This window comes from Dysidea avara, chromosome 7 (genome assembly GCF_963678975.1).
Source record: "Dysidea avara chromosome 7, odDysAvar1.4, whole genome shotgun sequence".
In the NCBI taxonomy this organism is placed as follows: Eukaryota; Metazoa; Porifera; class Demospongiae; order Dictyoceratida; family Dysideidae; genus Dysidea; species Dysidea avara.
Window position 1 is genome coordinate 22,847,080 of NC_089278.1, and position 142,610 is coordinate 22,989,689.

Below are 142,610 nucleotides of genomic sequence, written 5' to 3' on the forward strand. Positions count from 1 at the left end.
ATACTTATGATTTATTAATCTGACATATGCAATTTATAAATCATAATGATGATTTATAAATTATGCATGTATGGTTCATAAAGTATGTTATTGATTTATAAATCATGTGTATGATTTATAAACTATACACATGATTTATAAAGTAGTATATTGATATATAAATTAATATTATAATTTATAAATCAGTGTTTATACTTTACAAATAAGTGTTATAGTTTACAAATCACATGTATAATTTATATAAATCAATGTTATAGTTTATAAAGTATGTCAATGATTTATAAATCAGGTATATGGTTTATAAATCAGGTATATGGTTTATAAATCAGGTATATGGTTTATAAATCATGCATATGATTTATAAAGTATATGTTCATGATTTATAAAGTAGTGCATTGATTTATAAAGTATGGTTATAGTTTATAAATAAGGCATTTTTGTACAATTGTGGTACAAACGGCACCCCATAGCTATTAGCAGTTTCACCTGTGTGGTAGACATGTAGGTATGTAGTTAGAGTTCTGCTCTTTAACTTAACTTACCCATACGTGCTCAGAGTATACTTATAAGGCTCATGTACGTTACAGTGACATCACCATGTATGAATGCTGTATACCTGATGTCTGAATTGGTTCCCAATGCAGTATTATGCTATTAGTTAGATGGTCCTGCACATAGAGCAGGTACCACTGAATGCATTGGCATAGGGGGACTTAGACAACTGTTTAACACATTTGTGAGTAGATCACGCAAGGGCAGGGCAAAATCTGCAGTTTGTTTGTCTGTCCCTTGTGTTGTATTAGGGTATCATGTATGAAATCTTTTTGCAACTTTGTTTGTAGATTATATATGCATCTAAGTTTAATAAAACATCACACACAAAAGCATGTATAGGTGCACCTATTAGTAGTGTGTGTACAATTGCTTCATCTTGCGCTTTGAACCCTGTGCTCACAACCCTTAATAAGGTTTGGTGTAGTATAGTACAAGTAATGGTACTGATGCTTAAATAGTTGGGTTTCTACTTTAGTCACTATAAGTTTAAACTTAGGGTTAAGGCTTAATGTACAAGTCCTGCATGATGGGGCAGGACATACCAGTGTTACAATTATTTCATTTCAAGTTCATTTATTGTTAGTAAATTAGATGTCATGTAAACTGAAGCAGTGCATGCACATGTATGATAGGACAGGTACTAGCCACTTAGTAGCTTGCACCTGTGTGGTTACTGTGGTAGACATATAGGTAGATAGAGTTCTGCTGTTTAACTTACCAACATGCTCAAGGTATACTTACAGGATGGCATAAGGCTCACAGTCAGTACGTTAAAGTAACATCACCATACATGCTATACATATGTGACAGGTGCTGGTGTCTGATAATTAATTATCGGTTCACTGTACACTTATTTAGTTAGATGGCCCTGCACGTAGGGCAGGTACCAATGCTTGAAGCATCATCTGTTATCTCACCATCATAGTATGAGCTACAGTCAGTTCTGTCACGTACACTCAGTCTTCATTGGGGATAAGGCAGTGATCACTCCTTCTACCTTTGCATGAGAGCTTGGCTCAGCACAAGCTAAATTTGCATCTAAGATACTGCTTTTCTTTGTCATTATCAACAATTATTTACCTAGCTACCTATAACTCAAGCAACAATTCACTGTTTCACTGCAATTCAGCATACATGCAGTCAACTATAACTACTACAGAGCAACCACTTATTTTATGTAATAAATTTATCCAATCGGATTCATCATGCAGTCACTAAGGAAGTTGTTGCTAAGTATCTTATGTTGAATTTAACCAATCAAATTCACTGTATGATTACAAAGAAGTTGTTGCTAAGCAGATATTGATCATGCAGGCCCCCTCCAACATAACATAGTGCCTTATATAGGTATAAAAACTTAATGTGTTGTTTATCATCCTGCTAATGAAATAGCTCAACTATACATGCCTAACAGCAGAACTATATTATGTAGTCAACAACAATGCCTATCCAATGCAATAGAATGGACATGGCTGTCAACATTGGCAACAGGCATAGCTACCCTCTCAGTTCCTTACACTGATCATGAGATGCTGGACATCCATCACAAACTGCATGCCATCTATAATGTTGCACTATATACATAGTAGCTACAGTATCTTGCACAATCATGTATAGCTACCAAGTGAATTCATATCTATATGACTCAATAACCCTATCACTTACAGTGTATACAAATGCAGTAACCAAATCCTTAATTGTATGGTATGCAGTGTCTACAAAACCCTATTCCTGGAAATACATTCTTACAGTGCCTCATGCATCATTACTGAATTATCACCAGGCCATTACTGATGTAAGCAAATAGTAATGACCAACTGTAATTTCATTTCATTTCTATATGTATACCACCCTGCACGATAGGGCAGGTACTACAGCTAGTATGTAATATGTAACTAGTTACTTTTACAAAGTAACTTGCCCAACACTGCCTAAAAATGTTATGGTAGCACCTAAAATGCTAAATTTTGACTGTTCTAGTCAAAAAATAGCACCTAGAGGTGCTACTATAGCACTTCATTTTTAACAGTGTATAACGTGAGCAAAAGAGGTCCTAAAATGGACCCTTAAGGAACATTTAACTACACTCAGAGTAGTGACCATTGACAACCACCCTTTGTCCTCAGGTAGTAAGGAAGGAGCAAAACCACTGAAGCAATGACCCATGAATTCCATATGCTTCCAACTTCAACAACAATCTTTCATAAGGAACAGAATCAAATGCCTTAGCATAATCAATAAAAACTCAATGTGAGCTAAGGTGATCATCCAGAATTTTGGCTCAATCATGAACTGTAGTTAGTAGTAAAGAAGTAGCTAGTAGACTGATTAGTACGAAATCCAAACTGGGAGTTACAAAGTACATTGTTAGATTCTAGTAACCTATACAACTTCTGATGAAGAATCTTTTCAAGAACTTTACAGACAATACAAGTCAAACTGATGGGCCTGTAATTAGCCACATGCTGTTTACTACCCTTTTTGTAGACAGGAGTAACATTTGCACTTACCCAAGTTGAAACTGACAATCCCAGAAGCCAGCTTCCTTGATATCTAGGTAAGCACCAGCATCACAATTCGCAGTACAGAGGGAGAGAAACTGAACAGCTGAGGGCACGTTCAATACATATTGCTAGATCTACCACAAACACAGTTAGCATGGAGACCAACTACAATGTGGTGCAATCACCTCACAAAAGTCACCAAAACCATGGCACTCCAATGGCAGGATGGACAGCCAAGAGGATGCACCTTTCTCATCTTTTCTACAATCATAGCTACTATAAATGTCTAGTCATATTCTTTCTTCAATGAAAAATTTGAACTCTCTACATCAAAGCAATTAATTGTGAAAGCATACTCTCTACATCATTTACAACAATACCATTCATAGTTAATTCTGTTAATAATCTGCAGCACATGGCACAGATATTATGCTCTATAGTTAGTTTTTAAATAAAGTATAGCCATATATTGGAGCATAAAGATGACTGTTCTATTAGAGTATCTCCCTTCTGTCGATTGCTCCTGAATGTATGCATATATTTAAGCTAAATTGTTGTGCTGCACTGCATACAACAAACTTCCAACAGCCAGCTATTAGCATGGAAAAATGATGATATTATTGTTACGTGTAACAGCAATTAAGCCATTGTGATTTAATGAGTCAATCTTAAAATTATATAGCAACCTATGTGTGTTGGAACAGTTATATGGCTCATCTGTCTATAATAGCTACACAGTACATGGTGAAAGTTTGGTGAGCATGACTTAAGTTTGGCGAATTAATCATGTTCCAATATTAAACAATATTAAATAGCTAATTGGCAGATAAAGTTCCTATGATTTGCTAAACTATTGTCTTATAATATGCATGGACTTTTCAACAAGTCTGTTTGGATTAAAGAGGACCGTGTAAACACTGAGATGCATGTTTTTATTACAGCATCTATACTGTCTGTATGAATTCCTGTGAGAGTACTACAGCCTGTACGGAGTCAAACTTAACCCTGTGAAAATGCAAAAAAAGAACCCCAGAGACCCAGACATTCTCCTTTCATGATCGACTTCAGTCTAGGAGCCATAACAGCTGGGATCTGGTAACTTTTCTGCATTCAACCTATACTAAACATTAACTTCTCACCAGCTAGGTTATCCTGTGAGTAACCTGTGTATATATTTCTATTCAAGTGTGTGAAAGTGTTAACAAATCTCTAAAGGCTTTGGGTGATCTAACATACATTGTATACCCTAGGTGACCCTTCAAAAATTTTAAAGCTGAGTATTACAGTCAAACTATACTCACATATGAGTAGCTTGACTCATATAAGTAGCTTGTGTCTGATTTTCTCTTAAAGTAAACTTAATCTCTTATTTCTCGTCTTAAACTTCACCAATCCTCTCAACCTTGTGATATGTGAGTAGCTTGACTGTAATATTTTTAATGAGTATTACAAGCTACTCACCGTGAGTACCTTGACTATAATATGCTTTAAAATTTTTAAAGAGTATTACAATCAAGCTACTCACATATTACAAGGCTGAGAGGATTGTGGTGAAGTTTAAGATGAGAAATGAGAGAATTTTACTGAAGAGAAAATCAGACATGAGCATGGTATAACTTTAGCACAACTGCAAGCATGGAGGAGCCAAAGGTGAACAACTGGTGGAAGAGAGTATGAGAAAAAGTTAAAAGTACACTTAAAAGTTATACCATGCTTGTGTTCGACAATTCCTACATGAATGACTGTATAGATGCATGAAGATGAGAAGCGGTATTATCCAAGCAGTACACATGATAGTTAAAATACTAGTTTGTAAATTTCATATGTTGTCCATGCAGCAAAAGTTATTATTGTCAGTATTATGTCAAAATAATCTGCATAGTAAAAAAAGACAACACACATATGCACACATTGGCAAAAACAGATCATCTGTAAGAACTACATAGAGATATAGTATTAGTATCAAAATTAGTAGCATTACACTGAAGAGTAGCAGCCTTACACTGAAGAGAAGTAGCTCTACACTGAAGAGATTAAGGATCCCATGCCATGACATACCTATAGATTGAGGTATATATATTAATATGTGATCAAACTTTTTGCACACATATTATTTAACTGATGTACACAAGACAATAACCAACTATACTGGAGTGCTAATACACTGTATTCCATTCCTTATTATTAGTTTTAATGTATGGTTGAGAGTGATGAACTTGTCCTGGACAGCGAATCACCTGCATACAACCAGAATGGTAATTTCTGGTCCTTTGTGGAGGATCTATATCACAATAGAAAGATACTGGTACAGTGTCAGGTGTAGCACTCAAATCAGGGGACATCTCCCTTGCGGCCTTCCCCTGGGCCAAGGCATGGACTGAATTATCCGACCCTCCTTTTGACTTTTTTTTCATTTTGACTATTTGGAACAGTATCAGTGTTATTGTGTTGTGTGTTGGTTGAAATGTTGACAAGCATGAATGGTCTTGCACTGCATGCATGCTGTTCAAATGTTTTCTGTGTTAGGAACTAAAAAGCCAACATGCACAGGCTTCTAAACTCTATAGCTGGTATCCTGCACCATTTGTATGTGCATGTGCAAGGACTAGCGTACTTAATAAATTCTATCTAAAGTTGGAACAAACTTCCAACAGCCAGCTATTAGCATGGAGAATGTAATGATATTATTGGTAAAAATTATGTGTAGCCATTGTGAGTTACATTTAACAGGTCAGCCTTAAATCTATATATAGCATTGTGTGTTGGAACATTTATATCTTAATCTGTCCATAATAGCTACAGTATAAAAGGTGAAATTTTGGTGAACATTAAGTTTGGTGTATGTTGAACAATATAAAATAGCTAATTGGCAAATAAAATTTGGTGAATTTCCTTTGATTGATAATAACTGAAGTTGTTACGGCGTCGCCCACCCTTTCTACGACAGCGTACGTAATGCTCGTTACGTCAGATGATTGTGCATTGCATTGCCAAGGTGATTTGTGTCTGTGAAGTCAAGGAGGGGATTTAGTTGTGTCCATTTACCCTATTGACTCTAGTCTATTGCTCATTATACTACAATAGAATGGTCAGCCACCAGTAGCTATAGGTGCCAATTGAAAGCATGGGGCAGATCTAGGATTTCCCAAGAAGGAGGGGGGGGTGCTAAGCTAGGGGCATCTATAGTGGGGGCTAGAAAATGTGGCAACTGGTACATACAACTAGTAGTGCAGTGCACACTCAGTATGAGGAGCATAAGGGATCTGGTGGTATACATGCACGCCCCCATGAATTTTGTACATTTAGCTAGCACATATAGTGAAATTTTGGAGGGTGCTCCCCCATGCATGCACCCCCCCCCCCCCTAAATCCGCACTTGCTGGGGGCAAGCCCCCATGCAGCAGTTGAAAGATCTTGACCCTTGAATATCTTAATGGCCCAAAATTCAACAAATTACTAGCCTTGTTACATATGGATGAGTTAACGTGATAGTTAATCAATAACTTGGGACACAGTTATAATTATTTAGCTCAGTATAATCTGGCATCTATACACATACACATACACTGATACAGACATGAATCCACTAGAATTTGAATTTCTAACTACAACGAAGTAAGATGTGTCTTGTACACCTATAAGCGCAGTAGCTATTCCCATGCATGCATGACTAAACAACTGCAGACTCAGTTTTGCATCACATATGCACATTCGTAACATGATACAATTAATGTCTATAGTCATATTCCTTCTTCAATGAAAAGCTCTGAACTCTTTACATCAAAGTCTTGCACTCTACATCATTTCCAATATAGAAAGTTAATCCCTTATCATATCGTTAATTGGTACATGGCATGGTTTATATGAAAGCATGCTCTATATACTAGGGGTGGCTGCTCTATTAGAGTATGTCGATCTTTTACTAGAGCATTATTATTATCATTAATAGCACTGCACTTAAGAGGAGGATGAGGAAGATATCATGACAAAACACACTTAGGTCGAGGAATAGAACAACATGTTGCAGGTAAAATATCAATTCAACCTCCATGGGTAAATTTAAACTACAGAAATTTTTGGTTAAAATGACCATCTAAAGGTGGTTTTACCGAGGTAGGCATTTGAACTAAATCAGTCAAAATAACTAGGGAAGTCAATATACGTAGCTGTTCATTTAGGATGTTGAATTAAAGTATTTTGGTAATTCCAGTGTGTATTGTCAAGTCTACTATAGTAAAGTTTAGATGACCAACTACATGGTTAAATTTACATTGGTACACTGGTCGTTATAATCAAGACACACAGTAGTGTGTCGTGCGGCCAAGAAAGCCGGTGCACCACACCGTGAGTATATTTACAGGAAGAAACAAAACGCGGTTTTAACGCATACGTAGCTCCGTGTTCCCTTCTCGAATTGAAATCATTTTTATACTGCAAATGCCCTTCAGGACCCCACATACCAAATTTGAGCAAGATTGCTTAACACAATCGTGAAATATAAGCCTTCAAAATTCAGCTTAATTTCTTTGTTTTTTTCCTGCTTCATTTAGGGGGCTCAGGGGCTTAGATTATTCTTTTTGCACACTTTACAAAAACTATTGTAAAATGCAAATGTGTATCTCAATTGTCTTGAGCTCTGGTACACTTTAAGAACGTATTGCAGCACAATCATGTACCAAGTTTGGTGCAAATCTGATTAACATTCATAGAGCTATGTACGATTATTTGCATAAAAAAGGCCAATTTGTTGTCCCGCCTACAAGGTAAACCACTTATGGGAATAACTTAAAAATCGGTATGCATATAGGTTAACCATCATAGCTCAAACCTTTTGTGGTTTAAAAGAAATCACATTGACAGCTACAGAGTTACAAGGCAAAAACCAAACAACTGTAAATCATGGGGTTAAAATACTCTAATAGAACAGTCACTGCGGGGTAAAAAATATGCATTAAAATGCCAAAAAAAAAGTTACTGACCAGCGTTCAAACCAGGAAAGTTACTGACCAGCGTTCGAACCAGGAAAGTTACTGACCAGCGTTCGATCCAGGGACCTCCATACTGAACACCCAAACGCTTAACCACTGAGCTGTTGCTACCACAGCTGATCACCTCACTTTATTTCTACTTTATAAACTCTAGCTAAAATCTACTCAATAGTCAAGTCCATAATTTCGTAGATCTTTCATAGATCTACCAATGGAAAATCTAGATTGTTCTAGAACATTCTACAAAAATTGTAAAAGTAGCTGTGTCGTGTGGCCAAGTACAGCCAGTGTGGGCTGGCGACATACTCATTTTACGGAACCAGAAAAATGCCGTTTTCATGCATCCGTTACAGCCTCTTTAAGGCCTTCAATGAGGATGGAGTTCGTGTAGAAGTTTATGCTTCAGGAGGTAAGCAAACATCTGAAGGCATTCTTTAATGTCAAAGTTAAGGCTATTGCACCTTCATATTGTGGTATACCCAAGTATCCTCACCATAGTTTATTGAAGTTTTGAACATGAGAAGCAACAGAAGTATGAACAATGAAATTGAGATGGGTTCTTTTACCCCACTTGTATTTTCAACATTAAGGGGTGGTATGGGTCATGCTGCTCAGTGCTGTATTTTACAGAAGACTTGCTCTCCTTGTCTCTCTTCAGAAGGAGTAGTTTCATATAGTTCTGTGATGTCAGGGTGGTGGCAAGGGGTGCTGGGAATAATAATAAAAGTCTAAATAAAAAAGTTTTCATGTATTCGTAGCTCCATACCTACTGACTGTCAGTAGGTATATTAGCTATCTATGGTAGCTCCATAGTGCTTGAATGGTATAATTAACCATTTCTGCAGTGGAAGCTTCCTCAGGGTAGGACATCTCCCATTCCTAGTTTGAGTCGAATCTGCCCAGCCATCATTGGGGTATATACACCTTCAAAATTCAGTCACGCAGTCCTGTAGTAAAGGGGGAAAAGTTAAAATGAATTATCAAGGTCAACCATAGGCTGACTTTGGAACTTGCAATTACAAAAAGAAGTAATATCCACACAAAAAGAGCCAAGCTATGAAAAAAGGTGCGGCCTTAAAAAGCCTGGGTGAAAAAAGTTGTGAGATCAAATGTGGTGGCCAACAAACAGCCAAGCTGTGAAAAAAGGTGCGGCCTTAAAAAGCCTGGGTAAAAAAAGTTGTGAAATCAAATGTGGCAGCCAACAAATGGCTGCAATGATGTTATATTAATAAATTTTAACAATGCACAGCCTAATCCAGGAATTTTAAGGCCACACCTTTTTTCATAGCTTGGTTGTTTTTTGTGTGGATACTGTTACATCCCACAATCAAAAGCGAACATGGAGAACATAGGTTTTATATACAATTTGAAAACTCTATAAGATCAGGTAAGTTTAAAAAGTATTAAGATGCAGTATGTAACAATTATCATGAATATGTGTCATAAATAGATTAATGTATGTTATTACTATACGTAGTGATGACTGACTCATTAATTAATGTAAACAAACAAATAAATAAATATTTTGTGACTAGAGTTAATTTTACAACAGATGGTTAAAATGACCATTATGGTATGGTATGTCAAACACTTAGCTATAGGTTGAGGAGACCATGGGACATCTGAGTAATATGACTGTATCTTACAAAGTTAAAATAAGCAAGTACGTCTTTGGGTCATTACTACCAAAAAATCAGTCATTTGAACTGCAGGTAAAATAATCCAAAAAATGTGGGTCATTTGTACCTGTTTATTCATCATAATACAATCAAAATTTTTGCGCAAGTGTTTTTTAACCGATGCACACAAGACAATAACCAACTACAATGGAATACACTGTATGTCATTCCTCAACATATGGTTGAGAGCAATGAACCTTTTCTGAAAAGTGAATGACCTACATGCAGCCACAGGGGCAGTGGAGCAGGCCAAAGAGTGGGTGGGGGGCCAGGCCAGCTGTGGCTGAAGACCAAAAAAAAATAAAAAAGGTAATCACCTGCTGACAATAGCTGCCCTCTACCAACTATATCTCCTACACATACATAGCTAAGTAGCTTGCTACACTGCTTCTCTGAATACTGTGACTACTCTATTAGAGTATCTAGATCTTGACTGTTCTATTAGAGTATCTTGCAAACATATGCATTGTCCCTTAAAAGCGGAGGGGGATTCCCTCTCTGGTCCACCCTTCATCTCCACTGCCCATGTACAGTCATAATGGCAATTTCTGGTCCTATAGGAGGAGGATCTATCCATGCAAATATAGCACAAGTATATGGATGGCCTTGCACTGCTGTTCAAATGTCTTCTGTGTTTACTATAGTGCACGTTACCAAATAAAAAGTCAACATGCACAAAGCTTCTAATGCTTCCAATACAATCTCCATCAATTTAAGCACTATGTAAGCACTATAGCTTGTGTACTACATCATTTGTTTGCGTGCAAGGACCCATGGTATTAGTACACTAAATAAAATTCCATCTAAAGTTGGAACAAACTTCCAACAGCCAGCTATTAGCATGAAGAATGCTCAAAAAGTGACGATAAAAAATGTTAAATGTAGCAGTAAGCCATTGTGAGTTACATTTAAACGTGTCAATCTCAATATAGCAACCTGTATGTCTGTGTTGGAACAGTTATCTTAAATCTGTTACGCATGATAGCCATAGTGTTTCAGTTTTATGAAATAATTAATTTAGTGATGTGTATGGACTAATTGTCAACAAGCCAGCAGGACTATATTTTAATAAGACAGCATATCTCCTGTCTGTCTGTTAGTGCTATAGGGACTTGTGAAGCTGCAAATACAGAGAATCAAAACTAACCAGAAAAGAACCCCAGAGGCCTAGACCCAGTGGTCCCAAATTGATCCTTTGATCTAAAGGCATGCACAAATGGAGCCACAACAATTGGCATCTGGTAATTTCTCTCAGGGCCAGAGCCTAGAGATTTTGAGTGGTCAGTCCATCCATGGACTAGCTACAATGGAGGTCATACGGTCATGCAAACTTTATAATGATCTGACATTTGTGATAATCAGGGGTTATCTGTTTTCATGTGATAAACAACTACATTTGCAAAGCACATATACAGCTTACATATAAGCATGCAAAGCTAGAGTGTCTGAGGGAATGCTCCCCCGTGGGGAACTTTTTGCTCTGAAATGGAACCTGGATGCTATTTAACATACAAACTCTTTCTTCTTTTGTTCAAGAATTTATCCTTGTAATTTCTATACAGTATCTATTTTCAATTTCATCAATGTAGCCAATTAGAACACCGGCTATATTCTACTGAATGCTGAGTATCACATGACTGTTCTATTAAAGTATATTTGATGACTGCTTTATTAGAGTATCTTGACCTTTTTACAAAATTTAAGTAGCTAAATAGTGATCCGGCCAATACCAGACCAGCCGAACTGTGGGCTCTGACCCTGGTCATTAGCAACATTGATATCTCACCAACTAAAGGTTTAAAATGCTAACTTGTACAATTAAGTGGCCTGGGTTAAAGCCTGTGTAGCGGGGAGTCAGAATCTTAATACTAAAACTCTGTGGAATGCAGAAAAAAAATCCCAGAGAAGGTGGTGACTTGATTCTCTCAAAATTTGCAGTGTAGGCCAAAGAAGCCACGATAGCCAGGATTCGGAATTTCCCTGCACTCAATCTAAACTTATGCAACATTAATGCCATTTATACATAAATATGTATTTCTATTTGAGTGTGCAGCAGATCACAGTGTTAACAATCTTTAAAATATTATCTAGTGGTTAGTGATCTTTGGGTGATCTAACACACATACCATAGGAATACTTAACCACATACACCAGGACCGAAAACAAATTTAAAAATTCACATTATCAAGTGCATGGTAATATGTAAATCCTGCATTTGAACATAACTTTGTGAAATTTGTGCATATGTAAATCTGTACCTGCAGAAGTATATACACGACGACCGGGTCTACCTGGAAGCCTGATATCTACAATGGTGAGGATACATACATATGTAGTTAACATTAAACACATACCGTTCAAATGATGTCTCCATTGTCTATTTCTCCTATGGTACCAACACAGTTCATTAATCATAAAGTCTATTTTGAATACATTTGGATTTGTGTGAGGAAAGATGAAGCGTAGGTGACTGTGAATTGTGTGTGTGTGCACATGTACTATATAGGTACTGACAAGGGTGTACATGTAATTCATGTACACCCATGTACATGGGTATTAAAGTGCAGTGTGTCTACATAATGATGCATGAATTCCATACATTACTCTCTTTGGTGGTGGAGGTCTTGGATCATCGTGAGGTTAGTCCATTAAATATAGCTATATTTTAACAGTACCTACCTCCTGATTTTCTGATGATGTGTTTTGTTGCCACACAATCTCCCTGTAAAAGAAATATGACTGTGACTGAATGATGTGGGTAAATGACTTTTGCTAACCCCATGATGGTGACAGATAACACGTTCCACTCTTCAAGATAGTCACTTATCATATCAATGTACTGTTCAACACGAGAAACATATGTTGATGGTAATAAAAATGTTAACTCCACACAACCATCTCTAACAGAGACCAGCACAAACTCTTTCACTTCAAGTTTTAATAGTTTAGATATGGTACATCTGAACTCAGTGATCTTCTCTTCAGTAAACTTCTCTCGCTTCTCATCAAACTTCACCACAATCCTCTCAGCCTTGTGAGCTGTGGGTAACTTGACTGTAATCCTTTTTAACAAGTGTACTTTTAACTTTTTCTCATACTTTTCCACCAGTTGTTCACCTTTGGCTCCTCCATGCATACAAGCCAGCCTTGCAGTTGTGCCAAAGTTGTACCGTGCTTGTGTCTTTGACAACTCCTTCATAAATTCCTGTATGTTAGTGGAGGACCTCATGTCATTACTGATTGCTTGGTCATCTTTCAGACAAGAAAAGGATAGTAAGATATCATCAGTGGAAATTGACAACTTTGTAAAATGCTTTGATAGTTTGGTCATAAACTTGGCATATTCCTGTCGTACCTCTTTGTCCAGTGTAGCTATGGTACACTTCACATCCACAAATTCATAATCCTCTGCAGTCTCAGGGCTTAACATAGTGTCAAGTTTAGTAGAAGATGTTTCAGGATACGATTTTGTATGTTCTACATGAAATTATCATAATTCTTTTTACCACAAATATACATATACACGTGAAATGACATACAATCATCTACTAGACTAACACACACTCACCACATAGCACGAGGTGCAATAATTAAATGATGCAGTAGCTACAGCCGTGATATCATACTGTATACCCTGAAATTCTTGTGATACGTAATTTTCACATTTTTTGTGGTTAGTAGAGCTATCATGAATGTTTATCATGTGAAACTTTATGCATGTCGACACATGCAGTGAAGAAACAACTGCATGCAATGTGTGGTCTTGATGCTAGCAGATATCATGTTATTGGATATCACATCTACTAGTACAAGGATGTATATCAGTTACTTTGATAATCATCTCTTGCGTTTACTGCCTTGGTCATCATTCCCAGTATACAGACAGCAATATACAGTAGCTTCTGTTACTATTACAACACACTTCCTGTAAGTGGGTGTGCATACCTAAAAACTTCAACTCACCTTACTGATAAATTTAGTGGTTCCACATATGTTTACAAAGAGTATCACACATTCCCGATATTAAAGTGGGCATAGCTCATGAAAGAAGCTGGCCTACCACAAGCCTTGCACAGAGATTGCCACTACAGTGGATCCTCACTAATCCGAACTCCAGTAATCCGAACGCTCGCTAATCCGAACAGTAGAAGTGACTGTTCTATTAGAGTATTTTGTCAACTAGTGTGTGTTATATTAGAGTAGTTGAGCTGCTTTGTATATAATCAATGGTTCACTAATCCGAACGAATTCACTGATCTGAACAGACTTTTCTCAACTTGAGAGCAGAGCTGTTCAGATTAGTGAGGATCCACTGTACTGTGCTACTTGGTTCAGGTGCGCTTTAGCAATCTGTATGATGCTTGAATTCAAAATTAATCCAGACCCTTCGTAGCTGTGTGATAATCTTTGAATTGAGCAACAGTGACCCATGATTTTTATGCAAAATTTAAAACACAAAAATCTTGGGCAAAGAGACATCCGTGAAATTTAAAACACAGAAATCCTGACAAAGTGTATAACTGTGAAATATATATACCGTGAAAATTTCTGGGTAATCCGTTAACCAAGGGTTAATGATGTGGTACACAGCAAACAAATTGGCTTGTTAACAGGATAAATAGACATTTATGGTAAACTGTACTTATCATATATGGGTGTTTATTTCTCCCCTGTTGTAGTAAGCATTGTTCTACAAATTAAGCTACTATATTGCAATCTAAGAGACCTTGCTATAAGGTAGCGGCCCCCGGCCTTCAGTTAAGACCTGGCATTTGTTTGAGCCTGGCAATAATATGGGATAATATGGTAGTTAATGCAAATGCTGTTACACAACAGGTAGTGTTATAAGTGTGACAACATTGATTTTGCTATCATACAAGACACAAAAGAATGACTGTGATAGCAAGACTACGCACATGCCAGTAAGCTAGCTGTATGTGTGCTGTAACTACCTGAAGATATCGGGAACATTCTCTCAATCTTCTCTGATTCCTTCTCCAAACCAGCATTTCTCACTGCCTCAATAAGTGTCGACCAGCTCACATCATGTGGTTGTCGCTGGGTCCATACAGTAAACAAGTTAGTACAACACTTCTCGACATCATCAGGATGATTAGCCCTTATTATTGCAATGTGTGACTGGTTGTCTTCATCTAACAACTCCACCCCGATATCTTCCCAATGATGAGCAATCAGTGACCTCACATATTTGTTGAAGTCAGCTAGTGTTGGGGGGTCACCTGTAAAGTGAAATATATATTTTAAGGTTTGAGTGCCACTGTATAGATCAGTGGATTATCTATAGGAACTAATTGATCTGGTAGTGTAGGGGTGTTTAATTTCAAGGGTTTAAACTTTTGTGGATTGCCACTTATTATTTTTGTGGGTTTAAAATTTTGAGGGTCAAACATGATCTTTGCCTGCCTGCCTGACCACAGTCACAAGGCTAGAGGCTAATTAATTAAACAACACAACATATAGCCACTCCACAACACTTAATGGAATGTGCCTTTTTGGGTTCCAACAAGTGTCAGCCCTTGCATTTTCTTTCATCTTCTAGTTGTCGTCTTCTTCATGCAACAAAACCATATTGAGCCAATAATTTCTGTATCGACACTTTTAATGATCTAGTACTTTTTGTGCTGTGCGACATATCGAAAAATTATCAATGTCTCAGATATCTTTATCATATTTCGATACTACAGTTGTTGATTTTGAAATATTCGATATTTTACTATAATTATCTACATATTGAGCTATATTTTAATAAATCTACAGCCTTTTGGTGTGTGATTGCATAATTGTGCTAAAAATGGAAGTCAGTTCTGTGAAATTTAGCCATTAAAAAAATAATTTTAGTGAATAATTGTATATAAAACATGTTTATAAATAAAATATCAGACACCAAAATACAGAAATTGAATCAAAATTTTTATTTTACTGATATCAATTTCAATAGCAATTTGGTTTGATTTCAATTGATATTGTAAAACTCAGATATCGCATAGCACTGGTACTTATACCAATTGGTGACCATGCCCCTTATCAGTCTAGCTGTTACTTACAATGATAGCATGCATATGGTAGTCATGGCAAGCACACCCCTTGAAATATCACATAGGCCAGAGGCAGAGGCTTACTCGAGATACTCTAATAAAGCAGTCACAACAGCCACGTATGATATTCTAATAGAACAATCACACATGTATATCATAGCTATATATATAACAAAAACTAAGTATATATTTTTTAAATTAATGAAGTAGGAATCCAAGTAAAAAAGTAGTGAAACAAGAGGTACATATGAATGATGGAATTACAACATAGCTCGGTGGAAAAATTCAATACATGCCCACAAAGCTATGTTGTAATACCATTATTCGTATCTCTTGTGCACTACTTAGATTATTTTGAATTAATAATTGCCGAATATCTTAGTTCTATTTGACCCCAACGATGTATATGTATGTCTGAAATGAAGTGAATGCCTCTGAAACAGTGATGTGTCAGCACTAGTTCATATTATAATCGACTAAACAAGACACAAGCAGCTGTGGTGGTATGGCTTCAGTCAAAACTATTTGTGCCCAGTTATACCAGGTGGGCTATAATTTACAGGTGCACCGATATAAGAATTTACCAATATACCGATAGCTGATATATTGGATACAAAATTACCACTTCTTCTACTGTAATGGCACTGTGGTGATGCACTTCGTAGTGACACAGTAACTACTAAATTAATGCTACACAGCAACTTGTGTACAAGTATCACATCCAGGTAGACTATAATGGCAATTTGTGACTGGAGGGTAACTTTTATACTGATCAGGATATCAGACAGTGAACGCTGACACTGAGTCAAGTACTCTGACACCTTGCTTGCGATTGTTGTGTGGCAGAGAGATGTACAGAAAAGAGTGCATTGACGTGATCACTGCATGTGTACATGGGTGTTGTGTTATGTGATTACTGATTACTTCACACTAACTTATAGGGATTCACAATGTAACCAACAAGGCTTCATAGTACAGAATTGATGGCTGCACTACTAGTTGAATTTAAAATGTATTTAGCTTTACTGAGGTGAAATGATAATTGTTGCATAGTTGGTTCAACCATTAATCCAATTTGTAATTGGTATGCCTGTGATATAATTCTTATATAGGCACCAGCTAATGGACTGCTGTACGATCACTATAATTTTGTACCATTAAACTATATTTGTTCTGACCACATGCATGTTCTTCTTTAAAAGCATCGGGCTTGTATAAGGCTTATGGACAAGTGCATCACCTAGTTTTAAATGTAGAGGGTATATCTATGTATCCCTAGGCCTGAAGTAAGAGACTCAGTGAATATTGGCTCTGATTAAATGTCGATCTGATTATGGCAAGCTAGGGTTGGCCTAGCTTTGCAGGGACAGGTGCTTTATGCCTAGTTCGCCTCAAACTCACCATAAACCTACCTTCATATAACTAACTAGCTAGTGTGTTTGATAGTGACTGGCAAAATAAATTTTAGACCAGTAGCCAGCGAGGGGTACAACACCTTCGCAATTACATGTTTGATTTTGTGATTTGAAACCTGATTTGAAACCTGATTGATTTGAGAATTCACATATGATTGTGATTTGCATAATTATTACTGGGTACTGAAGGACAATAATTCAAGACTAACACTAGTCTCGCAGGCCAGACCGTTTTCTGTGCAGGGCATTATCACTTTCAGTATAAGCACCCACGCGAAAGGGTCTGGGGATTTGACCCACATTCCATGAACTCGGCTGAAACTTAGGTAGATCAATCAGATTACTTGCTTGACATAACAGTACTGAGCAAGTGCATCATGACTTTTCAAACTGTGGGGGTAGGCCAATGATTGAATAACATGATTACGTAGTCTATACATTCCTTTCTGCCTGCAAGACTAGGTTTTACATCATTGTGTGTTCTTGTACATATATTGTTTAGTAATATTATGTTTTTACAACTGGTTTTCAATCAGTTCTGTTGTATAGTGTGGGAATTAAGACATCACTTGTGATTTTGATTGCTAACTGAAGGGCATACATGAGTACCCCTAATCTCATCCCCAGACTGAAGGTTGTGGCTGGGGGAAAGACTATCATACCCCTCAGTAGCCAGTGAATGCGGGCTAAATATCCACTTCATATTACCATAGATATTAGAGCCTACTTATTACAATGCGTATACCTTTTTGTTTTGCCTTTATATGTGGAACAGAATCTTCTTTTACAAGTGCCTTCATAGATGTTCAAGCACTCAAGGAACGTGGCTATACCCAAGGGTCTTTCACCTCTGCTGCTTCCTGCTTCTCCTTTTGCGCGCAAGTTTATGTCGGTGTCTTTCCGGAACTTGAATTGCTCTGCTAAGTTAAGCCGTTTAGATTTAGGCCACTCCAAGTCATACCTTAGTTTCTGGTCACTCCCAAGCCTACAAATGGATGCGGGCGGGCGGATGATCAGGACTTCAGGACTATAGACTCTACTGTGACAATATACTGTATGGTATTATTATTTGCTCAATTTAGCAAATTCATGTTGATTTTATACTTAACCAACAACATAAGTAGTTGTGCTTCGGCAAAAAATGCACTAGGAAAGTTGTTGATGGATCATGGCTAGCTATACACTGATGTATAGCATTTAAGTATATATTTATTTATTTATTTAGAATATACTATAGGAAATGTTTTGCTCATGTAGCTACTTATGCTTTCCAAGTGAAATAAATGTCTCATTAGCTATGTCAGGAAAGTATTACTATGACCAAGAGTCCATAATAAAGAAGCTTGCTATGACTTATAGCTAAGTTGTTCAAATGATCATGATACACAATGAAATTTAACTTCTATTTTCACATCAGAAATTCTTCATTCAAATGTAAAGTCTTAGCCCACTAGCTATGTGTTTCCAGTCTTCTATTCAGTAACCTTGAGAAAAGTAACTGTCAAAGTTTTGAGTCATTGAGTGCTCCAGACTACTGTTTTTTAGTGATCATCTGGGAATGTTTAAACTATAAGGGTTTCTACTTGCCAATCTAATTTTAGTTATGGAAAAGTTTAAGTTTAAGCTCACCGAATGTTGCCGGCTTTCCATACCCCTGTAGTGTTCAGTGATAAGGAATTAGACTAATCATTAGAGGACTACATTTGAATTATAAAGTTAAAGCTATGGCCCATCTGCATGGACTAGTAGTTAATGCTACTGAAATTTTTTTTTTTTTTTTTGAAACCATCAGAATAATGATGAAATGACAAAATTACATACAGAGCCTCGGACACATGCGACTACAAAGATAAGATCCGCGTAGGCATGGCAAGGATACATACAAAAATAATTAACTACAAAACTTAACTTAAAGTGTCCAGGTTGGATTACTACGTGCATAAAAGATTCTCTGAGAGGAAGTTATAGCCACAGCAGCTGCTCTATCAAGCAATGCTTTCGTCTTGGAAAAACTCAGATTTGAAACTCTTTTCATAGATGTTACTGTCTCTGTAAGGTAATGGCCAAGGCAACCAATTTCAACTGTGTGGTAATGACTAACAAAACCCAAGCGGTCAAGCTCAGCAATAATTTGCAGATATTCTGGCTTCTCCTGCTTACGTTCTCGTGCAGCAGAAAGGTCAGCACGAGAATTAAATGGGCAGGTAAGTTCCAGAAGTACAACAGATTTCATTTCTGCATTATATATAACAATGTCAGGTCGGTGAGAACACACTAGTACAGCAGGGGGAATGGTGGCAGGAGGAGAGTCAGACGCACGTTTGCCATCCAAATCAGCAAATATTTCTACATTATCCAAACAAGCTTGCAACTCAGACATCAAACATAATAAAACAGCATCATGACGAAAAGTAAACCTGCCTTGCTGCAAAGCCACCTTTGGTTACAGAAGCATTAGTAACAGTTATAATCTGAACAGCTATATAATCAAGGACAAAACTAGCTATAGTTAGAAACATTTTATTAGTGTGGCATATATACCTAATATATACCTAATATTAGAGTTAAGAGTAGTGTGACTGCTCTATTGGAATCCCTGAATGCTCTATTAGAGTATATCGATCTTTTGCAGTAAAAAATAAGTGTCTTGCTGGGTCACGTGCACTTAAGCACCTGTAATATTAATAATAGTCCTCATAAACTAGGGTTTCAGGTTTACCATGCGGGCGGGTGACCAGAAACTAAGGTTTGACTTGGTGTGGCCTTATTATGAACATTTGTGTATTTCATAAATACCTGAATTTTCAAACGGTCCCGGGTCTTTCAATACAGTGCTTTCAGTTTCCAGCGTATTAGGTCGGTCCACTCGATGTCATCTGGAAAATAACTTGGCCTCGATCCGCAAAAAAAAAAAAAAAAAAAAAAAATTCTGCCCCCTGGAACCAAAAAAGAAAAAAAAAGAATTTATCGGTATATACACACTTTGAAAAAGAAAATACTGAAGTCGTCACCTTATCAATATGGCTCATGTAGTGGCTTATTGACCAGGCATTTATCAACAGAGTATGTGTGTAGAACCGAATACTTTAAGAGAATGGAACACTTACCTAACAACTTTATTGAAGAGCAATCCACAGAAATTTTTACCAACCACCTAGTCATCACACAATAAATAATTTTATGTATGCATGTATGTGTTAAATGTTTTTTTTTGTTTGTAATTACCTGGGTTAATTATCAGCTATGCTGTCTCAACCCAGTATATAATCATAATCATAACCGGCGAGGGTTGGCACATGGAACTGACAACAGGCCATGATGGAATGAGTAGCTAGCTACTAGAAACCGTAGCACTATAGCTAGCGGACTATATTTGCTCACTAAAAAGCTATAGCTAGCTTTCAGTAAACTGAAATGTCACAAATCACCACCCATATAACTAGTTACTACAGCTAGCTATCAATCAGATATTATAATATATACTATGCTATGATGGTAGCAGTCAATCTCTGGCTTGTACAGTTTTGGCCTGATTCACATTGTTCCACATATCATATAGATCTATATAGTAGACTGAGACCATAATTGCAGTGTTAATTTTTTAGAACAGACTCTTGCAAACAGACAGAACTCTATCTTGAAATCAGCATTGTTGGATTGGAAAATTGGCATTATCATGCCGAGACATGAGTAAGTGACTCGGAAAAAGTACTACTAGCTATTTTTCTGGTGCTTAGCTTCTCCATAGCTACATTTTTCAAAGGAATTTCAATTAGGAGACCATCTAGAAACTGGCCCGGCTGGACTGTCTTGTACATGTACCGAGTAACTCAGTCTTTAGGGTTTTTAAAATCTCAGTAATCTTTGTACAAATACTACAATATGTTACAGTACACCTAATGCACACTCACATTGGTGTAGCTATATATTATAGGCAAGTGGCTAAAGATTGGAAACTAGCAACTTATAAAGAAGGTACCTAAACAACTGAAGTGGAAGTGTCACATTGACAGATATGCTGTACTCAAATATTAAAAATATGTATGGATGGCATCCACATTTGACCGGCAATAATGTACTGTCCTTTTGCTTCATCGTCACTTTAGCATAATAATAGCTTAGGGCTTCAGAAGGTCAACAATGTGGCACTGTCATTAGATGCTGATAGAAGTGAGAAGTAAATTCAGTGATCTCATCATCAGAGATGGCCCATAGTGTTGAGATGATGGTACAACCCCCTGCTGCCCTGATATCTTGTGTAATTCTGTCTGTCATCTCCTGGGTGGGCCCATAGTACCAACCCATTAGTCACAAGCAGTAACAAACACCAGTTGAGTTCCCTCCAGTGACATTCCACACATTGCCATTGCATTCATGTGCCCAGTCTCAGCTTTTGGGTGCATTTTGTTGAACTTCCTATCAAGAAATGTTTGTGCTCCTGCAAGGAGAATCCCACATGACTCATCAGCCCAGAACTTCCATGGTACTGGCTGCTCTCTTGTTTGGAGGTGTAGCCATGTGTGGCAAGATGTGACAGATGGGATGAATCTAGCCAAGAACAGCTGACATAGTGGCTTTATCTTGTACTAATGGATGTTGTACTTTTAAGCTTTGATTAGTACTAAGAATATGATTGACAGCCTCTGCTTCAGTTTGTGACCCCTTCAACAATGGGATGGTATGGTTGCCAGAGGATCTAGTTCCCAACAGTCCACCAAGCAACTGTAACCATGGTTCCCATGAGGAGCCATCATTATCGGCAAGTTAACCGGAACCAGGAATGGAATGGAACGGAATGACTAAACCAAGTGAAAGAGAAACCAAAGCCGAACCCGATCCTAACCCTAACGTTAACCTGAGGTTTGCCTGTTAAGCATAATGATGTCTTTCACTGTCTGTATGAAGGTAAGTTTTTGGTGAGTTCGAGGTGAGCTAGGGTTGGCCCGGCTTCGCTGGGACACTCGCTTTGCCCGCTCCAACCCTAGCTCGCCTCGAACTCACCAAAAACTTACCTTCATACAACTAGTGTGTTTGATAGTGGAGTTAACAGAGTGACCGTTCCGTTCCATTAATGATTCCGGTTCCAGTTATTATAACTTACCATCATTATCATGACTTTCAAGCTTATAATCTGGATTTGCTACAATATAGCACTCCAAACTCTCTGGACTTGACTTTTTTACTTGGAGCTTGTCAAATGTTTGAGTCAGTGCATGAATAGTAGTAGACTGTACTGGATTTGGTGCTTCTAGCAAGGATGTCTCATTTGTATTTTGCTCATGTAATCCTCCATTAAACTTAGCTGAATTCATGCTAGCTTGCAATCTTTTAACTGTTAAATCTCGGAGTAGTTCTCAAGGTGAAGAGAGAATTGAGATAGACACTCTTTCATACAAGGGGAGATAGACCCATCACTATCATCATGTATTGGTAGTTGATCAATTGGCAGGCACATGAGGCCCACATCTGGACAAATAAACACTCTGCTGATTGCTGGGCCTAGACGTATCTCACAAATACTATCAGGAAATAGTATACTGCTAAGGGATGCGGAATCTGCGTAAAAGCATCTTCTTGGGAATACCATGATTTGTAGATTGCCTCTGGCCGCTTTTGTATCAGTTCGTATACTGCTGCATCAGAAATGGACAGGATCATCGGTGGCTGTTGGGGATGTATCACAACTACACAAGCCTGGCTCCTGGGAGGGTTGTGATGTACTGGATCATAAATCTTGAAGATGTAGTCAAGTAAGACATCTGATTTCTGAAGAGTTTGTGCTACTGCATCATAATCCTGATCATGTAGGGCACTGATGACATGAAGGGAATGTTTTTGAAAGAACAGTCTCTCTTGTCCTTGAAATTTGCTATGAACTTGATGCTTTTCACCTCCATCTTGCTTAGACTGGTAGTTCTCAACTGCTCTCAATGCTTCTCTATAGCAATCACGTAGACCAAGCTGGATAAGAATAGCACGGAGCTCAGTGAAAAAGCTCTTCCAATGAGCAAACACACTAGCGGCGTCTTTGGAAAAGTGATCCTTGAGCCAGATTGCTCCACTCATTGCAAATTTCCGCCAGTTGGTGATGAAGACTGGCAGCTCATCAAGGGACAATATGTCGTTTTTCATCATGGTGGCCATTAGTGACAACATCATGTTCTCTCCATTGTGAAGTACCGACAAGGCTTGATTGTGATTATTCAGTTTAGCCAAGATACCTGAAAAAGTTAAGTGCAACAACATCACTAAATTATGGTATCTGCTACTGGTATACTATGTCCTGTGCATAATACAAATGCTCAGACTTTCCTGCTTTTGTAAAATCAATACAGTGGATCTGAGTTAATCTGATCCAAACACTTAATAATTTAAAGAGCAACGGTGACTATTTTACCACCATCCGTATGTTCTATTATAGTATAGTGTATGCTGTGTACTGTATAACTAGTGGTACAAAGCTATTCAAATTAATAAGGATTCACTGTATCAGGTATACATTTTTCTGCAAGAGTGATAGCGGAGTGATATTGGTGAGATGCATGGCAATCAAATTATATAGCCCAGGTATAGTGATGTTCAGTAATAACAATAGTGTATCACAGTAATCCATTATTGTGATATAATAGCTTGTGATTATTATGAGTGCAAATCAAATATTCTTATATCAAAATACTCTTACAGTTAAAATATTTGTTGGTTTATTTCAATTAACTCGCAAAATTTGCTGTATTTCTGAAGGTTTGCTATCTCTCTCTTTGCTCATTGTATTAACATTTGTTATGGCATAGGGTCAATAATAAATTATCCAACTTATTATTTGGATCTACTATCGTGATAAACTATTGTATAGTGATGCAAGTATCGTGATAATCGATATAATAGTGAAACAGTAGTGTCTAATCACTGGACTGGACTACTGGACTGGAATGGACTACTGGACTGGCATTTTTCTGGTTTTACACATTTTTAAGGGTTGAGTTACTGTACATTTGGGTGACTTGTGACAACATTTCAGTACTGAGTGGCGAAGGTGTTACATTAATTCTAAAAAGTAGCTGTGACAAGCCAATTAAATGCACTTCTATTCACTGCTACTCTACTATATGGCAGATATGTATGCCCAAAAATGTTTCTGTCACTGTTAGGCATACATGATACAACTTTCTATAACATATATCGTGTGTGTGTACATGTGTGTACGTGGGTGGGGTATGTGTGTGAACACACAAACTAGATCCCATTGCATAACTGGTTATTACTGGAATGAAATGTCTGCATTCTGTAAATTGTAACACATCCCTCAAATTGTACTACTGTACAGTTTTTATTGACCATGTACGTAGCTACAATGAAACCTGTCTAATCATTGATGATCAGAGCAGTCAAACAATAAACAATATGCATGACAGAATGTGAGAACAATCACACTGCTGCATAGCTGTACTTATACAATAGGGTTGTCAAGGCCATGGCAGACATACGCTCCCCAGTAATACATGGACTGTCCCTTTTGCTTCATTATAACTTTAGCATAGCTGAGAGCTTCAGAAGGTCGACAATGTGGTACTGTCATTAGATGCTGATAGAAGTGAGAGGCAAATTCAGTGATCTCATCATCAGAGATGGCCCAAAGTGTTGAGATGACAGTATGAGCCCCTGCTGCCCTAATAGCTTGTGTAATACTGTCTGTCATCTCCTGGGTGGGCCTAGTACCAACCGACGAGTCACAAGCAGTAACAAACACCAGTCGAGTTCCCTCCAATGACATTCCACACATTGCCATTGCATTCATGTGCCCAGTCCCAGCTTTTGGGTCCATCTTGTTGAACTTTTTATCAAGAAATGTTTGTGCTCCTGCAAGGAGAATCCCACATGACTCATCAGCCCAGAAATTTCCATGGTACTGGCTGTTTTCTTGTTTGGAGGTGTAGCCATGTGTGGCAAGATGCAACAGATGGGGTGAATCTAGCCCAAGAACAGCTGACATAGTGGCTTTATCTTGTACTAATGGAGGTTGTACTTTTAAGCTTTGATTAGTACTAAGAATATGATTGACAGCCTCTGCTTCAGTTTGTGACCCCTTCAACAACGGGATGGTATGGTTGCCAGAGGATCCAGTTCCCAACAGCCCACCAAGTAACTGTAACCATGATTCCCATGAGGAGCCATCATTATCATGACTTTCAAGCTTATAATCTGGATTTGCTACAATATAGCACTCCAAACTCTCTGGACTTGACTCTTTTACTTGGAGCTTGTCAAATGTTTGAGTCAGTGCATGATCAGTAGTAGACTGTACTGGATTTGGTGCTTCTAGTGAGGATGTCTCATTTGTATTTTGCTCATGTGATCCTCCATTAAGCTTAGCTGAATTCAAGCTAGTTTGCAATCTTTTAACTGTTAAATCTCGGAGTAGTTCTCGTGGTGAAGAGAGAATTGAGACAGACACTCGTTCATACAAGGGGAGGATAGACCCATCACTATCATCATGTATTGGTAGTTGATCAATTGGCAGGCACATGAGGTCCACATCTGGACAAATAAACACTCTGCTGATTGCTGGGTCTAGAAGTATCTTACGAATACTATCAGGAAATAGTATACTGCTAAGGGATGTGGAAATCTGTGTAAAAGCATCTTCTTGGGAATACCATGATTTGTAGATTGCCTCTGGCCACTTTTGTATCAGTTCGTATACTGCTGCATCAGAAATGGACAGTATCATCGGTGGCTGTTTGGGATGTATCACAACTACACAAGCCTGGCTCCTGGGAGGGTTGTGATGTACTGGATCATAAATCTTGAAGATGTAGTCAAGTACGACATCTGATTTCTGAAGAGTTTGTGCTACTGCATCATAATCCTGATCATGTAGGGCACTGATGACATGAAGGGAATGTTTTTGAAAGAACAGTCTCTCTTGTTCTTGAAATTTGCTATGAACTTGATGCTTTTCACCTCCATCTTGCTTAGACTGGTAGTTCTCAACTGCTCTGAATGCTTCTCTATAGCAATCACGTAGACCAAGCTGGATAAGAATGGCACGGAGCTCAGTGAAAAAGCTCTTCCAATGAACAAACACACTAGCAGCATCTTTGGAAAAGTGATCCTTGAGCCAGATTGCTCCACTCATTGCAAATTTCCTGCAGTTGGTGATGAAGGCTGGCAGCTCATCAAGGGACAATATGTCGTTTTTCATCATGGTGGCCATTAGTGACAACATCATGTTCTCTCCATTGTGAAGTACCGACAAGGCTTGATTGTGATTGTTCAGTTTAGCCAAGATACCTGAAAAGTTAAGTGTAACAACATCACTAAAATTAATTATGGTATCTGCTACTGAAGCTAATAGCTATCTCTTATAGGTATACTATAATGCAAACGCTCAGACTTTCCTGCTTTTTAAATTAATACAGTGGATCTGAACTAATCTGATCCAAACACTTAATAATTCAAAGAGCAACGGATGGTGACTATTTTACCACCATCCGTATGTTCTATTAGAGTATAGTGTATGTTGTGTACTGTACTATAGTGGTACAGAGCTATTCAAATTAATAAGGATTCACTGTATCAGGTATACATTTTCTGTAAGAGTGATAGCTGAGTGATATTGTTGAGATGCACAGCAATCAAATTATATAGCCCAGGTATAGTGATGTGCAATAATAACAATAGTGTGATAATCATATCACAGTAATCCATTATTGTGATATAATAATAATAATAGCTTGTGATTATCATGAGTGCAAATCAAATATTCTTATATCAAAATTGTTTTACAGTTAAATAGGTTTATTTCAATTAACTCGCAAAATTTGCTGTATTTCTGAAGGTTTGCTATCATCTTTGCTGTATGGCATAGGGTCAATAATAAACTATGCAACTTATTATTTGGATCTACCATCGTGATAGACTATTGTATTGTGATGCAAGTATCATGATAATCGATATAATAGCGAAACCATTATTTCACATCACTACCCAGGTATTAATTTCTTTTAAAGCAACCGCATGCCGGACCATTGACTATATGAGACATTTATATACAAGACTAGACTACAATTAGATCATCTCACCTGTGATGTATAGCATGTTTTCAACATCACTGATGTTGATGTGACCAGGGCTATTTGTCTTGTTGGCAAAGTCAGTCAAGTACTTGACAGCAGCATCCATTGCAACATCAGGCTTCTCTTCACACTTCAACAAAGCTAACTCTAGCTCACTGAGAGCCTCTGATGAATCATGTGAGCCAGTAAAACCAGTTATCACTTTAGCACATATTTCTCTGAACAGTTTCACAGTGTGCTGGTAATGTTCAACAATGGGTTGATAATTCTTGTGGTCCTTTGGTAGATGGTGAAGCAGATTCTCAAGCTTGTGACAAATGCCACGAATCACCTCTACTTCATTTTCACTCAATGCTCCACGTAAGCGATATGAATTCAGAATACAAGACAACACTGCCATATGAAAAGCAGTGTACACAGGACCTGTAAGCACCTCCTGTTCAAACAAGCCAACACAGGCATAGCCAATATATTCAGTGGTGAAGTGGCCTGTATAGGCCTGGCACAACACATTACCCCTTACTAGTAAGGCAGACAATGCCAGTATTATGACAGGCTCCAACACTTGTCGGAGTGACTTGTGAACATAGCTTTTTAACCATCCCACAAGACCAGACACCTTTTTACTTAAGTCATCCATCAACTCCCCCCACTCTGACTTTGGACGTGACTCAAAACGGATGGTAGCTGCCTCCGCCCACTCTCGCAAGGATGTTGTAGGAGGATGATGAAACTCAGCAAGCACACTCTCAGCAATTCCTACTGCCTTCATTACACAATCTGTCATCTGATCATGGGACATGCTTTGAGCATCTGAGAGCCGACTGAGAGTGACGGTATACAATAAATCACAGTATTCATCACAGAACAGATCAGTTGCTTCTGGGACCACATCTGACCAAGGAGGTTTCTTTAATGGATCGAATTTGGAATCCACCAATGATCGACTGGCCTTCAGCCACTCCTCCACGAAAACGCCACACAACGTTTGATCTTGAAGGATAAACCCTTTAATGCAAACTTCTTTTGTCTCTTTGTGCCTTCCAAGAGCATTAAGAGCGAGAGCTTTTCTTGCGTAACCTTTAGTCCAGCTGTTGTTTGCTGTGATACATTTGTTAGCTTCCTCCAGAGCTGACTCGTATCTCCCCAACTTCAGCAACGCTAAGCTGCGGTTGCTGAGAACTACATGATCTGATGGAGACACGTTCAGTGCTCTCGAGTAGCACTCTAATGCTAACTCAAACTGACCATTTTTAAAGTAATCGTTACCTTTGCTCTTTAGCTCGTTGAAATCGGCCATTTGCAGATTGAAAGTGAGCGTAGGTCGCGTGAGTCACACTTTGAATTAAATGGAAGCAGCACAAGTGAGAGCGCAAGAATTTCGGAAGAAGGGAATTCGCTGTTTAAAGCAAACAGATATAGCGAGGCTCGTGACAAGTACACAGAAGCATTGAAACACGACTCTTCAGATGCAGTTATATACAGCAATCGCAGGGCAGCTTCTAGTAAACTTCACGACTATGAGATCGCCTTGTAGGACGCCTTGCGGTGCATAGAAATCAAGCCTCAATGGAGTAAAGGTTACTTACGTCAACTGTTAGCCCTAGCAGGGTTGAACAAGCACAAGGAGGGGATGGAAAGTGCTGCTACAGGATTTCGTTTTGCAGGAGAAGGCGTGGTCAAGAGGGAGCTGGTAGCTCATTGGCTTAAGGCTAGCCAGTTACTTAACAAACTACCAGAAGGATATGTTGATCTCCCCCGTGGCATCACCATCCTATCTCAGGATTACCTACAAGTGATTGTGCGTATATTGAGGTCACTTGATGGGGACCATCCCCTCAGTCTAGAGCTAACAGAGCAATGTCTGTACAGTTGTGCAGAACAGTCTGTACAGTTGTGCAAAACAGATGGAGGCAGCTTTTACAGAGTTTAATGAACCAGTCAGTCCGATCATCAAGGATTGGGCCAAGCACCTACCCTATGAGGTCTATCCTTACAGCATCAAACCTGTAGCGAAGGCAGAGCTAGTGAAACAGATGAAGTCTCACAGCAAAGCATTTACTAATTATCTTAACAAAGAAGTTGATCCTGCACTGTATCCAGTCCTCCGACCCATCTTAGGTTTAGTGGTGTTGATTGTGTTGAACCGTACTAACATCCTATCAAACTGCAATGCTGGACACCACAGTGCAGAGCTGATGAACTGAGCCATTATACCTCTCTTTGAGTCATCCATCCTCTCCACTGATGAATACTACAGCTTGTATGTTGGACGTCTTTGTGCACTGCTTGACTCTTTCATTGGTAGAGGTTATCAACTGGGAGGAGATGAAATTGCTATTGTCTGTGGTTACTACACACAACTACAGAAGGTATTGAAATCTTATCCAGTGCACCTCCCAGAGTATCAAACTGACAAGCAAAAAGCTGAACAAATCTTGAGTAATGTGGTCAGTAACATTCTTCGGCCTTTGTCATCTTCACCTCCTACCATTCCATCAACTTCATCAATGCTAGCTGAGCAGCTGGTCAAACAAAAACCACAAGAAGTAAAAGCATACCTTCTACAACAAGTTCAAGCATTACAATCAGCCAAGTTCCTGACGATGTTGCAAGTGGAAGAGTTACTCACCATGACAGGTATGTGTTTAGTGTACTACTATTACTATCACAGCCATAGACTCTTGTTACAGGAATATTTCAGGAGTTGGGTATGAATAATGAAGCTGTAAAGGTGTTCAAGTGGGGTGAAAAACAGTTCTTCCAGGTGTTAGGTCACGTGTTAAGTTCACACGCAATAAAACTTGATCAGTGTCCAGCTACGATTGCTCCATTGAGACAACTAGTACTAAGTGAGGCCTCAATTCTGAAGGAACAGTCTCTCATTATTGATGTGGTCCTTCGTTGGAAATGTCTTTTCAAGGAACTTCGGTCACAGTTAATGAAGAGTAACTTGGGTTTTGGCCACTTCTTTCAGTTGTACATGAAACAGCTGGCATCACCAAAAACTGTCAGTGAAGGTGAGATACAAGCAGCACTTCTTAAACAGATGCAGGAAGAAGAGGAATCGTTGCAAAACTTAGCCAAACCAACTCTAGCGGATATGAGCCAAGCTAGCTATGATACTATAAGGAAACACCTTCCAGATAGGACTGTCACTGTAGACTACATTTTCTTTGCTCCCCTCAAAAAATGTGCACTACTAGATGCTTATTATGTGATATTTATGAAGAATAAATTCCCAGTTGTCTGTGAGCTAGAGTTACTACTATTGTTACCTTACAATTCCAATCTGCAAGGAAAGGTGAAGGCTGAGCTTACCACTCTCTCACAAGTCTTGCTCCTACAACCATTATTAGACATCTTGACATCTGAAGATATTGATCACTTGTACATCAGCCCTGATAGTGCTGTTAGTCACATACCATTTGATTCACTGCCAATACAGCTTGGTTCAAACGTAGTTCTTCTCTTTGAAAAATTCTCTGTTAGCGTACTCTCATCTCTGAGAAAGTTACTAACATACAGTAACACACAGGCTTCCCATGATTCCAAATGTGTACTAATTGGTAATCCTAACTATAGCCTTAGTAAGCAGTCATTCAGTGTTGAAACAGTCTTAAATTCCTTTTGTGAATACTTCAATATCTCACCAACTGTGCCAGTCGCAGCGCAGTTACCACATTCCCAAGATGAGGTAGACTCAGTTTCGTGTTGTCTTCAGTCACATGGGCTAGCTACTCATCATCTTGTAGGTGATGATGCCACACTGTCTAATGTATTGTCACTACAGGCTCCTCAACTCATCCACATATCATCACATGCTCTGCGTAGCACTAAACACTCACAGACAGCTCTCCATGGCAACTTCTTTGGTGACTTGAAAGGTGCAGCAATAGTTCTGGCAGGGTTTAACACCTTCTCTAGAAGAAACTTTAATCAACTCCCAATTGAATGTGGGCTAGCTCTGTTGCCACCTTTAGCCATAGTATCTATGAAGTTGCAAGGAACTAAGTTAGTGTTCCTATCCACGTGTAACTCTGCAGCAGGGACTACAGTAGTACAAGAAGCAGTTGATAGCCTTGTTGAAGCTTTCCTCACAGCTGGAGTGCAGACTGTGATGGCCACACTGTGGCCTATTGCTGACCAACATGGAGCTACCATCAGTAAGTTGTTTTATAACAAACTTGTCACTCCTGGTGTCCAACCTTCTGATGCACTTGCTTATGCAAAGAAACACCTTAAACAACAAGATGAAAGCTCTTACTGGTCTAATTATGCTGCTTTTTGTTTGTTATGGACTTGATAGTCCTTTTGTTATATAATACAAATTATATCTTGTAAACTATAATGTATAATTTGTTACAGCAAATCATTGGTAGGTTTTACATGCACACATGTACTGTAAGTATATACAAATATTACAAAATTACTGCTTATGATAAAGCTGGCTGTATGTAAAGTGCAATTCATTTATGGCAGAATTGGTATATATTTACAAAAAAAAAAAAACGAGAGGAAAAAATTAGACAGAGCTGGCTCCAGGAATTTTGGTGACTAGTTTCCAATCCAGACTTGGGCTGCTATGGATCTTTTCTTATATATCACTGTCAAATGATACAAGTACATGCAGTCTACATCACTCTCTACTGCACTAGCATGCAAATCTAAAGGGGCATGCTTCCAGGGAAATATTACCCTTTGAAGTTTAGTTTGAGAGCAATTTCAGCATTTTATTATATATAGTAATATATGTGCTTGACAGTTGTATTAAGTGTCTTGAATCTTGTTTGACCAGTTCTGGAACCTCGAACATCCCTGCCTGATGCAAGATACAAGTGTTACCAAGAACAATATGGGTGTACTAATATATCATGATAGACAATACATGGTTGTAAGAAAGATACCAAGTGAAATGTCTTTATTCTCTGTCAGATGATTTACGTAATTTGTTAGTACAGTGCTGCACAACACAAACAATTCTCACAACACTACAGCGATATTGCTGGACTATACAGATATATAATAGCTAAAACAATTACTAGTAAGGTGATGGTCGTGATGTAACATTTCTTTCTTGACTGACATGTAATCCTATAGATACAGCTCATCATAGTCTGGATGGTGATTGATCGTGGAGTAGTATGCAGAGACCTGAGGGGCACTGTGGAAGGGGGAGGGAGCCAATGTAAACCAAGCAAACACACATGGAAAGTTATCAACACTTACCAGATCTCATCAGTCGTCGTGATGGTTTTTTTTGATGGGTGGGGTCACGTACATTACATCTGTAGTGGGAAAAAAAAACAGGATAATTGTTTTATGAATACACGATTGATAACACCATAATCACAGCACTCACATGTACACAGGCGATGATGGAAGTGTACTCAATCTTTTTGGTTCATCATGAGGTACATTCACCATATGATGCTCTTCATTTCTGGTTGGCTGCCACACTACCTCCCTACATAAATTGTACACTACTGCTAGTAAGAATCATTTACAACACAAAATATATGATTCTTTTATAGGGAAATCCACTATTTATGTGATTACAACTAACTAATATCAGGTCTATAAACACAAGACATCGTGAACCACAGAAGTCGTTCATAATAGAGATCACTCATGCTTTTGTCGAAACACTCACCTAAACACTATCTTGGTGAGTGAGAACACTCAGTTGGTCATAAAAACAGTAATTTATTTCAAATTACATGTATTTGTAACACTCACTGACCCTTTAACTCTAATTGATATCACTTTCCAATCAGTAAGGTCATCACTAATAGTGCCCAAGGCTTGTTTAACATGAGGAACAATGATAGATGGAAATAAAAATGTCAACTGTACACATCCATCTTCCACAGACACAAATATAAACTCTCTCGGTTCAAGTGTCAAAACTCTTGAGACCGTATGCCTAAATTTCATGATCTTCTCTTCAGTAAATTTCTCTCTTTTCTCATTAAATTTAATCACAATCCTTTCAGCTTTATGAGCTACTGGTATTTTGATCCTCTTCAACAAGTGTACTTTTAATTTCTCCTCATACTCTTCCACTAGTCTCTCACCTTCACTCTCTCCATGCATACATGCTAAACGTGCAGTGGTCCCAAAGTTGTACCAAGACTGAGTCTTTGACAATGCTCGCATGAAAGACTTTATGTTAGTAGAACCCCTCATGTCAGTACTAATAATTTGATCATCTTCAAGACAGGAGAAGGATAGTAAGACATCATCAGTGGGTATGGACATCTTAACAAAGAGTTTCAACAGGTCATTCATAAATTTAGCATACTCATATCGCACATCATCGTCTAGTTTATCTACAGCACATTTAGTATCAACAAATTGATGATCCTCTGTGCTAGTGGGGCTTAACATTACATCCACTCTACATGACATCCCTTGACCTGCTGACATGACATTATCTAAAGGAAACAGTGAAAACTGTAACACACCCTTCACTACTAGTGTGTCACAGAGTAGTAACACATGAACTACAGTTACACATTTCACTGTGTACAATTTACAATGTTTTAGTTAAAACAAAGCTGGAAAATAGCATAATAATTCCTCTGTGTCATGGATCAACAGATCCTTAACCGTAGTCCAGATCCCAACACATCCCTCCTACCACCACTGCTAATACTAACTCATTCCTCTTAGTCTATAGCTGCTGCTAGCATCTGTCACATAATCTCGCATCATATATATAGGGTTATGACACATGACTACAAACTCCTCTGGTAATGTTTCAACTAGGTGAACTAGCACAGCATCATGCACTGAGTAAGCAGTAGAGAAAGAAGCAAGCCTGCTAATAATAAAAAAAAAACAATTTTGATGCCACTGCAGTAACCATTAAGTATAATCAATAGCACAGCAGCATAATAATATGTAAGGTGGTGGTAAGAAGTCAAACTAAGATCAACCTTACACATGCTAGCAACAATATAATGCAAATTGTGGTGATAACTTAGCTAGGTAACCAGGTATTATAACTTGTATATACACACATGTTAACTGGTCCAGCTCATACTGTTCTGGGACTCTGGCCAGACTATCTGTAGCACAACAGAATACTACCTGAAGGTATCAGAAATATTTTCTCAATCTTCTTTGCTTCCTTCACCAAACCAACATTCCTAACTGCCTCAACTAGCATCGACCAGGTCACATCATGTGGTTGTCGTTGGGTCCATACAGAAAACAAGTTAGTACAACACTTCTCAACATCACCAGGATGATTAGCCCTTATTATTGAAATGTGTGATTGGTTGCCTTCACCTAACAACTCCACCCCAATATCTTCCCAACGATGAGCAATCAGTGACCTCACATGTTTGTTGAAGTCAGCTAGTGTTGGGGGGTCACCACCTGGGTAGTGATGGAGAATGTTAGGCAGTACCAAAGTAAGAGACTAGACACATGTACACATAATATAATTATGATCTTGGTGTAGTTATTACTTCTGTCTGTCTGTCTGTCTGTCCATGCTGCCAGCCTCCTCATGGCGGACACAGTAACAAATCACTTGCAAGTGATGTGGCTAATGGCAGCACCCCTGACTTTGTCATGTGGTGCAGACCACAGGCTCCCTAGAGTTGGCCTTGCAAGTCAACAAGAGAGCTTTACATTACGCATACACCATGCTTTGCACAAGTCTCTGACTCAGGTCTCTGCAATTGTCTATGGCCTGTATATCCACCCCAGCCTAAATTTCAACAGCTTGTAAAATAAATTAAACAGCATTCCCTGGCTTAATGAGTTCTCTCTCTTAGCCTAAATTCAATGGCTTGTGAACGGGTTATTCAGCATCTCCTGGAGGGTTTGGGTGGAGATGATGATCTCAAGAGAGATGATGGTCTCCAGACAAGCAGAGTGCATGCATCCATCGATGAAAATGTTGGCATTGAACAGTCCACACACACTATGTGTGCATGCGTGCGTGCGTGTGTGATGTAGTATGGTGTATGCACGTGTGCTGCACTTAGGCAAGACAGTCATACATTGAGTTCACAGTTTGTGGTCTTACCACATATACAGCATTACGCACACACACAACACACACAATACACACAGTGGACACCTTATTAGCATAGTTGGAAGTCAGAAGCTTAACAATGACTACTCTATATTGTTTGCATATAATACCTACTTATAAAGTTTTATAAAAGATCACCTTTAAATACATTTTTAATAACGTGACCAGTTATATGGCTATAAAGTTTGAGAACATTTAGAGACTATAGATTTTATTCATGAAGCACTTTTGAAAATGCACAACCGATTTAGCATGACCCTAGTTTGTTGTTTTAAGGATAGAAGCAAGAGTCAATAACAGTGGACCAATATTATTTTTGATAGAAATATCTATAAAAATAAAATATTTTTTTTGTTCTCAAAAATTCTAACGCATAGGTTGTCATTTTATCATTTAGTCAACTAAGAGTTGAGACAACTAACATTTATTGTAGAGTTACAAACTAGCAGTAAACAGTAGTTGGAGTATATGGTCTTGTCATCACGTACATGAGTAAGTCAAGCTGTTAACAACCTGATAAAGCAGCAGTCCAGTCTGCTACATTATGAATTCTATTAAGTGCATTTGTGTACTTTGGCACATGTAGGAAACACAAAGTGCCATGGCCTACAACCATATCATTAAACCATCAATTCCTTGTACAGTTCTGTTCAGGACCGACGCGTTGTCGTGTACACAAACAATTAATCAGTCTTGTGTTTCCAGCTAGACCGTCACTGATTAGGGGTCTACCCTATGACATGAAAAGTCTGGTCATGCGAAGACTAATGTAATGTTTCATTGAACAAAACTTCATATGTGCGAATGACAAAAAATGCTGATAGCCTGTAACCTACGTACAACGTGAATAAGTCACTTGGCTAGCTCAAAGCTGGAGTAAACCTCCAGATTGTAGAGTAGTCTGGCACCGCCCACCCCTTCACAAAAAGGGTCTGGTGAAATACAAATACTAAATCATTTCTACCGCCCAGATTCGGCGGTAGCCAATTAATGCGTGCCAATGACGTTCTCACAGAAATCGCCTTGGCAACACAATGCTTTTGTTCGAATTGAAGTGCAATTATCTGACATAACAAGCATTACGTGCGCTGTATAATTGAATTCCTTTTGAAATGATTTGGTATTTGTATTTCACCAGACCCTTACTTTTTGTGAAGGGGCGGGCCGCGCCAGACTAATTGTAGAGGCACACTTGTAATGAACTGGACAATAATTCTCATGCTAAAGTAATACACTGGCAAACTCATATCATCACCAGGATACTTATTCATTTTTTCTATACTTTTGTTTATTTTCATGGCCAGCGTATGCCAAAGGTTGCTTTTTCTTTAAATAGCTGTGTCCTGACACAATAATTTGAGGTTGGAGCAGTGGGAGTAAAGCAATTAATAAACTTACCTGTGTTACCTGCTTTCTGCAGAGTAAGGCTTCGGTTACTCCTCTCATTAATGGCAGTCATGCTTCTGGACGGCAAATCAAATACGAATACACATTTCTCTCAAGCACAAACGTTCACGGTCCTCAGAACTGGTATAATCGATCCCTGGGAATTCCCCATTGCACGAAAATATAAGGACTTAAAACCTGGGACTCGAGCCAGAGACTCGCCTACTCTCGAGTGCTCACCAGCTATTTACGTGGATGTAGCTGTAGACTTCGATAATGTTGTGGTCCTCGGATGAGTGTTTGCTTACTGTTTTGCGAGCTATATTATAAAATGTTGTTTAGCTGCTGGACGAACACGTGGACTAGTCTGGCGCGGCCGCCCCTTTGATTAGAGATTATCCTTAATCTCTAATCAAAGGGGCGGCCGCGCCAGACTACATGTGGACAGTCATATAACTTTGATTTACAATGTATTGTGCTTATTATTTAGGGTTGTGCAGTTGCACCCCCCTGTGCTGTATCAGCCGGCTACCTTGTACAGTAATCAAATCCGAATCCAAATTTGTATTTTTAAAATTTATTATTATAATTTTACTGTACATACAGAAACCTCTGGAGTATACAGTACAACAATGATAATACAGTGGAACCTCTCTTAACAACTTTCCCGAATTAAGGACACGATAGAAAAAACCTCCATAATAAGGACAAAAATTTTGGTCCCAACAGGTCTGGTTAATATATTTTGTACCTCTGAAAGAGGAAACCCTCTATCTATATTACAGCAAAAGTGACCAAAAATTCTGGGTCCCAAAATGTCCACAATAGAGAGGTTCCACTGTACTACAATTAATTACTTAGCTTTAACTAGTGAAGAAAACTAGGATCATTTCAGGTGTTCTATCTGATTCAGACCCGAGGGGTACACTATTGCCTAAACACCCACACCTATTATGGTGTAGTAGGAACACCCTTGTGTGTTTGCACTGCACTAATTCAATTTTGAACACTTCTTGGTGTTTGTCAACACCCTTTGGTGTTTATGTACACCTGGTTTAGTTAAGAAATAATACAATTCAGTCACACATTAAGTTTGTAAGTCAGTAAGAGCCAGGGCCGCCCACAGGGGGGGGGGGGGGGGGGCAACTGGGGCATTTTGCCCCGGGCCCCAGCCTGAAAGAGGCCCCAGGAGGCCCCATGAAGGGCTCCCTGAATACCTGTTTAAAAGATCGATATACTCTAATAGAGCAGTCAGATCTAAATACTCTAATAGAGCAGTAACAGTATTCTTCAGAGGAGCAGTGTAGCAAGCTTATAGATAAGGAGATATGATTGGTGATGGGTAGTTATTGTCATTGCCAGCAGGTTGCGACTTTTTTTTTTTTTTTTTTTTTTTTTTTGGTCTTCACCTTACAACTTGGGTCAAGGGCCCCACTTTAACTCTTTGCCCTGGGCCCCTTAATTTCTCTGGGCGGCCCTGGTAAGAGCATACAGGCTAGCATTTACAACCAAAAATATCTTCCAGCATTGCACATACATTAAATCACATCCAATGAAGGCAAAACAATGGAAGACATTAGCATGTGACTCTACCACTGATGTATCTCATGCACATGCATAAGATCTACATGGCTACTACATGCAATATATTTGTATAGGTGTTAATTACAGTGAGATGACATTGTAATGGCATTATCATGTACCTGTACACTGTATTATTTCTTGTGACAACCATGCAGTAATTCATTTCAGAGCCTTTTAAAATATAACCCACAATCGAAAGTCATGCTTATTGATTACATTATAAATACAAATTGAAAACCATAAGAGGTAGGAAGAGTTGATGATACTGAATGTGTGTATTATTATTATCCTGTAATATCCATGTTTCTTATATGTTCTTTGTATCAATGATATGATGATGTTTGCAGTGAAAATGTGATTGGCTGTATAACAAAGAAAAAGGTCCATGTTCATTTCCTTTTGAAATATCTTCTACACCCTATGGGTGTAATTGAAGTACCCTATGGGTGTAACAGAACACCGTCAGAGGAACCTGATGTAAATGGCAGCTATAGCACCCCAAAAGACGTTTTACAAACACTTTTTTTTTAACAGTGTAGGTAACGAGCCAACATGGTCTACAAAATTTCAAAGGTGACTGCCCATATTTCATCTTTCAGAAATATGACTGCCCATATTTCATCTTTCAAGACAAATTTCAGTTCAAATATCTCCGTAAAATTTTAAAATTAGTAAATCCTTAAATTTTAGACTCCGTAAATATTTGTTACATCTTTTCGACTTTCAAACTGCACAAATTTAAGGCAATGTTTCATCTTTCAGAAATAATTTCACAAGTAATCTACGAAATTTCAGGGCATTACCTACCCCTCATTCAGACCGTTGTCTTGCAAGTTGAATCCATTCAATATTGTATGTAATGTCCAGCATTTACCTTTCCGCACTGAGTGACAAGCCCACACACACACACACACACACACACACACACACACACACACACACACACACACACACACACACACACACACACACACACACACACACACACACACACACACACACACACACACACACACACACACACACACACACACACACACACACACACACACACACACACACACACACACACACACACACACACACACACACACAATTAGGGCATAAAACTATACGAACAGTGAACTTTAGTGCTGGACCACCCCACTCTGACATAGTTATAACTTAACTTTCATCACATGAAAGTATATAAGATCAATGCAACAATTTGTTAATGATTTTAAAGTAACTAAACTACATGATATTGTGTACATAACACTGGCTATCAGCTACGTTGTCTCAGTTTTGAGGTTACATCACATATATTTGTGTGTATCCAATTGAATATCAACAGCAATGTATCTGAAGTTGTAACGTTCTCCAGCATCATCCTCAGAATAGATGTCCAAGGTGAGTTCCCGGTCTGCAGGCTGTACACCGTCAGGGTAATATTTTGCTGTAGTGTAGCTTCCTTCATAGGCTGTGGAACACACACAACTTCCCATCTTCTGTTGAGTACTGATGAGGAAAGTGAATTTCGCAGGAACTGGATTACTGTCATTAATCTTGGGACCATTATTGAACTTTTGGATGTTGCTAAGGGAGTCACCAGGTGTACCTTGAACATGGAAGCATGGTTCTTGGTCATATTGTCCACCATAGTTGGTGTGGTCAGGAACGAGGAAGCCAACAGCTTGAGATCCATCAGAGAGAAGTACAAAGAAATCGGTGTCCATTATGTTGGCATATTTGGGATTAATTCCTAGAGTGACATCAGCTACAACATCACCCTGATAGACTCCAAGTGGTACACTGAGCATCCGCTGATACTTTGATGCGTAGGTACAATCGATCGACTCATCCTCAGCTATTTCACAATTTGGTACCATGTTGCCATTAAGAGCTAAGTACTCAGGTGAAAAGAACCGTTTCTACAAAAAGAATGTTATGAAATGCACTTACTATAGAGTTGACTCTTACTTCAGCTTGTGTAGCAGTTGCAACGAACAGCAAGAAACAGATCAGTTTCAGTGTCATCATCATCTTGTGCCAAGAGGTGATATCTGGTAGGTTTCTTCTTGCTTGTTATACTTCTTACAATGATCCTGCAGTGACTATAGCCTCCTCTTTTATAGTAACTGGTTACCAGAGATTTGATGATGTCATGATGTGACTTCTTATGACAATGTATGAGTCATTGATAATTACAATAATTGCACTAAATCCCCATAAAAATTAGTGGAGCACTTTATAACTATTTAAGTTTTTAATGTAGATTTGCTCATTAACACTGTGACTTAATACTGGCAGCAGCATTACACCAGATCCTCTAATAGTGTTCTGTGTGATTATAGCTACAGACATGTGTTACAAAGATGATGGCATACAGATGCTCTTGTATTCCTGCTTTACTGAGTGTCACAATTACAGGGAGGTCTGGAGTAGTGCTAAATCCTTACATGCAATAGCATACAGCTATCCAGTATATGGTATGGGATACAATCAGGGGTTGTCACATTTTTGTCCTGCTGGTAATTCTTTATTACAGTTCAAATTGTGTTTATATGTGTGTTAAGTTTCATTAACTATATATAATCTTGGGAAACAGGGGACTGCGTCTCCCCCGGTAAGATGCTGCACCGTTTAATTTAATTGTGGTGAAATTAAATATGATTGCTTGGTTTAGCTGCAAATGGAGGCATTTCAAGCCGAAGATCAAATTTGCAAAGTAAAGTAGTATTCTACTGAATTATTACTTTTGGAAAGGTCTAGAAGAAGAAGTAACTTTCATCAGCTCATCAGTATAGCAAAATCTGATAAATGCTTTTGGATGTTCTACTTTTGAATGTTCTATAGCATTTCAATTTTAACAGCTCCCTTTCCCTCCACTGATCTTTCCATTGCTTATTCTTGAAATACCTGCAGCTTATAGCTTCCTCAAGCTAGCTAGCTGGCACATGTAAAGAAAAATTTTGGGGGGCCCTCCTAAATCCACTCTTAAATTAATATAGTAGCCATGCAAATTAATCATTTCTATAATACTTTACTGAAATCTATTAGTTACATATTAAGTGAGCACAATAGTTTAATGACATGCAGTATCATTATTACATGCAGTATCATTATGACATGCAGTATCGTTCCTGCTGTATATAGTCAATTTCACTGGATATATTAATACATGCGGGTCTTTTAAAATTAGAAGTATTGTTATAACATTTCAGTGTAACCAAGCAACAAAATGTTCCTTTGATCTAGCTGGCATAGATTATGGATCTGCATGGCACTAATTGGGTCACACTTATATCCATCAGGTGATGTCACCCTATCCCATTTATGTAACCAAGTAACAAATAAATCTCTCCCACTGATCTAGTGGGCTAGGGTCATTAATTGAGGTACATACACTATTACTCTAATGCACTAAAATGTGTCCTGATGGATCAGTATTGATATTAATGGTCCTAATATAGCACTAATAAATGATATGATGTATTAATATGTCATACCTCAAACATTATGCATCATCCATGCTGTGTCATCAAGTGTCATCATGCTGTTGTATATAAAGTGGACAAGTGTAGCTGCATACTGCTATATGGCAATTATAACAGCAAGTAGGACTGACAAATCTGTGATGATGGAGACTTTTAAAGTGATAAGTTGTGTATTACTCATCATAGCTGCAGTTACTCAAGCTGAGGTAAAGTATTACAAGTAGTTTGATTGGCTATATAATTCACTATACAAATTATGTGTATGGTATTATTTGTATATACTTTACAGAGGCAGTACTTTTCTCCAGAATACTTGGCTTCACATGGTAACATGGTGTCTAATTGTAAAATTGCTGAAGATGAATCCATTGATTGTTACTTTGTTCGACCATTTCAGCGACTGCTCAGTGTACCGATAGGCAGCTACCCCCATCACGTTTTTGCAGATATCACTCTTGGTATCAACCCAAAATATGCCAATGTGATGGATACTGATTTCTTCGTGCTAATTTCTGATGCCTCTCAAGCTACCGGTTTCATTGTTCCAGACCACACCAACTACAGTCCATCTTACAGCCAGGGTCCTTGCTTCCATGCTCAAGGAACACCAGGGGGTACAATGACTGGACTTCAAACCTTCAAGAATGGACCGACAGTCAATGCCTCTAACCCAGTACCACAGGAGTACCAGTTCCTGATCAGTACTAAACAGCATTTTGGTGCTTGTGTAACAGCCACCGCTTATGAGGGTAGCTACACTACAGCAAAATATTACACCACCACAATCCAACCAGACCATGGGCTCACATTGGATATTTACAGTGAAGATGATGAAGGAGAGCAATACAACTTCAGGTATATCACCGTGGATATTCAAGAGGACATACAAGAATGACTTCATGCATGTGGACTTGTTTAGTTGTAGCTAGCTGATGTATATGCTTTTGTTTATTTTCAATTCAACAGTATAATCATCATTGTATGGGCATTAACTATATATAGTCATGAATTTGGAATTTGAAGTGCTATCATGCATGTCACTGCATGTCTTACCAAGGTGTGTGGTGTAAGTGTGGGTAAGAATTCTAGCTACTTAATTGTTAATCATCTACCATACAGTGTACAATATTTTGAACTGCTTTTGATGCATACAATACGCAACACCATAATACATAATATTAATTTCTATAGCATCTAAATGTTTGGCAACCCAAGAGTATTGCATGTGTATGGGTACAAGTACAGTACATGAAATTGTCCCAAGTCACCATCATGTGATCAAACAGCAGTTGTGTGCCTTATTATTGCACAAAATTATTACAGCAGTCTATCAGTTATAATATATGTTCATGCTGAATAGATACTCAACACAACTTGGTGCTTATGTCTCAGTTTTCATCTGATGATGAAGCAGTTTGCAATGCCTGGCTTTTATCCTCTGGTAATGAGTATGAATGGTCCAGTTGTCTAATCTTCATCTACTTTCAGGTTCTGAATCCTAACTAGTAGTAGCAGATGTTGATTGCTCAAGTTCTGAATGTCCAGGTGTAGTTGTACTTTGAGACTGGCCTTTGCTGCAACACTCCTCTGCAGGTATAACTATATCAAAATTAGATGATGAAGCTGCATGTGGATAATTATTGTTTAACTTTCAATTATCATGCATGTAAACTTTTAATGCCTCTCCCAATGGAGTCTCATCTGTTAGGAAGTCATGCATAATTGACATTTTGCACTCCATCAATCAGGGATGGTGTCTGGGGTGATTGTTTCAGCATGAACATCATGTCACAGGATAGTTGTAACCTTGTTGTCTACATTTGTACAATTCTTATATGTGAAAGTCACAACATCTGACTGTACAATTTTTAACTGAGTAAGGATGGGTAGCCCTGTACATTGTAGGGTTGTATTCTGGTACAACACATGTACAGGGGTGGATTTAGAAGGAAAGGGGCGGGGCTAACTCAAGCCCCCCAAGAAAAATAGATGCTAAAATACTGCAATTTGGAGACATTTCCACATACAAATGCTTATAATTTGCCTATAAATTACTGCCCTCATTTAGATTAGGTATAGCTCTGCAGTATTTGTTAATGAAAAGGTTTGGGAAGTTTCAACACCTCTCATAATTGCACAACAACAGGTACATGTTAGAATAATAACGTAATTGAAATTTGAATGATACAAGATTGCATCTGAGAGCATTTTTAGTGGCACATGTTAAGTATATAATGACTGTACAAGTAGATGAATCAGGTAATTAATGAAGTAGACCAATGCACTTCATTGTATGTATAGACACATTTTTAGGTGCAGACAGATATGGATAAATTCCATAGCAGAACCAACTACCTGTAATATGTATCTTCTGAATGTTCTATTAGAGTAGTTACGTGACTGCTCTATTAGAGTATCTCAATCACCTCTAATGCTAATCCCAGTGATCTAGGCCCTCGTTGGATAACCTTTAGCACAGATCCTGTGATAATTCCTTGAAAACATAGTTATGAGGCAAGTTTAATGAGTATTTGTACTATTGCTCATCATAACTATTCTAAGACAAAAGTTCATTATAATCTTTAGCATATGAAGTCTAAAGTGAAGGGATGGGGAGGGGGTTGCTTCAGCCCCTGTAGCCACTCTCTTAGATCTGCCCCTGCAACAAAGTTCTGTCTGTTTACTTTGTCTCCTTCTTTGTACAAGTCAACACAAAATCCTTGAACAGGCAGGGTTTTGTTATGTATCAGTGGATTACCTAATGCTAGTAGGATCCTACTAGCAAAACTGGGCAATCCACTGATGCATATTCATTCAAAACATTTCTCAACTTATTTCTTTATTTTAGCAGCATTAGAACACTGTGACAATTTTTGCCAATCCTGAGGCACTCAAAGGAGTATACTCAGTACATTTAGCGGTGCTGTTACATGCAAATTTGAAATTGTAATGACATTGGGTCTCATATCCAACAGTTAGAACCCAGTTTACATTTGGAAGATGCACATGCCAGGTTTTGGGTCTGGTTGTTATCTGGATTACTATTTTCTGTGTTACAATTTAAAACAAGAGAAGAAGGCAAGACAATTTCCACAGTTAATGCAGCTCTCACTGGGTCATAACGTAATACATCATGGATTGTAGTCAAAATTGTACCTTCGGCATGACACAAGTCAAGATCAACATAAACTTGTCCATACTTAAAAGATCTTAGGACAAAGAGCAATCGTTTCAGTATGAAGACAACCATGAAGGCCATGCAGTCCAGAAATTAGATGAAGGTTTAGTCTTCTGCTGGTTACCAGTCCTGCCCCAGGAGAATTTGCATGTGCGTGTGCCAAATCATAGCACCTGAGTAGCTGGTTCACTGGGTAGGTGTGACTGTGCTAGCCTTTGTGTGTATGTGTGTGTGCGTGGTTACAGAACTTGTGGCTTGTTAATAGCAGAGCCCAAGCAGTTGAGATTTTGTTTATTAACACAAGAGATTGTTATTGATAATGCTTTACTAAACAAAAGAACTTAGCACAATTAAGCAGTTTTTGCTACATGCTACTGCACACTTTTGCTCACCCTCCATGGAGTCTGTACCTCAGGTAAGATTTTACAATATGGTGAGTATGTGTATATCATCTACACAACCAACACTAATGTAAAACGCTGCAAATTAAGCTAAACTACTAAACACCCCTACCCTGTCTTTGAATAAGATGTACACGTACAACATACAAAATTTCGGTTGGGGAAAAATTTGGCAATCCTGCCAAAAATTTCTTTACCAATCTAAGTAGAGAGAATGCAGTATGACAAAAATATTATCTGCCAGATTTCATCCAGAGTTGAATTGCTAAAATTTTCTCCCACTAAAAGTTTGTATCGTACGGTAGTAATTAATATAAATATTATACACTTGCAGTCAGTACAAATTGTTATCCACTATTAAGCTTCTCCAACTGGTTACAGTGAGTCATTTCCATTGACTGAGCTTGTTTTAGAGCTTCTCTGTCTCTGTAGTACTTGGCTATATGGATGGCTTGTCTACCTACAAGAACAATACCATCAGGGGATTACCCTAAGTACTTGTGCAGTATACAGTCAGTTATGTCAGTAAACTACCTTATAAAACAGTTATTGAATCTTTTTATATTATAACTAAAAACTAGTGTTATACTATGCAGTATGCACACGATGCTATTCAATAAACTGGGATACTGCTACACAGATCGGGGCCTGTCCTGCCTACTAAACTCACGTGCCATTCTCTCATGTCCACAGTGATCATGAAGGTAGCTACGGTAAGTCTGATACACTTGCTGTTCTACTTTCTGCTGAGCTTCCTTTGTGGGATAGTCCTGTTGAAATGTTTCCTAATTATTAACAAGAAACAATGTCACACCACTTCTTCAGTAAACAGTTTCACCGACCGTAACGTAGTATGGTATACTATGTCTCTGTGTGTGTCTTTCATTATGAAATAACCTGTAACAAAAGATACAACACCTTAAAAACCTGATCCAGTCACTTTTTCAATTACACTATTATATGATCAAATATTAGCTACCCCCCTGGGACCCCCCCCCCCCCCATATGCATATTTTAACCATGTTGATTATTTAAACAAATATGTTTATTTAGTCATTTACCCACAAAAATAATTATTCTTGCATATCAGCTTCTAATTAATGCCTACTGCTTACTTTGTTTTCTCTAATTTAAATGGAGTCTGATAAAGTGCTGACATGATAACATCGCTGATGATTGGTGCAAACATCATAATGAATATAAAGATTACAGGGTACAGTCTGATCCATGAGTAACCTTGCTGTAGGGAGAGAATACAACTAGGTAAAATAATCATTGTGAATTGAGATAATATTTCTGATATTATCTTTCTTCAAACACCATACTTATATAATTATGGAACTGCTTGTTTACTATATGACTATGGGAAATGGCTAAAAGTGTTTAGCAAGAGTTAATACAGTGAACCCTTGGTTATCCGAACCCCAATGTGTCTCAGGCAATGGCAAAGGTGTTCAAATAAATGAATTGATTGGATAACTGAAGTCCATACATTTATATAGAGTTCTGTGAAATACTCTAATAGAACATACACCTGTACTAATAGAACAGTCATTTTCAATTTTGGATAAACGAGGGTATGGATAAACAAGGGTACAGATAAACAAGGGTCTACTGTAATATGTAACTCTTGTTTGTAGTTTAGAAAGAACAGTTCATACTACATAACTACTAACATTATCATGATATTTAGTAACATCAGATGGCAACACATATATCATGGGTAAGAATTGTTATATTGTTCAGCTCTACGCAAGTGATCTCACCGGCTGTTGGTTGCCTGGGTGACGATGATGCCGGTGGACGAATATCCTGTCACCGTCACTGTAGCCATGGTGACGCCGTCGAGTGTTTGTGATGTAGTCACTGTCATCAAATGATGTGAAGAGACCTACAACAAAACCATGGTAACGACGGGCACCACTATCAATGCACTTGGATGATGGAAAAAAAACATATCCATATCATATAGTAAAAAAATTTGGCTGTAAAAAGTTTGGTGAAAACCCACTATTCAAAAATCGGCGGAAAAAAACTTTGGCAATTGAAGCCCTACTTGCAAATTCACCACAGTTTTTTACTATACAGTAACTGGTGCAGTGGAGCCTGAAATAATAAGAGGACAACTCATCAACATACTTTGCCATTTTACTAGTTTAAGAATATCTAATGGGTACAAGCACGTCCTTTCAGCTCACACTTATAACTCAGCATCATATGCCATAATCCCAACCAACCAATATACTGTACCTGGGACTACTCTAATGGAGTTTCACTGGTTAAACGGAGTTAATCTGTGGGTATCACACTCAAGTCTCAGACGCAGATGTATAAGCGCCTGCTGTCATCATGTGCTTAAAATTTGGCACGGTTTATTGACAATGTGGTCAGGATCAGTCTTCAGAAACTGTTTAAATTGCGACTGTTTACCAAGGGTGTCAAGGCTATGACGACTCCTCCTACATCAACCTAAGAGGTGGTACTCCATCTCGATGATGAGACCATGCAGACACTGATTGTTGGTGTGGCAGACCATCTCCAGGATGTGTCCTCCAGTGAACCATTTTCTCAACAGCAACAACCATCAACCTCTACTTCAACAAACTCAGGTCTGGCGAACCCAAGCAGTTAGTGTCACTTTGTCACATTGCTTGTGTCCTAGCAACACTGTGTGACATCGGTGCTTGCACTGAAAAATTCAATCAGCGGATTGGTTAATGTTGCTGAAAGCACTTTAATGGAGGCAGTTGAGGTAGCTTTCCCTCTCTTCTAATTTGTGCTCCACTTAGTTTTGCCCTGGGCAGGCAGAGGGTGAAATCCCACGAAAGGAGAGAACCATGGGAACTCCACCTTGACGTTCAGTGATCTGCCAGTTGAAGCTAGTGGCATACGAATAGCTTTAACATGGCAGGTTGTAAGCACACAGCAACCCTCCATCAATAAATAAGACATGCTGGAGCAGTTAGAAGCACCCTCACTCCCTAATACCGGCAAAGGCGGGAAACACAGGCTCATCAGGAGGGACATGAAGACATGCACTAGTGGCATCCTAGGAGGCCATTAAGCACAGCTCACAGTAGCACACAGTGGAAGCAAGCAATAGCATGCCTTGCTGTAATACACAGCGAATTGGTAACCAGCACCACTAGTCACTGTAGCCCACAGTGAAGGCTGGAGAAGCCCACAGTGACGGCAGGAGAAGCAAATGGCAATTTACCACTCTCAATGCCAATAAGAGTACATAATAATACTCTTCTATTGTTATATACTCTTGATGCCAATGATTCACTGTAGCACACAGGAATGGCTGTAAACAATTAGCACAAATGCTAATGATTCACTGTAGCACACAAGGACAACTGTAAACAATTAGCCCCAAGGCTAATGATTCACTGTAGCACACAGGCATGGCTGTAAACAATTAGCTGTGTGTTGACAACCAATGTAACACACAACACCTACAATTTAACCAAGAAGGCAGCACACAGAGCTGTAGCCCACAGTAGCATGGTAGCAGACCATGAGGGTACACCATGGCAATATAAACGTGGGGCAGCAGGGGCATGCACCAGTTGGTCTGGTTAATATGTATGCTGTAATGCTTAGCCAGAACCAGCATACAACTATTGGCAGACTTGCTTATTTATTAATATAATTAGACAGATGTTTATAACATCATGGGGCAAGCCTGAGGTAGTTTAATCTGTTGATTTTGATTTATATATTTAACCTCCGAGCAATCGGCTACAGCCATTCTTCTTCTCTGTATGTGTGATTTACTGATTTTATATGGGTATAGCCAGTTGTATAATATTGATGTGTTTTGATATTTTGTAGGTGATGATCTGAATCGTGTGAAGAAGGATAATTTGATATGTACTGAGACTAGTGTTTAAATGGTAGTGGAAAAATATGTGTATTACTAAGCGGAAATTGAAAGCAAGAATAGAGAGTTGAGAGGTCATTTAAATGGATTTGGAAAGGATGTAGTGTGTTTAAATGCTTAATACTGAATAAGGTGGAAATGGTTAACACTGAGTGTAGTAATTTAATGTAGGTTATGGGATACTGAGCAACTGTCAAAACAAAAATTTTATTACATAATTGGTGTTGTTGTGTTGTGTATCTGGTAACAGGCTTAAATTGTTGGGAGAATCATAGCATGCTGACTGGACAGGTACAAGGTACAAGAAAACACATGTAACAGTACAAGATAACATAGAAACAACACACTTAGCAACTGGCACACCTGTGCATGCATGCGTAGTTTTGCTGACTAATGACGATATTTTCCTGAACCAAAAATCAGGACTGTCAAACTTATAATGACGTATTTTTCAAATTCTTTATTATTGAATATTTATAATTTACTTAGCCAAGTGTATGCTCTGGCCAAGTTTCAGCCTCATATGGCAAAAACTTTTGGAGTTACAGCCCTACAAAGTAGCAACAGCAGAAGATCGATTTGTACAGCAAGTATTGGGAAAATAAATTACATGCACTTACAAAAACAGCTGTAACTTACAAATACAATGCAGTACAGAGTTGCAACTTGCACCATTGTGTTCGCCATGAATAGGGGAGTCCATTACTGGGTAAGTGTTTTCTTCTATTACCATTCGTCGCTTCATATAGAGGCGAAATCAGTGAAGAAAAAAGCATTTAAAAGCGTCATTAAAAAAAAACAACGAAATCAGTGAAGAAAAAAAAGCGTCATTATGATCGTTTCGACGTGACATAAACAAACGCCCATAACTTAAGTATCCTTTAGTCTACTGTAACAAAATAAAGAGTTTTGAACTCCTCTTGAGTAGGCGAATAATGATATCCAGGTGTTTATCATAGGACCCTTCCTTCACAAAGAACAAAGCGTTTAAAAATTTTACGAATTTTTTTTTTTTCGATTACGCAAATATTTTACCCATTGCAAATCAATGGCTTATACTGAAAATTTAGGCTTGCACCATTATGTCGGGTTTTCGCAGATCCGGTCACATTTCGTATAAACAGACTACTAGTTTGGCTTCTTGTCTAGGTCCTGACGGAGCCATTTGTTAGAAATAATGTTTCTAGTGCTTGTGATATCAATTTAAAAATTAATTTTGTGATCACAGTGTCTTGCTTTAGGCCATATTGTAGTCATATTTCAGCAACTATACACATCATTCACAAATCCTCTTGTCAGTCCCTCACAAGTGATGTTCTTCAAAGCTTAGAATTGTTAGTAAGTTCTCATGGTTCTCCATTGGTCTGATTTTTGGTTCATAGTTTTCACTAATTGGCATGGGGACAACTCATGTTTCCATAACAACATTTGAATTCCATGTCGAAGTTAAGAATGCATAAATATTTGATAACAATGTATTAAGAAAAATCAAACCCCTAATCATGAAAAATGATTGATAGTGTACATGTGGGTTTACAGTATCCCGTAACATTAATGTAAACAGATTTTTATAAGATAATTAACATATATATTCATATATATTATACAGGTTATATATTATTATGTAGTTATATAATAGGCACGAGTGCTCTGCCTGATATAAACGCACGAGCCTGAGGGCCGTCAGGCCCGAAGGCAAGTGCGTCTGGTACTTAGTCTATAATATGGCGACTGAGTGATCACACTGGCATGCTGAGCACTACATGATGCGAGTTGAACAGCGAATGCAGGTCAGTGATACAACCCATAGCGTGCTAGCTTTCAATATCTCAGGTGACTGCAGTACTGTAGAGGGAACGTCATCACAACATTCGGCTTGGTTACCCACAATCGATGTTAGAAACCTGGCCTCTATAAGTGTTACAGCTGTCTTGTGAGACTCTCCCCACCTATTAGGTGAGTGGTACATAACAGTTAAACAACGTGCACTCGTGCTCTGCCTGATATAAACACACGAGCCTGAGGGCCGTCACTGCATTCGCTGTTCAACTCGCATCATGTAGTGCTCAGCATGCCAGCGTGATCACTCAGTCGCCATATTATAGACTAAGTGCCAGACTAATTGCCATAGTGATTCTCTCGATTGAAAAAAAAAGCAGCGAATAGACAGTTTAAGTAAACAAAATCTAACTACTAAACTATACTAGTCTAATTCTTACTATTCACACAGGCTAAACTCGAATCTGGTGGCATGACAAAAACTGGTTACCACAATCAAATGTAAAGGTGAGTATTATTTAGAATAGATAGTTTTATTGAGTCATTGTCGAAGTGGACTACAGTTTAATCTGGGCTAAGATGGTACCAGACTAGTAAAGTGTATAAGTACGTTTATATATATATATATATGTAGACTAGAGTTGTGGCCATCGCGTTGGCTTTTTCAATCGCCATTGGCTGCTTGGTAAACATTATATGTCTTGGTGATGTTATGGCCCACAATCAACCTTTACATGTCAGGCTATAAAAGAATTCGAGTGATCTGTGAGGTGTCTTTCCACCTATTAGGTGAGGTGTCGTAGCGGTCTTGGCTGCTGGCACTTGTGCATTGCTGCACAAAATCACAGCCAGTGCAATATCTGTATATTACACTGCAGTTGGTGCATTATAACTTATAATGCACTCATTGCGGTCTGCAAAACCACACCAGTGTGCTATAAGTTATAATGCACTCGCTGTGGTCTGCAAGAGTGCCATATACAAATTATGGTACTGGCGGGGCCTTTGAACTGCCCATGCAGAGTGGGTATACATAACATGAAGAGATAATTTTTGTACAGCCATGGCCAGTTATTTTTGATTAAAGTATTATGATATTGCCATCATAGAAATGGAGCTGAGGGTGACTGTTATAGTATGTAAGATCATAGGAGGTGATGGTGTGTTCTTATATGATAGAGACGGTGTTGTATCGTGTGTTAACAAGGGTGGTGATGGTGTTCGACTATGTAACATTGAAGTAAATGATATTGTTGTCAAAGAAATGGAACAGAGGGTGACTGTGTCATAGTATGTGAGATCATAGGAGGTGATGGTGTGTTCCTATGTGATAGAGACGGTGTTGTATCGTGTGTTAACAAGGGTGGTGATGGTGTTTTGACTATGTAACATCACAGGAGGAGATAGTGTGTCATTACTTGACGGAGTTGATGGAGATAGTGTTATGTCATGTGACATTACAGGAGATGTTGTAGTATATGACATTATAGGGGGAGACGGTGTTGTATCATGTAGCATTATAGGTGTTGTACAGCATGATGTTGTAGGGTGAGATGATATTGATGGTTGATTGTTAGTGCTAGGTGTTGGCTGTAATGTAATGGTTTGTGATGTAGATGAACTTTCCTGCTGTAAATGTTGATCTTCAGAAAGTTGTTCTTGTAAATGTGTACTGTTAGAAATGTTGTGTAAACGTAGAAATCCGTCTGTACTTGCTTGAACAATGGCATCTCTTTGTTTGATAGCAATTGCACCCCATTTAATTCTGTCCTTTTCTCTTCTGTTAGCTAATCTAGATTCCCTTTGTTCTGGTGATTCTCTTACTCTTCTATATCTGTCACGCTCATTTCTTCTTCTAACTCTGTTCATGATTACTCTCTGTGTTATCAACAACGTACGTACCTTATATGGATGATTAGTATAATGGCACCAATTATTATTTTGTGTTATCAACGACGTACATACCTTATATGGATGATTAGTAAATGGCATCGATTATTCTTTGTGTTATTAATGACGTACGTGTAAGTTTTCCATAGTTTTTTGTGCATGAACCATGCTACGAAACTCCTGCTAGTGTGGGGCTTGCTCAGGCTCGCCCCAATTACATACCACAGGTCACCACAACTTGGGAGGAAAGCCCTCTTCAGCCCAGCTCTTAGCAGCAGGTCTACAGGTGATGTCCACAGCTAGCACGGCAAACACTTCAGATAGTGAGAACTCACGAGCTACACTCAACCAACAGGCAAATAATAATGCTAATGTGGTAACAGTTGCAGCACCAACAACCATCACTGGTGCAATTGAATTGGTCAAACTTGACAGCAGCAGTTGCTCAACAGGGCAGTGGGCCATCCTCCAGCAACAAGGATGTCTTGGTGTCATCCAGCCTCCCAACGCTGGCTTAGAGAATGATTGACCAGATCAAGGCAGGAGAATACATTGACTTTAATGAGCTCCCTCCTGCCAAAGGCTTGAGTAAATCTGTGCCACCACACCTTCAGGGCCAAGTAGTGGTGATCCAGGCAGATGACCTAGCAGCTTCACGCAAGCTGATCCCCAACTTTGAGACATGGGCTCAATGCTTTGCTTTATATGCTGCAATTAGGATAACTGAGCAGCCATCTCTGACAAGAGATCTGATGGCTTCCCTTTCTCTGTTGCTGCCATGGCCAAGAAATACCCCTGGCCATCATGGATTTTATACGACCAGTCTTTCCGAGAGGAATCAGCCTGGATGCCAGACCAGCTGTGGGGAAAAGAGGATGCAAGCCTCTATGCCAGGTACTTCAATGGCAGCCCAACCAGGTCATCAGAGGAGTGCTGTTGGAACTGCCAGACTCTGGAACACTCTTCAGCAACATGTCCCCATAATGAAGAAAGCCAAACAAGAGGATCCCAAGGCAGAACTGGATGAGCCTTGCAAGAAATATAACTTCAACAATGGCAGACGTAGTTATAGAGCAAGTTGCCATTATCTCCACAAATGTTCAGCTTGTGGAGGAGCACATCCTCTCACCCGTTGCTACAGGCTATGATGAGGAGCTAATAGGAAAGAATGAAGCAGGAAGTAGTAAGGCGTGATGCAAACTGGCAAACCACTGGAACTTATACTGGCTAATTTGGAATTGCGTGATTGCTACACTATAGTGGCATTGATTTGTGTCAATACATACATACGTAATGTGCATCTAATTATTTGGGCATGTATACAGTAGCTACTGCGACATGGCACAGATTGTCACTGTACCATCTAGTCCTTCTGCAGGTGGAAAGTCATACAACTACACAGCCAAACTCACTTGACTGAATAAAAGTGTAGAAGTATCTCTCCTCTACCCAGCCATTTATGTACAGTGACGATGCCAGTGAACTTGTACTTCTAGGAGGAACACCTGAGCACCCATGAAGACAGTCAGTCCTCACACCTAATTGTTAAAGGTTTGAAATCGGGTTTTAGAATTGGGTTTCAGAGAAATAAAATATCCCTACAAAGGGCAAAATCAAACATGGTATCAGCTGAAACCCACCCAGAAGTAGTAACAGCATACTGGACCAAGAACTGAAAGCTGGCAGGGTAGCACTAGTCGGGACTCGGGACAGAAGAAGTTGCTCAACATCTACACATTCACGTGAGCCCTTTGGGTTATCCCTTAAAAAGGGAAGCAAAACAGATGGAGGCTAATTCTGGACCTGTCGTCAGCAGCAGGGCGAAGTGTAAACGATAGAATATCAAAAGAAGGGTGCACACCTCGGTGAGTATGGTAGCAGCAGAGGTTCTCAACTTGGGAAAGGGGGCCCAGATGGGAAAAATGGATACACAGCAGGCCTATCGGAACATCCTGGTGGACCCCAAGGACAGACGCCTCTTAGACATGCTGTGGCAAGGAAATGTCTATATAGATGCAGTATTACCTTTTGGGATTCATTTAACACCATTGATTTTCTTGGAAGCAGACGAAGCATTAGAATGGATGATGATACAGCAGGGAACATTGTGGGTGATGCACTATTTAGACGAATTCTTCACCCTGGGCCCCAGGGATTCACCAGTTTGCAGAAACAACATGGAAATTATGGTAGCAGTGTGTAGCAAAGTGGGCTTGCCAGTCAAGCCTACAAAGACTGTTGGCCCAGCAACAACCATAACATTTCTGGGGATGGAGTTGGATTCTCTTAAGGAAGAGATAAGACTTCCTCAGGAAAAACTACATGCACTTAAAGAATTGCTGCAAAAGTGGCATACTAAGACGGCATGCAGGAAACGCGAGCTACTGTCCTTGTTAGGTCTGCTCAAGCAGTACGTGCAGGAAAATCCTTCCTCAGAAGGCTGATAGATGAGTCCACCAAGGGAAGCAACTGGAGCACTCTATTAGACTTGACAGCTGAATACCTTAGCTGATGAAATAATTTACAATTATGCTTCTCCTTGTGTCCACAGGCACACCCCTACCAGACACTGATCCCAGCAGCCTTAGTGGACCTGTTACTAGGAGTACGCCCGAACTGGACCTCCACGCAGTGGACCGAGCTGTGGAACAGTATTTTTCCGCTGGGTTATCCAAAGCAATGAAAAGGACATACAGTACCAAGCTGGACAGAAACACTACCTATCTTTTTGCAAGGACTCAGCTATCTCCTCCTTCTCAACATCAGAGGACACACTTTGTCATTTTGCTGCTTTGCTAGCAAGCAAAGGGATAGCATATAGGGCTCTCACGATTAATCGATAATATCAATTATTCGATGAAAATATATAATCGATTTTTTATTTTGTAATCGATTAATCGCGTAGTATACACATCATATATAAAAAATTCTAAGTGAAAAGCCTCTTTGCTCACTACAACCAGGAGTCACGCCTTCGGCGCTTATAAGCTCCTGCTACAACAAATAGAGTTGCTGTAGTGAACTGGACCTCCACACAGTGGAGTTGTTCTGTAGTTGCCTGTAGCTCAGCCTGTGGTACTTTGCATTATCAAAGCTCACGCTCTACTGAAGTAAGATTAGTTTGGTTTGTTTACAAAGCTGGGTTAGCAGTACCATGAAACAAACAATGGTATCTATGTTACACTTTCCTGAGTCGCTTCTCCGCCTGGTAAGGATAGTATCTTGTGCTTATCTTGCCAGTGGTAACATCACAATTATTTTTCCTCGTGTTTTTTCTAACCCCATCAGACCCTTAAACATATTCAAAACATCCAAGAAATAAACGTAGACATGATTCAACCATTGTACTGTTGATTTACAGTCCCTTTAACAGGTATTTTCAAGCACTCTTCACCACAAAAAAAAACTTTACTATACAACGAAAAAGGAGAACTATTACAGTATGTTAAGTCAATACAAGTCAATCATGGATACTTTGACTACCAAAGGATATACAAAGTACCAGGAAGTGTCATTATTACACCAACAATTCAAGATGATATTACACGAGTGACTACTGACATCATCCTCCAACTCTTAAACAAAATGGCTTATTGGGTAGTACAGTTTGATTCTTTAGTTCTTCCATAGACCATTGAGTCCCCACACTGTATAAGGTTATGGTATGGTCTGTACATTATGTGGAACAACTTGCAAAGTATTAGCCCCACCCCTATTCAATTTAACCAATAGGTTGCAGTACTCACTTGCAAAAGGATCCCTCCTTCCTCCCATACTGAATGTGGTGAAGCCTCCTCCGAAGAACATGTTAAATAACTCCTCAGGGCTCATGTCTCCTGTGATCATGGGATAAACATGTGATCATAAAAATGCCACTTACACAAGTAATCATCAAATACAATACTTTCACAAGGTTCAATTTAAAAAAAAAATGTGTTAAGTGGTGACACCTTTCAAATTGAATACTGGTAGCAAATGTACATACTTTAGCTAGGAATTTGTCACTTTTATCTACAGCCAAAATCTCCCATTTTGCACTAGTGAAATAACCCATGTTACAATTTGGTAATACATTACAACAGAATTATACATGGGTCTGTGGGAGGCTTAAAGGAGACAATAACTTAAAGGGTGAGAGGTCAGATGGTTCTAGCTGGGCTACACACCCCAGTAGAACTGATTAAGTAACTCTAAGCAGCAATGCTACGCTCATGGCTACCACTCTTGTATTTGCTTCAGATTGGCAACTGACATGTATACACTGTAGCTAAGAAATATGTGACGGTCTCAGCAAAATTCCGACTTGTTTGCACAATTTCAGAATTATTTTTTATTTTCTCAGCATTCCAAGGGATGAATCACCAAAGTTTCAGCCTTCTGTGGGGCGTAGTTCTGGAATTATAGCGCTAGACAGTAGGAAGAGCAAGATAATCGATTTGTACAGCAATTATACTGAAAATAAACTACAGGCACTTACATTAGCAGCCATAACTTCCATTTGCATTAGTCTACAATGTTGCAATTTGGCTTAAAATGTTCACCATGAATTAGCACATCAGCCAAGGTATAGTGCTAAGGCTTGTAGTCACTTTACGCATATGGGTATGAGGGTGGTTTAGTAGAAGAAATGACGACGATCTTGTTTACATTTACTGCATCGTAAACAAACACATGTGACACACATACCATTGGGGCTACAGAATGAAACAAAGATTTTTGCAACTCTCCATGAGCAGGCAAATAAGATGGTGTATAATTTTAATCAATCTGAGTCTTCCTTCTTTGAGTAATGGTCCAACAAAAACTTGCATATTTTTTCCTTGTAGCATGTGTAATTTTACGAATTATTTTTAAATTTTGCTATTTACAATACGCACGCAGGTTTGTGCAAACAAGTTGAGTTTTTGCTGAGACAGTCATATATAATTGGTTTGTCTTGAGTCTTGACTAACATACTAAGCTACATACCACACTGATCCACTAAATAACAATTTGGCAACTAGTCTAACTGTCATTGACTCAGATAGTAACCAAGATGTGATTGAGTACACCCCAACTACTTACACTAGTAAAACCACACAAATGACTGTAATGTTTTTACAAGTGTGTGTGCACAGTACATCTTGTCACAACGTGTCAGGGACATGGTAACATGGCATTGCTGACAGGCATGCTTTATAGTCAGCAGTTATTGAGAGGCACGCACTTAAAAAGAAAACTAGTGAACTACACATATGCAGCAGCCAAGACCTGCACACAGACACACTACATGCAGATATAAACTATTCTAACACTGCACACACCTTCAAACCTACTAAACCCTCCTCCCCCACCTCCCTGTCGAGTGGAATTATACTCATCTGGTCCCAGCTGATCATATAGTCTCCGCTGATCTGGATTACTAAGCACTGAATAGGCATTACCAATAGCTGGATGGGGATAATTGGATCACAAAAGCCACTCTGTGGTAATCATGTAATGCCCTCACCTTTAAAGGCTTCAGTTGCCCTGGGGGCTTTATTCTTGTCTGGGTGAAACTTGAGGGCTAGTTTGCGATAACTTTTCTTTAGTTCATCTTCTGTAACACTGCTGTTCACTCCCAGGATATCATAGTAATCTTTGCATTGTAGTATCCTGCAAGAACCCACACTATATTAGAATCAGGGCATTATGACTATAATTGGGGGGAAATGGCCACATCAGGGGCATAACTACACCTGGGACTGCCTATGTAATCATCGTGGTGCCCAAGCAGCAAGCCTGGTGAAGCACAGCTAAATATCTTGGGTGTATGATATTGTGATACTTCTGCTAAACAACTAGATATCAAAGATCAGCATACTCTAGTTTACTAATGTAAAGTATCATGTGATAATTTGAGCGGTTGTGAGTTGATCATTTGCTGCAATTTGGTGACTACACACAACAGTATACTGGCAATAGTAGACTGGACAAAAGCCAATTCTTACCATGATCATTGTGCTCTCTCAATGTTAGATATGAAGTATGTATAAAGAGCTAGAAGAGTGAAAAGAGTGAAAAGTGATGCTGTAGCTGTTATATTATTCATGCAGTAATTATAATAGCCTAGTGAAATAAGCTGCAGATACAGCAGTATATATATATGTAGCTAGGCACAGAATATGTACAGAGTCCACAGAGATGGACTTGCATTTCTCACTAAAAAGCTGCATGGGGACAGTCAAGCCTCATGGGTATAGGTGTGCTTGTGCAATTTCTGAAAACTAGCTCCACCCCTGAGCCAATCAATCATTGTGCTCTGACGTGTGTGTATATTTATGAACACATCTACAATTTTACCACTGAAATTATTAAAAGGCACTTTTTAGCCTTCACACAGTTCCCTTGTGGGCTGGGCTTGCACAAATGATGATAAAATGGCCTAGAATGAATTTTCTAGAATAGTAAATTCACTAAAGTTTTTTTATAGCAACAATTCATCAACTGTGGTTATCTGCTCACAGTACACACACATACTTATCTACAGCTTCTTTCTGTTGACTGGTATATTCTGGTGCAGTTGATGTGTTTTGTTGTGATTCAGATTGAGTAGTATCCCTTCTCACATTACTAGTATCGCGTGAGTTCTGACCCATGCCATTACGTACTCTACTACCTTTTAGTACCTCAAGGAAGTCTGCAGGAAGTTATGTCAAACATGCGAGTGCTCTATTTAGAATTACCTTTAGCTTCCTCGGTCGGAAACAGTTTATTGGATTTCTCAGTTAGTCGTCTTGCCTTTTCTAAGTCTCCGATTAGCGCTGCCTTTTTGGCTTTAGAAAGGCACTGTAATGCGTCGTCCTTGTTAGCATCCATTTAGTTACAAAAATAAACGCCTGTAAATAATTTAAATCTAGTAAAATTATATATAGATGCGTTTTTCATTCGGTGCGCGTTGCTATAGATACTATTGTAAACAATGGCGCTAGGAGCTTTGGACCCAACCGTTCTTCCACAGTTCGTGGAGAGAAAAGGTTCGCTGACCCTTCGTAGTGACTACATGAGGTATAATCGTGCTGTACTGAACGACTCGTGGCACGAGGACCGCGAGACAGAGCCGAAAGATTACGACATTACTGACCTGAGCAAGAAGCAAGACCTGCAGTTAGCTACCTACAAGAAGATAGGAGAAGATAATGTGGATATCGACCCTCACGAGACTACTAGTAAAGTTGCTACAGAAGAAGCAATCAATTTGAAGGATGATTACTGTACAAGACAAGTACACAAGCCTCAAGTGACCATGGGTAACTTTAGTTCTACAGTGAGTGATCATATTGACCAGGGAAGACAGCCTGGTGTACTGCCCAGCCATCAACCAGAGCACAAGATGAGATACCTCAATACAACCTATGGTCTTGACTATCAGTACCCATTTGAGTGGGAGCCAGTTCCTGAACAAACTGAGTCTACCCCTGACAAAAGGTATGGCCGCAAGCTTTCCAGCTTTGCTGATACAACAACTCACAAGCTACAAGGAATCAATACATGGCATGATAGCCCAGGGGCAATACAAAACTATGATGTTTAGTGAATGTACTGTAGAAGAGATTTTTATACTAACATGACGTAAACTTGTTCACTAATGAATACAACCAGCAATACAATCAAATCAACAGAATTTTGCCTACATCTATTATTTCTTTGGATACTGTCTAGCTCCAAATATGTTACTACCAACTCTCACATTATTACTACCAGCTTTTATGGCTTCCACATAATCTGCTGACATACCCATGCTCAGCTCCAAATCACTACAGCCTGTTTCCTTGGCAACAGTATCCCGGAAACGTACCAAACACTCAAAATCAGGATTAGGTCCCATGGTATAGTCATGTCCTAAACTACCTATAGTCATCAAACCACACAAGTGTAGATGAGGACAAGTGTCAATCACATGCTTGACTAACTGGATACACAGGTCAGGTTCACAACCTGATTTACTGGCTTCACCACTGGTATTAACCTGTATCATCACTCTCAATGGATTAGGCAAGTCCAGTTTCTTCACACTGGAGTCCAGTACAGTAGCTAGATTGGGACTATCCACTGTTTCCATCATCCACAAGTTAGGAATGGCACACACTATCTTGCTCTTGTTTGACTGCAAGTGTCCAATAAAATGCCATTTGATGTCGTCCAATTGAACCAGTTGGGGATCGTTGGCCTTTTCTTTTAACTCATTAACATAATTTTCACCAAAGTGTCGTTGTCCAGCATGATATGCACCCAAGATGTCAGCCACTGTCTTCATTTTACTAACAGCTACCACCCTTGGCAAGGGTTGGCCTGGTGTGGCTGCTTTCTTTACATCCTCCAATACTTTATGTAGACATTCAGCGATACTATTCCCACTTTTGACCTCGCTTTTGATTGTGCTGGCGTCTGTACCAGCGGAGGTACTGGTAGCCATGAAGAAGTTGTAAACAGGAGGAAGCTTTAAAGTCCCAGGTTCTCTACAGCACAGGGGAATACCCGTATGTACTAAAACATTAGAGACACTAGGTTTTAAATAACGTTGCTGTTGGCACTTCCATCTCGGCTTTCATGATTTAACCCCTCCGCGTGACTCTGTTAAGTAAGATATAGGAAAGAGAAACGAACTTATAAACAGTGAAACGGTAAGTTGAAAAGCCTGATATAAGACGAGGTATTTATTGTCTCAAAAATTGTAGAGTCTATTTGTATATATTGTGTACGCTGTCCTTAGGGTGAATAGTGACCACAATGGCATTCAATGCATTTGCTAACAGACAGGCATCACCTCGTAATGCTAAACTGATACAACAACATAATATGACTGGAAGTGTGTTCGTGGACCGAGGTCTGCTCAATAAACCAGGAGAGAATAACTGTTTTCTCAACTCTGCTATACAGGTATGTGTCTGTGTTCTTAGGTACTGCATTGCACTATTCAGTCAGTGTGTGTTAACTTTATTATATGTACACACGACAGTGTAATGATCTGTATTAATGGCATTAACTGGGGAAGTAGTCTTCCCAGCTGTATTAATGGGGACCTGGAAAGCAAATTCCATGTATCACATAACAGGGTGGAACTTTCTTATTTTCATCTCAGTAACTGCATCCTAGTAGTATTCCATATAAATATTGCTGATGAATAGTGATACATTTCCTGATCTGATCATTACAATCTAGCTGCTTCTGTCTCTATTGTATGCACCACATGAACTGACTGTGTAGTACATTTGTAGTAGAACTTTACAACATCACTTTACATCAGCACATTTGAGTTATAGTGTGATAGACCTAGCTCCTCACCCTCATGGGGGTAAGTCATATTAGTGGGGCAAAACTTTGATAGGTACATAATGAAAACTATTTGGGTAGTTGCCAACTTGCTGGATGCCAGCACACACAACTATTTCAATGTACAGTAAAAGGCCATCAAGTTTGTCAGTAGTAATTGTCCTATCTTGAGAATCTATGTGCTACATCTGTAGGTGTTAAGGGCACAGGCTGTGGGTCTACATCAGTAGCATTGTGTTGTGGTGTGTGGTGTAGTAGGTACGTTTGAGTAAAGGACTGTAAAAGATATATTTACGAATGGTCATCTGATGTTCAAATTCTACATTGTGTAAAAAATATCACATGACTATCACATGTTCAGTATTACGACATCATGACATCATTTCTATTATATCCCAACATGATAATACAGGTATTAGGTCATCATGTACCTGCATGACTGAATGACATTACTAGTGACATTTTGGCACATTGCTGAGTGCTACTGTGGTCTCATTTGTACGACTATTAGTAGTGATTAGAAAAGGTGCCACTTACCTAGTACACTACCTGTACAATTTATGTCACTGGTTAGACATGAGGCATATTTCGCTTGTTATCTTTGAAGAGCAAGAAAATAGCTTAGCATGTGTCTTAGCATGTGTTTACTATTTATGTAGCACACGCATTGATTCTCCATTAGCAGGTATAATATCAACTGTAAAGTGGATATGTACGTTTCACCTGTGTACCTATGTATTGACATGGAGAACGATTTTGGGAAATGGTACATTTTTATTCCTTAAAGTAATTTGTTGTTGAAATACTAATCACCAAAGTGAAGTGATTGCCATCTGCAGATTATTGATAGTGTTGACAACAACATGTCCAAAACTGGGATTAAAATTTCTAAAAAGCATCTCCTACGTACACTTACACTCGACCAAAGATACCGAACACTAATTTCTCCAATAGAACAGAACAATCTCTGAAAAAATATTGAAGTAAGCTGACTGCTTTATTCTAGACAGATCTTTTTCCATAAGTATCCACTATACTGTAGACAGGTCCACGTACAAAAAGATTTTTTCTGCACATAATACTGGTCAAGATACTCACCTTTTTAACCTGCTGCTGCTGCTGCTGCTGCTGCTGCTGCTGCTGCTGCTGCTGCTGCTGCTGCTGCTGCTGCTGCTGCTGCTGCTGCTGCTGCTGCTGCTGCTGCTGCTGCTGCTGCTGCTGCTGCTGCTGCTGCTGCTGCTGCTGCTGCTGCTGCTGCTGCTGCTGCTGCTGCTGCTGCTGCTGCTGCTGCTGCTGCTGCTGCTGCTGCTGCTGCTGCTGCTGCTGCTGCTGCTGCTGCTGCTGCTGCTGCTGCTGCTGCTGCTGCTGCTGCTGCTGCTGCTGCTGCTGCTGCTGCTGCTGCTGCTGCTGCTGCTGCTGCTGCTGCTGCTGCTGCTGCTGCTGCTGCTGCTGCTGCTGCTGCTGCTGCTGCTGCTGCTGCTGCTGCTGCTGCTGCTGCTGCTGCTGCTGCTGCTGCTGCTGCTGCTGCTGCTGCTGCTGCTGCTGCTGCTGCTGCTGCTGCTGCTGCTGCTGCTGCTGCTGCTGCTGCTGCTGCTGCTGCTGCTGCTGCTGCTGCTGCTACAATGAAGTTAGGCAAACGTATGCAGCTGAACCAAACACTTGTGTTCTTAACTGCTATAAAGCTTTTGTTTCTATCAAGTTGTTTTGTTACAGAAGTCTTGTTGTGCAGTGTAGACGTATACTAAGCAGAGCTAAGAACTGGCTATTATATCTGTTGCATTGTTATTATTGTAGGTTTTGTGGCATATTGATGTGTTCAGGAGAAGTTTTCGTCAGCTCGAAGGCCACTACTGTCCTGGGGATGCCTGTATATTTTGTGCCTTGCAGGTACGACCAACTTTAAACTGTTCAGTATAGATGTATTGACATTACAAACAGTACTGTATTAGTCCTGTTCCTCCATAGGCCATCTACACACAGTACCAGTATACTGATCAGTCTTCCATACCTCCTAATGCTCTGCGATCTGCTCTAGCCAAGTGTTTTGAGGTGTGTGTGTGTGCGTGCGTGCGTGCATGCGTGTGTGTGTGTTCACAAATGTAATATTAATGTGGGTTTGGGTTTGGGTTTGTAGTCACAGCACAAGTTTCAGTTGGGTCTGATGGAGGATGCTTCAGAGTGCTATGTGAGTGTATCTTAACAACCAGGTTTAGTAAATAAGTCACTCCCTTTTCCTAGGATGAAATATTGACACAGATACACTTCCACCTGGTTGGTAACCATGACGAGGACACCTGCTCTGTACCACATTGTATATCACATCAGAAGTTTGCAATGACATTACTGGAGCGGGTATGAGTCCTATGACATCATGGCACCTGTTATATTATCATATTCAGAGTGAGTGCAAGTGTGGAGCCACTTCAGAGCCTCTCCCAATGATGCAGTTCATTCATTACTACTCTGTGGCTGCCTTAGTGTAAGTGTGTCCATCTTGTAGATGTGTTTGTCTGTCTGTATGTGTGTTGTGTGTTTGTCTGTTTGCATGTGTGTCTGTCTGTGTGTTTGTATATGTGTCTGTCTGTAATCTGGGAAAACTGGTCTTATTGCCTATTTAACAGTTATTGAAGCTGTGGTTACCAAATTTTTACCAAATTTCACATGCTTTCACCAATTTCTTATCTTCCAGAGCATTGCAAAATTGACGAAAAAAAACTTTGGCAAATGAGGCTTCAACTTTTGTGGGACAATGAACCTCGCGGCAATCGAAGGGAATGCTTAGAAATATCCATGATACCTGTCGTGATACTTCAATACCCATCCTTTCAACATGGCTAATCTGCTCATGTGATTGCTAAAAATAATTGGCGGATAAAACTTTGCAGATTGTAATGCTATTTGCCAACTTTTCACTGTACGGTAGTTTATTCATGTAGCTTTGTGTTCTTGGTGAAAAATCCAATATGCTGTTATGGGCAATAAGACTGGTTTTCCCAGATCCAGTCATATATTGTATGTACGTACTATATAGTCTGTATGTGTGTGTCGTATGGGGCTATGGGTGTCTGTCTGTCTGTTGTGTTTGTGTTCATCTCTGTATGTATGTATGTCCAATGGTACGTATGTACACTTGTCACTGGTTGTGTTACTGTGTACACCTGTTTCTCTACATGTGTCACAGTGCAGAGCTGGAGAAGACAAAAACATCCAACTTGTCGGTGGAGAAGGATCACACACTATTTGCTAAAATGCTGCACAATGCTTATTGCATTGATAACAATAGGGAGTGTCCCAATTATGTGAGTTGTCATGTCTACATGTTCATGATGTCAACATCTCCATGGTTATAGCTGAACTGTCACAAAGCAGTACGACCACAACAGATACTGTTGAATTCATTGGATGTTTGTAAGTACCGCATATTACTAGAGCTGTGTGATAATACTTGTACATAAGTTAAGACAATCACTTTACCTACGTATAATGTGACTGTCGCTGGGAAAGCTGGTCTTACTGCCTGTTTGAAGTATTGAGAAATGTTGGTTTTAAGTATTTAGCATGCTGTAGCTATGTGTACCAATTTTTCACACAATTCCTTACCTTCCAGAGCATCCACTGTACAAGTAGATCCTAAATTTCACACCATTTCAGATAGGCTTAACTCGGGGGTGACTGTATTGGGTGGACAGTGGAGGGGAGAGATTATTTACAAAAATGTGTAGAGATGAATTAGGCCAAATTATGAGCCATTCAGGTCTCAGAACTGGATACAATGAAAGGAAATTTACAGCACAGTCTTTATTCAATGCTGTTGAGCTGTACAGCCACATGTAGCCAGCCACCCCAGGTTGCCAGTGCTCTATTAAGGCCCCCAACTGCTCATACAGGCACCACTTAGCTTGGGAAAAGAACAACAACAAAACCAGACAGCGTTCTTCATCACTTCATACTGTAATTGTTGTTACAGTGGTTACATATGTATTTAGTCTCCCCTAAAATTACATGTGGACTATAGGAGATATTAGTTGGCCTTTTCAGCGCTGTCACAACTAATTGGAAACCATTTTTACAAGTGCTCTACCATCTGACTGCTGTAGATATAGCAGTATTGAATGGAGTTTTGCTATTATCACGCTATATGTGACTGGGTCTGGGAAAATCAGTCTCATCACTAATGACAAAGTTTGATTTTTCACCATGTACACAAAACTATATGAATACACCATCAAATTTCACTACCAAGCTTGAGTGGTCTGCTTTTGCTTGCTGTCCAATAAAAAGAGAGAATTAGGATTACATACAATGTATTGTGTATAGTCTGTAGAGGGTTATATCAAGAGTTAATCAAACAGTATGGTAGTACTATTTACCGTACTGTTTAAGAAGAAATCCCCCCCCCCCCCCAAAAAAAAAGAAAGTGGTATGCACTGCCTAAATTGCTGCCTTTTAAAAATCATTCTAGAGACATCTTACGTGACGAAAACATCAAATGCAGCATTAAAAACAAGAGAACACTTCCAGGTAGCTGGATATAGAATTTTTTAAAAATCATTGAAACTCGATTTTTGTCTGCTTGCCTGCCTGACCACAGTCACAAGCAGTCGCAAGGCTGGAGTCCAAACGAAGCAGCGTATGGCTACCATTTTTTGCCACAATAACAAACTCACCAGTGGCATGTGCCTATTGGGGTTCCGACGAGTGTGTGCCCTCTGTGCCTTGTCTTTTCTTTTATCTTCGACACAGCAGAAAGCTGACTGGAGATATTCTAATACAGCAGTCACCCTAATAGAACAGTCACATGTGTATAGCTATATGCTACACCTGTATAACGAAAAAATCTAACTAAAGTTTTAAATGAAGTATGGATCCAAGTGATAAAAAGTAGTGAAACAAGAGGTGAATGATGGTATTACGGCATATGTCATACACTGTAGCTTGGTGGGAAAATCCCTACTTTGGAATTCAACAAAATAATTGTTATAACATACCAATTGCTGTAATACCATCATTCTTTTTCATACCTTTTTATCGCTTGGATCCCTATTTCATAATTAAATAAGAATTTTTATATACTAGTAATATTAACTTTTAGTTGCATTGTGAAGTACTATTTTTTAAACCGGGCGCGCACCTGGTTTACTGAAATTGTTTTCATAAAAGTGTGTGTGTGTGTGTGTGTGTGTGTGTGTGTGTGTGTGTGTGTGTGCGTGTGTGTGCGTGTGTGTGTGTGTGTACCTACCTACCTACCTATCTACCTTGTACGCACCCACTTGAGCAAAATCGTTAAATGGAAAAGCAGCTTTTACATAAGAGGTAAAAGTTAAATGGAGTCTGTATTAAACTTCTGCACAGGTAAACTTTGCTCTGAGGTGGTTTCTTTTCGGTTGTCTGAAATACGGGTGTGGCAACTCTCCTCCGACTTCGTGAATTACCTTCCCTCATAGATACAATAACGCTTACCAGGATTGGAAACGGAAGTGGGTGCACGTGGGATCCGTGTTTCGGTTACTTTTGGTACATCTTACTACAAAGTAGAGCAGTTTCACTGGATAAAGTAGGCACTACTTATTAGTTATGGCCATGAGACATGCACTCGGCGTACAAATTAGCTTAAATACATACTGGTGAAAAAGATACAAGCAAAAATTTCATCGAGTCCGACCCGCGCTTTTGACTGACACGGTTTAAAAATGAAATTTACAACCAGCAGAAATGTTTTACCTCAGCATATTGCAGTCTAACTGTTCCATTAGTGTGTAATACAACCTGGTGGTGAAGTAGTTGAAGTGAAATTCGTACAGACAGTGAGTTATCTGTACCAATGCAGTAAGGCGAAACACGGATAACATCAAAGGGCTATGACGTAACATTGGGGATTTTGTACACAAATGATGATGTAGAATACTTCCGTTTCCAATCCCGGTAAGCGTTATTCTATCTATGTTTCCCTTCGGGTTTTACAGGCATTTAACAACTGAAAAACACAAGGGTCCCTCATGCTATGAAATTTCATACAACCACTCTGAAATAAATTTCAAAATTTGAAATTTTTGTCAATTTTGGTCTGAAATTTGAAATTTTTGGCCTGGATCTTTTCATTAACGCACGCCCCACTATTGCACAACTCCATATTCCATGGAACGTGATGAGCTGCTGACAAGTTTTTCTTCAATTCAGTAAAGCTTCATCAGTCACAGATACTTATTGCCAACTTTTATCGTGGCAAGTTAACCGAACATCTAATACAAAATAGGCGTCTGTTAAAATAATTATCGTTTTGATATTGTATTACAGCCGCCGGGGTGATTACAGCTGTTCCTTACGGCTTCAGTTGCATTTCTAAAGGCCCTGGTAAAATTTAGAGTTAACCATGAAACATTGCTGATGAACAACTGCTGCTATGTAAGATTTATCTCGCAAGTTATGCAAGTTGCAAGTTAAAGAAGTACGTGGTTCTGATAATGTTGGAGACAAGGAGCAGCTATTCAAGGAGTTAGTGTTCGTCAAAGGATACACTGGACTGGAGAAGCGCCCTGTTTATGTTGTGACGCAGCGGGAACTATTCCATTACCCACCGTTTGGATACACTTCAACTGCAATAGTGAATTTATCACTACATGCGTGTAACTACATCTTACTGGATCATTCAGGAGTTAATTGTAATATTATCAGATATTTATAAATTTATTTGAAATTTCTGAAATTTATTTGAAATTTCAAGTTCAAACCTTGAAATTTTGCAAAAAAATTCCAAATTTCGTACACGATTTTAACCGTGAGGGACCCCTTGGAAAAACAACTTTGCAGGCCTCTTAGACTACCAGGAATAGCCTGAGTTGGAAAGGGGGCATATCCCCTACGTACGCGAACAAAAATGAGGAGCAGCTTTGAGGCTTTGTCGAGAGAATTTGTGGAAAAAAACACGGTAGTCAAACTATAAAACAGTTTAAAAGATACTTCTGTGCATAATGTGTCGGTTTGTTTAACAAGCGCTTCCTTAGCAGCACATAGCAACGTAAGTGAAGAATTACGAAAATTTCATGAATTACAAAATACGAGAATTACAATAAATTAATTGTGTATTATTGCACAACCAAAAACCTATGTAGTACATATAGTTGGTTAATAACATAATTTCAGATGAGTTAGCTAGCTGTATAGCAACTGGTTTTTAGAAGTAGCACATCAACTTGTTACAATTGTGTTTCATTTCCCATGCTACAAGGTAAACAGCAATGATTTCAAAACCATGGGCACAATGATTCGCTTGTACATGTAATTCATCATGCTTTGCACATAAAACCGGTTTACTACATTTGTGGACCCGCTGAGCAAAAACCGGTCGTTTTCACATATTTCTCGAATTCCATTTTATTGCTTCTCTGTTGTCTATAGTAACAAAGGAGTGGACAGCCAAAGTTTCAGCCTTTTGTGATGAATAGTCTATAGCACTAGACAGTTGGATCAGGAATAAATTTCAGCAAGGATATGGCAAATAGATTACAGGTGCTTATTTAATCGATCATAATTCACGACTGAAACGAGCTACGAATACGGAGTTAGGATTAGTCTGTCCACCATGAACTGGCAAATTGATCAAGGTGTAGGGTTTCCCTCTATGTCTCCATGCAGACAAAGAAGAAGGCTATTTCAGCAATGAAATGACGACGGTTAGCTTTGTTTTTACTGCATCGTAAATAAACGCCCATAACTCACATTTAGTATACTGCACAAACACAAAACAAAGATTTTCTTACTCCCCATGAACAGGCAAATCTGATGGTGTATAGGTTTTATTGATGTGAGCTTTTTTTTAGTACACACCAAAGCAATTAAAAATGCATAAAGTAGCATGTGTATTTTTACCCAGTTTATTTCAATACGTTTAAACAAAATAGAATTTTGTGAAAATGGCCGTTTTTTGCTCAGTAGGTCACATTTGGGATTATTGTTGAAACTCCTTTACATTGCAATGGCATTATTATCAAGATTTCATTTTTTGTATGATAATAAAGTGGCTTCAAGCTTACCATCATAATTGTCACACAGCTTTAGTTGTTACCATAGTGATGTATGCAGTTCTCACATGATCTTGCTGGTACAGTGTGTGTAGGATTGATATGGGACTCAGACCAACCAACAGTGAGACTAATACAACTATTGACTGAGTGTATTGGACTGTACATTAAACTGGGAAATGTGAGTATACCTGTGTAGTAGTAACCTGTACATGTACGTGTGTGTGTGTGTGTGTGTGTGTGTGTGTGTGTGTGTGTGTGTGTGTGTGTGTGTGTGTGTGTGTGTGTGTATTGACTTGCAGCATCTGAGTAGTTCACCAGGGCTGGTTCACTGCTCACCATGCTAGCACAGTGTTGCGTGCGTGTTGTGTGTGCATGTGTAACAGAGACGAGAAAGACAGAGAAGCAGAGAGAGAGAGAGGCAGCATAGCCAAGCAGCTAGAGCACCAGCCTGATAATCTAAAGGTTCCAGAGTTGATGCCCAGTTAAGCCCAGCCGTTGTTGTTTCCCTGAGCAAGAAACTTTACTCACACATTGCTCCAGTTTACCTGGCTGTTTAAATGGGGACCTGGCAAACCAGTTAACACAAGGTCTCCATTACATTAGTTACAGTAGGTACACATTGATGTTATAGCTGGGTAGGCTGCTTCCCCAGTTGACACCAGGTCAGCTATTACCAACTGTCCATATGAGGTGTCTATGATACAGGAGCACTATTCCCCCAGAAAGATTTCCATCATCATTGAGTTTGTACTGTAGGTACCTGAATACTACACAGATGTTGCAGTGTTTTCGTGACCATGAATATACCTTTGGCTTTGCTATTTCTTCTGCTATTGTTGTACTGTACATACAGCCTGTATGTATGTTAGAATATACTCTGTCATCTACAGCTGTTTGATCAGACACTGACCGAAGAGTCAACACAAAGGCAGTACAGTTTGACGGCTGTTGTCACTTATTATGGTAAACACTACTCCACATTCTGTTACCATGGTAGCCACAAAGAGTGGGTGTACCTGGATGATGCCAATGTTAGAAAGGTGAGTCCACCACCTACAAGAAGCCCCATGTGACCCTGGGGCCTCAGCTTCCCTGTGTGTCCATACAATTAAGTGTAAACTCTCACAGTACATTGTAACTACATACGTTTACACTAGTGTTGTTTTAGTAATGCATTTGACTTTTAGTTTTAGTTTTAGTTATAGCTGTAAATAGAAAAACATTTTAGTTAAAGTTTTAGTTTTAGTTACCATCATTAATTAATATATTTTAGTTATATTTTTAGTTTTAGATGCTAGGTTTGTATAGTATTAGTTAAAGTTTTAGTTTTAGTTAGGTGTAGGCGAACCTCCCTTGTTTCCCTACTTTTTTCTATGATCCCTAATCAACCTTAAAATTCCTACTTTTTCCTTAAACTTGTTTGTTTACCATTATTATGATTGATGAACCTGTGTATACTGCTTCAAAAGAAAGGATGGCACCACAGGTAAAACGGTTTTCATCTGAACGCGCCCCAGCTATCAATAATGTGAAGTGACCATTGCACTGCTTTGTTCAGCCCATTACACAGCACTACAAACGAAGGACAGTACGAGAAGTGCCTCTGCAATCAATCCAGTCACCATGAAAATACGGACAATTTGCTCGCCCCTACTGACTCGAAAGTGAAGTGGCTATTATGCTTCGCTTACTCCTATTTTCTGCCTGTTACACAGAGTTACGTTATAGTTAAACCCTACCACAAGTAGGATATCGTAGGATATCGTTAGGCGAAGCCTAGGTGTTTATAACTAGATATCCTATAAGTGCAGGTCAGGTTTAACTAGCTTCTATCCCACACTTTGAAGTAGTCAAGTTAATAAACAATGTGTTAATAAGCATGTCAGTTGTGTATGGCTTAATTGTTTGCTGAATATGTAGTTTTATAGTGTGTATGGCTTCAAATTTTGCTGAATTTGTAGATTTTATGGTGTGTATGGCTTCAATTTGCACTTCTTTTAACTTAATATGTAATTTCCATATATATATATGTATGTACTGGGGTTTAACTACCATGCACTGGGGTTTAACTACCATGCACTGGGGTTTAACTACCATATATACCACTTTAGTGTGGGCGTTCAAAGGCGCCGCTCGGTTTTCCCGGGCAATATCATGGGAAAGCGGTTTGCCAATGACTTTGATACCCAGCCAGTTCAAAGAATCAATGCGCTTTGACTTGTTATATTGAGCGACATAGAGCTTTGTATTGTGGGACTCGGTTTTGTAGAGGTTGCTAAGCTTAGTACATAGGCTAAGATAGAGTAGTTGGTTGTTACTAAAGGATAATGAAGGCACAAAATAATTGTTTGGGCGATTGTGGATGCGTATTTCTACCCACCGCGTATCAGCCTTTGAACAGACCATGGAACAGCAAAGCTACTACTGCTACTTTGAAATAGGTTAGTAACTTACAGTTCTAAGTACTTAACTTAATATAATAACTTACTTACTGTCCCAATAGCGGAGTTAGTTGGCTTAACTTAGTACAAAAATGATAACAATATAAACTCCATCCCACAATCGAAAGTTTTCTAACATTGCGTGTTGAAGCATAGTAACGTATATTAATGACATTTTAACGTATGGACAACGTTTTGATGGCTATTAACCCACGCTATTAAAACCACAATCGATCTTCAGATGCTACTGTATAAAACAAATGGGATGAGTTCTCATTAGTTCTTTCACCTATTAGGTGAGTACGCCCCAAGTGATATATATCACTTGTATCATGGCTGCTTGGGATTTTGCTGACATATACACCCGCAGCCCTCGGGCCTGCGGCCCTCGGGCTTTGGGTGTATATATCAGCAAAATCCCTCACAGCCATGGTGTATAACTATTACATACGTACTCCTAGTTTTTTTACTTTGATGTATGGATTCATAGTATAGCGGGTAGCCCCCAAAATTGGCAATATTGTGCACTTTTTCGTAAAGCCACGAAACTTTCCACATAAATAGTACTCTTCATGACATGCATTTTTAGATATAGTGCCGTCGCTGAGTTGACCTTTGGTGACCTTTACGGCCATTTTTGTACAGAAAATTGATCATTTTTGTCTTTAACTCTCTGAGACAATAATTAACTTGATAAAACATGGTACCAAACAAAAGATCTTTCTGATAGAAACAATTTGGTTTCTCAATTGGTGATTTCATTGCAAAGTTATGATCATTTTTACTAGCGCAAAATTTGATAAATTTACCTGCCCTTGAGATGTGAATTACCTGTGGGCAGATAATTATACATAAATTTATCAAATTTTGCAACTACAGTGAAACCTCACTTAGTGGCCACCTCAGTAATGAGGCCACCTCATTATAGTGGCCAGGTCCAGCAAGTCCAAACGTATTTTCCATTATATTACATTTATTTAATTTTCCACATGCCACAGAACCAAACTAGTAAAACTAATACAATGTTCCCTCAGTAAAGAGGCCAGCTAAGCAGGCAATCAAGGTATCACTACAAAAGTTGCTGCTCTTAAGTGCGTATTTTAACTACCGAAAGCGGTACCCATTATTCTGGCTGTATACTTCATGCTTTTCCAACCATTATGTCTCAAGTAATGCTGGAATATTTTGGTACATTTCTACCTTTCTCTGTGATAAACCCTACATAGTGTGTTTAGATCAATTGTAGCTACATTGCTGTTACAGCAACTATAGGCAGTTGCTGGTTTGTTGAAAACCTCAATAATAAGGCCATTTTGTTTTATGGCCGCATTAATGAGGTTTTCGGTAATAGGGCCACCTCAGTAATAGGGCCACTTATGGGTCCCATTGGTGGCCCTATTAATGAGGTTTCACTGTAATAAAAATACTCATAACTTAAGAATGAAATCACCTATTGACTTCAAATAAAAACCAAGTTGTTTCTATCAACAAGATCTTTATTTTGGTGCCATGTTTTAACAAGTTAATTAGTGCCTCAGGGAGTTAAAGACAAAAATGATCAATTTTCTGTACAAAAATGGCCGTAAAGGTCACCATAGATCGAATCAGCGATGGCACTATATCTAAAAATACATGTATTGAGGAGTACTATTTATGTGGAAAATTTCATGGCTTTATGAAAAAGTGCACGATTTTTTGGTTGTACCGCTAGTGGGATAGAAAAACAAAGAACAGTAGCTATTAGAAGCACCTCTGCAATCAATCTATAGTCATCACATAAAATACAGACAATTCCTGTTTACGGGAAGCCATGCATGCATCACGCTACTGTGAATTGACACCTTGGGGCTGTCAGCAAAAAGAAATGGTACACAAATGAGAACAAAGGTAAGTTCATGATGTGTGCATTGTATGTACTGCGGTATGCCAAGGGCACATCTTGGGACGAAGCGACATCGAACAGTGAAGCAGTTTAGTTCATAACCTTAGCCATTATTGAATTACGCTTGCCTGATGGCATCAGATATATTAAACTTTGTAACAATCTATTGGAAGCATTTAGGGTTGTATTGAATGAGTTACTCTCTAGAATTCCTATGGATATAATTACATGAAAATAACAAGGAGAAAACATCCTGACCACCTGGTAGACTCCTGTAAGCGTTCAAGCGTAAATCAGATGGCTGCAGGTTCGAGTCCACCTAGGTCCAGTCATGGATTTTTTCTCCTTTCTCCAACTTTTCAAACACAGCTAAAATCTTTGAGCAGGCTGTAGGACCAGGTGCCCTACAGACCTTCAGCACTTGTGCTGTAAAGCATTAATAAATAAATAAAAATGAAGCTGGTTTTGGGTGATATTTTTTGGTAATAAAACCCAAACCTCCATGATCCCTAATATACAGTACTGCCGTACTGTATGATTTAAATTCATAAGTTAGCTGCATTCTGCTTGAAAACATTGCAGTAGTAACTTTTTAGCATTCGAGCTGATGATTATTAAAATCTTCATAGCAGTTTATCATGTTGTAGTTTGTTTATCATGTTGTAGTTTTAGTTGCTTTAAAAGCTTTTATATTGATAGTGTGTGCATAGTGAATAATTAGCTATTTGTTCATATGTTACTACAACATAGCAGAGTACTTTTAGTTTTAGTTCTAAACAAGCAACAAGTTATAAAATTGTAGGTGGTAAGTACTTTTAGTTTTAGTTCTAGTTATTTGTAAACATTAAGTAATAGTTTTAGTTTTAGTATAAGTTTCCATGTAAAAATTAAGGAACTTTTAGTCTTAGTTTTAGTCTTTTGATTTACTACTGGTCACTGTGCAGTATTTACAAGTAGCTTCAGTTTTAGTTTTAGTTTCAGATAACTGAAAGTATAAGCCCCAACTAAAGCTACTTTTAGTTTTAGTTTTAGTAACTAAAACAACACTAGTTTATACTAATAAGGTACACCAGTTGACAATGGAGCAGTCACTTTTAGGGTTTAGTTAATCATCAAAGTCCTTCTGTACTGTTGTTGTTTGGAATTTCATGCAAGTATTAAAACTAAAGGTGGACCAATACCGATACCAGTATCGGTATCGATGCCAATACCAGTGGTATCGGTATCGGTAATACTATGTACAGATACCACAGTAGACATTCACCACTTTTATTAAACCATCTCTAACTAAGTTTCCAGTAGCTAATAACTTAGTTGAACTAATCAGTAATTGAGCTAATAAAGTAGCGAAACAAAGCCTTTGTTACTCTTTTCCAAGTATTGCTGCAATTTCTGCGTGTGTATTCTAATATATTAGAGCACGTGAATCCTTTGTAATTAAATGGTAGTGCAGTTGTTCCTCAAGAAATAAGTTTATGACTACTTGGCTTGCTTTTTCAGGTTGAAAAGCTGTAACAAACACTGTACAATTATCGGCCACCTACGCAATTAATTGCCTTATCAATAAAACTAGAAAACTACCTCAAATCAAGGAATTAGTAATCCACAATGATGTTTATCATGTTTAGCTGTTATACAATGAATATTTTTGATTGAACTGAGATCAATCAAGTACTGTGATATTTTAATAGCTAGCTATGTATCACAACAGTGAGATTTCTATAATAAACTTGTCTAGGCTTCAATGCATAGTATCGGTATCGGCAAATAATTTCAGTACAAATACTCGTATCGGAAATATTGGTAAAAAGTGGTATCGGTCCATCTCTAATTAAAACAATCATGTGGTGTGGGATTATTAGTAGATTATTAGTAGATTACACTGCACATAAGTCCCAAGGCAGTACATTTTGCAGAAGTCCTTGAAATCATTCACTATATATTTTGTGCATGCAACCTCCACAGACAAGGAGCTTGGTCACAGTTTATTACTACACTGTGCTTATATTTGTTTCTCACTGGATAAGTAATTGAAACCCACAGCCAATAATTCATGTTGGTCACATGATGCAGGTTGGTCAGAAATGGAAGGATGTGAAAGATTTATTCAAGAAGGGTCACTACCAACCATTAATGCTAATATACACCTATGCTGATGCTAAGCCGATTAGTATTGAAACTGCTCCTGTTGCTAAGATTGATGGTAAGGGAGAAAATGCAGACATACACTGCATTACATAGTACCAGTAAACATGTACACACACACGTGTGTGTGTGTGTGTGTGTGTGTGTGTGTGTGTGTGTGTGTGTGTGTGTGTGTGTGTGTGTGTGTGTGTGTGTGTGTGTGTGTGTGTGTGTGTGTGTGTGTACATGTGTAGTTTAAGGTTGATCTTACACAAGTGTTGTTATCTGTTTCCATAGTAATGCAGTCACAATCATCAAACACTACAACAACTGCTAGTGTCACTACAACATCATCTGACCAATTAGGATTGCAGACCAATGCCACACCCACTGAGAACATGATAACAGGAGGGAAGGACTCCAGCCAGCAGGTCATTATCTCTCCTCAGCACAACAAAACACAACACAGTGTTGCAACTAACACTGCACCTAGGGAATTGTCACCTGCACCTGTCAGAAATAGCCCCAGGGCTTCCCCTAGAGGGATTTCCCCTGTTGAAGAGAAACAAGAAGATTTGATGTCATTTGAGTCAGTTTCTTCCCAACTGATTGCTGCTGCCAATCATACTCCATTTCCAAACAACAAGACGTATTCTGGGAATCTATCAGTAACAACTGGTATCCAACCATCTTCAATGCCTGCACGTCTGACTGGTGATCGGAATTCCTATCCACATTCCAATGTCAGTTCCAGTCCGCTAGTTAGTGATGATTTGATAGTGTTAGATACTGTGAAGGCTTCAGAGTTAATGAAACACCAGGTTCCCTCCAGTAATAAGATTGGTCCATTTGAAAAGGACATGCTTGTCGTGGAGAATAGAGCCTCAAACAACAATTATTCCCACTCACACATGGCAGCAGTTACAAACAATACAGGAGTGGCTACCAGGGTAACCAATAATCCAGCCAATAGTAACACTACACATTTGTCACAATCATCACCACGACAACAACATGTTAGTAGGGCTTCCCCTCACATTTCCACCAATCAAATGATAGCAACCCGAGGTGACCAGTTATGGTATCGTGATGGATTTGGAGTTAGCCATTCAGATGTAAGATGTGTTGAGGCCATGCAAGCATGGGTAAAAGCTGAAATGTCATTGGCTAAAGGGGACAAGGCTGTCGCATTATTAGCCTACAAGAAAGTATCAGGTGAGCATAATATAGGGTATGTTCTTATCTATTAATGCTCATTATACAGACACACTTCAGTTAGCACTACAAGACCCAATGACAGCAGCTAATAAGGCAAAAGTCACTGCTAAACGTAATGAAGCAATTAAACATGCTGATGAGCTAAGGCGAAGCATGGAATCTGACAAAAGGTGAACAGCATAAGATTAAAGTTGTGTAGGATATAATTTATTCAGGGCTGCTGAGAGAATGTAGGAGGCCCAGGGCAACTTTAGAATTTGGGGCCTCTATAACTGATATGGCTAGGTAACACGTTTAGCATCTGGGGGGTCTGGAGCATGCCCCCCCCCCCCCCCCCCCCCCAAGGAAATTTTTGAAAATTAGACCCTGTAAGATTGAATATGAGAGTGATTTCAATAGTTTATCATTGACTGTTGTATTAGGGTGACTGCTCTATTAGGGTATCTCGAGCTTGCATATTAGTAAGCTTTCTGCCAAATGAATACCACCTAGGAAATTTTTAAAACACCATACCATATGCTAGACTGAATTATAAGAGTATCTACTATAACTGAATACTTGCTGTATTGAGATGATTGTTCTATTAGAGTATTTTGATCTTGATGTAAAAGTCACACTCTGTAAGCGCTAATTCTCTAACTGTTTTCTGGACCTTTTTTATTGGTTGGATTCCAATCGGATCGGTACCATTCAAATCTAAAATTTAAGGCGAATCTTTTGATCCAGGATTGGTGGCGATTCGTTAAACTAAGGGAGATAGTCAAGATACCCTTTAAACCACCATATGTACCTGAGGGAGACACGGATTTGTCCAAAACTTTCTGGAGATCCTTATCATGTTACTAGCCTTCCCCATCCCAACCTACACTAGACGTTTCTCTCCCCTGTGGACGACAGAATAAGAAATGGAAAAATCGAGGCCATAAAATTTCAAACACAAACTCCTCCCAGGTTTTCCCCTCGATTAGCTTCAAAATTTGCTAGACCACCAAATTACAGTGTCGGTTTTTGAGCCTATCATTATGTGCTAACCTTGGTTGCAAAATACTTATCACTGTCAATGGCCATTATAAGTTTACGGTATGCATATAAGGCATTCTGGTATACACGCGTTGCCAATAGAAGTCATATGATGTCATGTTTTAACTATCTGAAAGCTTAGAATCACTTTTTCGTGATTTGCCAATCACATCAGCAAATTTGATCATGTGATCTGGTGTGTACGTTATCATCCGGCAATCACACCCACCAGTATAAAAGGATAGTTCCGTAGTGGGTTTGGCAAATCTACGAGCGATGATCACTCCTAACAGGCAGCTTGACAGAGACTACACAAGAAAATCTTGCTGGCAATACACACTCTGCACCCTGCTGCACTGTCCACTACAAGGATAGATGTCCCGAGGCCTACACCACTGTGCGCTAGACGAAGTATAGCTACTGCGACACGAAGACAAGCAGGTCAGAGACTATGGACAGGCCTAAAACGGAGCACACCACTGCAAGGGAGAAGGAATCAGTAAAAAATAGCAGAGTTTCATAGTGGATGTGGCAAGTTAATGAGCGATGGTCACTCCAATCAGGCTGCCTAACAGACTATGCAAGGAAGATTTGCCTAAAAGACACACTCTGCACCCTGCACTACTCTAATAGAACATACATCTACCTTACCAGGGGATGAATCGTGGACAAGATCATGAAGTTGCTATTGCAGTCTTCAATGTGTAGGGAGACACATTTTCACACTCCTTGGTTAACTCTACAGGGACAGCTGAAACTTCCAGAAGCTCTATTAGTTTAACTACCCTAATAGAACATACATCGCGATATCTGTCCTATAGTATGTTCACGTTGAGCTGAATCCTCAAAAACATTTAATAACTCATGGATACAATTACACACTATCTTGAAATTTGGCTCATTTGTAGTGCTACTTGACCCGCTAAAAATATTTCAAAATCTTTTTGTTCAAATGTTTGACATAATATTTACAGCCAATCAGAATTTTCACAATACATTTCCTATGGGGAAGCCATATAAATACAGTGTCCATTATAGCTCTTTCCCGAACTTGTAATGGAGCCAAACCGTACGTGTCTGTTGTTGACACCTTTGCTGTTACCAATAATCATCTGGTTGCAGTGTTGAGAGTAACGCGTTACATAAGTAACACGTTACATAATATTATTACTTTTGTGATAACTAAGTAATATAATGAAATATGCTATGAAAACAGGTAATATAACTCAAGTTACTTTACTTACTAATGTAACGCGTTACCTAAGTAATATAGTTACTGTAACGGATCTAATATAACGTAATATTATTACTACAAGTAACGAAGTTACTAATCTTGTTAGTAATCCACTGTGTAACGCCTAGCCACAACGAAGTAATGAAGCCTACTGAATGAAGCTTATTCACCAGCTTCTTACTTATAACCAAGATTTGCACATTGCCCAACAATGTAATCATGTCACGTGATAAGGTGGTAGTTTCACACGTGACAGCTTACGGCTGTGGACACAAAGTAATATAATATGTAATATTATTATAGTTACTTTATTTTTTGGGTAATATGTAACTGTAACTAAATAGTTCTGTTGCATATAATATGTAACTAGTTACTTATAAAAAGTAACTGTCCCAACACTGTCTGGTTGGCTGAAATGTTAACTCTGTTGAGAAAAAGTCCACTTTTAATTTTTAGCTGTTTTTCAGGATTCAGCTCAACGTGAACATACTATAATAGAACACACACGACCTCTAATTGAGCAACCACTCTTCGTATGAAGGATTCACCTGGGCTATGCTGATACTGAAATATAACTCTTCTCTGTCCAAATACACATGCTGGTGTTGACCTTCTTGCTCAGCACAGCCGATTAACCCATACTTAATACTGTACTGCATACACACTTTGTCATGCAACACAACAATACCATGACTAGGATTTAGAAATGGAACTCCAATTCAGTTAATCTAATAGAAAACACAATCTAACTAAATATAAACCACTGTATGTGACAAACGCAAGTTGAATTAGAATATAGCTCATCGTGGTGATGCACCAACTATTGAACCTCATACCACACTCAGACACTTTATGTTACCGTATAGCTGGTAATTTAAGGTTTTTATTTTCAGATATTTCGAAAAGCCCTTCTTCTGCAAAAATAAATTCCAGAGATCCATCCTTTCTTCGAAAATACATTCCCACAATCAATAATACAACGCTAGTGTGCGCACACATGATTCATTTCTTGTAGCGTTGACGTGTTGTTTGAGGTGAATGTCACTTTATCGATATTTCAAGCCGATGGCTAAGAATCTGCCAGATCCAGAAGGACCATTATCAGATGTATTACCATCATCTACTATTAAGGCTGCTAATGATGCTGTGATGGCCACTTCAAGACAGCTCGAACAAGCACCCAAATCTAGTAAGCTTAAGAGAGGGCCGTACTTATCGCTTACTGGAGTACAACAAACACAGGTAGCAAGGTATGCTTTTTCGCATGGAAACCAAGCAGCAATTCGTCGTTACAATGATGAATACTCCACTGATATTAAAGACAGTCCCCTTAACACTTGGAAGTCCAAGTATGTTGAAGAATTCGGTCGTAAGCGAGATGCTGGGGAATTTGAAGAAAACGGAGATATTGTTGTACATTCAATACCACAAAAGAAGAGAGGCAGGCCACTACTTTTGGGGAACGAGCTGGATGATAGGGTCAAGAAGTACATCAAGGATGTACGGGCAGCTGGTACTCCTATTGATACTACAGTTGTTATGGCAAGTGGAGAAGCCATAGTGAGGAGAACGAATAAAATGTTGTTAAAGGAGAATGGTGGACCAATCGACATCACTAAGTCTTGGGCAAAGTCACTACTTTCGAGGATTGGTTATGTTAAATATAAGGTCTGTAGCACAGCAAAAGTAGAGCCTTTACAGTACGAAGAGCCACAAGGGCAATACCTTTTAGACATTAAGGTTGTGGTTAAGATGGAAAACATTCCAGCTGACTTGATATTGAATTGGGACCACACAGGTATCAATATTGTTCCAGGTTGTCCATGGACAATGTAAGAGAAAGGTGCCAAGCTTGTAGATTGTGTGGGGCTAGACGACAAACAACAAATCACCACTGTGATCTGTGCAACACTAAGTGGATTTTTTCTGCCTTTCCAAGTCATTTATCAAGGCAAAACACCAGCGAGTTTACCTAGATATTCCTTCCCTGAAGATTGGAATGTGACCTACACCCCTAATCACTGGTCAAATGAAGAAAAATCCCAGGAATATATTACTAATGTAATATTGCCGTACATAAACGGAAAACGTAGTGAGCTAAAGTTGCAGGATGATCAACCAGCATTGGTCATTTACGATGAGTTTAAAGGCCAACTTACAGATGCCGTGCATTCTCTCCTTGATTCAAACCACATTTATGTGGTCAAAGTACCCCCAAACTGTACTGGGCGCTTGCAACCGATAGACTTGGCTGTAAACAAGTCAGCGAAAGACTTCCTTCGGAAAAAATTTCAAGTGTGGTACTCCCAGCAAGTTGAGAAAAACATGAGAGAATGTTGCTAAAGTAGTGGATACAAAGATGTCAATAATGAAGCCACTGGGTGCTAAATGGCTTGAAATGCTGTACAATTATTTGCAGCAGAACAAAAGTCTAGCCATCAATGGTTTTAAAGCTGCTGGAATCAGTGATATACTACAACTTCCTCTATAGAGTTGTTGTTATATACAAATACTGTAAACATACTGAGACCCAATTCATTGTAATTATGTATATCAGTATAATTATTACAATTGCAACAATTTATAATCAAAAACAAACTGTGAGCTATGTATAGTCAGTTATGTACAGTTAGTTAAGCAAGGGAAAAGAGTGATTTTCTTCTGTTCCAAACACTGAACTAGATGAAGTCTCATTAATGCTTGGTTGAAATGCAGTGCAGCAGGGTCCTTTCCATAGCAAATAGCTGCTGCATTAGCTATAGCATATACACCACAGCCATTTGAACCTAACTGTTTAGGGATCACAACAGCTGTGGGTTTGGCTAAGGATCCAAAGAGGTTAGTTATTAGTAGGGCAGTGTGATCATCTACGCTATCAAAAACTGAGTCATAAACTTTTATACCACATGAAGTAGCTTTAATAGATGTAGCAGTGATTCCCATGTGAGTGCACTATTTGAACTCTCTCTTGCTCAAAATTTCCTTTTATCTTTTTCTCCTGTATGAGTGTTGACTGAAACCCTTTTACGTTTGGAAACTGTAACCTTAGAACTTGCTGAGCAAAATTAATCACCAAGTCATTGAGTTCTTGTCCATCCATAATAGCATCTCTGTCTTCTAAAGTAAGCTTTATACCCCCTATACGCATCCACTGTACAAGCTTGCCAGCAGGTACTGTAGCTGCAGACAATTTTCCAACACTGTCATCCTCTGCTCCTTCCTCAATCTTACAATACCTGATAATTCCACTGTACCACCAGTAATAGTGGAGTTAGTAGTGAAGTTAGTAGTAGAGCTAGTAGTGGATCCAGTAGTTGAGCGACTGGTAGCAGAGCTAGTATTGGATCCAGTAGTTAAGTGACGAGTTAAGTGACTAGTGGCAAAGCAAGTGGAGCTTACTTCGATTCCTGCATGGCTTTCTGTAGTATCCTTACTGTTAGTGGAAGGAGTGACTTCCACTCCAGCGATATCTTTCGTAGGAATCGAAGCTAACTCCAGCAGCTTTCTTGTCACCTTGACGCGCTCGTCCTTTGAGAAAAATCTATACTCTCACGGCACATCCACTCCACATTGCTCTAGATCTTGTGAATACGGCCTTGGCCCAGTTACACGACAAATGATTGATCCAGAATGAAGAAGGAATATGTAGCAAATGTAAGAGATCTTTCTTGGCACGTGGCCTACTATACTGGTGCCGTCCATAACAGCCACTGCATAACGATCTTCTCTGTTATGAGGTTCAGGAAAGCAGGGTAATTCTGATCCAATTTCAGCTGCCCAAATATCCTTGTAGACATGATACCCACGTACTACAAAGGTAATAGCAAACGCCATTTTTGATAATTTGAACACATGAGAAATCCAAGTAGAAATTTCTCGAAATTAAAACCTTCGAAATTTAAATTTTTCAAAAATTGATTTTGGGTGTTTCTGCGAAAATTTCTGTTTCAAAAATAACCAGCTATACGGTAGTTCATGCAACATCATCATCCAAATGAAGTAGAGTACATCAGTCCCAATTGTGGCATTTGTCTGCCACTCAAAACTAATCTGTTTTGTGTATGTGCATGGTTGTAATGGGACAAATCTTGATACGCCACCTTCATGAAGACTGTGTCGATCTCTGCATGTGTAGAGCCTGTAACTGGACACATGCATCTTGATAAGCCATCTGCGTGAGTACTGCACAGATGCGCAGAAATTCCAGTGCACAATGCCAACCTATATTATAACTATAAAAACTATGACATCAGTCACTCTTTGTTGATGCAAGGTCACCAACATTATAGCTAGATGTTAGTGCCATACACCATTGAAGAAGCACATCAGTAGCTATGCCAAATCATGTATGTAATGATGTGATTACTCCTTGATCATTAGTAATGTTCAAATTTAACAATTTCACACAATGATACTTAACAATTGTCTTAGTATCAAGCGCATTTTGCACGGGTACAACTAGTAAGATGTTACAAGTAATGATTTGTTGCACCTGGAAATATACTCGTTACTTATTGAGTTTGCTGGCTATTAGATGGTATCTCTTACTGAGGCTTCTTGTGTCTTCAAGTCTACAGGGAATATTTACACTGCTGTATGTTAATTTTTTTTTTTGTATGTGTGGATAATGTAGCTATTGGGCAGCTATGAGGCCCCTTACAAAGTGGGATCCAGGGTAAAATATCACAGTTGCCCCCCCGTCAGCGGCAGCTCTGAATTTATTGGCTATAGTTAGCACACACCTGATCCCTTAATAAATCTTGTTGCATGAACTAATGTTTAGTAGTGCTGTAAAGCTAGAACTGTTTATGTGAGTTATGTGGCTTTCAAAATATCCTGTCTTGAAATTACCCAAGTTTAACTGGTCTTCTTAATGTTTTTACAAACTGTAAATAAGTGGATGAATCATTAAAACATCACGCAGTAGTATGTATATATATACATGGTTGATTTTGTGGTAGTTATCATGTACTTACTGATGGTACTCATGTTTGTTGCTAGGCAAAAACAGTCACACACACCCCCTACAAGTCGACAACAACAGTGTAAGAAGTGTGGTCAGTTTGAGTGTCAACCAAACAGTGACCTGTGTGGCCCATGTGAGCTGAGGAACAAGTTGACGCAATGACATCACATTACATGTTTATCATGTGACTATTAATGATGTGTTGTAATTTGTTTTGTTTAGCACATTTTTAATTGTGGTGATAATATTGGATGGCTAGAACTGCGAAGGATTGGGTAGAGAATGAGGTTAGCTAATCAATTTCTATACAAAATAAAATCAGTTCTAGATGTTTTACTGATTACGTTTGTTGTGTTAATGACACTGCTAATAGGGACAGTCCTTGTAGACCCCTTGATTACTGACATTTCAATGTTAGTGTTGTGTCATGTATAAAGTTATACTGAGTAAGGACACCTTTCTGTTATAGTCAGTGATTGTCTCCAGGTGTAGTTGTTAGTGTGGAGGCTATAGGTGGTGTAGGTCTAGTAATAGTGGATAAACCCTACATTTCCCTTACCTACCTACTGTGTGGATGAGTCTTGGCAGTCATTTTCATTGTGTGGCATTTCCCTTACTGATTGATGATACAGAAGTGGTGCCATTGAGTAGGTTAGGTGTATATGTACGTGTAGCAAGTCCATCATTTGCCTTCTACCCATGGTTACTTGCTGTAATTGCTGTCTCTGTTCTCTTTAGAGTAGTATAAGCTGAAAGTGCTGCACATTGTAGTATTTGGGACAACATTTCATATTAGTCATTAAACTAGTTTGTTATCTGACCATACACTGTTAAAAATGGCTTGTTACGTTAACACCAAAGATGGTTATATTTGGTACTGTGCCACAAAAATTTACAGGAATTAACAAGTTTGGGTACCAATTATAACCACTCAGAGTGTTAATTTAACAAGCCACTTTTAACAGTGCAGTTAGTGTATAGTTATTATGTTGGCTGGTCTTGTTGTTAACCAACAGCTATGAAGGGTAACACTATGTATATAAGTTGTGTATAGTGTAAGCCAGAGATGAACAGCAGCAAAATACATGTGCCTTGGGGAAATTGTTGAGTGACTGTAAATTTTTGTAACTCACATTCACTTAATGTAAAATGGCTATATAACCTGCAAAATATAAACTTATTTTTATCTATTGTAAACAAGCAGTTTTGCTGCATGGTTGCTTAAAGAATTGTGGAAGCAGAAAAATTTTTTTGTGGGAGCAGGTAAATCTAATTTTAAAGATTTATGCAAATGTAGACATCACCTGACTTCTATAATGTTGTGTATATGTAGTAACTAAGATTAACTGTTGATATGCACATAAAGTATTATGACAATTACACATACAGTATAAATAGGCTAAGTCATCACATGTCCAATATTGCATAGTACTTACCATTTTTTGATAGTTGTCTTGAGTGTGGAGTCGTGTAGACCTGATCATGAGTAGCTAGTCATCTACTGCTGGCCAGTGGCCTGATATATACTACATATATATAGCTATCTGACCAGTTCAGAGTTGGTGCATAGCAGTGTTGCTAATCAAGACACACGGTAGTGTGTCGTGCGGCCCAAGAAGCCGGCGCGCCACACCGTGAGTATATTAACAGGAAGAAAGAAAACGCAATTTTCACACCTATGTAGCTCTGTGATCCCTTATCCGATTGGAACCAAATTTGCTAGAGACGTGCCGCCCAGTTAGGGGAGTCTACATACCAAATTTGAAGAAAATCGCTCCAGCCATTTCCGAGATACGAGCGAACAAAATTTCGTTTTAATTTCTTCGTTTTTTTCTTCTTCATCTTCTTCATTTCGCACACTTCGCAAAATTCGCTATAAAACACGAATGCGTGCTCGGATTGGGTTGAAATTTGGCACACTTGAAGGGCTCAGTAAGGCGGATCTGTGTACCAACTTTGGTAGGAATCCGATGAACATTCACGGAGTTATGACCGATTATTTGCGTAAAATAAGGTCGAAGGTCTGTCACGCCTACAGGGTAAACCTCTTGGAGGAATCAGTTGAAAATTGATATGTAGATGGAGCAACCATCGTAGGAGTGCCTTTTTGTGGTTTGAAAGGAATCGAGATAAAGACCATGGAGATATGACACAAAACCCAACCTGTGTCAAAATTACACGATCGATTTTTATGAATAAAAAAATTATTAGTTTTCGTGTCTACCAGACAAACCGCTTAGAGCAACGAGCTGAAAATCTGTAAGTAGCTGGAATAATCATCATAGAAAGTTCTTGCAGTAGTACAGAAGAATCGGATTACAAATCACTGAGTTATGATTCGAAAGGCAACTACGTGCAGCAAATGCGAGATCGAGATACTCTAATAGAACAGTCACCCTAATAAAGCATTCAGTTGCATGTATAATTTACTCAGTTATATTACATTGCAAGTTATTCTGTAGGGAATTCAGCTACAAACAAGTCACCCTGTAGTCAGATCTGCTAGAAGAAGGTGAGAGTTCATCTACAAAGAAGCCATCATGTAGAGAGTTCAGCTCAAATAAATCACCCTGTAGAGAATTCAGCTACAAACAAATTGCCCTGTAGAGAGATCAGCTAGAAGAAGTTACCTTGTAGAGAGTTCAGTTACAAAGAAACAATCATGCAAAGAGTTTAGCTGCAAACAAATCACCCAGTAGAAAGTTCACGCTATGAACAGATCACACTGTAAAGAGTTCAGTTAGAAGCAAGTCATCCTGTAGATAGATCAGCTAGAAGAAGTCACTTTGTAGAGAGTTCGGCTACAAAGAAACCACCATGTAAGAGAGTTCAGTTGCAAACAAACCACTCTGTACAGACTTCAGCTACGAACAGATCACCCTGTAGAGAGATCAGCTAGAAACAAGTCATCCTGTAGAGAGTTCAGCTAGAAGAAGTTACATTGTAGAGAGTTCAGTTACAAAGAAACAATCATGCAAAGAGTTTAGCTGCAAACAAATCACCCAGTAGAAAGTTCACGCTATGAACAGATCACACTGTAAAGAGTTCAGTTAGAAACAAGTCATCCTGTAGAGAGCTCAGCTAGAAGAAGTTACATTGTAGAGAGTTCAGCTACAAAGAAGCTACCGTGTACAGAGTTCAGCTGCAAACAAATTGCCCTGTAGAGAATTCAGCTACAAACAAATCACCCTGTAGAGAGTTCAGCTAGAAACAAGTCACCCTGTAGAGAGTTCAGCTAGAAGAAGTTACATTGTAGAGAGTTCAGCTACAAAGAAACTACCATGTAGAGAGTTCAGCTGCAAACAAATTGCCCTGTAGAGAATTCAGCTACAAACAAATCACCCTGTAGAGAGTTCAGCTAGAAACAAGTCACCCTGTAGAGAGTTCAGCTAGAAGAAGTTACATTGTAGAGAGTTCAGCTACAAAGAAACTACCGTGTACAGAGTTCAGCTGCAAACAAATTGCCCTGTAGAGAGATCAGCTAGAAGAAGTTACATTGTAGAGAGTTCAGCTACAAAGAAACTACCATGTAGAGAGTTCAGCTGCAAACAAATTGCCCTGTAGAGAATTCAGCTACAAACAAATCACCCTGTAGAGAGTTCAGCTAGAAACAAGTCACCCTGTAGAGAGTTCAGCTAGAAGAAGTTACATTGTAGAGAGTTCAGCTACAAAGAAACTACCGTGTACAGAGTTCAGCTGCAAACAAATTGCCCTGTAGAGAGATCAGCTAGAAGAAGTTACATTGTAGAGAGTTCAGCTACAAAGAAATTACCATGTAGAGAGTTCAGCTGCAAACAAATTGCCCTGTAGAGAATTCAGCTACAAACAAATCACCCTGTAGAGAGTTCAGCTAGAAACAAGTCACCCTGTAGAGAGTTCAGCTAGAAGAAGTTACATTGTAGAGAGTTCAGCTACAAAGAAACTACCATGTAGAGAGTTCAGCTGCAAACAAATTGCCCTGTAGAGAATTCAGCTACAAACAAATCACCCTGTACAAAGATCAGCTAGAAGAAATTACCTTGTAGAGAATTTAGCTACAAACAAATCACCCTGTAGAGAGTTCAGCTAGAAACAAGTTACACTGTAGAGAGATCAGCTAGAAACAAGTCACCCTGTAGAGAGTTCAGCTAGAAGAAGTTACATTGTAGAGAGTTCAGCTACAAAGAAACTACCATGTAGAGAGTTCAGCTGCAAACAAATTGCCCTGTAGAGAATTCAGCTACAAACAAATCACCCTGTAGAAAGATCAGCTAGAAGAAGTTACCTTGTAGAGAATTCAGCTACAAACAAATCACCCTGTGGAGAGTTCAGCTAGAAACAAGTCACCCTGTAGAGAGATCAGCTAGAAACTAGCCACCCTTAGAGAGTTCAGCTAGAAGAAGTTACATTGTAGAGAGTTCAGCAGTTTAGCTGCAAACAAATCACCCTGTAGAGAATTCAGCTACAAACAAATTACCCTGTAGAAAGATCAGCTAGAAGAAGTTACCTTGTAGAGAGTTCAGCTACAAACAAATCACCCGTAGAGGGTTCAGCTACAAACAAGTCATCCGGTAGAGAGATCAGCTAGAAGGATCACCTTGCAGAGAGGTCAGCTACAAAGAAATCACCCTGCTTCATCTTTTCTTCTTCCTGTAGTAAAGAAAAAATGACAGGTTAAAAATCCCTAAAGCCGGCCATAGGCCGGCTTTGGTGTATACAAATACAAAAAGAAGTGAAATCTAATCCAAAACAGCCGAGCTGTAAAAAAAGAGTGCGGCCCTGAGAAAAGCTATGGTGAAAAAAAATGTGAAATCCAAGGTGGCGGCCAAGAAATGGCTGTGATGGTAGGTTAATGGTAAAAATTTTAATAACGACAATTCAAGTGAATTTTGTGCCAAGACCAAGCGGCACCAAATTCACCTGAATTGTTGTTATTAAAATTTTTACCATTAACCTACCATCACAGCCATTTCTTGGCCGCCACCTTGGATTTCACATCTTTTTTCACCATAGCCTTTCTCAGGGCCGCACTCTTTTTTTACAGCTCGGCTGTTTTGGATTAGATTATAATTACAGCTACTGACGCTGATGATTAGCACGCATGTATTTGAGTTATTTCATTCCATCTGTTAAGTTTAATTGAGGTTGCTGAGGAGGTTAACCTATTGCATCTACCACTATCTTTTACAAAGTACTTTAATCAACTTTTACAGTACAATAACAACATTAGTGCATATACGTAGAATAGTTCAACTAATTAATACTTTCACAAAGTAAACTTCTAGCTTATTTTCTACTCCTTGACTTATTCGCTTTGTATTGATTTCTTGTTCCATTGATTTGATCTTCTCTTTAATTGCTGGAGCATAACTGGAAACACGTAGCTCTTTTAAGGTATCGTTACTACCCCTCAGGGCTTGTAGTATAGCTACTATAGTTTCCCCACTAATGGCATTACCATAAATATACAGCTCCTCTAGTGACTTGTTGATAGTTAGAGCTGTAATGATTGCATCAGCCACATCATCAGTAATGGTGCCGCATTCAATTCGAAGAATCTTCAACTTGTTATTATCCTTCACTGCAGTGAATAGTGTTCTTGCTGCAACGGAGGATAATGAGGCACTGTACATGTCCAGTTTTGTTAGCATAGAGGAGGGATGGGTCAACATGGTGTAGAGCTCTCCACTCTCCCCAATTGTGTGGTTACTATAAATCCACAACCTTTCTACTTTGCAGCTGAGGACAATGTCACTGATGAAGGATGAGGATGATCTGGTAAGGTCATTATCACTCAACATCAAGTTGGTAATAGTGATGTTACTATGGTTAAGGTATTTGTGAATAATGTGGAGGCCATGATCTTGGATATAACATCTGCTTAAGTAGAGGCTCACCCAATGAATGTGGGAAGAGGAGGTGAGGAAGAGTGACACACACTCAAGATCAGTAGCTGATAGTATAGTGCCATTAAGCTTGATTTCTTTCTTATTAAAGATTGCTGCATCTTCAATGGATTTACACATTTTGTAGTCTTCGGCTTCCTTGAAACATCGATATAGGTGGAGGCACTTTAACTGGTCATGACAAAATTCACTGGAAATGGCAATCTTGTCATCTCCACCAGACAAGAATTTCTTAAAAGAAGATCGTTGTCCTTTGGTAAGAGTAACATAAATGGCAAACATGTTTGAGTGAAGATCACTCCAGAATTTTTTGTGAAGAAGACAAAGTTCTTCGTCTTCTTGAAGGTCAGTTATAACATAGAGAGCTGCTAGATATTCCTGGATAGTGAGGTGTAGGAAGTTAAATGTCATTGTTTTCCCTGTAAGGCCAAAATGTTGTACAGCTTGTAATAGGCCAAAGCCATTAATAGCCTCAGAGGTAGCTACAATATCTGGACAAGCTGCTTCAATGTCTTTATATGTAAATACTAGTTTGTTATCGTTAAGGGCCTCAAGTGAAAGCCTGGATAGTTGCTTAACTACCTTGTTGTATGGCTCTGGCAAGTTTATGAGATCAGTGATGGTGTTATTGAGTGGACAACCAGACTTGGCAAGATGTCGACAGATAGTCTGACAAATAAAATGATTACATAATTCTGTGGCATTTTTTGGCAGAGGAAGTCCACTTTTATGTAAGAACAAAAGGACAACCATGTTAAATGGAACAAAGCACAGGCTATTGATTGTCATGTGATGCCGAAGATATTGGGTGAGCTCTTTGATTTTGTGGGGTTGTTTCTTAAGAGCCTGTTTTATAAACTGCTCTCTTTCTATTTCAGTGAAGCCTAGGATGTCTATTTTGATGCTTGCTCTTTCACGAAGACTCACCGAGGCATGTGGACGAGATGACACCATTATACCACAAAGAGGTAGTGTTGTCCTATTAAGAATGTCAGCAATTAAACTGTTTCTCTTTAGGTGCTCTGGAAATTCATCGTAGCCATCAAGAAGAAAAGTTATATCTTTACCACCATTAGATAGTAGGAAGTCACTGCAAGTTGTTGTAATTTCTGTAGCACTTTCACTTCCATCTCCTTTGCAGAATAGTTTGAGGAGATCAGGGATTGATGTTAACTGCCAAATGTTGGGATCACGAAGACAAACCAGCAACACAATTTTAAACATTGTTAACAATACTTTCTGTCCCCATTGGAATGCAATGTGTTTCAGTAAAACAGATTTACCTATACCAGGAGCTCCTTCAACTAGTACAAATTTTTGGCCATCACTTTTTTCTAATAGTGTTAAGATTTCTGCAACTTCTTTAGTTACAGTGCTGGTATTGAGGACATGTTGTAATGTCTCATGGTTGTCTAGTTTACGACGTTTTTGAGCCAACTGACCACTAGCTACTGAGTCAATGTCACCTGTTTGAATCAGTTTGGCCATTTCACTGTCTTGTTCTTTAGTACGCTGCTCTTGATGCTGGATGAGAACTAGTGGTGTATATTCCTTTGGTTGATCTGGTGGCCATGTGTCTTCATCAACAGTGTGTTGTGCATGCACATTCATCATGGCCACCCTATTGGAGAACATAGAGACTGCCTCAGCTCCTACAAGATAAACAGTAAGGTGTAGTAGCTTATTAGGAGTACACTAATTGTACTCACCTTTCTTAGCAGCTTGATCACTGGACACAGCAGGTGACTGGATGACACTTAGTAGTTTGTTCCAACTAGCAGAGGGGTCCACTTCAAGCCACTCCTCCAACATGGTATCACAACAAGGCCTGGCTTTATCATAATCATATTTTATGATGTCAAGTGTTCCACTGGGTAGACCCAGTAGTGTTCCTATGACTCTCCAATGAGCAGCATAATGTGGAGTGATGTGATTGTGGAGGTCCTTCAGTAGTGGAGTACTGGTAGCTGCAGGGAATAAATAGTATCAACGCAACAATGTATTGGTAACTCATGGTCATCATTGTTCTCCGGTACATAAGGTCATACCAAGAGTTCATAATATATATACTAAGGAGAGTATCCTACTCTCATATACCCCTGTAGAAAGGCGTATCGTGAAGTTATGACATAACACTTCTGAGTTCGCCCGTTTTTCTTTGTATAATTAATGATGTCATTAGTTGAACATGGTATCGATTGAACGCGTGCCTACCAACGTCGCTAGCAACCAAATTAACTCCAGCTCTAAGCGTTTCTCACCCAACTACAATCGTTCCTTCATGGGTTAAGACTGCTTCGTAGGCGTTTCTTACTAGGCCATTCGTGAATACGGCTATCCTGAGTGTCGCAAGTGTGAAACGATGCTAACGATTCTTGCACTTTTACGGCTTCATGTACGTCACAAACCACAACATCTTGTCGTTATGTCATAACTTCACAATATGCCTTTCTACAGGGGTATATGAGAGTAGGATACTCTCCTTAGTATATATATTATGAACTCTTGGTCATACCTACTTGAAAGGTTGACCCGACCGACCTGATTTTGCATAGATTTTAATTAAGAAAAAAAAGGATCATGCCACACCTAGAAATTATTTTTGCAATTTCTACAAAAGATCACGATACTCTAATAGAACAGTCAGTTGGTATAATATAATACTAGCTATCTGTAAGTGTAGACCAGCATGTTCCTCACCGAAAATCTATGATAGCTATACCAATACATCAGTGCTCATTGAACTACTACCTACGTTTATCCTGTTATGTACTAGAAGGGATTTGACAAGTCTGCATAAAGGTAAATGTTTCTTTAATGTGACTTACTGATCTATTTTGAAACAGTATAGCCACTCCAAATAAATTGTTTCCCATCCTGGACTTGGGCATATTTACATATGGGTGGGCAGTCCATTTTCACTATAAGATTGACAGGTTTTCAAGCGATTATTTGCCTAGCACAACCATACTGAAAAAGCTACACAAAACCTTCCTTTTTAGTTGCAAAAATAACACAAACATGAAGTTGCGCTGACTTGATAGCACCATAGATATTAGAGTACTCTATCTAATATCTATGATAGCACTGCTGACATGATAGCACTGCTGACACTGTTACAAGATGGCTTTTGCTGAACCTGTAAGAATAACCAGAAAATAATGGAAGAATACAGAATATTTAGAGCTGACAGTAACCAGATGCAGGCGGTGGATGGGAAAGACAGAGAATTTATTTGGAATGGCCATATGGCTTGTAACCAGAAATAATAAACATGTTTAAAACTAGTTAGCTAGCTGTTTTTTTTTGTTGTTTTGTAAAATAAATCCAAGCAACAACTTTTCAAATAGTAATGGCCTAAGTAGCTACTGAGTACCCCTATCATTGCTTAAACAAAGGTCAAAAGCTCCTGTAGGATAATGAAGTGCCTTTGCTTTGTTAAGAAAATGCCATTATTTACGTATACGATTACTACACGTACCATATTCTGCTGTTTTGAACTGTTCTAGTCCCTTTCGGTTACTCTGGTCCATGTGTCAATGATTAATACTGTGACCGTGACCGGCTTCAATGAGGGCATGGCTTAATCAGTTTATACTAACAGAGAGACTCTTACACATCACAACCCGGCCAACAGTCATGTGAGACGGATTCCGGATTTCCTGGTAGATTGAGATTTAGAAATCTTATTATTTCAATGACCTTCAACTACAAGATTTCTCTGCTGCAAGCCAAGTGGGCTAGAGCATCGGCCTGGTATTAAATAGAAAGTGTTCCAGGTTTGCGGATACCCAGTTTTTTTGTTTTTTTATAGCTATCCAGTTATGCCAACTTGTAGTAGTTGAGCATTTATATGATCACTAATATTATTAATTACTACTTATAAACATCTTTCCAAGGCATTATCAGTGGATTTATGCATCAAGGACCCGGATCAGTATGGTACAAGATCGAGATACTCTAATAGAACAGTCACCTAACTACTCTAATAGAACAGTCACCTAACTACTCTAATAGAACATTTAGTGGTTCATAAAAGTTGGTTCTGTTATGAAATTTTTCCAAATCTTCTATTATCAAGTTAAAAAAAAATTTAGCTAAAAAATCTTATACATACAATGAAGTGCATTGGTCTGTTTAAAAGGCTTGATTCATACTTGTGTAGTTATTACCGGTACTGGTATACTTAATTCAGGTACACAATTTCCAATGAAAATGCTCTCAAATTCAACCTCGTATCATTCAAATTTCAGTTTCAACATTATAATTTTATCATGCACGCAAATGTGAGAGGATGCATCATGTGCTTGGTTGTCTGAACCTACCCAAACCTTCCATTAGCAAATGCTGCAGAGAGTCATACCTATAATCTAAAGACAGTATATAAAATATCTACAGGCAGAAATTTTATGTGGAAATGTCTCCAAATTTCAGTATTTTAGCATCTATTTTTCAAACATTTCCTGGGGGGCATGCCTCCAGACCTCCCTAGGAGATATAAAAATTTTCTTGGGTGGAGATGTGCTTCACACACCTCCACCCAAGAGAGTGAGTTAGCCCCCCCTCCCCTTTTATAAATCCCACGACAAAAACCATGGTTTGTTTGTTTGATGCTTTCATTGTATCAACATCTCTTGGCTTGTAAACTTTTTTGCTATGATATAGATTACATCTATGGAATACTTGGCATGTTTCTTTGCTTTTACAGCACTGCATACTTATTTTCTCTGTGCAAAAGAAAGAAAGAAACATCTCCTTCATAGATCATGGTATTGTTATGTACTTCACAACACTTGCACTTGTATCAGAGTTTGACTTGTATATAGCACATTTCACTTATAAATATTATTACCTATTTAATGAGTTAATCTTAAGTGTACCTAGCAATGCAAGTGGTGAATAGAACAATGGATAGATTCTTATTGTGAGATACACATTATGTGTTTGTGCGATTATTTATATATACCTGGCATTTTATTTTTTACCCCATTATTAGTGTGTGGACTTACATGTTTGTGCAGGGTTAGTGATATCAAGAAATATTTTCTCCATTAATAATATATCTTAGTGATATTGATATGTACTGTAGCTGAACACTCCTGTTAATCATGCAGTTAATAAGATTGCATAATATGAACCACAGTATAGTTATTTTTCTTCATTTAAAACACAACGATTGTTTAGACTACATCAATTTCATACTATCAAGCAGGGGCAGCAATGGCGGATCCAGGATGCCCCCCCCTTCAAGAAATTGCATACAAGATCGAGATACTCTAATAGAGCAGTCAATTACTCTAATAAAGCAGTTACAATGTTCATGAGGCAGTGCAGCTTATTTATGAAGCTATAAATAGGATTTTATTTTACATATCATACTTGATATAATATAAATTATTTGGTAAAGGATAACTAGCTATTATTGTTGTGACCTTTTTTTTTTTTTTTTTTTTTGCTCTTCAACTTTTTTCAGCAAGGTGCCCCCCCTCTTTCCAGACTCTGGATCCGCCCCTGGGCAGGGATAAACTTACCTGGCTCTTGACCCTTATAACTGTATTTGTATATGCATGTCAGTCCCATAAGAGAGCACTATTTTAGTCATACCCCCAGAAAGATTTCCATCATCATCATTAAGGTAGTAGGCACCTGAGTATACTGCACAGATATTGCTGTGTTTACTGAAGAGACATAATTGTGAATATGGCAGCCTGTAGTTTTTCTGTTTCTTTGCTATTAATTTTATAGTCTGTATGATCTATGTACTATACTGTACATACATTAGGATAATACTCAATCATCTACAGCTGTTTGATCAGACAATGACTGAAGAGTCAACACAAAGGCAGTACAGTTTGACAGCTGTTGTCACTTATTATGGTAAGCACTACTCCACATTCTGTTGCCATGGTAGCCACAAAGAGTGGGTGATACCAGTGTTAGGAAGGTGAGTCTCCACCTCCCTGATATTATTACAACATTATCTCAACAACCCTGCATGCCTATCAATTTAATTCTAGTAAACTCTGTTTAACCTCTAATAGAACATGTGCTTGGAGAGTTTAATATAATGGTTTGTCAAGGTCCTTCTGTACTTTTGTTGTTTGGAATTTCATACATGTCTCAATAGTACTATCGAACATTTATTAGGTATGTGCATTTCACATAAGTTCCAAGCAGTGCATTTTGCTTCACAGAAGTCCTAGGTACAATGAAATCATCAAATAGTACAATAGTACTGTTTAGTAGAGTTCTTCCCTAAGGACCCACAAGAATGCTGCCATTAAAACACCATCATAGATATGTCATATGTGACAACTTGCAGATGGAATTTTAAAAGTCACCAAAATCCGATTTTTTGGTCTGCCTGCCAATTATAGGGCTAAAGGCCAACTGAAGCAGCACACAGCCCACAGGTTGCATGTGCCTCTTCTGGTTCTAACGAGTGTCTGCCTTCTGCACTTGCCTTTCAATAAGATGGTCATCATCTTCATACATGCAAGGAAACCAGGCATACCAAGGCAAAATTTTCAGTATCAACATTTTCCTTAGAGGAACGTATAATGATTGCATGGAACCATGCCCTCAGACAATCAGAACATATACCGCCATGCCCTTAATGATCAGAACTAGCTGGGTGAGTCTAACATCTCTTAATGATCTAGCTGCAATCAGCTACAGATTTGCTGCAGAAAACAAGACATGGCATTGAACACAATCCATATCAGAGATCAAGATACTCTAATAAAGCAGTCACAGCCACATGTATAATTATAATATAAAGTTAATACATGATGCGGAAAAATCCCTACATTGGCATGTTCAATGCATTTTGCTACATTATCTAGTTTCACTGTAGAACCCTACTTCGCTTTTAAAATTAATTGTTCATACCTTCTGTGGAACCATTTTATTGCACTATATATTTTGTGCATTTAGCCTCCACAGACAAGGAGCTGCATGCTCAGCCACTTATTGCATTATTTTGTTTCTCACTGGATAAGTAATTGATACCCACAATCAGTAATTCATGTTGGTCACATAATGCAGGTTGGTCAGAAATGGAAGGACGTGAAAGATAATATACACTTATGCTAGTGTTGAAACTGCTCCTGTTTCTAAGATTGATGGTAACAGAAACATATTCTGATGTTCAACTGTCCTTGTCTTAATGTTTATAGCTGTTGTAAACTGTGGCCTCCGCTCTATCCATGAGACTTGGACAGCTTGTTGCTAATCCTATCCCACAAGGATTTACCCACACAGACTGGATGGTGCAAACAATGATGAGTAAAAACTGATGAGTATAAATATGTTTGGACCAATTATATCTTAGTATTGAAACTAAATTTCATGAACTAAAATGTAAATTTGTAAGTTTCTGTACATAATTTTACAAATGCTTTGAGTATCGACAGTGGTGCATGTCAAAAAGATGTGTTGTGTTTTTATTTAATTTATTAAAGTTTTACAGCACAAGTGCTGAAGGTCTGTAGGACACCTGGTCCTACAGCCTGCTCAGACATTAGATACAAAGACATTAGCTACGTAAGGTGTGTTTGAAAAGTTGCAGGAAGGAGAAAAAATCCATGACTGGACTTAGGTAGCCTCGTGTTGTACTGGTGTGTCTAGCAGCCAGATGATGGGGAGCAAGATAGTGGGATTTTCACATAAAGCATGTCTCAAAAGTCCTATTACATACTATACAACAATAATAAACCTGATACACTGAAGCCATTAATTAAAAGCACCCTGAAAAGTGGACACTTTTAGGTCCAAGTCAAATATGCTCACCAAAAATGCTTCAGGAACTTTTACCTGTCTAGGTTAACAAGATTTCTTGGAACGTTTTAATCAGTGAATGCTCTATTAGAGTATTTCATTTCAATCTATTAGAGAGTATCGATCTAAGGAGCTATGTACCATTTTCCACTGACTGCCCTGTACAGGATTTCAAGCTCTGTAGTTTGAAATATCCACCAATTATGCTAGCATTACACTAGTTGGCCTGTTGTGCTTTTTTTCACATTAGACACAGGCCTAGACTTCATTAATGATCAGAACACTTTCCATGTGTATTAGTGTACATATTAGTTTAGACCCCTCTATCAGGACACATCACTAATAAGGACACTTTAAAATTGTGTCAAGGCAAGAAACCAAGAATATAGCAGTCTCAATGTAAGTTCATCTGTCCTGTTAATATTACAAAACTTCTTGTTATAAATTTGATATTAATCAGTGTGAGTAATATGCCATAAAATTGATTCTATAACAAAACATACAATACTATAATTATTATAGTCTATATACATTGTAGTAGTAATTCAATAACTCTCTGATCACCTGTATATATCAAAATAGAGTGTGGCAGCTCCCAATTAAGTGGACACATAGTCAGGGAGTTCCCTTGCACACACATCCAACAACAATGCACCATAACTGAACACATTGGAGGGGGGAACAGTATGAAGGTCGGTCACTTTGGCCTGCAGTTGTATCATATCTGTTAATTGTGTTAGTAGCTCACATATGTATTTAATTAACAATTCTTCCAGCCAATCCTATACTATCCATTGTTTGTCTGTTTTGTTAACCTCTGTTTCATGGTAACTGAGTTCAACTGTTTCTCTTTTTTTCTTCCCACATACCCTTGCACCTCAACTTCTTTACAGCACACTCATGCACTCTCAGTGAATATATAGTGGTGCATCTTGAGATACTCCTACTTCATCTACAGGATAACCTAGACCTTGTGTAACTATAAGTACACAGGCTACATCAGAAGGGAAGCTATACTCTCTACTCTATTACTCCCTATATACTCTATTATTTGACTGCATGCAAACATAGAAGTAGTAGTAGTTACACTTTTACCACTGTAAAAATATCCTTTACAGCAAAACAGCAACATGTGTGTATGTATAATAGTTTAATAAACTAACCAACCAAGTGTTACCAGAAGCGAACTGTTAGCTTATCTTGTATTCCTAGACTTCTTCGCTTTCTGTTAATTTCTCGTTCTATTAATCTAATCCTGTCCTCGATTGCTGGAGGGTGACTGGGAATAACCAGTAATTGCAGTGTATCATTGTACCTCAGGAATTGAAGGATAGTAACTGTGGCTACTCCACTGATATGGTTGCCATGAATCCACAGCTCCACTAGTGACTTGTTGATAGTTAGAGCTAGAGTGATGTCATCGGCCACATCATCAGTAATGGTGTTGTAGTTAATCCAGAGCACCTTCAACTTTTTAGAATCCTTCACTGCAGTGAACAGTGTTCTTGCTGCAATGGAAGTTAATGAGGTATTGTTCATGTTCAGTATTGTTAGCATAGAGGAGGGGTGGGTCAACATGTTGTAGAGCTCTCCATTCTCCCCAATTGTCCGATTACCAATAATTCTCAACTCTTTTACTTTGCAGCTGAGGACAATGTCACTTGTGCAGGAGGAGGAATATTTGGTGAGACAATTATCATTTAACCACAAACTGGCAATAGTGATATTACTATGATTAAGATATTTGTGAATAATGCGGAGACCACGATCTTGAATATAGCAGCCTGACAAGTTGAACTCCATCCAATGTTTGTGGGAAGACGAGGTGAGGAAGAGTGACACACATTCGAGATCAGTAGCTGATACACTAGCACTGCGAAGATCAATTTTATTCTCACTGAAAATTGGTGCCTCTTCAATAGATTTACACATTTTATAATCTCCTGCCTCCTTGAAACATCGGTAGAGTCGGAGACATTTCAACTGGTCTTGAAGGAATTGGCTGGAAATGGCAATCTTATCATCTCCACCAGACAGGAATTTCTTAAAAGGAGATCGTTGTCCTTTGGTAAGTGTGACATAAATGGCAAACATGTTTGCATGAAGATCACTCCAGAAGTGGTCGTGAAGGATACAAAGCTCTTCGCCTGGTTGAAGGTCGGTTATAATATAGTAAGCTGCTAGGTATTCCTGAATGGTTAGATGTAGGAAGTTAAATGTCACTGTTTTCCCTGTAAGGTGATAATGTTGTATTGCTTGTAATAGGCCAAATCCATTGATGGCCTCACGAGTGCCCGTGACATCAGGACATGCTGCCTCAATCTCATCGTAGGTGAAAACCAGTTGGTTATTGTTAAGTGCTTGTAACGCTAGCTTCGAAAGTTGTTTAACTATTTTACTGTATGGCTCTGGCAGGTCAGCTAGGTGACTGATGATCTTTTTGAGAGGTTGACCAGATTTGACAAGATGTCGACAGATGGTAAGACAGATAAAGTGATGGTATAACTCACTGGAATCACTGGGAAGGGGAATACCCATTTTACATAAGAAAAGCAGAATTACTATGTTAAATGGTACTAAGCAGAGGATGTTGATGGTGAGATGATTTTGCAAGTAGTGGGTAAGCTTTTCAATACTTTGTGATTGTCCCTTTAAAGACTGTTTAATGTAATGGTGTTGCTCTTCCTCAGTAAAACCCAGGATGTCTACTTTGACAGTTGCTTGTTCTCGGAGGGTGACAGAGGCATGTGGGCGAGATGACACTACTAATCCACAGAGAGGTAGAACGTTACGATTTATAATATCACCAATTAAACTGTTTTCTCGTAGATGATCAGGAAGTTCATCAAAGCCATCAAAAAGAAAAAGCAAATGTTTTCCATCAGTCTCAAAAAGGTGATCACTACATGCAGCTGCAATTTCTTTAGCTTTCCTATCTCCCTTGCAGAATAACAGAAGAAGGTCACTGATTGATTTAGCTTGCTGAACAATGGGGTCACGTAAACAGACTAACAGTAGCAGCGTAAATGTTTGTAACAATTGTTGCTTACCCCACCTGTATGCTATTTCACGTAACAAAACAGACTTGCCAATGCCAGGTGCACCTTCAATCATAACAAACTGTGGTTCACTACTTTTCTCTAGTGGAGCTAAAATCTCTGTAATGTTTTTGGTCACCTTGCTACCACGTGGAACTAGTGTAGTGACATCACCTTTGTGAACTACCTTAGCAACTTCAACAGTTTGGTCCATCCTTCCTTGTCCTTCATGATGGACCAGTAAGAGTGGTGTGAAGCTGTGTGGCTGATCTGGTGGCCATGTATGTTTGTCAACTCTTAGCCATGCTTGTGCATTTATCATGGCCACTCTATTGGAGAACATAGAGACTGCCTCTGCTCCTACAGGATAAACAGTAAAGTGTAGCAGTTAATCTGGTTACACAAATGTACTCACCTTTCTCAGAAGTGTGATCACTGGACACAGTGGGTGACTGGATGACACTCAGTAGCTTATTCCAACTAGCAGAGGGGTCCACTTCAAGCCATTTCAAGAACACAGCATTGCAACAGGGAACAGCTTTGTGATAGTTGTCATATTGTATGATTTTTAACTCTTCAATAGGTAGACCCAGTAGTGTTCCTATCACTCTCCAATCTGCAGCATAGTGTGGAGCGATGTGTTCATAGAGATCCTTCAGTAGTGGAGTTGTGTTAGCTACAGTAAATAATGTAAAGTACATTGTGCAAATTGGCTTTGTGCATGCACATCTTGGTAATATTATACTAAAGTTTAGGTAATGGCAGCTATATCACTAGTTAGCAAAGGTCATTTAAGAGTAATCACCTATGGTATGCAAAATATAAGGCAATATACATTTCTCCCAAATTTCAAGGAATTTTCACACAACCTATATATATATATATTAATACCATACCTGTTTCACTGCCCATACAAAAGTCTCAATAGTAGCAGTGAAATTTATCCCGTATTTCACTGGTAGCAGTGAAAAGTTGTAATTGCAATTTCATTGGCTGATATACTACAGCAAACTAGCCAATAGAATCAGTATATCACTTGTACATTTGATATACACATCTGATTGGCTAAAATTTATTTATAGTGCTTAGTTGTTTTACCAGTTAGGCATGTCCGACTTGACAACCTCGCGAAATTTATCTCCATTTCCAATACAACACTCGTGGTATTTATCCCAAATTTCACTGCTACCCATGCTATTACTAGTACTAATACAACATCAATATTGTGTCCTGTACAAAAACTCCAATAGTAGCTTGTGGTATATTTTTGATATACTACAGCAAACTAGCCAATAGAATCAGTATATCACTTGTACATTTGATATACACATCTGATTGGCTAAAATTTATTATAGTGCTTAGTTGTTTTACCAGTTAGGTATGTCCGACTTGACAACTATTGCTACCATAGTAACCACTACATGTTACCTGGCATGCTAAGCAACCGTTGCCAGGCAACCACTACTAATTCTTTAAAATGTTTTTGACACCATAGCAACGGTTGCTAAGCAACCACTAAAAGGCATATAACTAGGTCAGCTTTAAATTTTGTTGCCTAGCAACAGTTGCTATGGATTGTTGGACCAATTTTCAAGAAGATTGCAGGCTGCAATACATGTGCATACTCCTTCAGCATGCTAATCACAAGGAATTACTTACCAGTACTAATAATGGTGTAAAAACATGAGAAATTGCTGTTACTGCTTCCAAGTGGGAGACGAGATGTTGTATTAACATATTATACTACAGATATCATGGTATTCGAAATATATACCAAAAGATATACAAACTTGGAAAAGATGTTATAGTGCGAGGCGAAAGTATAACATATACATATATATATATATATATAGGTTTATTGTGGCACTTTCAATTGCAGCCGCACTCGAGTGGTGCTACGAAAATAAGGGCTTAAAGAGATGCATCGAGTAGTGGTCGAGATTGACTAGTTGCCGCATTGATTTTTGAACTAAAGCAATAAATACTGCTGCATTTAACTAAGTAAATATGGTAGGTCAATGTTGCAGAAATTTGTGTAGACATTATGTTTCAGCTGTTTGTAAGCAACTCTCATTCTATCTGTTTTGGATTAATTCTCATAGGCACAGTTTTCCAAGTACAGTTATCAAGACATTGATTGATTCCTTAGTTTTGCCTTGCCTTAATTATGTGTTGCCAGCTGGTTTTGTCTGGTCACCCACTACAGCATCTGCAAAGACTGCTAAATTGGGGAGTCCACAATGCTGCATCATTGTGCAAGTATGATCGATCTAGTTTCTGTTCATTGATCTGGCTAAGATTTAGCTATAGAGTAAGGGAACACCATAGTGTGCAAAGCACATTATACAGACTTCATTGGTTGCCAGAACTGTCTCAGATTCATCATTAGTTCTCCTCAAAGTATGCTTCTTGATCCTCCTATTGAATCTGGTACCAGGATGCTTACTGTAGCGTACTGGACGCAAGCGAGGACCAATGTGCTAGACTGGATCTGACAAGGACTCAGAGATGTTTTAGCTATGTTGCTGGGAAGATGTGGAATGGATAACCGAAAGTAGCTACTTCATCTAACTTTTCCGCTACAGCTTATGATTATCTTTTAACTCTATCTTAAAGTAGCTGTGTGCATGCCACGGTTCATGTAGTGTTTGCATGTGGTTGTATACAGGGGTGACACACAGGCACTCACTGTAGGTAGATCTGCGACCATGGTCAAAGTCAAGGCCACCAAATTCGTGCCAAGTCAACGGTCAAGGGTGAAAATTCCAACCCACAATCAAAAAATGCTGAAATATCGTTGCCCGCAAGTCACCGGTCAAAGGTAGACAAAGGATCTTATTATTATACTGGGCAGACAGCACCAGCTGATTGTGCCCAGGGGACAAGGTCTGTCCCAAACAATTACAAAAAATCAATAATTACAATAAAGCATTATCTTAGTCACAGGTCAAAGCGAAATTTCGCCAGGTCAAGACTTTGACCGCGGTTGCAAATCTACCTACAGTGCGGTACCTACATGACACCCATTGGTATATTTTTTTGTCAGTAGCTATATACCGCTGTCTCGACTGCTGTACATGTTTGTAGTTAGCCTATCAGGGGATGTAGTACGTGTATGCTCCAGTGCGGAAGAACGGCCAGTCCTAGTACTTGAGTTTAAACTAATAGTCGATCACTGGCTGAATCGCGGGCACCTCCTTGATGTAAGTGTGTCTGTGTGAACTGTTTACACGTACCATATTCTGCTGTTCTGAATCGTTCTAGTGCCTTTCGGTTAGTCTGGTCCATGTCACAATTACAGCAGTTACCCCAGCTGAGTACCGGGTGATCAATTCAGCTCAGTTGCTATAGCTAACCATAAGAATGCGCGGAGATTTAGAGATAACTCCCCCATTTCGAATTTCTATGATCAGTTATCACGTGAGTTCAGTGAACTCGTTTGATTGATCTGAACGGTAGTCTCGCCATATTTTTTTCTTTGAAAGACAGTCTGGCAGCATACCAGCAGGGCTGACTGCTCAGTATAAACAATTAAACAACTAAGTAATAAACATAATTGATAATATATCCAGTCCCAGCTTTTTGACTGACCAGTAGTATACCGATAGGGTATCAACAGTATTAACCTCAAACCTTGCAAGCTCAACCTCAAACCAACCTTGCAAGCTCAACCTCAAACCTTGCAAGCTCAACCTCAAACCTTACAAGCTTTATGCATGGAGAAGCTATCGTGAATACCACAACTGACTCAACTGAGGGTACAATAATGATATTCATAATCTGATTAACAGGTCATTTAATTAACAGAAGGTGTAGCTATTGTGCCGCGTAGCCATTGATTAATAGTGAGACGTCAGTGTTACCAGCCTGAAACTGTCTTTTTTTCCCCAACCAAACAAAAAAAAGAAAAAAATATAGGCTGACTGGCGAGACTGCTTCTGAAGGCCTAGCACCTAGACTATATGCAACCAAATTAAATTAATCGTTGAACTGATCAGAGCCCGGAGATTTTGAGTGGTCATGCCATCCATGGACTGCAGTGGAGGTGGTATTCATGCATGCATTAGCATGCCATGCTATATAGGGGATCTGCATGGGGGCATGTTCTTCTAGGAAAATTTTGAAAAAAGATGCTCTGAAATTGGAGGTTATATTTTATATACAAATTAAGTCTCTTTAATCTTCATGCAGTTATGTTAACACATCGAGGGTAATCTTGTGTAACAGTACCAATTAATTCAATTTCATATCTATAATATTATAGTATAGCTAACTAATTTTGCCTTCATTCTAAAGTACAAGTTTAGTTCTTTCAGATATGGAAGCTATATATTGCTAATGCATGACATGCATGATCAATTAGCCCAAAAGCAATGCAATATATGCCATGCAGATGTCTCATTGGAACTTTTGATAATTTATATATAGACCAAATAGAACAGCTGGTGGCTATAATCTGTACTTAATTAGAGTATCGCTATGACTGTTCTATTAGAGTATGTTTCAATGACTGCTCAATTAAAGTAATCTTTTTTTACAAATTCAAGTGGTCAAACCCTGTAGATACAATTTCATTTTTGACCCCCTCAGCCTTTTAGTAGACAAGGCACATGTGTCAGTCATGCATACATATAATTGTATGTATTGGTACATGAAGTATTATAACAGTATAATTATGAGCTGAAGATACATATATAGTTGCAGAAAGTAATTGTATACATGTCATATATACCTTGGAGGTATATATGAACTGCATGACACACAAGGCTCTATACATACCCTTCAGTGCTGGCCACTGTAAAGCTGTAATAATAATAATAATGATATCTCCTATCATGTGGCATGAGCTGTGATCAACTTGCTGTAAAAAGTGGAAGTGCATGTACATGTCCTGCACACCAAAATGTCACAATACTGATATATTTCCTGTGTGGTGTCACATGCAGTGCAAGCAGGACACACTTATATTTGTTCAGGAATTTATACATTTGTTATATGATCCCATGCATCAGCATTGTCCATCACTATATGGTGAAATATATATAATACTGCATGCAGAACAGATGGTAACATCCTATAGCTATCAGTGCATGTGCGCAGCTATAGGTCATGCATGCAATTAACAGAGTGGTTAGTCTTCCAGAATAAAACTGTATACTCAGGGGCGTACCGAGGGGGTTTCTAGGGGTTTCAGAAAACCCCTTTGGATTTTACACAATACTTGAATCATTATGAAATTGAAACTTCAGGTTTCCAGAATCTGGAATCTATCATGGAACAGGGCACATTTTAACTTTTATCTTAGTTAAATAATAGTTTGAAATTCTCACATAATAAATACAGCATTGTTTTGAATTATGATTTTAGTGAAAAGATCAAAGATATACTCTAATAAAGCAGTCAGGCAATATAAACTACTCTAATATTACAGTCACTCAGCTGTAGTGGAAACCCCTTTTCAAAATTCCTGCGTACACCCCTGATTCTGCATGGTGGTGTGTTACTATATACTATAGCAATACCATCCAGGATTGCATGCATGCATCCATGTCACTATATAGTTGCAAAAAGATTTAGATTAAGAAAATTTAGATTCCTTGGAAATGTACATGTGCTAATGGATAGCATTAAAAAATGTGAGTTTCTTAACAAGAAACATCCCATTCAATATATGTGACCCGGTCTGCGAAAAGGGGTCTTATAGCCTTTCCAAATTGTCAAGTTTGACTACTCATAACTCCATGTTTTCAACCTATCACCTTCATATTACACCCATCCATAGTCCTATGTTAGGGGTATAAGGGTACCAAATTTCAGGGAGATACCTCATTCACAAGTCAAGTTACAGGTTGCCAAGTACATGCAATTGAAAAGGCTATAAGACCCCTTTTCACAGTCTGGGTCACATATATAGGATTCAGAATACAGACAAGTACATGCATGTATGTAGAGAGTTATAACGACATTTAAAATAATTCATCCTCTCTGAGGTGCATGCAATCTTATTTTAAAGCCTGCCCTATACATATCACGCATCTGGCCATCATTGGTACAGCTGTCAGGTATAGTTAGCAGTGGCAAATCTAGGATTTTTAAAGGGGGTTTCTGAAGTTGGTATAGCTGAATAAGGCATCTGATGACATTTCTCCAGAAAATTTTGAGATTTTAGAAGCTCTGCATGAGATTAGATTTTAGGATACTTTCAGTTAGCAGTTACCGTACAATAAATCCAATGCTTTAAACTGCAGCTAAATTACTATAGCTAACCACAGGGCAAAGATGGTGACTATAAGCTGTAACTTTGATTGCTCTATTAGAGCAGTTACTTGACTGCATGCTCTATTAGAATATCTTGATTGTTGTTAATGCAGCAGTGGGAGATATATATGAAAAGTGAAATGTTGCTGAGCCAAGTTTAATAGCTATAAATAGTGTCAATTAAGTGCAGCTGCATGCATGCTACTGAAATACAATGGTATATAGTTGTTTGATATGAAAAATTGTTATTACAACAATGTTTATGTATTTAGACTTCCACTGAACTAAATTTAAAAGGGGGTTTCTGTCAAAATCCCTGAAACCCATCTATAGATCCGCCACTGGTTAGCATGCAGGGGTGTCATGCATATAATGCATATAATGACAAGAATTGCATGATTCCTGCATGTTTGTATTTCTTTTTCCCTCCATGCACCATCAATTAAAATTACTATATACAGTGAAATCTGTGTACTAAGGATACCTTGGTACCGGCCAAAGTGTCCTGATTATCAAGGTGTCCTTATTTTCATGTGTCCTGATTAACAAGTTCCACTGTATTGCACATAATAAGAAAGAAACCTAAGTGTCATCAGGTGCATGCCTTTAAAAAATTGCATGCTAAAGATTTTGCATGCATGCATGTGTAATGGTTGATGATGTGTTAGGACCACTATACATGCAAGTGTGTGCATGCATCACACTGTAAATTCAGATATATGAATGTCACACAAAATTGCCACAGCTAGGAGTCATACAAATTAGCCATTTTGTATGACTCCAGTGGCAATTTTGTATGTCATTCATATATTTCCGGATTTACAGTGCACATATATATATATATATATATTATGTGGACTGTAATTGACTTACTGGATATGTTTTGTGCCATGCACCGATGCCTTATGAACTTTGCTACTTACAATGGAACTGCAGTTATCCAAACCCCTTGGGACCATGCAAGGGTGCATGGTCCATAAGTCTGAAAAGTCAGTATATATATCTCTGAAACTGTATTTAAAGAAAGTTTTTAAAAATATCAGTATTTTCAATTACCCTAATAGAACAGTCACTACTCTAATAGAGGAGTCATTTCTGTAGTTCAGTTAACTGAGAATCCAGATAAGTGGGGTCTGGAAGGTTCCACTGTATTTAGGATTTCATGCCATTTGTCCATTGTTTTGTTTTAACCATACTGGGTAAATTTCATGCAGGTTTCGCAATAGTGACTATAGTATAATCCTCTAATATCCTATATGTCATATAGTTTTTGAGATTGAAAGGCTGTCAGTATATAGTGCACTTGTATGTACTTGAAGTGTGTCTGACACACCAAAAATGTTGCAATATATACATACTTGCACATGGTATGTATATTGTGACATTTTTGGTGTGTCCTGCAGACACACTCTGTGTGTGTGTGTGTGTGTGTGTGTGTGTGTGTGTGTGTGTGTGTGTAGTAAGAAAAAAAATCCCTCCAACCCCAGGATTCGAACTGCAGGTCACCCAATGTCTAGTCGGGGCCACACTCATGCAGTCTTCCTCCAGGAGGGATGGATTTTCTTCCTTAGACCTAAAGTATTAACACTTTACAGTGACCAGCACTGAAGGTCTGACAGCAACATGTGCTGCAGCCTTAGAATCATGGCAGTTACCTATAACCTAATTTCAAGGACTCAGACTTATTGACTTGACATAGTGACTGACTTAATGACTGATAAGGTGTAATGGAAAAGGGCCAAAGTAAGGGGAAAAAATGCAGCTTACTCAGCTATGTCATGCAGCATGCAACAAGTACATTCAGTGTAGCAAATGCCAATTGCAACTGTCCATGTTTCACCTAGTTCAGGAGAGACTTGGGTATCCACATGCATAATATACACTTTCACCCAGTAATGCACCAGTGTCAGTCTTTCAAGTGTGCATGTGTGGCTTTACATGGCAGCAAAATTAAGGGTTATTTTGTGCGATTTTGCCTGGTTGTGTGGGCATCGTGTGCATATATGTATATGTCTGCAAATTCATAATTTCAGTTGTCCTTGCATGTGGCAGTTTTCCACAATCAGTGATGCTTTCTATCTGAACATGACATTAACAACATGCATGCACAATTGCAAATTACGCCTACATGGATTACAAAGCCTATGCATGGTTCAGATTATGTACTGTGCGGAATATTTTAGACTGATAGCATAATAGCAAATAAAATAAGTCATAAGTTTCTTTTTTTATATACAAATGCTCTATTAGAGAATTCACTACACTTACTGAGAGTGTGAGTTCCAAGTATATAATATTATATATATATATCAAAAATGATATTATAACATATAGAAGCTTGGTGCATGCTGTCAGAGAAATCTTGAATGGCAACATGCAGGATTCTATACCATAAAGTGTATTTTCCCAAGTAGTCAACCACTATAGCCATGCATGCCACTGGCCAGTCAGTGCACTGGGTGTTGTTAAAGCAATTACTGGCACAAATTGTGACTTTGTTAAGAGCAAGAATGGCTGTACAGGAAATGTAGCCATTGTTGTTTGTAAGTAGAAAAATATCTGGAATCAGGACGCTCCAATAATGATGGCACTTTCAAATGGTCACAAAATGCTGGAATTTAGTATAGTCCCAGTGCAGTGTACAAACACTGGAAGGTCACATCTAGTTCAGCGGATGGTTGTCCTGTCTATATTACACAACTCCATTCTGTAATATATTAAATATCACCAATCTTCCGTAAAATTGTTTCCATAATAAAAATATATAAAAATACACTCCTAGATATGATATTTACAGTGCTCTACTAATATGGTCTAAAATAAACTGCATTGTAGGTCGCTCCTGGTAATTCAACTTGACAGAATCTTTAATCACCTGTATCAAATGAGAGCGTGGCGGCTCCCAATTTGGTGCAGCTAATATTCCTGCCATGGAAGGATAGTCAGGGAGTTCCCCCGTACACACCTCTAACAACAGTACACCATAACTGTACACATCCATCTTGGGGGTGTGGTTGACAACAGAAGAAGCTTCAGGTGCAGCATATGTAGGACATCCAGGTCCGATAGTATGACTTCTCCAGGCAAAGTTAGCAGAACCATAGTCAGATAACTTGGCCAACCATCCTCCAGCTGGCAGCGGCAAGGAGTTTAACAACACGTTAGAGCTACTGACGTCTCGATGGATTACTGGATCAGGAGTTAGGTTATGAAGGTAATTTATTGCCATGGCTACATCACGACATATTGGCAGTATATGATGGTGCTCAAGTGCCTGTTGTTGTAGTAATGATCTCAAGCTGGTCTCCATCAATTCTGTAATTATTATCGGGTTGCCTTGTAGGGTGGCTCCAATAAACTGCAGCAGGTTAGGGTGGCGGCACTGTGATGCTATTACCATTTCCCTGTGGAACAATCGACTATTGTACACTGAGATAATTTCTGTGTGGGAACACTTTGCTGCCACAGTGCGGCCTCTAAATGTTGCTTCTCTGACATAACCCCATGACCCTCTGCCTAACTCATGGTCACCGATAATGATCTCCTCAGCACTTATGATCCAGTTTGGTTGCACCAACTGCAGCATGGCATGAAGACTGGTCACTTCAGCCCGCAGTCGTTGAATTGTATCTGCTTGTGCCTGTAGCTCACTTTGTAGCTGACAATTCTCTTTCTCACAATTACCCACTGTTTGTTCCAGTTTTGTCAACCTTTGCTCCATGGTTGCAGTTCGTTTCTCTTGCGAACTGATCTTCCCGCCCACGCTCTCTTTGTACCCTCGCACCTCATCTTCTAGTCGGTCCACTCGCGCACTCCTTGTATGTAGCGCATCCTGGGATGTTCCTACCTCAATTGTTAGTGCTTCTAATGCTTTCTGTAGTGTCGCTAGTCCTGTACCCAAGCTAGACACTTGTTCTGTAATCTTCCGTTGATTAACCTAAATGAACCCTAATCCTGAAATGGTTTTAATCAAACATATCACGAACCTGAATTGATGTCGGAGATCCTTCGGCCATCGTCTAGTAATTTCTAAATCAACACATGCACTCGCAAAAATGCTGATCGCATTTTTATTTTTTTTTTTGTATTAACTCCGCTTCACCATTTCCGATAATTTTCCGGAAAGTACCAGATAAAATTTGGTTTACGTAATTGAGCGTAATTAAATATAGTATGTGTCTGCTGAGTGCGCATTCGACGTTCAAAAGCAATGGAACTAGGTTTCGATAAATGTGGCGATAATGCTTACAGGATATTCTTCCAAACGCTTCAGAGGTTGAAGGAGCAAATCAATCCGTCAGCTACGCGGCTAATTTTTCTACGTCCAGGCGAGTACCAAGAAGACTCGGTTAGTCAGGAGAGGTTGTCGGTTATTATTCGCGAACAGTTGGGCGATGTGAACTTGGTATTGCTAGTTTTTGTACTGGTGTTACAGTCCGCGGCTAACCAGGACACGCTAGTAGTGTACCAACAGGCGTACAATGATGGTCAAGGCACAGTACAGAGAAGACCGAGTAGACGCGAGGAAGAATTAGAGCAGCAAGTTGTGGATATACAAAAGCGACAGGTTAAGCTACAAAAAGAAAATGAACAGGTATGAGGGTAACTAGGTAGTTGTTAGGTCTATTTGATGTGTTGTTCAACAGTTCCGACTGGCCAATCAGCGCTGGGCACAAGATTACGATGATTTGTTATCTCAGAGCAAAATGGCACCAAGTGCGCGTGAGAAAGAGTTAGAAGAAAGGGCAAAGATGGAGAGAAATAACTTTGAAGTACTACGAGGGAAATACAACCTGCTAGAGCAGACTATGAAAGAAGAACGGCAAGAATTAATGTCTTTAAGACGGGAGCTACAACGACTCCGTCAACGCACCAACACAGACGATGATATTACAGACACGATGGCTGAACTACAACAAGCGGTAAGTGATACAATAGCAGGGAGTTTTTGTGTAGTGAAATAGAAAACTAGTACAGACAACGGGACTTCTTTTGGTTGAAATAGAAAGTTGTAGCTATCAATGATATTATAACCTGACACTTGTTTTGTTTCATAGTTTGACAATAACAGCAGGGAGGTGGAGGAGGTGAAGAAGACAAAGGAGAGATATCGACTGGAGAGGAATCGGTATTACCATGAGCTTGACAAACAGAGGCGTGCTCACGAGACAGAAAAGAAACAACAAGCAGATGCCATAAAGACATTGGAGAGTCAATGTGAACGAATGAGAACTGCATTTGCTCAGGTACAATAAATTGTGGGATAGAATTTGTGTGAATGGATACTTTGTGACTACTTTTTATATCCCTACATAGTGATAGTGATAGTTTAACTGTGAAATATTTGAGATATGATTGTTTTGTGGTTTCTTTGACCAAAAGTGATGATTAGTGGCCTAGTAGGGATTATTATACTGTACAATATATTCCCCTGTATGACATCAAGACTAAATAAGATTATGAACTCACTGCTGTAGTTAACTCATGTCCATCATTATCTGTAGATATCAGACATTGTTTACCCACCAAAGACTGCCACCACATCCACTGCTAAGCCAAAGAGTACTAGCCGTTCATCACAGAAACCTCCTGGTCATGTTGCCAGAGCCCCAATGGTAAGCTGTGTGAGCTAGGAAATTAATTTAGCAGTGCTTAATATAACCATAGTACTGTATGCAATTGCTAACAAGCTTGTTTTCTGTCTTGTTTCAGCATGCCAGTGATGTTGAACATGACAAACATCTCCCTACAAGCAGTCGTCGTGACGAACAGGTTACCGGAGTTACTCAACTTAATAGTCATGATTTTGCAGTCACTAGCCATGCCCTTTCACCTCATGTGATCCCCTGCACTGCATGCAATCAGGAGATCCCATTGGATAAATTCCTAGAACACATGGAGAATTGTACTGCTAACAATAGACTATGACATGATTAGGGAGGAGAGGCAGTATTGTCATCAATCATATGACGATCACAAAATGATCGCTAAATTGATTGAAGTTTCACCATCGATCACTTAATCTGTAACTTGTATATAGATGATTGACAGTCTAGCATTTGCTATTTGTATTTATCACGAGTGAAGCTGTATGTGCATGACAATATAAAGGGTGTATATATTGACTTGCATGTGTGGTTAATTGTTTTGTATATTTACACTGTGTGTGCAATCAGTGAAGCCACCATACTGTATAATGTCAGGGTAAGCTTACTGGAATTTCCCTTCATGATGACTTGATAATGATCTAACAGTGTCTGAGTCACCAGCAGTGACTGCTGATATAACACTTTGTGATCATTGACTTAAAGAGTGAGAACCACTACCACTTGCCACAATGTGTCATTTTTGTGTAGCAGTCAATCATTGAATGGCACAAAAATCACCTGCAGTATTGAAGGATTTCAAAGAAGTTTAATTCCCATGTGGGTGTGTGTTTTGGGACCAACAATTACCACAACTACATAACTTACTAAATTCCCCACTTTATAACATTTGTCCCACAAACCACACTACCTATCCTGTTATGTGTACATTGACTAAGTATTGCAATTCCCTCCAATGGAGCCATTCCAGCTACTTGGATGCTATGTGTAACCATGAAGGTGTGAAGCCACAATTGAACTTTACAGCATTAGTGGTGGAATAATACAGATATTGCTCACTAGGTGAGAATTTAGGAACTCTACCAATAACCAGATTGCAAGCCAAGTTTCAATACACTAGGTGGTTAATGAACAGACTGAGTAGTTGTGAATCATCAAGAATGCACTGATCTTTCCAGTAGGTACTGCAACATTTTGGAATGACCTTTTATATGCAAAACCAAGACCCTCCCAGGGGTGGGAAATATTTCAATAATATAGAGAAACTCAATATTTTACTGATATTGATACACAAAAATGATAGCAAGATACACTGTAACAAGCACAATGTGTTATAGTCACTGTTACCTAGGCAACATATTGTATAAATTAAACATGGTACAGTTCAGGCATACAATACTAGGTATTGACAATCAGCTACTATGAAATAAATCAGCATTCTTGGAATTTGAAAATTGGACATTGATATGTTATACGAGTTATTCAAGGGACATTATGTGCCAAAAAAAAGATAATTGTTTTTGAAGATATTGCCAACCCCTAGCCTTTGGTCAGTTATGTACAGCCTTCCCTGACAAGAATGTCACATTGTGGATGATTGACTGTGCAATAGTGCATGTCCTGCTAGTGTGGAAGAGTAATACAGGTAACATAATTCATTATAGGAACTACTGAATAATTACAGCACCATCAGTGATAATGTGTATGTAGGAGCGGAAGCAATTCAGCTATAACACCATGAACTATTTAGAGTAGAACAGATGGGATGGTAAGCCCACCTGTCCCTTCAATCAAATAACCACACTAACCAAGTTTTTCATGGCTTGATTAGCTGGTTTAATGCATGACCTATAGTTAGTCAACACATGACCTGCACAATGGTGTTAAATTTTTCTGCATGTTGGTATTGTACTGGGTCACCATGTACAACATAACACACCTACTGGTAACAAAAGTACATAATAATGGAGGAGGCAGTAAGAAATTTCCCTATAAAAGTAGCTACTTTACACATTCATAGCCATAATCAACTCTTTTCTGATATTATGCAGTGGCAGTGATCTCAAAATGGAGCTGGCTTAGCTATCCATCACCCTGCAACACTAACCAGTTTACAAGAAGATAGAAAGCTAAAATTAAAGATGATTATTTAGAGGTGCTGGGAAAACATGTAATTTTGTATGTTTTGTCACAAAGATTTTATATATCTTAGTGATAAACACTACTTGATCACAACTACTGATTGTTCTATTAGAAGCCTTAAGACCTTCCTCCTCTCAGGTGTGGTTCTAGGGCCAGTAATCATATAAATTGAATACTAGCTACCAAATTTGACAAGATTCAAGCTACACATGCAAGGAACGTAGCCATTCTACCCACATGACAATACTGGAGATGCTATGTATAATGAAGTAATGATCATGGTACAAGATGTGATTACGTACAAAAAGAATTTCTTTTCAGTTATCATCATACAGCTTGTCCTGTTGAGGGATAAGGTGTGGTAATGAGTACATAACATGCAATGAATGGTACATACCTGATGTGACACAATCGGGACAACACTCTTGGGGTGGGGACGTGTTACAATCACAACCAACATGTTCACACTTCACAGCACCTTCCTAAAACACAGATCACAAACTTGTTGTGTGGAATGACCAGAAACATATAATTAACTTTGCACTGTCTAATACAGTGAAATAGTATAGCAGCCAAAATTAGCAAAATCATGCACACCATGAAACTTTCCACACAAATATGGTATTTGACCTTTATGACCATTTTTACACAGAAATTTGTCTACCCTAGGCAAGGCAACAAATAAGTTGGTAAAACATGGTATCAAAGTAAAGGTCTTAACAATTTTATTTGAAGTCAATAGGCAATTTCTATGATCACTCTTACTAGCTGCAATTTTTCAAATTTACCCTTGGGATGTAAATTTCAAAAAAATCATCTCTAACATCGTAACTTTGGAATGAGATCTAGACTTCTAAGTTGTTCTTCCAACAAGACCTTTACATTGTTACCACCATGTTAATTATTGCCTCAGGGAGTTAAAGACAAAATGATAATTTTCTGTGCAAAAATGACTACAAAGTTCACCAAAAGTTAATTTTGCAATGACACCATATCTAAAAATACACGTCACCAGAAGTACTATTTATGTAAAAGTGCACAAATTTTGTGTTGTACTCTTAGGCCTATAAATAGCAGATCTTATTACAAGTGATATCAGTAACTCAGTAATATACATATGATGCAACATGATGTAAGGTCAAAGTTGTAAGGTCAAAGGTATAACATGATGATCATGTGGTGATCATAGGGTGATAACTCACCTCACATACACAGTGATGACATGGGGGAATACCCCAGCCATCTCCAGGATAATAAGTTGCACCATTATAGCGACAATTCTTTTCCATTTTCATCACCTGTAAGATGACAGTAGTCAAGTGTGCAGGTGTGGTGTGTGGATCATGTGACCTTATCACTGAGCAGTTGTACTGTGTCCTGCAGTTGTTGATAAGCTGTGTTGATTTGCAGGTTACCAAAATCATATGGTTCTGATCCGACACTTCTCCTCTGGTCATGTTTACACTCTACATTAACAACACATTGCGTATACAGTGATGTGACATTACATGGTGTAACCTATACACTAACTGGTCATTGAGATATAATCAAATCAGAGGGAGGTCATGTGTGTCACAAGTCCATGATGTAACACTTTCACACCTCAGATCAAAGGAGCCACCAGGGTTACATTTCATATGTAGCCTAGCTAGCCGGGCTACATACGAAATGTAGCCAGGCTACAACTGGGCAGTGATTATATAAAAGTTGATGCCGAAATCGATTGTGGGGATCGATTAATACTCACATGATTAGGATACACAACTTGGATTTCACCATGAAAACTACTTAGTCGAAGAGTGTTTTGTTATCCTCGCCACCCTACAACATTAAACTCGTGTAACCGAAATTCTCCATGATATTTCTAGGATATGTCCATTCATTGTAATCGAATGTAACCAGAACATACTAGCTGCTGACCCATAATCGAAAATTTTAGGTATGCATATGTGACCGGATCTATGAAAACTCAACATAATGATGCAAGCCTAAATTTTCAGTATAGGCGATTGATTGCAATGCGTAAAATATTTGCGTAAATGAAAAAAAAATCATAAAATTTTTAAACGCTTTGTTCTTTATGAAGAAAGGGTGCAATGATAAAAACATGGGTACCATCGTATTCGCCTACTCAAGAGGAGTTCGAAAATCTTTGTTTCGTAGCAGTAGCCTAAAGGATATGTGAGTTATGGGTATTTGTTCACGTCATGTCGAAGGGGTCATACGCGATCGATTTTTCTTCACTGATTTGGTCACTGTATGTAGTGAAGAAACGTGGTAGGAGAAAAAACTCACCATGTAATGGACTCCCTTATTCATGGCAAACATGATGGTGCAAGTGGCAACTCTGTACTGAATTGTGCTTGTAAGTTACAGTCGTTTTTGTAAGCACCTGTAATTTATTTTCCCTATACTTGCTGTACAAATTGATCTTTCTGTTACTGCTACTTTGTAGGGCTGTAAATCCAAAAGTTGTTGACATACAAGGCTGAAACATGGCCAGAGCATGCACTCGGCTAAGTAGATTATAAATATTCAATAATAAAGAATTTGAAAAATGCTCCATTATGTCAGGTTTTCGCAGATCCGGTCATATATATAATACTGCCAGTGGCTACATTTATATTGGCTTGGGTGATTGGCCGCCCTGTACAGGCAATAAGTGTTACATATTAGCTGTAACACAGGGCTTTCGGGCTTTGCCTGATATGTATGCCCATGTATACCCTCTGCCCTAGGGCAGTTGGGCATACCTACTATACTGAAAATTAAGTGTGTTGAAGTACAATAGTTAGGTTGTTTCTGTATTTGAACTGCATAAATAATGGACGTATGTGTATAGAATTGTGTGCATTCACAAACCCGAAGGAAAAGTTCTCACAATTCTCTTACATCCATGGATTAACAAGGATTCTCAGTAGGCATACAGCATAGATGAAACGTTTGTTACAAAGGAACTGATGCAGAACACAGACTGAAAATGTTCCCTAATGACATCACAGTATGGTCGGGCGACCACATAAATTAGTCGTGGTTGAATCAAATTACTCCACAACAATACAAAATATTTCCCTCGTGAACCAAACAATGCAAACAATACCAAATTATGGTGCATATCAAATGAACAATGATTGCCACACACTGACCTGTGAGTAGAGTACAAGGGTACATACCTGTGCCACCAGTCTTACAGAAATCTGGTGCATCCAATCAAATTGCCTAGAGATCAACTCTATGACATGATTTCTGCTTTAGCCAGCCTTGAATTAATTTGTACGTGCCATTAGAAACTAAAACACAATGTCAGGCAATAGCCTCTTGGTGAGTTTTGATATAATATATATCCAGCATAAATATGTGATTACACAAACAATTTGAAATTTGGCTGAAAGTGTGTAATACAGCTGTCATTAGACAGCTGTGCCAGACTACTACTACTACACTTGAAGTAATCAATTCATACAAACAAATCACAGATCCAACAATACATGTACAGTGCACTGTGGTCATGACAACTGTGGCCATGACAACACAACAACACTCACCACTGCACTCCTTCCAGTAGAACAAGTTAGGTGTGTCCAGTTGATCACATGACACAAACTGGTTGATGGGTTGATGTACAAACACATCACTAGGGTAACTGGTGATGTTGTCTGCATTGGAACATATCACTTTAGCCAATGATGTCTTCTTAATCTCCACCAGCTGCTCTGGAGTGAACAGGCCAGGCTTCTCATAATAGAACCTGTGAGAGTGATAGGAACTGCATATATGTAATGTGTGGGTAAGGGAATATATTATAGGGGAACACAGGAAAAACATATTAGGAGGGGGTGCTTTCAATAAACATTTGCCATAGGAATATTGAGTAGTTGTTTAGAGCAACTACATAATTGGGGAATTTGATGAAGTTGCTACATTAGAAATATAAATTTCCCACCAATTTATTTTGGAGGGGAATTTATCTACTAACAAATACACTAAACTTTCCCACATTATGTGATATACTTTACTGCTTGTAGAACAATGTGGGGAATCTTGATAACCAGTAAAATGGCTACACTAGGGATACTGTGTCATGTCTAATGTGACACCATTAAAATTGCATACAAATTTGATGACATACATTTTTATATGGCAACAAAGGCTGCCTGACTAGTTTTACATGCACCATGTATACATACCTACTTGCATTGCATCACAATTTTTGCCAGAAAAAGTTATTTCATGACATAATGCCCATGACATGACACAAAATAACAGTCATATTCATTGGTAACACATTTTAGAAGTGTTCCTTGTACCTGTAGCTATGATATTTTCAACAATGGAAACAGTTTACTATTTCACAATTATTGTTATCAAAATAATCTTAATGGAATTTACCAGAACACATAGGAAAGGTTGTAATTAGGTAATTTACAGAGGAGGAATGACATACTCATAAGAAAAGCACTTTTAGGGTTTCATCAAAAGCCTTTCTTATACACAATTAATGGTGTGGTGAGCCCCACTTAGTATACAGAGACGTCATCATGTGATGAAGAACTTTACCGCACAAGAAGGCAAACAATGGGAGAAAATAGTACTGGAAATTGTTTTGAGGTCTCCATATTCCCGTAAAGCCAGTATTAAGCATCAGTTTAGAAGTCAAAATATGCAGTTAACATGATTTCTTTTCAATAGAACTTAACATGTGTCGTACCTCTTCTGCAGAGAAGGCAGTGCTGCATATTTTAGTCACATAACTGCTATGGAATTTCACGCAAGTCTCAATAGTCATAATACCAGCAAACATTGAAGTCTAATAGGGCTGAGTAAATCTTCAGATAGCACTTAATTAAACTTCAAGAAAATGTACTTTGTTAGGCATGTGAAACTTTTTTTTTTTTTGTATTTTCACTGCAAAATCCAAAGACCCTTAGTAAAGCACTATCTAAATATCTAGTGAACCTCACTATTGGCTAATTTTGTACCGCAATTATTGAGATACACATGATAGTATATTCAGTTAAATCAAGTGGAGTGAATATCCTATAGCTACCTCCTCTGGGTAGCTTAATTCTACTCATGCACACTTAAATCAGGTGTAGGGGTACTCCATCAATAATACCCACCTGTCTCCATCCCTCAGTCTCTGGAACTGAGTTCTGATGATACAGGTAAAAGTTGGTCCCAGTCTACTTCCTGGAATAAGATCTTCTAATATTCCACCCACAAACAAGTCTATGTTGTTCACATCTGTGTATACTTCTGATAGTTTCTGTCGTACACTTCGTCTTGAGATCACCCCAGCGAGGTCATTAAAGTTCCTGGCCACACTCAGTCCACAAAATTCTCTAAATCTGTTGTAGGATGGCAGACCATGATCCCTGCCTCTTTGAATGTTCAGAGCACCAAGGTCAAGTGCGATATTGTTAGCTTGTTGAAACAAATGTTCTGTAATCTCTGCACTTAAAGCTTGGTCGCTAGCTCTCTCCTTTGACTGCTCTACTACTAATCCTCTAAGAATAGGGTCCACCCCTCCCTCATCTAATAGTCTCCGAGGAGCAAAGAATGCATTACGAAGAGGGAGTGGTCCAAACTCTGCTGTTTGCCATGTTTCATTTAGTCTTAAAAACAATGGCATGATCTGGGAGTGACCAAATCGGAAAGCAGCAGTGGCAAATGAGTTAGTAATTGACACATCAGCACTGTCATCGTAACCTTGGTAACTGCTAGCACCCTCCCACACATCAACTCCAAGTATCTTAGGAATGTACTCAGTGAATACAATGTGTTGCCATTCTGCTGTAACCACCAGTCTGGTCTCTTGGTACATTCTCTCTTCGTCCCAATGAGGATTTAGTTGGGATAACAATTCTGCCACACGATTGTGTTCTCTCATCCAAATTGTGTGCATAGAGGTTAGTCCCACTTGTTCGTTGACTCGTACATCTCCTGCTAGGAAACATCTCCCACTGTTAGTGCCCACGTCACAGTCCACAATAGATGCTGTGTCATAGGGGAGGAAATAATGTCCAGGAGATGACTGATCCCCTTTCTGTAACATTCCTTTACCGATACTCTTGTCTCGTAGCAAGTCAGCTTTCTCTTGTGTTGAACCATAAATGTTAGAAGCATCAACATAAGATGTTAACTGGTTGATCTGCTCCCGCCGGTATGCAGCTCGGCCAACTAGTAGAGAACTGGTTCCCGTTCCACATACTGCACTAGACCGTGTGAGCGGAAGACATTCCCTATTCCTGATCCGTGCGTCATCCTTAGGAACTGGGATTGGAAAACATGGAGAGGTATTCTCACATGTCTCTTCACATGACACTCCATTCTCAAAACTCTCCCGGCTAGGTGTCAATGGAGCAATGTCAAGATCATGATCAAGGAATTGTCCGATTTGCATCAACATCAAAGTAAACTCAGCATCTTCTCGTAGTTCCCTCCCTCGTGATGATAATATCTCATGAGATATTTTCCTTGCTGAAGGTAATGATTTGATCCACCCTCGTGGTAGGCTGAGGTCATTGTCATAGTCACTGTCAAGTAATCTGCCAAATGGAGTACCAGATGCACCTCTCACAGGGTGACGAAGGTTGTTACATGTACCATCAGCAGAACGATATCGTTGATGAAAACAGTTATCAGAGCAGTTTGGTGCAGCATGATGTGTTACACAACCAGACAAGTTAGCCAGTACTGCTAGTTCACAATCACTGAGGTGTAATGGTATTCCGGTCACTCCTGTGCCAGTGAAGTTGCCCTCTAGTCTCTCCACTGCTTCATCAAATATCTCAGTGGCCCTAGCAAGATCCACTGTACCATTCGATGGGAACTTTAACAATGTCAGTAGGTCACTCGGAGTGCGATGTCTTTTAGCCATCAGTGTGTTTGTAGTGTTTTTAATAGCAGTATCCACTTCACGAGCTATCTGTTCTAATCTAACCTTGCTGCTAATATCTGTAATTGAAATTAAACATTATTTCATCAAATGTTACCTCACCATTACAAGACAATACTCCAGTAGTTACTACGACAACAGCAGGACCAGTTGTTGCTGACCCACCACCAGCACCAAATGCAGAACAGCGGTACGCACCAGAGTCATCATATGTGATGTTACGTATTGTCAATGTGTCCCCAGACCGTGACACTGTCACCTAACATGGCACAGACAACATTGTCACACATCCCATCGTTAAATAGTAAAACCTGGCCACCCACAGGTGATTATGCTTGACTTTATTACAACTGCTACAATAGGCAAGTCCCTGGTGACCTCATTAAACAGTTGTTACATTAGGCAAGTCACTTTCTGACACATTATCAAGTTGGTTGGGTTATACAGGTGAACAACAGGTCTCAGTGTACTACCACAAGGTGATTCTGATTCTCTAGTGGGATAGCATTTACAATAAACTGAGCTTTAGTTTTCAGCTGAAGAGGAAATCCAGGTTACACTATCACATTATAGTCACTATGAACACTTGAGGAGCTTACCCTTCCCCCACTGGATAATAATGTTCCATTGTGTGTCCATTGGTTAGGAGAGATGTAGCCGATTGCTTTACACGAGAGCATGAGGGTGTGTCCCACTGCAATGTACTGCGACTCTGGACGTGTAATGAACACTGGTATTCTCAACCCTGTTTGTGATAAAATACTCTAATAGTACAGTCAGTATATTGTACGTAGCAAGCACTCTGTATGTGATCAAAATAGTGCATTTTACAATAGATCATTAGGAACACTGCAGGTCTGTATGCATGTCATATATTATGGCCACATAATGGAGTTCATATTCCTAACACAAAAGATTATGGAAAGTTAGTCATCTGACTATTAAGGATGTGTAGATACCAATAGCAGGCACACAGGTGAGATTATACAGCTCCATGTGGGACAAGACATTCCAGGTAACATTGCATGTGTGTAGTTGTCAAACAAACCACTGTTTCACTTTTATCTTGTGACCTGCTGAGCAAAGCTTGTAATTTTCTTGAGCTTCATTTTATCAATCCTTTGTTGACTAGAGAGAAAAACCAATTGGCTGTTAAAAGTTTCAGCCTTGTCTGGTATGTATTTTTGGAGTTATAGTAATAGACAGCAACAAGAGCAAAGCAATTGATTTGTTACAGAAAATAAATTACAGGCACTCATATAATTGATTGTAAGTCATGAGTGCAAAAAGCTACAGGAGTTGTGACTTGTGTCAATGTGTTCACCATGAACTGGGACATTCATCAAGGTACAGTTTTTGGCTTAATCCACCTATGACATCAAGCAAAAAGGCTGTTCAGGTTTAGAACAGTGACGATAAAGTTACGTTTAACGCAACGTAAACAAGCACACATAACTCACATGTGCTACAAACAAATATTCTTACTATCCATGAAGAGGAAAGTGCACATGGCATATTAAATATTTAATTCAGGTTTTCTTTCACTGTTTACTGAAGTAATTAAAACGTGCGTAAAATTGTTTTAGTAGCACATGTTTTTGAATGGCATTTATCTAAAAAAACAACACAGAATTATACAAACTAGTTGGGTTTTCACTCAGCAGGTCACATTTGATATTTGCAATCTTATTGATGCTGACTGCATTATTAGGATATTTTATCAGTAGAGTGTACTAAAGTATTTTATCACCACTTACTGTAAAGCAATTAAATTAGACTTACTCTCATAACCAATTAATTCTGCAATAGCAATGTGACCCATGTGCTCAACAACATGTCTGTATACTGTATGTGACATAACCTACAAAACTGCTTTACTTACTCTCAATGAAAATAGTAAACCTCCTCCGATCAAACCCCAGTTTGTTTCTAGCAACACATGAGTATGACCCTTGATCACTATCTCGGAACTGTCGGATCTCCAACTGGTCACCTGAGATCACATGACGTTCGTCAGCAATTATCATCACATCATCAAATCTCCAAATAAGGGAAGGATTTGGCTTGCCAACAGCTCTGCATGTTAGGATTACATTGCTACCAGAACTTGCTATTATGTTCATTGGAGAGCTGTGTTCAATCAGTGGTGAAGCTATGGATTTAAAAAAAGCAGTGCTAAATTCACAAATAAAAACATTTCAGCAAGCAATGTTGAATTCACAAATGAAAATAAAACACTACATTGTAGTGTCTCCTCACACACTAATATAAACAGTTCAATGGTCAGTAGTCCCGTGCTTTCATAAAATAAAGTGCATTTTGTGACTACATTGTCAGATATTAAGTTCAGCTACTCTAATAGAGTCACTACCTAATGAATATAACATGTAATTCATTCAACAGAGCACTGTAAATTATTAAAACATATTGTGGGACAAAGCTTGTGGTTGACTGTCAATCTGTTGATTTCATGATTTAAATATTTCCAATATCACATTCACTAGTAAACACTAAAGGTGGACCGATACCGATACCAGTGATATCGGATCGGTATCAGTAATACGAGGTGCAGATACCACCAGTAGACACTCACCACTTTTATTACACCATCTCTAGCTAAGTTTCCAGTAGCAAATAACTTAGTTGGGCTAGCAAAGTAGCGAAAAAAGCCTTTGTTACTCTTTTCCAAGTATTTCTACAATTGCTCCGTGTGTATTCTAATATATTAGAGCACGTGAATACTTTGTAATTAAATGACAGTGCAGTTGTTTCTCAAAGAATAAGTTTATAACTACTTGGCTTGTTTTTTCATGAAAAGGTTTGGTTGCAAGGCTATAACAAACATTGTAGAATTATTGGTCACCCACGCAATTAATTACCTAATCAATAAGCTTACAAGAAAACTAGCTAACTCAAATCAAGAAATTAGCTAGTAATCCACAATGAGTTTATCATGTTTAGACAATGAATATTTTGAAACTTGATTGAACTGAGATCAATCAAACTGAACAATTACCGTGATATTTTAATAGCTAGCTATGTATCACAACAGTAAAATTTCTATAATAAACTTGTCTAGGCTTCAATGCTTAGTATCGGTATCGGAATTGGCAGATAATTTCAGTACAAATACTCGTATCAGAAGTATCAGTAAAAAGTGGTATTGGTCCATCTCTAGTAAACACACTCACAGGTGACAGTTAATTGTATTTCCTCCTGATCAACTCCTTCAGTGTTGGAAGCTTGACAAATGTACAGGCCCTCGTCCGACAACTCCACTGCCATCAACTAAAAACAAAGACAATACAATACAGTAGATCATCAGTTATCTGTACCTCTATTTATCTGAAACTGGAAATGACTGTTCTATTAGAGTATTTTGAGTACAAGTGTATGTTCTATTAGAGTATTTCAACGGACCTCTATATGTAAATGTATGGGCCTCAGTTATCTGAACAATTCACTTATTTTCTAAACACTTTTACCATTGCCTTAGACAAATTGGGGTTCAGATAACTGAGGGTCCACTGTAATATGTTTTGCAGCAATGGGTCATATGATTATGACAATAAACAACATGTCCTCCCTACAGTTAAGCACACCATGCCCGGCTCTACATCAGTCATTCCTTGCCTTTAAACAAACATGCCAGATGTTGCGCACAACACAAAACATGGCGTGACTATGATACACACATAACAACACCATTGTGCCCAGTACCATTAATACTAAACCATCAACAGTTTGTATTATCAAGACTCACGGTAAGTCGCGCAGCTTATTATTATGGTGTTAGAATCTTAATATACTCTAATAGGATAGTAGGATCATGTGATATAGTGCACTATGTGCATCATATGATACTGTATCACAATACCATAACAATGTGGTATGACTGGTACTAGCAACCATTTCAGCTAACCTCTTAAATTTCACAGGTAAGAGAATACAATTGTGTGTAGTTAATGGTTTAAAATGATTTATTCACGCTATGCTTTCTTAGTAGTGTACAGAAAGAGGATAGTATTAACTGCACGGTCGCCTGGTTTTTAGAAGTAAGTAGCACAGCGTTAACTGGTTTGCATTGTAATTGCCATTCACCTTCCTCGTATTGTTCTGAATAGCTGGTGGCTTGAAAAATTATATTTTGTATAGGTAAACACATCCATACTATTCTGTAGGGATCTGCGATACATATCAGTACAGTAAATGAATATCATAATATGATACTACACCTAGACAATATCAATATATTGAATACTCTAATAGAACAGTCAGTGAGTGCTAGCTATATTAAAGCATAATTACAACACAGTGATCTCTTTCCACAGAAGCATCTTCTCAACTGATTTATTGCATTGCAAATTGTTAAGAGAATTTTTGTTTCGTGTAAGTATGGGAGACACCCCCTTTCACCTCAAAGATATTCATTATTCCTGCTGGCCTACAAGGCTAGATACACCATGTTCGGTTGTTTTATGCTAATATAGCCCATTGTGAAATGCATTTATAACATCTTTAGTAATTTACTTTACCCATTTTTCTGGCATAAATGATCCATCTGCAAAGTAACAGCTTACCTACCTGGAAGTTAATACTGGCGCTTCATTTCTTGGATAAAAATGGCAATTACATGTTGATATGGAGACCAGCAAAATATATTCATGTGTTATTGTACATATAAAAGGTTCATTATTGTAACCCAAACATACCACACTACACATTCCTAACACACAATTGATCATGGCAGACATTCCTAAAAGCAGTGATCCATTAGTATTGTTTGTTAACAACCACATTCTTCACCACAGCTCACTATAAACAAACAGCTCAACAGCATTGTACCCCAAGTTCTGTACAATGGAGAGACACTATCACTAACTGTGGCTAGAGTTGGGTTAATAATTTAATAACAACTAACAGTTACAATGGATATTTTATTTGCCTGCTCATGCAGATCATGAATATCTTTTGTTTCGCTTTTACAAGCACAACGCAGTAGATAATGTCCTTAGCTTTTACTGTTCTAAATAATGCAAAAGCCATAAAACATTTGAGAAATATGCAAAATTTAATATAGCAGGTTTTCACTCAGCTGGTCACAAATACTACTATTACACATATTATACTAACTTGTAGTGAAGAGGTAGTTGGTTGAGTAACCCTGCCATCAACTACTATAAGTTGACCATCCTTTAGCCACGTCACCATAGGAATAGGATGCCCACGAGTGGCACAACGCAGAGTAACTGTATCACCTCGACGTACTTCATTGTCTGCACTATGTGACGTTATCTCTGGAGCAACTATAGTGAAAATTTATATTAATTAACATGTAAATATTGTTAAATGTATACTAGCACCTACCTTAAAAGACATTGGTTTTTATTAGTGAAGTATAAATAGTTATACTGGAGATTAGCGATGTGAGACAGTGTCAGTATACAACATATTCCCGGTAGTGAAATGTGTTTGGGGAAGAAATAAAATGACAGAGCTCAAACAAGTTGTTCACCGAGCATGAATATATGGACACATTGGACAGTAAAAATACAACCACCCAAGGTCAATTTTCATTGCTATTTTGTCCACCCAAAATGTCCACACACAAAGTGACTCACTCACCCCCACCCATATGCACACGCACCATGCACACACAAAGTGGCACACCTGCTTCCCCACGATAGCTGACTAAGACATTGTCTACAGAGGAGCCCATCAGGTTGACTGCTTGACACTGATACTGTCCAATGTCATCTGTCATGACTGTCATCACTATTAGTGTAGCATTGGGCATAACCTGCAACACAGTGAACACACAGGGGGTAGCACTAATATATAAACTATCACACACATAGGAAGAGGAAGCAAGGACAATAGCAATGTAAGAGGCTACAATGGTCAGTACCCTGGTTGGCAATTGTACCACCACAAACTCACTGACCAGAACTAAGTGCAGTAAATATTTCTATAACAACTTGTACATGAGAAATGTAGTGTAAACACAGTTAGTTGGGTAAGATAATTTTTGATACGTAATATATTACTTTTAAAGTAAGTTACATATAGTTACATGGTTTCTATATAGTAACTATGCAAAATGCCCTGTACCATACATGTACTAGTAACACTACAGCTAACATTCTGTGTACTGTACTCCATGGCAGAATTTTAAAGCTGAAGCTTAGCTGAAATGGCCATTTTGCTTATTAGCAACTAATATTTGGGAAGTGCATACATGTATAGCTCTAAGCATATCTGAGTGGAATAATCATACAATCTCTTACCTGTCACTCGGATACACGTTGATTTAACCACAAGTTCCACTCAAGCATTTACAATTTCAAGCTTGTTACAGTTGACAGCTATGATATTAAATATTATTCAAGACCTAGCTTGAAAATGCCAAAAAAATTCCTGCAGCATGTGGTGCTACTCTTACAGGATCACAAGCAACTGTAGTGAATATACCAGGAAAGTTTGGCAAATTTGTTGCGATAGGATTTGATAAGAAAAAGTTTGGTGAATTTGCCATTAGCAAATACAGAAATACAGATTTATATCAGACAAAGGATTTGGAGGATTTTGGTTTGGCAAAACACCGATCATTTGACTGGTACACAGTAACAGGCAAACTGGCTTGTACTGTGGTGATGGTCAATGCAAAAGAAACTCTTAAGAAAAATTTACACAAAACAACAGTGTTACACTGACAAGATATGGCTCACAACAACCAATGCCCATGCATTAAACTACTTGCATTAGTTTAACCTTTAAACCCGCAAAGAACTTTTGGGGAATGCGTGTCTACACAATATGGGAACACATGGTGACAATATGTGGGGCAACTTAATTCTTACAGTCTACAAATACACATCGATTGAAAGTCTGTTCACTGGGCTACATGGTGAAGGTTAAATGAACACTGTAACAATAGTGGCTTACTTGCTATGAAGCGATGAACAACAGTGAGTCACATCTCTGTGTTTCGCCACGTGTTATAATTTCGATTGTGGGTTTACTAATGTGAATTATATAGGGCCTGATAGAAAATTTAATGGTGAATCAAATGGAAGTTGTTGCAAGGTGATAGGAGCAACCACCACCAAGTTATGGACCATTTTATAAAGGTATGTAGAGGGTTTGTGTGTTTCCTTACTGAAAAGTTATTTACACGGCTAGTTTTGGCCTCACCATTTAGCGTTAAGGTAAAACCCTGAGTATCATTTTAATCCTTGTTACATCACAAGTAGAATGATGTACATTGCATAGCCATAGGATGGACGCTTCAAAAGTTACAGCACTTTGTGTAAGGCACACATATTATTAAGTTTAAATCCAGTTTTCTGGATTATGCAGATTTAAGGGTTAATGGCGTCCCCATTGTGAATTCTACCATTATCAAGAAGGATGACAAATACCCACCAAACTGTACTAGGTGTGCCATGAACATATGTCAGCTGATGGAGTGTTTTACTATAGAAACAGTGATGCCAGCTTACCATTTGTTAACAAGGTCACAATGTGTTCAAGTCTAAAGTAAAGCTCATTAACACAAAATGTACCACTTTCACACCTCAGATCAAAGGCTCAGACTGTTGTATATAAATGATATACCACAGCAAACTGTGGTATATAACTGATATACCACACTTTGTGGTGTCCCACAGCATTCCATGTGCAGGTCTCAACAGTCAACAAACTCTCAACATTTACATTCCATAAAGTCCAGTAAACAACATTATGCAACTTGTTCAACCCAGGAGGTGATACTTATAAGAGGCCTGTTTCTATGGCAATTATAGTTGTATTAAACTTTGAAATATTTTGATTGATTATTAAGCAATAATTGTACATTTAAACTTTGTATATAATCACATAGATATAATCATATAGAGAGTCTCTCACTGTCTCTATAATGTCCTTTATGGGTCAAACAGCTGATCAACTGATATGTCTTTTAAAAGCTCATCAATGTCATCTGTACTGTCTTGATATGAACCAGAAAAAGATATTGGACAGCTTGAAAAGTTGCAACTGTTAAAGATAAATGTTGGAGCAGGGGGTGGCAAGTGTTGCTTTGTAACAAACTGATCTTGGCTAATCAATGAACTTCTATGACTTACAGCTGTGGTAGAAGAACCATATGCCACCAATTCTGTGCCACTACCATTTTCACTAAATGACTGGTCATCTGTAAATAATCGCTGTGGCAGTCAAATTGAAACCTCTTGCCTGGTTGATCCTTGGGGTGATCCAAGGCAGCGAGTGCGTATCGGGGTGTATCACGCGCTTGGACTTCCTGGGGTTGCTGCTTAGCAGCCTTTGTACATTCTCCAACAGTGTTCACAGCACTAGTTGTAGCACTTGCCTTTCGCTTCAACATCAGGCGGTATGACTCACGATTCATGTCGCACAAATTGTCTTTAGCCAGCAGAGAAACGCTTGGTGGTGAAAAGTCGCAGCAGTTAATACAGGGACACCAGCCAGGCACTTGTAAACAATAATGGCTTGCTAGTTCATCTTCAGGTAACAATCCAACGTTGTCTTTAACAATCAATGTTTTACTTACGACTGTATTACTACCGGGAGCAGTAGACATGACAATGAAAGTAGTACATAACAGTTATAACCCGGATACTCGGGATATGACAAAAATATATGCACTCGCGCCCTGCGGGTGCCCGTGCATATATTTTTGTCATATCCCTCGTAACCGTGTTATAACTATAAAATATACCACTTTAGCGTGGGAGTTCAAAGGCGCCACTAGGTGTTTAACTCGCATATTGCCTAGGCAATATCATGGGAAAGCGGTTTGCCAATGACTTTGATACCCAGCCAGTTCAAAGAATCGATGCGCTTTGACTCGTTATATTGAGCGACATAGAGCTTTGTATTGTGGGACTCGGTTTTGTAGAGGTTGCTAAGCTTAGTACATAGGCTAAGATAGAGTAGTTGGTTGTTACTAAAGGATAATGAAGGCACAAAATAATTGTTTGGGTGATTGTGGATGCGTATTTCTACCCACCGCGTATCAGCCTTTGAACAGACCATGGAACAGCAAAGCTACTACTACTACGTTGAAATAGGTTAGTAACTTACAGTTCTAAGTACTTAACTTAATATAATAACTTACTTACTGTCCCAATAGCGAAGTTAGTTGGCTTAACTTAGTACAAAAATGATAACAATATAAACTCCATCCCACAATCGAAAGTTTTCTAACATTGCGTGTTGAAGCATAGTAACGTATTAATGACGTTTTAACGTATGGACAACGTTTTGATGGCTATTAGCCCACGCTATTAAAACCACAATTGATCTTCAGATGCTACTGTATAAAACAAATGGGATGAGTTCTCGTTAGTTCTTTCACCTATTACGTGAGTACGCCCCAATACCATGGCTGCTTGGGATTTTGCTGACATATACACCCGCAGCCCTCGGGCCTGCGGCCCTTGGGCTTTGGGTGTATATATCAGCAAAATCCCTCGCAGCCATGGTATAACTATTACATAAGGCCTGCACTTACAACCCATCTAACATAACATATTACATAATTCCTGGATCGACAAATTGTTAACATCAAAACTATACATTATGGTACAATTGGGAAAAAGATTGAGCGCCTGTCTACCCACCAGTTACCAACCTCACAACACCGCCCCACCTCATAATCATAAAGTGCACACTCACACACAACACATAGACGGTCTATATTAGTATTGGTAGACACGGTCACAAACTGAACATATTTGACAGGATAAACAAGTTTACAGTGACCCCTGATGTTTTCAAGCCGAGACTACCATAGCGTTAAGGTGAAACACAAATATTATTCTATCATCAGCCACAACAGGAGATGACAGTATTCTATACAAGTGTAGTGCAAAGGGTGACAAGTATGGAAACACTGACTGAACAATAACTGAGTGTGCAAGTTGTGCTATAGTGGATATTGTAGACCACACAAAGGTGTTCTGATTATCAAGGTTTATGATACTTTAGGACCTAAATTAAGTGTATGGATTATGTAGATGTCTTCATGCGTTAGCAATCTAGCTGTAGTATAGATACCTTGGGACCACGGTATCCTGATTATCAAAGTGCGAGGTCAGGAATAAGAAATATTTGGAAGTGCCTGGTGCCATCCTCAAGCGTGAGCATTAAAGGTACACAGAAAACTTAACATACTACAGCACTTACTATTGTCCTGGAGGAGTTAGTGATGACATCATCATTATGGTTCCAGACCACTTGAGGGTGGGGCTCACCAGTGACACTGCAGTGCAGCATGAGCTGTTCACCTGCTCCTACTGTCACATGATCCCCCGAGATGACGGCTTGTGGGAGAGCTAAGTGACAAGAAGACCATAAGGGATGGGATATACTGATAACATGGTACTGTACTGACACTACACTGTACTGACACTACACTGTACTGACACTACACTGAGTTATATTACACTTCGGATCAACTGGGCATAGAAAAACACCAGCAGGCTACTGTAAGTATGGGAACCCAAAGGCATAGAGAACTCATTTGCATTTACAGGACGACACTCACCATCACTACATGTCTCAGCATATTTGACTGAGTTACGTTATCCACTTGTTGTGTCAAGTTGTGTATTAGCTGTACCACCACAACACTGTAAAGCTGATACATTATCAACTGACACAACAAGCCTATAACACTATACACTGCTGATAAATGAGACACTTATACTGGACACACTTACATGTAGCACAACTGGGTTACAAGAAGTGTATCCTGTAGCTAATATAATAATAACAAGTACCAAGAGCTCAGTATGTAGCTACTGATTAGTGTACTGAATTAATGTACATTCTAATGGTTGAGTGAGCTGGCATTTGGTCTCTGGTTGACAAAACTGAACCATTAAATACACCTTTTGTTAACACACATACACACACACATTAAACTACACACTGCTACAAAACATGAAGTTATGCAACACTTAAAAACAACCAGGTGGCTTGATAACAATAGTGTTTATTCCATTCACATCCATCGTATGCTCGTATAAGGTATTCCAACTGACAACACACCATTAGAAAATCCTCACCATACATGCCACAACTACTAACATCCAAATAAAGAAACATCCTTCCCGCAAAAAAATTACCTATGTGTAGACTAAGGAGCTACTTAGATTTTACTCAGGAAATTATAGTGTAGTTATCCCATTGATAAGCTATTTTCTATGAAGACATTGGTAGTATTGGTTGATTTATATTTTCCAACACGTATGATACGCAACAAAATCAATGCCAAGTACATAACTTATGAAGATACATTCAGTGCTAAACATCAAAGGATTTTGTGGCACCAATAATGACAATGACGACTACTACTACACTTGCCACTATGTCATTGGATACACAAAAAGTCCAATTACTATTTTACAACAGCCTTAACACCTACATGGCTTTAGGCAAGTTTATTTTACTACAATCACTTTACTCATGTTACCAGCAGACAGACACACAGACAGACAAACTTTATGATATTCATTTTTCACATACAAAACTCAGGTGTGCCCCCTGACAGTACTCCACAATATATGAATGGCTACACCTCAATTACAACAATCACACATTAATGGGGCATACATACATAACACCACATTGCTGGGCAGGTTCTAACCCATTAGAAAAACTTTTTGCTAAATCTTTGATCTCTAATGGCCTAATAATTGTTACATAAACAATGAAGAGGTGGCTAGCACCATCACCTTACATCACTGAGAGCAAGAGATTATTACCAAAATAGGTAATCTATTACTATCCACACAATACAAATAGCTCACATCACAAGACACGTTTGCATAGAGTGGAAATGGTAAAAAAACCCACCTTGATGATAGGGCGCTGCCTATGCATGGTCCCATAACATAAAAATATAAATAGCTCACATCACAAGAGAATTTGTTATGCTTATGGCACACTTGTCTATGGTCACATTTGTATTAACGTACATTTAGATCCCTGCAATCATGCCACCTCAAGACTCCACATATAACAGTGTGCAATAACTCACAGCATCCAAACTGGTCAGGGCTCATCTTCATGATCAATCTTCCAGTCAGGTTACTGGGCTGATCACACACCAGTTGGTTACCACTAGTACCATTGAGAGGCTGGTAACCTGGAGCCCAGCCCAACTGACAGTCACAGCGTAATCGGTTACCATCAAGTCTCCTAGCAACAGAATCAGATATGACTACAATTCATGGAATCACAACTATAAGAAGAACAATTACATGCTACATGGCAAAAGTATGTTTAATGGACTGCAATTGCATATCTCTACTTGGTTTTTCATGTTTCATGTGAGATTTGACAAACTAAGGAGTTCACACCTTTGCAGCATTCTGATTGTAGGGATTAAGGGTGCTAGTGGGTTTTTGAAGCTATTCAAGGGACAACCCACATAACCACATACGGCTATTACATCATAATTGGCAATATTACGCATACTCAAAGTATCCGTGTTAGGCGGCCATGTTTTGTGCCAAAGGAATTGGCCAAGAAACAGCCTGTTTCGTTTGAAAACCATCACGAAAATGATCGTCTGGGTGTCCAAGAGTGACAGTAGAGTGAATTAGCCTGAAAGTTAGTGCTAGTTAAGCGAGACACAAGCTGATTTGTAGCCAACACACGTTCTTCCTGTAAGTTATATTTGTATTGTACACCTGTTCTTAAGTAGTGATGATGTTCCAGCTGGATTTATCACACATAACAAGACACTGGCTGTGCATTACGAGGCTTACCTATCGAAGAGCAGACTTGGCGACTCCACAAGCAACAGGAAGGTATCCCAGTGTGTAAAGAAAAGGAACAAGAGCTTTTCTTTTGTTCAGAACTTCATTTATAACTTGTTATTTGATAAAGTTGGCATTTGTGGTTTATTGGAATTTGTTGTAATAACTGGTCGGCATGCGCATGTTCTACACTGCATTGTAAAAGGCGATATTCTGGAATACAAGATAGTCGGATCTCTATCAAACTTTTGGTGGACCATCAGTGATAAATTTGCAAACTTTAAGCGCATGGAATTATAATTGTTGTGATCCAGCACGGAGTTACAAGGCCCGGAAGTCGAAATTCGCTCGCGGGCACTCGCTCTTGTTTTATAACTCAAGAAAGAAGAAGTGCAAAGACAAATCCCTACGCTAAGTTTCCACAAGTTTGTTGAAGAATCTTCACAGCGAATTTGTTGCCTGTGCAAGCAGCCAGTATCTTGGAATAAGAAAAATGTATGGGTTGACTTTGAGGGACTATAGCGCGTAAATGAAACAAGGTACAATCTTATACTTTTGTCTCTGTATAGTAGAAAGTTAGGTCAATCTTCGAAGCAGTAGTTTAGATTCCTGTAGCTTCCTTTTTGCCTGTATCAAAGGTAAAAACAACAGCATTTGTGTGGCTTCAAAAAGGCGCTAGCACCCTTAAGTAGTTGTGGCTGTTTACATTACTATTTGCTAAAATGTGAATATATCTCAGTCACACTGTACTGGCCGAGGCTCAGATTACAATTTGTTATATCAATCTACTGAATACTTTCACATTGCACTCTAGCCTGGGCTCTAATCTCATTGTGCTGGGCAAAGCTCAATCAATTCACATTTCGAATAGTATCATGCTGTACTTGGGATAGACAGTGGTTATGAGGTAGCGTGAACAGAATCTAGCTAGCCACCTAATTGTTCAATCACATTTGTCAGTATAAACACATTCTCCCCAAACAATGAATATTACAGTAAACACAACATTTCAAGGATGTGGTCAAACTCACCCAGTGATATAACTATATTAAATTACAACAGACTAATTCATTGATATCACCAATCAATTACCCTAACCACTACTACTCACAGTTTAGTCAGATCACTAAGAGAGGAGAAGGTATCATCACTTACACTGGTTAACAAGTTATTATGTAAAGAAAGTGTGGACAATAGCCTCAGACCAGTAAATGCTGTCTTGTCCACTGAAGATATTTGGTTGTTGTTCAGATGGCTGTGATGTGGTAAGGACATATTAGTGAACTAACAATGTGTACTCTTACATGATCTGTACTTTTGTGAGTCCAAGAAACATGTTATTTGTTAGTGAAGAGATCATGTTGTGTGATAAATAGCTATAACAGTCAACACATTACACAAATAATACATTTAAAGTTTACACTTACAGAGCTTCCAGGTTGGTTAATGGTTGGAAAGTGCCAGCAGCAATTTCACTTATCTGGTTAAACTGCAGCAACCTGTAGACAGAAACATGATCACTCTAGTCAAGCATGACATACAGCTCATTACTAGAGCCCCAGTATAACACCAGAGTGTCTATAATCTATGATAACACTTACAGAGTTCGTAAAGATGATAGGCCAGCAAAGTCCCCAGGCTCCAACTTCTTTATGTTATTATACCTCAGGTCGCTGTTATGAGTGTAGTAACGTGTGAGTGTTATATAAGGGTGGCGGCTTACAGTAGAAGTGTTGAAGGGGGCACGCGAGGGACGCCAGATAACTGCAACCCATAACATCGTATGTTATCTACCGAGCAGATGCAGCGGCGATGAAGATGAGAGGGGCACAAGGCGGTCACCAATGGCAGCACTAACAACAATGCGCTCAGTGATAGCATATTTCGGTGATCAATGGCACACGTGACACGACGACAATAGCGCTGCAGATATGATCACTTCCAAGTTATGAGGTCTAGGGTACAGTTCAGTGATGATTCGTCACGGCCGAGTAACCAATCCAACTCCGTTACAGGACTTGTCTCGTTACACATGTTTGCAGTTATTTATAACACCATGTGCTCGTGACGTCACTTACCTGCTTAATTAATTATGACTACTGGACCAATATAAATCCAAGTCATACCCCCAAAACTTCCCTTATATAGGTCACTATTTCGCTGATTTTCTGTTTTTCATCACTGAATGTACATATGCAGCTATTTCCACTGCCACATACATTTCCATAAAAATAGCCATAATTTAGTATTAGTTGTACAGGTAAGGAGGCTCAGTAAAGCCTGATCTTTATAAAAAAATTATTGCCATGCGGCTATTAACAATTACAATATAAAAAATGTACAGATTACACAACAAGAATTAACTAATTAGTAATCATTAAAAAGTAGACCAGCTACAATCAAGTAAATTTTAAAGCCATGTTATGCTGTCCCTACAAAGTCATAGGGCCGCCCCTTCACATAAAGAGGCAGCACCTTTCCTCTTTTGTGCAAAGGGTTGGGTGTTGCTAGATTAACAATGAGACATGTATGCCGGACTGCTCTATTAGAGTTAACCTGCTTTTTGTGCTCCAATTCCTCTTAGGGTTCTTTAATCTGTAATAATATGAAATGCATGGAGAAGAAGTGAACACTAGCTGGGTAGGCAGCTACATGTGCATACAGTAAAGCAAAGCTGGCACAAATCAGCAATGTACAATAAATGTGTGCATGGTCGCTCCATCATGAACACGTTGAACTGGCAATGAGTCTGACTCCTTCAGTTCCCATGCAAGGAATAAACTATGCCAGAATATAAACACTGACACTCAATTTCAAATTAAGTACATGGCATGTTCACCTCCTCATTGTTACAAATCTATGTCGGGTTACATCATAGATTATAACCTATGGTTACATCCTTTTGCTAAAATAGTGCCCTCCAGAGATTTATTTCCTCTGGTCCTAATGGCACTCCCTTGTGCAGACTAGACCCACCAGACCCATTTATGTTGTTACCTTTCATATTATTCAGGCGCGCCCAAACAGTAAAATCTGATAACTTAGTCACGTGCAAGTCACGTGAACCGAAAACTACTTCTTATGGGAACTCTTTTGCACAACCGCGACAAGCAAAATATGTCACACTTTTTTGCAGTATATCATCCTGTTGGGTGGTTCACTCGGTCATGGTTTTATCAAGCGTAAAATAAAATCCCGCGAAATAATGACAGCGTTGCTATGACAATTAAAGATGGCTGCATGGCCTGGTCTTGTTAACGACTAGAAGTACATCTTATAAGCACGCCAGGATGAGTGGTGCGAAGTCGGAACGATACGAAAAATTACAACAGCGATTTGAAACCCTAACTTCACGTGCCAAGACTGGTCAATCGTTAATACCAGATGACGCAAAGAAAGAAACCAAGTAAGTTCTGTATAATAGTGTGAAACTCGAGGCTTCTCATCACCTCGCATGGTTTTGGTCGTTTACGGGCCTATCTGTTTGACTTTCCTAGTCACTTTGCGCAGGCAGTTCGAGCACCTGCTGGTCCGGCCAACCCTCTATAGCAGCGCTAGGCTTGGGCCAGGCTAAAATATCTCAAATGTTGCAAAGCCTATCATTATTATCATGCACATTTAGCATTATAAATGTTGATCTGCAGGGTGAGGCCAAGGTCAAGTGATCCACAATCAATTCGGGAGAGGGCTCAGCAAAGTTTGCAAGATACAGCAAAAAGACTTAAAGTGATTGAGGTAATTGTTTGCTTGTTGTAATGGTGAAGATATTTGTGGTCAGTGGGGGCCATCAATACAACATTTTAGTGTAACTTTGCTGTAGGCTACTAGCTCCTATTTCCTTGTTTTCTCTGGGATGGATCGAGAGGGTCGTTTATGATCATTAAGGGGCTGAGAACAAGAGGCCACCACTACTAACTTGAGTATTACCAAAATGTTATAGACCAGACCATTTTCCCTGGGGTCACAGTGGCGACACTTATTCTTTAGAAATTATGGCGTGTTTTATCTCAAACCATTAATACGATCCTGGAGAAAAGGGTGGAGAACAGGACTAGTAGCTATATCTTATCAGTGGTAAATTCTGACTCCTTGCGTTTACGGGTTTTCAAGCCTTCTTCTCGCTGGCTTCTACCATACAAAATCTCTCTAGTCTGATAGATTTAATTGATGATGAATTATGATGGTCCCAAACATTGCACACAATAGTGTATATAGCTATGTGTACATGCTCGCTGTTCCATGGCACATATAAATGGCTGAATTACCTAGAGAGGAAATGTGGTTTTTCAAAAAGTTGTGACATGGTCCACTGGATATTGTCCCTTCAGTACCAATGACATGTTGCCATATAGTGTAGTGAGTTTAGTGAATAGTGGATTTGTTGTATATAGTGTTTGTGGATTTATTAATATTGTAGTTTCCTAGCCATCACATTTAACAATTTAATAGGCATGCCTTAAACATGCACAAACTGTATGATCACGCACTTATTCATGAAATCCTTTGTATGCCTAACAAACTAGTTCACTGTTAGTAATAATTATGGGCTGCTGGTAAGGTTGAAGTGACAAGAATTAATACCAAGCTGTGTATTGAAAGCACGTTAGCACAAATGATAGTGGTTCGTTTGCACGTTACTTAGCTTTAAGTGTTCTCATCAGCCATTACTAGTTAATGTAGTTATTATACTACACAGAGGTGATGCCATATGTTTTGTAACAAACCTGAGCAGTATTTCCAGCATCTTAGGCTAGCCTTTTAACAAGTAGTGTTTAACTGAGACAGGCATTTAATTTCAACAGGTCATAGTGATATCCAGCATTTAATACTGTAAATTCTACAGTATGACTGGGAAGTGACTTAGTACTATACATTGTAAAGCCAGAATGAAGCGATACTTGTATTATAAGTTTTGGTGAAATGATATTATTGCTATATTGATACTAGCACTAATCATTAATGGAATGGTTGATTTTCTTGCCAGAATATTAGTGGTATTATTTTAGGCTAGTGTATATTACATTACATGTTGCTATCGAGCAATGGGGTTGTAGGTCAGGTACTTAAAAGTGAAGAAGATTTTCTAATGGAATACTCTAATAAAGCAATCAAAAACACTCTAATATAACAGTCACTTACTCTATAAAAGTATCATATACTTTCCAACTGAAAAAGAAATTAGCTATATGAAAATGATGATATATTTATTATGATATAGTGATATTTATTCCATGATTATTGTACCGTCATGTAGTTCAGCTGTATTGGCTGTTATTGAGATCTCTATCATAAATGTAATCCAACCTTAGGCCACAATTAGCTATAATCACACACATACACATGGTCACTGGTAGGTACTTCATATTGAAGTAGTATTGAGAAGTAACAGCAACAAAGAAATGTGTGACAATGACGAATGTATAAACTTATAATAGTATAGTAGATGTTTATGTCCTTGAAATCTAGAACCCCTCTTCTGATCTTCCGATGACTTGCATGCAATTAAGGCCACTGAAAATAACCATAAATTTTTAGTATTCCTGAGCTTTCCGGTGCTGAATATTGAGTACTGGGCCTTAAGCAGTTTATAACTTTTCAAGCAACATAGTCTCCATGTAAATTAGTACAAGGGAAAATTGAACATAAATTGACCAAAATGCCCGTTGTCAAAATGACTGTTCAATTAGAATAACCCTTTCCCCGTAATAGTTTGTATAATCTCCTAATGGCTGAAGACCAAGAAAGCAGTCACCCTAATACAACAGCCAAGTGTGGTATTTTAAAAGAATAGTCATAGCATCTATCATAGCCAAAAAGTTAACATTTAAAAAAAATCTGACAGAATTAAAAATTTATAGCATTTGGAAAATTTTCACTGAAATTGTCAAATTTTATATCCACCAAATATCCGGCTAGCTAAAGAGATCGAAAATACAAATCCAAGGGAAGACCAGTGAGCCTACACAGCTTATTCTGACAAAGATCTAGCCAAAATTGGAAGACATACTTTTCTAGCTACTAAGCATGGTCCAGCCTAGTATAAAATACACACTGTGACTGCTGTAGCAGTATCTCAATCTTACCAGCTACGCAGTAGACTAAGCTGGGGTGCCTGGTACAATGCCTTGTTTTTTATCATTGAAGGGTGTGGTCTCAGCAGTGATTCTTAGAGGTGTCTTGGTGTGTACTGATCATTTAAGGGACCATGAGTGGAGGGGACCATGACCAATTGCATTCATTTTATAAGTCTAGTTAACTGCTGCCCAATACTACCAAGGATACTACAGTCCATTAAGCACCTCAAATAGTTTTGTGGCATCTAAATATGCTTCTTCAAGGAAAGTGTCAATATAGAAAATTAATGCCTTGGTATGGTTTCCTGGCATAAAGAAGACAGCCATTTAATTGAAGATAAAAGGAAAAGCAAAACTCAAAAGGTAGAGATTTGTTGGAACCATGAAAAGCACATCCCACCCATGAGTTTGTTGTGATGTAAAGTGGTAACCATGCGCTGCTTTGTTTGACCTCTAGCCTTGCAACTGTGGTAGTAAAGCAGACAGACCAAATTATGGTTTTGACAATTTAAAAAAAAATTCTATATCTGGATGCCTATAAGTGTTTTCTTGTTTTTAATGCTGTATTTGATGTTCAATGAAGTAAGAATATTCCATTAAGGTGATTTTGTAGTGTGTAATTTTTCTATGATGGGTTTTTAGATGCAGCATTTTTAATAGCACGAGTCACTTTAAAGGGGAACAGTAATACCGTATTTTAAATGTGAACAACAAAATTGTACCTCTATTAAGGTTCTGCTTAAACATAAGCAGTATGATGTATTATGAAGAAAGCAAAGCATTAGCATGCCGTGTAGTGTACTGTAAAAAGATAATTAGTTATAAATGGCTTCCTTTTTGCATAGTGTATATATGTGATCCAGTCTGAGAAAATCAGTCTTATCGCCCATGTCAGCAGATTCGATTTTTCACCCAGGACACAAAGCTACATGAATAAACTATCTAATTCCACAATCAAAATCAGCTAGACCTGAGTGGTCTGGTTTTGCTGGCTGCTTTTCCCAAGCCCAGTGGCGATCTGTACGTGCGGTGTGGG

General features: G+C 38.7%; 16 protein-coding genes and 1 long non-coding RNA gene across 23 annotated transcripts in view; 7 read left to right on the top strand and 10 right to left on the bottom strand.

Annotated features, from left to right (window-relative positions):
- Window positions 1–4,918: 4,918 nt before the first annotated feature.
- LOC136261383 (uncharacterized) lies at window positions 4,919–20,124 on the bottom strand. Of its 6 annotated transcripts, XM_066055384.1 has the most exons (11): window positions 19,994–20,124; window positions 17,943–18,114; window positions 14,679–14,966; window positions 12,504–13,203; window positions 12,405–12,448; window positions 12,326–12,359; window positions 12,081–12,112; window positions 11,985–12,032; window positions 8,814–8,994; window positions 8,541–8,755; window positions 4,919–5,117 (listed from the first exon to the last, which is right to left on the bottom strand). In XM_066055384.1, the coding sequence occupies exons 2-9, from the start codon at window positions 17,995–17,997 to the stop codon at window positions 8,981–8,983; spliced, it is 1,215 nt and encodes a 404-aa protein (XP_065911456.1). In that variant the 5' UTR covers window positions 17,998–18,114; window positions 19,994–20,124; the 3' UTR covers window positions 4,919–5,117; window positions 8,541–8,755; window positions 8,814–8,980. The 6 variants fall into 6 exon arrangements, with proteins under 6 accessions (XP_065911456.1, XP_065911457.1, XP_065911454.1 ...); XM_066055385.1 differs by lacking the exon at window positions 12,326–12,359 and having other exon boundaries at window positions 12,406–12,448; XM_066055382.1 differs by lacking the exons at window positions 8,541–8,755; window positions 8,814–8,994.
- A 4,420-nt stretch (window positions 20,125–24,544) lies between these two features.
- On the bottom strand, window positions 24,545–28,600 carry LOC136260590 (uncharacterized). Its single transcript, XM_066054384.1, has 2 exons — window positions 27,280–28,600; window positions 24,545–26,488 (listed from the first exon to the last, which is right to left on the bottom strand). The coding sequence occupies exons 1-2, from the start codon at window positions 28,571–28,573 to the stop codon at window positions 24,645–24,647; spliced, it is 3,138 nt and encodes a 1,045-aa protein (XP_065910456.1). The 5' UTR covers window positions 28,574–28,600; the 3' UTR covers window positions 24,545–24,644.
- A 607-nt stretch (window positions 28,601–29,207) lies between these two features.
- Window positions 29,208–31,783, top strand: LOC136260592 (uncharacterized). The gene is made up of 2 exons (XM_066054385.1): window positions 29,208–29,913; window positions 29,967–31,783. Exons 1-2 carry the CDS (start codon window positions 29,784–29,786, stop codon window positions 31,577–31,579), a joined length of 1,743 nt encoding a protein of 580 aa, XP_065910457.1. The 5' UTR covers window positions 29,208–29,783; the 3' UTR covers window positions 31,580–31,783.
- A 396-nt stretch (window positions 31,784–32,179) lies between these two features.
- LOC136260593 (uncharacterized) lies at window positions 32,180–36,896 on the bottom strand. The gene is made up of 6 exons (XM_066054386.1): window positions 36,725–36,896; window positions 34,369–34,659; window positions 33,017–33,710; window positions 32,636–32,740; window positions 32,503–32,561; window positions 32,180–32,437 (listed from the first exon to the last, which is right to left on the bottom strand). Exons 1-6 carry the CDS (start codon window positions 36,783–36,785, stop codon window positions 32,265–32,267), a joined length of 1,383 nt encoding a protein of 460 aa, XP_065910458.1. The 5' UTR covers window positions 36,786–36,896; the 3' UTR covers window positions 32,180–32,264.
- A 2,589-nt stretch (window positions 36,897–39,485) lies between these two features.
- On the bottom strand, window positions 39,486–40,392 carry LOC136260741 (uncharacterized). The gene is made up of 2 exons (XM_066054596.1): window positions 40,256–40,392; window positions 39,486–40,206 (listed from the first exon to the last, which is right to left on the bottom strand). Exons 1-2 carry the CDS (start codon window positions 40,316–40,318, stop codon window positions 39,592–39,594), a joined length of 678 nt encoding a protein of 225 aa, XP_065910668.1. The 5' UTR covers window positions 40,319–40,392; the 3' UTR covers window positions 39,486–39,591.
- A 1,415-nt stretch (window positions 40,393–41,807) lies between these two features.
- LOC136260740 (uncharacterized) lies at window positions 41,808–42,754 on the top strand. The gene is made up of 2 exons (XM_066054595.1): window positions 41,808–41,978; window positions 42,062–42,754. The coding sequence occupies exons 1-2, from the start codon at window positions 41,829–41,831 to the stop codon at window positions 42,665–42,667; spliced, it is 756 nt and encodes a 251-aa protein (XP_065910667.1). The 5' UTR covers window positions 41,808–41,828; the 3' UTR covers window positions 42,668–42,754.
- A 2,857-nt stretch (window positions 42,755–45,611) lies between these two features.
- Window positions 45,612–59,791, bottom strand: LOC136259607 (dnaJ homolog subfamily B member 14-like). Its single transcript, XM_066053087.1, has 10 exons — window positions 59,611–59,791; window positions 59,405–59,564; window positions 58,395–58,540; window positions 58,210–58,335; window positions 56,653–56,742; window positions 47,118–47,242; window positions 46,467–46,591; window positions 46,194–46,248; window positions 46,022–46,136; window positions 45,612–45,811 (listed from the first exon to the last, which is right to left on the bottom strand). Exons 1-10 carry the CDS (start codon window positions 59,741–59,743, stop codon window positions 45,699–45,701), a joined length of 1,188 nt encoding a protein of 395 aa, XP_065909159.1. The 5' UTR covers window positions 59,744–59,791; the 3' UTR covers window positions 45,612–45,698.
- Window positions 59,792–59,798: 7 nt separating this feature from the next.
- On the top strand, window positions 59,799–60,507 carry LOC136259609 (cilia- and flagella-associated protein 95-like). Its single transcript, XM_066053089.1, has one exon. It carries the CDS (start codon window positions 59,847–59,849, stop codon window positions 60,456–60,458), a length of 612 nt encoding a protein of 203 aa, XP_065909161.1. The 5' UTR covers window positions 59,799–59,846; the 3' UTR covers window positions 60,459–60,507.
- Window positions 60,493–61,431, bottom strand: LOC136259608 (pyridoxal phosphate homeostasis protein-like). Its single transcript, XM_066053088.1, has one exon. The coding sequence runs from the start codon at window positions 61,338–61,340 to the stop codon at window positions 60,564–60,566; it is 777 nt and encodes a 258-aa protein (XP_065909160.1). The 5' UTR covers window positions 61,341–61,431; the 3' UTR covers window positions 60,493–60,563.
- Window positions 61,398–85,353, top strand: LOC136259606 (inactive ubiquitin carboxyl-terminal hydrolase 54-like). 2 transcript variants are annotated; one of them, XM_066053085.1, is made up of 15 exons: window positions 61,398–61,577; window positions 61,638–61,804; window positions 63,992–64,084; window positions 64,163–64,246; window positions 64,332–64,382; window positions 64,436–64,549; window positions 64,597–64,676; window positions 65,379–65,496; window positions 65,548–65,605; window positions 70,302–70,396; window positions 71,109–71,258; window positions 76,615–76,744; window positions 76,963–77,880; window positions 77,930–78,053; window positions 85,139–85,353. In XM_066053085.1, the coding sequence occupies exons 2-15, from the start codon at window positions 61,655–61,657 to the stop codon at window positions 85,263–85,265; spliced, it is 2,292 nt and encodes a 763-aa protein (XP_065909157.1). In that variant the 5' UTR covers window positions 61,398–61,577; window positions 61,638–61,654; the 3' UTR covers window positions 85,266–85,353. The 2 variants fall into 2 exon arrangements, with proteins under 2 accessions (XP_065909157.1, XP_065909158.1); XM_066053086.1 differs by having other exon boundaries at window positions 61,403–61,548.
- Window positions 85,354–90,298: 4,945 nt separating this feature from the next.
- On the bottom strand, window positions 90,299–94,639 carry LOC136259605 (protein NLRC5-like). The gene is made up of 3 exons (XM_066053084.1): window positions 94,470–94,639; window positions 92,698–92,955; window positions 90,299–92,640 (listed from the first exon to the last, which is right to left on the bottom strand). The coding sequence occupies exons 1-3, from the start codon at window positions 94,519–94,521 to the stop codon at window positions 90,332–90,334; spliced, it is 2,619 nt and encodes an 872-aa protein (XP_065909156.1). The 5' UTR covers window positions 94,522–94,639; the 3' UTR covers window positions 90,299–90,331.
- A 1,356-nt stretch (window positions 94,640–95,995) lies between these two features.
- On the top strand, window positions 95,996–98,393 carry LOC136259610 (uncharacterized). The gene is made up of 3 exons (XR_010703307.1): window positions 95,996–96,865; window positions 98,036–98,115; window positions 98,167–98,393. It is a non-coding gene; the product is annotated as an uncharacterized lncRNA (long non-coding RNA).
- A 1,448-nt stretch (window positions 98,394–99,841) lies between these two features.
- LOC136261285 (protein NLRC3-like) lies at window positions 99,842–105,325 on the bottom strand. The gene is made up of 3 exons (XM_066055262.1): window positions 105,042–105,325; window positions 102,221–102,481; window positions 99,842–102,165 (listed from the first exon to the last, which is right to left on the bottom strand). Exons 1-3 carry the CDS (start codon window positions 105,091–105,093, stop codon window positions 99,941–99,943), a joined length of 2,538 nt encoding a protein of 845 aa, XP_065911334.1. The 5' UTR covers window positions 105,094–105,325; the 3' UTR covers window positions 99,842–99,940.
- A 5,471-nt stretch (window positions 105,326–110,796) lies between these two features.
- On the bottom strand, window positions 110,797–112,181 carry LOC136260497 (probable serine/threonine-protein kinase drkA). Its single transcript, XM_066054236.1, has 2 exons — window positions 112,050–112,181; window positions 110,797–112,000 (listed from the first exon to the last, which is right to left on the bottom strand). Exons 1-2 carry the CDS (start codon window positions 112,077–112,079, stop codon window positions 110,855–110,857), a joined length of 1,176 nt encoding a protein of 391 aa, XP_065910308.1. The 5' UTR covers window positions 112,080–112,181; the 3' UTR covers window positions 110,797–110,854.
- A 54-nt stretch (window positions 112,182–112,235) lies between these two features.
- LOC136260496 (uncharacterized) lies at window positions 112,236–114,235 on the top strand. Its single transcript, XM_066054235.1, has 5 exons — window positions 112,236–112,657; window positions 112,710–112,985; window positions 113,121–113,309; window positions 113,568–113,678; window positions 113,776–114,235. Exons 1-5 carry the CDS (start codon window positions 112,274–112,276, stop codon window positions 113,989–113,991), a joined length of 1,176 nt encoding a protein of 391 aa, XP_065910307.1. The 5' UTR covers window positions 112,236–112,273; the 3' UTR covers window positions 113,992–114,235.
- A 1,822-nt stretch (window positions 114,236–116,057) lies between these two features.
- Window positions 116,058–137,569, bottom strand: LOC136260106 (peroxidasin-like). The gene is made up of 19 exons (XM_066053732.1): window positions 137,224–137,569; window positions 137,102–137,173; window positions 136,928–136,999; window positions 136,805–136,876; window positions 136,612–136,755; window positions 134,777–134,937; window positions 132,919–133,067; window positions 128,380–128,509; window positions 127,843–128,015; window positions 125,901–125,997; window positions 124,592–124,861; window positions 123,309–123,454; window positions 122,812–122,968; window positions 120,932–122,768; window positions 119,357–119,559; window positions 117,162–117,277; window positions 117,014–117,109; window positions 116,209–116,293; window positions 116,058–116,152 (listed from the first exon to the last, which is right to left on the bottom strand). Exons 1-19 carry the CDS (start codon window positions 137,379–137,381, stop codon window positions 116,139–116,141), a joined length of 4,152 nt encoding a protein of 1,383 aa, XP_065909804.1. The 5' UTR covers window positions 137,382–137,569; the 3' UTR covers window positions 116,058–116,138.
- Window positions 137,570–138,695: 1,126 nt separating this feature from the next.
- Window positions 138,696–142,610, top strand: part of LOC136260108 (golgin subfamily A member 6-like protein 22) — a 22,540-nt gene continuing 18,625 nt past the window's right edge. Inside the window, exons 1-2 of the mRNA XM_066053733.1 lie at window positions 138,696–138,906; window positions 139,145–139,235. Coding sequence (XP_065909805.1) covers window positions 138,791–138,906; window positions 139,145–139,235 — 207 coding nt within the window. The 5' untranslated portion in view covers window positions 138,696–138,790. The remainder of the gene's footprint in view (window positions 138,907–139,144; window positions 139,236–142,610) is intronic.

Excerpts from the sequence above, each read along its gene's own strand:
- LOC136261285 (XM_066055262.1), bottom strand. The coding sequence starts at position 105,093 with ATGGACCAGACTAACCGAAAGGCACTAGAACGATTCAGAACAGCAGAA. Across the intron at positions 102,482-105,041 it reads ATTCAGAACAGCAGAATATG|CTAACACAACTCCACTACTG; the intron begins GTACGTGTAAAC and ends TATTTACTGTAG. Across the intron at positions 102,166-102,220 it reads TGATCACACTTCTGAGAAAG|GAGCAGAGGCAGTCTCTATG; the intron begins GTGAGTACATTT and ends TTTATCCTGTAG.
- LOC136260497 (XM_066054236.1), bottom strand. The coding sequence starts at position 112,079 with ATGGCCGAAGGATCTCCGACATCAATTCAG. Across the intron at positions 112,001-112,049 it reads GATCTCCGACATCAATTCAG|GTTAATCAACGGAAGATTAC; the intron begins GTTCGTGATATG and ends GGGTTCATTTAG.
- LOC136260106 (XM_066053732.1), bottom strand. The coding sequence starts at position 137,381 with ATGCTATCACTGAGCGCATTGTTGTTAGTGCTGCCATTGGTGACCGCC. Across the intron at positions 137,174-137,223 it reads CCCCCTTCAACACTTCTACT|CGACCTGAGGTATAATAACA; the intron begins GTAAGCCGCCAC and ends CACTCATAACAG. Across the intron at positions 122,769-122,811 it reads TGGAGTATTGTCTTGTAATG|ATATTAGCAGCAAGGTTAGA; the intron begins GTGAGGTAACAT and ends TTTCAATTACAG.
- LOC136259605 (XM_066053084.1), bottom strand. The coding sequence starts at position 94,521 with ATGGACCAGAGTAACCGAAAGGGACTAGAACAGTTCAAAACAGCAGAA. Across the intron at positions 92,956-94,469 it reads GTTCAAAACAGCAGAATATG|CTACCAGTACTCCACTACTG; the intron begins GTACGTGTAGTA and ends TATTCCCTGCAG. Across the intron at positions 92,641-92,697 it reads TGATCAAGCTGCTAAGAAAG|GAGCTGAGGCAGTCTCTATG; the intron begins GTGAGTACAATT and ends TTTATCTTGTAG.
- LOC136260741 (XM_066054596.1), bottom strand. The coding sequence starts at position 40,318 with ATGATGATGACACTGAAACTGATCTGTTTCTTGCTGTTCGTTGCAACT. Across the intron at positions 40,207-40,255 it reads CAACTGCTACACAAGCTGAA|AAACGGTTCTTTTCACCTGA; the intron begins GTAAGAGTCAAC and ends TTCTTTTTGTAG.
- LOC136260590 (XM_066054384.1), bottom strand. The coding sequence starts at position 28,573 with ATGGCCGATTTCAACGAGCTAAAGAGCAAAGGTAACGATTACTTTAAA. Across the intron at positions 26,489-27,279 it reads AAACATGCTATACATCACAG|GTATCTTGGCTAAACTGAAC; the intron begins GTGAGATGATCT and ends TTAACTTTTCAG.
- LOC136260496 (XM_066054235.1), top strand. The coding sequence starts at position 112,274 with ATGGAACTAGGTTTCGATAAATGTGGCGATAATGCTTACAGGATATTC. Across the intron at positions 112,658-112,709 it reads TACAAAAAGAAAATGAACAG|TTCCGACTGGCCAATCAGCG; the intron begins GTATGAGGGTAA and ends GTTGTTCAACAG. Across the intron at positions 112,986-113,120 it reads TGGCTGAACTACAACAAGCG|TTTGACAATAACAGCAGGGA; the intron begins GTAAGTGATACA and ends TTTGTTTCATAG.
- LOC136260593 (XM_066054386.1), bottom strand. The coding sequence starts at position 36,785 with ATGACTGCCATTAATGAGAGGAGTAACCGAAGCCTTACTCTGCAGAAA. Across the intron at positions 34,660-36,724 it reads GCAGAAAGCAGGTAACACAG|GTGGTGACCCCCCAACACTA; the intron begins GTAAGTTTATTA and ends ATCACTACCCAG. Across the intron at positions 32,562-32,635 it reads CCATCATCGCCTGTGTACAT|ATGTAATGTACGTGACCCCA; the intron begins GTGAGTGCTGTG and ends TTCCCACTACAG.
- LOC136260740 (XM_066054595.1), top strand. The coding sequence starts at position 41,829 with ATGCTGTTGTATATAAAGTGGACAAGTGTAGCTGCATACTGCTATATG. Across the intron at positions 41,979-42,061 it reads CTGCAGTTACTCAAGCTGAG|AGGCAGTACTTTTCTCCAGA; the intron begins GTAAAGTATTAC and ends TATACTTTACAG.
- LOC136260592 (XM_066054385.1), top strand. The coding sequence starts at position 29,784 with ATGCTAGCTGAGCAGCTGGTCAAACAAAAACCACAAGAAGTAAAAGCA. Across the intron at positions 29,914-29,966 it reads AGAGTTACTCACCATGACAG|GAATATTTCAGGAGTTGGGT; the intron begins GTATGTGTTTAG and ends CTCTTGTTACAG.
- LOC136259608 (XM_066053088.1), bottom strand. The coding sequence starts at position 61,340 with ATGGCTACCAGTACCTCCGCTGGTACAGACGCCAGCACAATCAAAAGC.
- LOC136259609 (XM_066053089.1), top strand. The coding sequence starts at position 59,847 with ATGGCGCTAGGAGCTTTGGACCCAACCGTTCTTCCACAGTTCGTGGAG.
- LOC136261383 (XM_066055382.1), bottom strand. The coding sequence starts at position 17,997 with ATGAAGGCACTTGTAAAAGAAGATTCTGTTCCACATATAAAGGCAAAA. Across the intron at positions 14,967-17,942 it reads TATAAAGGCAAAACAAAAAG|GTGACCCCCCAACACTAGCT; the intron begins GTATACGCATTG and ends TTCACTTTACAG. Across the intron at positions 12,360-12,404 it reads ATCATCAGAAAATCAGGAGG|ATGATCCAAGACCTCCACCA; the intron begins TAGGTACTGTTA and ends ACTAACCTCACG.
- LOC136259607 (XM_066053087.1), bottom strand. The coding sequence starts at position 59,743 with ATGGATGCTAACAAGGACGACGCATTACAGTGCCTTTCTAAAGCCAAA. Across the intron at positions 59,565-59,610 it reads TCCGACCGAGGAAGCTAAAG|ACTTCCTTGAGGTACTAAAA; the intron begins GTAATTCTAAAT and ends AACTTCCTGCAG. Across the intron at positions 47,243-56,652 it reads AAGGAGGGATCCTTTTGCAA|GTCTCTTCACATCATTTGAT; the intron begins GTGAGTACTGCA and ends GTTTTGTTGTAG.
- LOC136259606 (XM_066053085.1), top strand. The coding sequence starts at position 61,655 with ATGGCATTCAATGCATTTGCTAACAGACAGGCATCACCTCGTAATGCT. Across the intron at positions 65,606-70,301 it reads GTTGAATTCATTGGATGTTT|TGTGTGTAGGATTGATATGG; the intron begins GTAAGTACCGCA and ends TTGCTGGTACAG. Across the intron at positions 71,259-76,614 it reads ATGATGCCAATGTTAGAAAG|GTTGGTCAGAAATGGAAGGA; the intron begins GTGAGTCCACCA and ends CACATGATGCAG.